At 39.0% G+C, this 127,273-nt stretch overlaps 3 protein-coding genes and 2 long non-coding RNA genes across 12 annotated transcripts; all 5 read right to left on the minus strand.

The window, feature by feature from the left end:
• Positions 1–3,549: 3,549 nt before the first annotated feature.
• LOC147164388 (uncharacterized) lies at positions 3,550–9,246 on the minus strand. The gene is made up of 4 exons (XR_015096613.1): positions 9,016–9,246; positions 8,667–8,903; positions 4,836–4,916; positions 3,550–3,600 (listed from the first exon to the last, which is right to left on the minus strand). It is a non-coding gene; the product is annotated as an uncharacterized LOC147164388 (long non-coding RNA).
• Positions 9,247–15,393: 6,147 nt separating this feature from the next.
• On the minus strand, positions 15,394–84,500 carry LOC147164389 (uncharacterized). 5 transcript variants are annotated; one of them, XR_015096696.1, is made up of 6 exons: positions 80,809–80,989; positions 65,922–65,965; positions 37,603–37,643; positions 37,468–37,531; positions 36,461–36,516; positions 15,394–15,988 (listed from the first exon to the last, which is right to left on the minus strand). It is a non-coding gene; the product is annotated as an uncharacterized LOC147164389 (long non-coding RNA). The 5 variants fall into 5 exon arrangements; XR_015096697.1 differs by lacking the exon at positions 15,394–15,988 and adding an exon at positions 29,372–30,264; XR_015096698.1 differs by lacking the exons at positions 15,394–15,988; positions 80,809–80,989 and adding exons at positions 35,537–36,239; positions 84,461–84,500 and having other exon boundaries at positions 36,310–36,516.
• Positions 84,501–85,860: 1,360 nt separating this feature from the next.
• On the minus strand, positions 85,861–94,115 carry asmtl (acetylserotonin O-methyltransferase-like). 3 transcript variants are annotated; one of them, XM_086091206.1, is made up of 16 exons: positions 93,992–94,115; positions 93,247–93,367; positions 93,040–93,171; positions 92,799–92,846; positions 92,612–92,676; positions 92,469–92,533; positions 91,164–91,269; positions 90,599–90,791; positions 90,383–90,520; positions 89,478–89,634; positions 88,164–88,363; positions 87,959–88,091; positions 87,608–87,748; positions 87,414–87,536; positions 86,360–86,587; positions 85,861–86,085 (listed from the first exon to the last, which is right to left on the minus strand). In XM_086091206.1, the coding sequence occupies exons 2-15, from the start codon at positions 93,337–93,339 to the stop codon at positions 86,382–86,384; spliced, it is 1,800 nt and encodes a 599-aa protein (XP_085947332.1). In that variant the 5' UTR covers positions 93,340–93,367; positions 93,992–94,115; the 3' UTR covers positions 85,861–86,085; positions 86,360–86,381. The 3 variants fall into 3 exon arrangements, with proteins under 3 accessions (XP_085947332.1, XP_085947331.1, XP_085947333.1); XM_086091205.1 differs by having other exon boundaries at positions 90,581–90,791; XM_086091207.1 differs by lacking the exon at positions 86,360–86,587 and having other exon boundaries at positions 90,581–90,791.
• Positions 94,116–95,385: 1,270 nt separating this feature from the next.
• On the minus strand, positions 95,386–105,913 carry upf3a (UPF3A regulator of nonsense mediated mRNA decay). 2 transcript variants are annotated; one of them, XM_086092065.1, is made up of 10 exons: positions 105,735–105,913; positions 103,876–103,982; positions 103,690–103,796; positions 103,336–103,434; positions 102,990–103,100; positions 102,001–102,056; positions 101,769–101,927; positions 101,570–101,703; positions 98,809–99,091; positions 95,386–96,171 (listed from the first exon to the last, which is right to left on the minus strand). In XM_086092065.1, exons 1-10 carry the CDS (start codon positions 105,864–105,866, stop codon positions 95,974–95,976), a joined length of 1,386 nt encoding a protein of 461 aa, XP_085948191.1. In that variant the 5' UTR covers positions 105,867–105,913; the 3' UTR covers positions 95,386–95,973. The 2 variants fall into 2 exon arrangements, with proteins under 2 accessions (XP_085948191.1, XP_085948190.1); XM_086092064.1 differs by having other exon boundaries at positions 98,797–99,091.
• An 841-nt stretch (positions 105,914–106,754) lies between these two features.
• cdc16 (cell division cycle 16 homolog (S. cerevisiae)) lies at positions 106,755–116,905 on the minus strand. Its single transcript, XM_086092109.1, has 18 exons — positions 116,682–116,905; positions 116,473–116,527; positions 116,194–116,291; positions 115,973–116,011; positions 115,508–115,645; positions 114,231–114,390; positions 113,685–113,779; positions 113,352–113,485; positions 113,194–113,273; positions 111,923–111,972; positions 111,784–111,857; positions 111,584–111,709; positions 110,080–110,232; positions 109,891–109,954; positions 109,477–109,538; positions 109,268–109,403; positions 109,072–109,162; positions 106,755–107,381 (listed from the first exon to the last, which is right to left on the minus strand). The coding sequence occupies exons 1-18, from the start codon at positions 116,727–116,729 to the stop codon at positions 107,128–107,130; spliced, it is 1,857 nt and encodes a 618-aa protein (XP_085948235.1). The 5' UTR covers positions 116,730–116,905; the 3' UTR covers positions 106,755–107,127.
• Between the last annotated feature and the right edge of the window lie 10,368 nt (positions 116,906–127,273).

Here is a 127,273-nt window from a genome sequence, read left to right on the forward strand (position 1 = left end):
AAGAATGATTGATCGAGGTAACGTAACAGTTTGAGGTCAATATTGTCACAGCTGGGTATTATACGGCAATATGAATGTCATTTTTCTGCTGATGTAAGTCTATTCTATTCTGATGTCAGTTTCTGAGTCCTGAGTTCAACCAAGAATTTTTCGGAAAAACTTGAAGGCTGAAACGGTATCCTTGTTCCGTCGGCGGCGCAAAGTTGAGTTTACTTGGCCGCTAATGCAACAAAGCTCCACAGTCAGTCATTCTGTCGGTGCATCGCTGTCCTGGCCACGCAATGCAGTAAGTCTAAGTCGACAATAATAATAATAATAATAATAATAAATAATAAATAAATAAAAATTAGAATTGTGCACACAAAATAATGAAAACAAAAGTGAACAATGTTACCAAAATACATACAGAAATCTTCGTTGAATTGTTTCACTTTAACTATACTTTCATGATACCAATTGCTACTTTCCTATTAGCCACGGCTTTGGCGGCATCTTGTGGCATTTTACAGTGTTGCGGAAAGAGCGAGCGCAAAGTGAGCTGGTGGTAGGTTCTACCGGACAAAATGTGACTGGGTTTTTGTGTATAGCAAACTGCAAATAGATTGCAGGTCATAATTTTTCATTTTTTAAAAGGGATACGTGACTCATTGAGCCATTTTCAACAGTAAGAAGATCATATTTTGTATAAATGTGATAACTTTATTATTTTTCATGAACAACTAATACCTTTAAAAACACATTTTTCCACTTGTTGTCGACTGAAGATAACATCACCTGTGCTGAGGAAATAGGTGCCGACCAATCATGGGTCACTTTGCTGACCAAACCTAGAACACAGGTGAGCCGTGATTGGTCCTTACTTATATCCTTAGCACAGGTGATGCCATCTTCAGTCGACAGCAGGTGGAAAAAATGCTTCTTTTTAAATTAAAAGTTATAATTGTACATTAAAAATAATGACATTTTCAAATTCTGGACAAAATATTCACTTTTCTACTGCTGAAAATGCCTCAAGGAGTCAAGTATCCCTTTAAGTACTGTAGTATTTTGCCTCCATCATTTGGCATCTTGGTTCCAAGGAATTACATTGAATTGAGTTGAGGAGTTTCATTTAGACAAAAGCAATGCTTTGGCAGCATCTTGGTGCCAAGAACTATGTTGAATTGAGTTGAGGAGCTTTGCTGCCATCTTGTGGTATCTCCAGGCAATTATAAGCTTTTTAAGAGGGGATATCGCCTTTTTGCGTTCGGTCCTTGTATCTTTATTCTGTCAAAATTGATGATGCTACTGTAAAAAAGCATGAAAGTACCGTTTTTCAGCCATCCGTCCATCGTATGCTGTTGTCAGATTTTATTGATTGGCACATCCATGGCTTTGATCAACTGATTACGTGCAGAATGAAGTCTGTAGATGATCAGTGAATCCCATTCAAATTAGGAACTGCTGCAGCAACTTGCTCCACACCAGCAGGTGGCAGTGCACATCGTCTTACAAAACAGGAAAACCAAATGTTATTGTTATTGTACAAATACATTCAAGTTCATAATTAAATGATTCATCATGTGTGCATCAAACATTTTAACAATTGAAATAAGTGATTCACACTAATTACAACTTGTAAAGCCATGACCTACTAAAACTAACCGATATGACCCCATGACCAGTGCTGAGCTATTGGACTGGTGCTGGTCCTTCGGGTCATGCTTTAATTAAACCCAGAGAGTCAGCCCACGTGCGCTAATACCGTTATTCTGGTAGTACAATTTGGTTCTCGCTCTTCTTTGCTTTGAGCACGTATCGCCTACCTTAATCAAAATTGTCAGTTAAAATGAATCCAGTAGCTTGAGTAATTAAATGTAATTGGATCTTGTCACTTTGCATGCTGCCGGTGGTTTGATCCTCGCAGAGTGTTTGCTGCCTCGGCGCCATACCGACTTTTATGACGCTTTTATTATTAGCGCTTCCACCTTGCTAAGGTCCGCCGAGGCCCAGCCTGACAACGCTTTGAACCCCCAAAAGTTCTCATTTGGAGTTGGATCGTCAGCATGTTCTTGATGATATCGCCCTCATTTGCAGCGAGGTGAAAGTCCATCAAGATAAGTCCAGAGACGTATAGCTAAGACGGGGATGTCTAATTTCAAGGACCAGTTTATGGATTTGACTTGACACAATGTGAATGTCCATATACTCCATGTACAGCCAACTCTGTGTTGTTAAACGACCAATTATAACATCAGAACATGTTTTATTACAGTGTTTTTAAGAAGCACTTTAACTTATTTTATACTCCCCATAATAAAAAGCCTCCACTTTTTTTTTTTTTGCTGTTCTGTATAAATGATACCAACACGGAATGAGAAACTAAAGCACAAGGAAACCATTTTAACATCTTACTCCGCCAGCACAAAAGATGTTAGCGGATGTTGCACAGCAATTTTGAGAACCGCTCTCATCTTCGCCTCTGTCTGTTTACCCTCCTCCCCTCTGGGAGGCGCTACAGCACCCAGTGTTCCTGAACAGGCAGGTTCCTGTAGCTGTCACCCAACTGAATTCTATATTATAATGATAGCCAGCTCTGCACTACTGTTCGTACTGTACGTACCACCTTTACTTTTACTGTAGCCCACACATTACTCATATTTATATGTATTAATATACCTAGTGGATTTATCGTAGTCTTGTTATTCTGCCATATTTGCACTACCTGCTGTTAAAATAGCAATGTTGATGCTAATGTTTAGTTTTATCTCTGTTTACTAACATGATCTTATTTCATTCTGAATACACTGTATACCTTACATTGCCTTACCGTTCAAACACACACTTACACACACACACACACACACACACACACACACACACACACACACACACACACACACACACACACACACACACACACACACACACACACACACACACACACACACACACTTCACTTTCTGCCTTTGTCGCACTTTTGGTTACGGTAGATGCTAAACTGCATTTCGTTGTCTCGGTACTTGTACTCTTTACATTGACAAGTTGAATCTAATTTAATATAATGTATTCTAATGTGATTTAGTTTAATCGAATGCCCGAGCAGGGGTGTGAAATTTGACACACATAACTCAACTTCTCCCAGTATGGTGTGTTGAACACACTTGCCACCAGATAAGTATTTGCATATATGTGATTGTGTCACTGTGCGAAAGTGTACACTGTCACAGCGCTATCCCCACATGCTGGGTTTTGTGTAAAAGGCAAAGGCAGATAAATTAAACGGGGGAAATACATCAATTTTGCAGGATCTTCTGTTTAGGAAAGAGCGACGACTGAAAATATGCCCACGACTTCATTTACTTTGTTTTAATAAACCCAGAGCGCTAACAACCTTGGATATCGAACAGAATGTTTTCAACTGCTCTTGATCAATAAGGGTCTAATTTCATTGAACTGAGTCTAATAAATGTGCAGATGTCAAAATCAGACAAATGAATTAGCCATTAGCCTTTGAATTATTTAGATTCAAACGAAAATATCAATGAAACCGTTTACCATTCTACCTACCACATAATAAGCACAATAATGAACAGATGCTCTCAGCTCCACTTTATAGCCCTGCGACACACAAAAAAAACTTGCTCAAGAATATAACACCGATTTTTTTACAACCAGTATATCCATTATCTATTCGTCATCAGAAGACGGATCAGAATGTTGTTTGGACACATACATTTTTGTAAATCCACTCTAACCTTTCAAATCATTAAACCCTCTCCAGATAACTGTGAAGAGTTACATTTAAAATTGTAAATACAATTGTATAACAGTAATTTGTGGTGTGTATTTATGAAATATTCCCCCAAAATTGTTTTTACTTGTTGAACGGGTGGGGGAGGGGCTTAATCGACGTCAAGATAGAACAGAGAGCAAATACGTAAGCAAAAGTGGCGACAATACTTACCATGCTCAAGTTTGAGATTGTTTTCATGTTTATTTGGTTCTCGGAGATCAATTTGAATGATTATAAAGCAGCGCCTTTGAGAAATTCTATCCCAATTGACTCCAAAAACGCTCAATGAAGGCGACAGTGACTGCAAACATTGCACCTGACGCAGAGATCCGGGAGGCCAAAAGGTGGAATAGCTTTTCCAGAGTGCGAGTATTTGTGTTGCCAGAGGAATGAAACATCTAAACGGAGCGGTCGGGATAAGTGTGACCCCCCCAACCCGCCCGGCTCCTGACTTGGGAAGAATATGGAGGAATTGAGCATGTGCGCTAGTGATGGCGGCGGGCGAATCTTTATTCACTGGCAGCCACTTGCTGCTAAAGCACATTCCCTTTCAATCCATTAGGCCTGGCCGTCCCCTTCCCCTTCGTCGCACCATGCACCCCTTAATTTGACAATGACAAAGAGCCACTTGCAGATTTTAAATTTCATAATTTTAATCTGTCAAGTCTGACATTTAATTAGTGGCTTCCTAACCTGTGTCTGCCTCGCTCTGCGAAGGGCGCCGTTTGTTTCGAAGGCGCGGCGCAATCTCCGGTTACCAAAGGAGAGGAGGCGAGTGGATTAATATATATGTACATTAGCAGCTGCTGCAAAGACAATACATGGCCAGTGAGGCCATGAGAGCCTAATGCAGACAGATGAGGTTAATAATATTTGGGAAGTGTTGCTCTATTAAGCGGAGCGCTGATTAAGACCTGAGTAGGATCCCCCCCTCCATCCCCTGCCCTGATTGTGTGCGGGGACACCTTTTGTTCTGACGGTAGCAGCGGACGAAACAATGTTGTCCGACTCGACGTTCCGACCCACAATGAGGTCGGGCTTAATGAGAATCTTTACAAACCTGGACGGGTGTTGATGGAAGTCCGACATCCAGCCGTAACTTCATTACGCAAACAGATGGAGATGGAGATTCGGGAATCTTCTGAAAAGAAAGAGCTTGCTGATTGCTTTTGCCGTGCTCTTGATCACGTTGGACCTCATTAATCAATTTCCATTGGATTCAGCCACTTTGAAAGGCTTTCCTCCAAAAAAGCTGCAGTTGCAACTCTGCCCACAAGGCAGCTGTTTTAAAATCAATAGTTTGTGGTAGGGAGAAATGCCCAAATGATGGCTTTGAATTGGGATAATGTTGATTTAATATTCTCCTCATACGCTGAAATAATGGCGTAACATGACTCCCCCCACCCCACTCTTTAAAATAGTTGAGAGTCCCATAAGTGACAAGCTTTTGTCCCTAAGTAGCACACATCATTTAAAGTCAATTGACATGAAAAAACATAATTAATCAGCAACCAATTCTTAATAGTGCTGTCAAACGCTGATTTTTTTAAAACTAATTGATCGCACAATTTTCCGAGATTAATCGCCATAAATCACATTTTTCTACTTTTTTCTTCAAAGCTTGTAAAAGATATTTACTTGAGTAAAATCTTAGAACTAATGTAAAATAAAAAATAAAAAAGCCTATATTTAGAATCAAAGACTGTTCTAATAGCTTTCTTTTGTCCTTGTATAGAATACTTCTCTTGTAAAAATACAACTGTGAAACAAAACGATCAAAATGGCGGCTCGCTCTCTGCCGAGAAATGTGGAACGGCCTCCGCAGCCTCCTAAAGGGACGATCAAAACGCTTCGAATGCGTCTGGCGAATGACGAGAGCACGGCGGGGGGGAGGGTGACTCAGCCAATCGCATGCTGTTTCTTTAGGAACGCTACGAGGCTTAACTTGCTTTCTTTATAGGCTTTTTTTCACATTGCTCCGCAGAGAGCAGCCACCATTCTACGTCACTACCCACAGAATGTGTTGCGACGTAAATAACAATGGCGACGTACGTCCAAATAAAGTTTTTACAAAATGTATTAAACTGGATATAATTTTTGAAAAATGAATCTCATAGTTATGTTAGTAAACAGCAAATAAATAATATAGAGCAAATTTGTCATTACAGTCGGGGTTCCTTTTAACAGCGACATCATTGCACTTGAATTTTCAAGCATCCATTGCATTGTTTAGTTGACCAACAATACATGTCTATGACGATTTTTTTTTCATTGGTAGTACCAATGAGATCATCTAAATGTGACCTTTGGTTCTTTTTGATGCGCCGTACCTCCCACCAAAGCATTTGACAACCTGCTTGGCCGAGTAGTTCCACCATTTCTGGAAATAATTCACTTATGGTCTCCAACGTTTGTGTTGAAACTTCCAGGAGACTTGATAGAAATCCGGACAAAATGAATGCAGAATACAGGTGGAAGGTTCTATTATCCATAAGATTATCTTGTGTAAATATTTATCAGGCTATAAGGACAGATGTTTCTATTTAGAAATTCTAACAACCTTCATGGGGTCCTTGTATTACTATCTGGGACAGAAAGACTTTGCAGGGCTCACAAGAGGCGACTTGTCACCTCTTCAGCGACTTTAAAGTGACAGGGAGAGCAAGAGAAATCACTGAGTCGGCAGTGAACATCCACTTCACTGGCCTCTTCGGACATGGGCCAAAAACTCTAAAGAGAAGTTGGGAACCTACAGCCCAGAAAAGCTCGCAATATAGAGCCATAAAATTTCGTTTGATCGTTGTATCGTAGCTTTAAATTTAGTATAGCCCTCGAAGGATTTTATAAATGACCCCTGATAGAAAAAAGGTTCCCCAACTCTGGACTAAAATAAAACACTTCATGTGTTCATTTGTGCATATGGTTGCATGCACATATGCACAGGTGGTTGCGTAAATCACGTCAAAGGACTAAGTGGTGCCTGATCATGCTCTCATTTCCTGTGGAGGAGAGATCCATAAATCAGCGAGCTGTGCTTTAAAGCAAATACTGCGAAACATCTGAAAAGAAGTAGATTTCTCTTTGGGCTTGAGGAAAAGTTGTTCCACAGATGATCACAAAACAAATGCTTTTATGTTATTTTCCAATGATGATGTTTATGTCAAGAAGAAACTATAACTGCATTGCCATGGGCAACCTCGATATATTCAACCAGACATTTCCATCCTTGTAGTTCACAAGCTAATGCTACATAATGCTAATGCTACATATTTCCATATTTAGGGAGAAAGAAATTTGATTTACATAAGAGTTTACAAAGGAAAGGAACTTGAGACAACGGCAACATTGCTTGAGATGAGCCATTTCCATGTCCACCTTATTTATGATACAGTTTGTTGTTGGTCTCAACCGACAGCATTCCATGGTTACGCACACACATACACAACCATGAATTTTTAAATACTTGTTTTGACTTATGACATTGGATGTAAATACAAGGAACTCAAAAGAAAACATCATCACACAGCACTTGACCCTTCCAATATTGAAGTCAAACACAGGAGTAAAGGAGAGGAATTATTTTTTGTTCCCATTTTTCATTTGATTGTCAAGAAGTGTTTTCACACAAACTGTAATTTACCACTGCGTTAGCGTAGCTGAGTGATACCGACTACGTTGTGTTCCAACTTACAACGTTATATTACATTAGTGTTGTAGATGGAGGAGTCCCTGTATAAAGCGTAAATATTAATGTTATCTCCCCCTTTTATGTTGTCTCAAAGCGTTTGGCCAAAGAGGTTGCTGCTGCTTTTCAGGCTCCCTCCGATATAGCTGACGAATGTGTTTTCACATGCTAGCATCTTGCTAACTATGTAACATTTTGAGCAAATTTATATCCACACATCTTAAACCAGCCCATGTAGACATCATTAATCCTGTCTGGATAGGGTACCAGCTCGAAAGCAACTTTTTGTGAAATGTGTGCACTTGTGTTTTGTGAGGTCCCTTGTTGACTGCTCAAGGCGAGAATTAGCGAGAGGGCGAGACGATCACATGAATAAAATACAGCCGCTAGCTCATTACTAATGCTATTATTCACTAATTAACATTATTAAAGCATCTAATAGACTCGTCCCGAGTCCCTCTGCCTCTTTTCAACTGGGTCCCTGCTCCTCGGTTCCTCCCATTCCCGCACATGAAAAGAATAGCACATCAAACGAGGCCTGCTTTCGACGTGTTGGGGGATTCACAGGTGCACAATTGCACTCTGCATAGGGGGGGAAACCGCCTCGTCGGCCCTCGTCGCACTCTGTACGCTTCCACTCCGGCCTCGTGGTGACACGCACCGCTCATCGGAAGCATAACAACCCCCTCATTAGGGGCGGGTTGAGAAACAGGCCCGCGTGCAGCCTAATTAGATCCGCGTCTGAAACTTTTCCCCCCACCAGCGCCATGTCCCTTCATCACAGGGAAATGCTGACATGTATGCAGTGAGGTTTAATCAAGTGTGCATGTTAGGGAAAGTTTTGCTAACGATTTGTGTCACTGAGACATGCATAGAAAGAGACTTGCACGCTCGACTTTTGGTGACGAAAATGATCCTAGTCAAGTTGTTCCCTCACATTTGTGTCTCTTGTGTCACCTCTTGAACGGAAGGTTCTAAAATTTGGAGACCACAATTATGGTTAAAAAGTTAAAAGTTTTTCTGTTCAAGATGAGGCTGGGAACTTTTGGGATACCCCTTGCAAGTGAAAATACTTTTCCTCACTCATTACTGTTAAAAGAACAATTAAAAAACATTTTATGGTTCCTAACGTATCGATCTTACTAGACCGGTTAGCTTCTGCTTATGTAGCAATGGAGTTAGCTGTTAAGCTAGCAGCTAGCCTACCTTTTTCTTCGGCTGCCTCTCACAAGACTTCTATTTTTGGAGATGAGATTCTTGATTGTAGGTGAAGAGATAAACAGATTAGTGAAATTAGGGTGACCAAAAAAATCGTTTTTTGCTCTTACGTGTCCATTTTTTTTTATAAATTCAGGAAAATTTCCAGCATTTCACTGCAAGTGGGAGATGGAGTGCACCGTGTTACTGCGACTGTAGACTCTTCCCAAGTCAATCACGAGGGGGCTAGGGAAAACAGAAAGGCGGGTTATCTGTGTGTGTGTGTGTGTTCTTATTATATATTAAAAAAGTATTTTAGTGTTTTACAAGAAAAAGAGTAGGTCAGCGTTTTACGGACCTCGCCTTATAAGCATTCAAAGTAGGTCCTCAGCTAGTATGTATTAGCTCACTGGTAAACCTCTGCGCTGTAACAAAAATAAATAAAAAATAGAAGAGATCGATCCCTGGAGCAAAAACGTTGGGCTTGTGTTATTATTTATTCATTTGTCAAGTAAGACTTCGGCCAAGCCGAGTGTCCTCTGTTTTGGAAAAGGAAAATATGCTCACCCTCGGTAAATGTGTGGGTCATCTCGAAAAACATTGAAAACTATAAGCAGAATTCAACCTCACACCCACTTTTTCCAGGTAATTGCTCAAAATGATCATTTGACAGCATGCTGTGCCCAAATTAGATAGCATAGAAAAACATTTCTGATTGCGACTCATTTGCTTTAGTATGAACCCTGGAATGTCCCCAAAATGGCCAACTCACTGTTCCGTTGGTCTGATAACCAAATGTCTACTGGACAAATTTTGCGTGATTGCCATTTTTTTTCTTAGCCTTTCAAGGTGTGCAACCTTTACTTTTTTGCCAGGATACACTCGCAATAATTGGTGACTTCTGGGGCATCCCAGAAGGAAGACTAATAGTATAAATAAATAGTAGTATAGTATAATAAATAAACAAACAAATAAATAAATAAATACCACAATTCCATTCTATTTACAATGCCTCCTGCTCGGACCATAAGAACATACAGTATTGTACATGACAATTTTCTTTTCTACTTTTTTTATTTCTTTATGGATGTACCCACTTTAAATTGCCTTTTCACATTTTAGTCCATGTGCGAAATTACACAAATTCCTGCAAGAGCCTAACTTAATTGCGTTTGTTTAGTTTCAAGTGAGGGAATAATATCCATCAGTGGTTTGTAACTGTGTTTCCTGGGAAGCAGACATATTAAAACTTGCATAATGCATGCCTAGAAAGAGCTTGAAATTCTACATTCTCGCAATACAATAATTATTGTTCATATTTAAAAATACCCAAACAATGTGCTTTAGTTAAACATTAATGTCATCATTCACACACCATTGGCTGTCCGAGGAGGGGAAAGGCGTTTTTTCTCGTTTTGGGCTCATTATTTTCAAATAAACAGGACACCAAGGCAAGTGATGAATATGTAGAAACTTGCAGAGATATTAGCAGTTTTAAAGCACTTGATTGGTTTTCAAGTTTTAAATACTTCACGTTGTACTATGACCTTAAACAAGATTTCACTGAAGTACAATATAAATACCATTAGGGAAGTCTTTCATCATTGTGAGGAGGGAGACCTCATGCTTTAAATTGCATTAATATTTCTATTTGTGCCAACACAATATACACTGCATGCATATTGCATGGCATGATTAAACAAATAAAAACGTTTTGGTGGGATATTCGACATTGGGATACCAATCGTACCAGACTTAAACAAGAAAAACTAAATTAATGAAAGGGAAAGAACATATCAAGTTTACATTTGTTTGTATTATTGTCCATCAGTGGACAAAATACAAATAATTCTTGTACTTAAGTAGATTTTGCACATACTTATCGCTACTTCACAGCAGTATTTCTCTTTCTAATGACTTCTTCTTCTTTTTTTTACCTTTAACTCTCTACATTCGAAAACAAATATTTGTACATTCCACTCTTTACGTTGTGGGAACAGACTGTAACAGATCTAGATTAACTGATTGATATCTGGCACAGGTGGTGACCTGTAACACAATGAAGCTAGATGCTAATGTGAACGCTAGTGATAATAATAATAATTATAATAATAATAATAATGCCAGTTTTTTCTTGCAAATCAGCAAATGTATTTCTCGTAAATGTATTAGTTTTTTTCTCACAAATTTGCGAGTTTATTTGTCATAAATGTGTTAGTTTTTTTCTCGTAAGTTTGCCACTTCATAATGTCGCAATTATACAAGTTATTTTCTCGGAAATTTGTGCATTTTTTTTCAGAATATTACCCCCCTCTACTAAAAAAATAAATTTATATGTGGCCCATCGTGTAGCTCACAATGTGTACATTGCTTGTAATAATTCAAATTTATTCTGTTTTGAATGACAGGTCCACAGAATGACTTTAAAAACAAATGTTAATTTTTTTCTCACAAATTTGCCACTTTATAATGTTGTAAATAAATGAGTTTTTTTCTCGTAAATTTGTGATTTGTTTTTCTCGGAATATCACCCCCCAACTCTAAAAATATATATATATGTGGCCCTAATACGCCATTGTACTGATCACAATGTGTACATTGCTTGTAAAAATTAAGATGTACTCTGTTTTGAATTACAGGTCTATCATAGAATGACTTTAAAAACAAATTTTCATTTTTTTTTCACAAATTTGCCATTTTATAATGTCACAACTTTGCGAGTTTATTTCTCATAAATTTGTGAGTTTTTTCTCGCAAATTTGCCACTTTATAATTTCGCAAATATACAAGGTTTTTTTACGTAAATTCGTGAATTTTTTTCTCTGAATATTACGCACACATTTCCGCCCCCAAAAAATAAATTAGATGTGGCCCTAATACGCTGTTGTAATGCTCACAATATGTACATTGCTTGTAAAAATTAAGATTTACTCTGTTTTGATTGACAGGTCCATAGAATGACCTTAAAAACAAATTTCATTATCGATATTTAAGGATAATAGGCTATGGTTCATATTTCTGTGTAATAAATAATGGGACCAGTATTTGTGTGTGTGAGTACCTAAATAAAGGTAAAAAGTTAAAACAATCAGCAAATGCCAACGATTTAGACCGAGTTTTCAAGGGCTATGAACAGCCCCTTAATTAGTCGGGCCCTACTTTCTATTGTTTAAACAACAACAACAACATTGAAATAACAAATGTAAGTTCATGCCATTTAGCATAAAGACAGCTCTCCCCATCTCAATCTTTCTTGCTTTCTACTCTTGTCGTTCCATTTCACGCTGACTGAACGATGTGTTCTGACAGGTAAATAAAAAAAAGAAAAGAAAAAAGTAGCAGCATTCCCCTTTCCTGTGCATCTGAAAAAGCAGCATCCTTTATTTCCTCCTCTCTTCCGCCATCCTCCTGCCTTGATTAAATCTGCCGCTCCCTGCAGGATTATTAGGATTCTAATGCAATCTGAATTTCAGGAACTTGTTTGCTTGGTTACCTGTCACGCCACATCAGCTTGTCATATTAGTGCTGATCGTTGGGCTCCACCTAATCTGCTTTAAACAATTTCATTGGGCGCTGCTCTATAAATCATCCGCCTAATGGGACTGACGCGAAGCGGCTACGCTAGGTAAACAAATCAGCTTTGTTTTGCGTTAGGCAGCAATGAACTTGGCTTTATCAACTTGCCATCGATTCACGCGCGCCGCAAGGTCAACATCTCTGCGGCCGCTCATCAACGGGAGTGAGGGAGTGATTGCACTCAGCAATTAGAATATGCATACAGCAGAACGCGCACGTCTCTGACACATTCACTCATTTCTCATCAAAGCCGAGGCATTTCAAAGTAATGCTTTTTTGAAAGGCCAAATAAAATCCATTTGTACGTTTATTGACAGCAAGGGGCTGCTTAAAAACTCATTAACTTTCATGTCTCGTTCAAATGTGTTGATTAAGGCTTTCCCCATGAACTGTGATTTAAAAAATATATATATATTTTCAATCAGAAACTAGAAATTTGATAATTGCCATTAATTTCCTGCAATTTTAAGGAAAAATGCTAAATTGGGCTTTATATAGGTCTTCATTTAAAATTATCTGGCTTTTTTTGGTGTGTATCAAAAGTACTAGTGGTGTCAGTACTTGGTATCAGTATCGATGACTACTCAAGAGTTGAGTACTCGTACTGGTTTTAGTCTGGAAAAAAAGTGGAATCAAACATCCCAAGTATTAACAGTGGCCAACTTCTACACTTTTAAGACAGTGTTTTATTGTTTGAATATTAAAGCAGTGTAGTTTTTTTCCTTCCACTTTTGTATGAAAGGTAAGAATGTGAATGTTACTGAAATTGACCCGCAAACTGAATATTTCCATCATAAAATCTTTAAATTATGTGACAGCACAGATTAAGTCATCTTTGTATTTGACGAATATGTCACTGGGATTTTGTTTGCCCCCAAAACAATCAAAGAGAAGTGAATAAAATCAAGATGCATTGGCCGGAATCTTACAAAGACATTGCAAAACTTTCCAAATGTCTCAAATGAGTACAGGCATGATTTGTATCTATAGGTGAACGAGACAATCCTGTTCAAGTGTGTCAGAGAGCGAGAAACAGCGCAAGGAGGAACAAATAGCGTCAAGCTGGCCTGTTCAGCGACGTGTCATCGGATCTTTTCACACCAATACATCTCCCTAATGCAGGCAATTTCCTGCAGCTTTCCGCCCTGGGAGGGGATGTGACCTTTGTGGTCTACTCCTGAAGACAATTCTAATGTTTGCCAACAAGGTGGGATTAACTCACCTATTCTCAACCTGTGCACTTGGCCGCTTTGCTGCATGTTTGGATAAGATTATTTGGACATTTAGTTTGTTATGTGCAGTTTTTGGGCTGGATTTAAGATTTATGCAAAATGTTTTTGTTGTTTTGTTTTTTTAAATGAATTGATTTTGCACGTGTGTTTATGTTAAAACCTCAAAGACAATCAAATATTTATCAAATGGACTAATATGATTGAAATTATTAACCAAGCTTAAGACCCCAAGGGGAGTTTAGCAAAGGAATTTTGAAAAGATTCCATAAGCAAGTTGGACATTCTCCATCATAATTGATTCTTATTCTAATTATAAACGTTGGTGTGTTGCTTTTCCCAGACTTATTATATTCAGGCATGATTCAGGTTTTGTTTTGACATAATGCATTTTTTTCATGCAATCCAACAATTACATTTAATTACGATACATATTGCGCAGTAACAAAGATAATTACACAAAAGATATCAACAGCATTTAAACAGAGAATGGCAGTTTGTTTTTGTTTTAAAGAAACCTATGAGCCATATATGGCACGACCAACAAGGTGCCAATCATTTGCCGTGCACTCGCGGCATACCCCCACACTTAATAACTCTTTCTATACATAAGACGTATAAATACGTCATAAAAGTCAGTCAGCGCGTACATATGACGTATATTTATACGTCATAAGCGGGTTTTTTCATGCAAGAGTGTACAAGAGGGTCTGACGCAGCTTCTGACTTGACTTGACTGCAATGTTATTTATAAAAAAATTAAATTAAATAAAAACGCCAGTATCAGGCAAGGATCTTGTTGCAGAAAAAGAGAAATAGGAAGTGTAGGTTGGGACCACCGACCTTTATATATGACTGGATAGCCGATAGCCCATACACTCCAGTGCAAGCCGTTGAAGTCACAGGGCGGCCATCTTATGACTCCCACCACAAGCAGACTACTGTATAAACTATACGGCATGCGTACAGATGAGACATATACAGCTCGTAGGCAGTTAGTATAAGGACGGAGGCGAGGTGGGGGGGGTTTGTGCCGGGGTGGTCATTATTTTTGAACAAGTTCAAAATAAAAACTATCAAAAATTAACAAGTGGACGGTATGTGCTACTTTGAAGACCCCCTTTTTCTTTTCTCATAACTAACGAACAGAAAAAGATAGGAATGCATTTTTTTTCTGCTCTAAGTCTAATCGTTCTTTTGGTAGGTTCCATGTTTATATAGCAATAGAACACAATATTCTGTGGGCCTTGCACGATTAGTCAAAATCCAATACAGTACAGCGGCTGGTATTGAAGGGGTTGCTCCAATAAAAATGGCTGGGATTAAATGAGTTAATTAGTTGTATATTCAAAAAAAATAAAGCTTCAAACCAATAATATTTTTAGTTATAGCTACACTAAACAAATAAGTGCTTACAATGTGGCAGTCGTGACTAACATCAGCTTTTTTATTTTTTTTTAAGAGAGAGCTCAGTATTGTTCATTTGGTAATCTTACCGATTCGACATGTCATTATCATTGCTCTTTTTCTTTTTTTTGTATGTGCGTGAGTACATGCGTGAGTATGTGTGTGTGTGCATGTGTGCGTAAGTGTGAGTGTGTACTCATTAATTCACCTAAAACCTATTAAAAATCCCAAACCGTTCACCTAAACCGAATACTTCAGAATCCAGCTAGAGTCGTGAGGTCGTCAGGAGACCCGAGGAAGGATCAAAGAAACGGCTAACGTCAGCTAATGCTATCTTTGTATTGGTAGTGCTGCTAGAGTATTTTGTTAAGATTAACAGCGTTTTTTGTGACTATTTATCACAACTACTAGTACAAACTACAGAAGCCTATCCACGATGGGCAATAGAAAAATAAAAAATCTGGTAAAAAAATAAACAAAAGAGACAAAAGAAACAACTTGAAAGAAGAGACAATCAATACAAGGAAAACATTACCATATATTAGAGGTGTCACAGAACAAATACAGCAAGCAATGAGAAAACACAATATAGGTACAATAATTAAGCCACACAAAAAAACTAAGGCAGGAAATAGTGCATCCAAAGGACAGTATACATCAAGACAATAAATTCAATATAATATATGAAATACCATGCAAAACCTGCAATAAAACCTATGTTGGGGAAACAGGAAGCTCTTTCAACATAAGAAAAAAAGAACACCAAAAGGAATGTGACAAACAAACAGCAACACATTACACCAGAGCAGAAAATGAAAGGGCCACACAAGAAACCCTAAAATCCGCCATATCAGATCTCTGCAAACGAGAAAACCACATCATGGACTGGGACAAAGCAAGCGCCATTGGAACGGAAGAACAAAAATACAAAAGATGGATAAAAGAAGCAATAGAGATCAGGAAACGGGGACTGGAAACACTAAAAAGGGACGAAGGAACTTTTCAACTTTCCCACACATGGGATCCGCTTCTCCGGATATCATCAGACGACGGAGGGCATAGTCGGCGTGGAGCGTCACATGGCAGCTCCGCCACGCCGGGTACGTCCAGGAACATCAGCTAATAAGACACATCACAACTGTCAGTTTGACAGCTTCTGAGGAAGGCGGCAGTCGTCGCAGAAACTAGTCAAAGTAAAGCACAACCTTTTTTTTGTCTGAAAAAAGAAAAACCACAGGAGGATAACAAAACCTCACTTGAGCTCAATTCAAAAAATTATGAAAAAGATGGCAAAGTGCAGTGATGACTGCCAACATTAGCTAGTAGCCGCTGACTAGCTAGCAAGCTAACACATCTCGTGCTTCCGTTACTCGTCTTAAAAGCTAACATAGCGTTCTGTTTAAATGTGTCATTATTTACAGTGAGTCACTTTATACCTGTTTTATGAGTGCCACTGTTTGATGATTCGCTCTATTTCCATTACTTCCTATAGATAAAAGCGTTTTGAGGTTGAAAAAGTGTCCCTTAACTGATTGTGTTCAACCGTAGAGGTTCCATAATATGTAGGACATGCTCTAAATGTTCTTAAAATGACGAGAGTGTCACATTGGCGGCGCCTTCATAAGGAAAGTTGAGGCGCTTGGATGTGAATCTGCCAAAGTGGTTGACAAGGCATGTGGAGTAAACACATGTCAACATCTGCATGTCTTTTTAGGGGTTGGGGGTGTGAAAGCCTTTTGTGTCTTATACCCGTCGCGCGACAGTCGGGAGGCAAACTTTCACCACTTGAAAAACCCTTCACATCATCAAATCCTAGCAGGCATGTCGAGCGTAATCTTCTCAATTATCCGCCTCTCTGTTTCTGAGCGCCATCGGCTCGCAGCCTTCTGATTCCCTCCCGCATGCGGCACGTTGTCGGGATTGGTGACAATGAGAGGTAAACAACAAAGAGGGAGGGGAGGTGCGTGGAGTAGGGTGTGGAGGTTTTGGCTATGGTGGCGTTCGCCGAATCCTCCAGAGGCCTGTTGGGGAAGCCACCTCACAGCCCAAACTGCTTTTTGCTCCTTGGGTGGGATATTTGCTTGGGAGATATTGACAGCAATTATGGAGTGATTCGCTTGATGGGAAGCCACAAGGAATGAAAACTTGTCTCCTCTTTCGCACTTCCTGAAAGAGCCAGACAGGTGTCTTACCTTCAGCATGTTTCTTTTGAGTGACATGCCATTATGACAGTTTAACAAAGTGATGCATGTGGCAAATCCCAAAATAATGGCTGGGGGCATTTATACTGTATATTCAACTGCAGATGAGAATAGCATTTAGTAAAGGGAAGCCCTTTATTTGTACATTGTACGGTGGGTGCCCAAAGAGCTTTACAAAGTCACTTATTTGCCAACTTAATCTATTGAACTGTATAGTATAGCAGCTGTTTTAACTCCTAAAACGTCAACACGTTTTACTTTACTATAAGCAGAATCCCACTCCGCCTTGTGGCCAAGGGTAGAATCCAAGTCAGTTATCTCACCTATTAGTGTCATACAAAATAATTCCTCCACACCACATCAGTGACATCCTAAAGCTAAGCTAACTAGGGCGTCTGTTTTTTTTTACCATACGTAACATGACAGAAGTTTGATACAGAGGTTGTCTACTTTATTTAAAGTTCTTTAGCTTGCTAACTACAGTAACTACTAACACATCCAGTTATGGGGAACCCACTTCCGGGTTATAAGGTTGACAAACCCGCTTGCCAACACACAATGTTTACGCACTCCCCACAGAGCTCTAGCGTACACTTTGAGATCTCTTCAAAAGACAGTAGGCTACATACAACAGTATGTATTAAAATATTTCATTCTGATACGTCTGCAAAACTTTGGATTAGATACTTTCTATAACACGGCCACTTGAAAAAAATTTTTTTTATATCATACATGCTTTTGTTAAAGGGCTCTTTATTCGTGCCCAGCGAGTCTGCACACCACTTGTGCGGCCATTTTAAAGGGAATGAGAAGAGCCGCTTCGGTTGGCTGAGAAACATGTTGGCTATGTTAACGCACACAATGGCACAAAATGCCCATTTATAACTGCCTCAAACTGGGGATGTGTTGTGAAAATACCAACACCTGGTTTAACTGCCCCTGCGCAGTTAGACCATACTTCACGCCAGACTTGCACTAAGCACAAATAGCCCTATAACAAAAACAGGTATGAAATGAGAAACCTTTTTTTTTTGTCTCAATCTACCCAAACACCCACTAACCTATCTAATTTACATTTTACAATGTTCTGCTTGAAATGAATAAAATTAATACAAATAGTGGTGCTTTTGGGGGGGGGGGTGCTGGAAACGGCAGTTCAGTTCATTTCGATGGGGAAAAAGTATTTGATATACGATTAAATTGAATAATGTGCTTGGACATGGAATGAATTAAACTAATAAATCAAAGACCGAACAAATGAATTCGTTTCGGTTTCAGGGAGTGTAGCAAAGCAAAGAGTCATGCCAAAATGTCTGACAACCTGCTGTACGTTTTAGATTTGTTAAGTGCGCATCAGAGCCGAGTCGCAGATGATCGCTATGTCATCTGTAATGTTGGCCGCCACACGGTGCAATAAAATGAAGAAGAAAAAAAGGTCTTTCATCCACTTGATATTTTGTGTCACATGCCAGGTGATTTCCTACACTACGATCCATTGTTACAAGTTCACAAATGAATCCAGTTTTATGTGCGAGAGGACGCAGAGCCCAAGAAAGGCAGAAGAAAATAGGAATGACTCAGGGATGGTTTATTTCGAAAAATGACTGCGGAGATGTTAAGGCCTCTCGTTGAACCCGCACATCTTCCCTCTATGGTGGTCAGCGCAAGGTTCACAACGCCACGGCAAATCCGAATGGATCACATATTACTCGCTGTCGTTGTGCATTCTCCTCTCCTGGTGGCTGACGCCGCCTGTCCCACCGAACTTGGATGGAACATGACTCTAATTGTCGTCTCAGTAGATGAGCCTTGGCGGCCAGCCCGGAGGAACAGGAAAGAAAAAAAATTGACTCAACTATGAGAAGAACCTCGTTGGCTCTTGTAGGTCATCTGCAATACTGCTAAGCATGTTTAAATGAATAAATTCATGCTCCTTTTATCAATAGCTATAAAAGTTAATTAATAATTGTGTTTTGTTTGTTGATAAATACCTGAATAAATCTACTTCGTTACAGTAACAAAGTATTTGTGTATTGTTCCATTCCGCCACTGGCGATGGCATTTGATTTTGCTGCAATAAACCTGACTGCTTTAGTAAGGCTATGATCAGCTTTCGTTCAGTACCTTCATGCTTTACACCGTTCTGTCTTTTCCATTACGACACATTTCATGTGCTGCTCCCTCCGAGGTGAAACGACGTGTTCTTTTGTCTGAGGCCTTTGAATGCAGCCCGCCAGCGCCTGTGGGCCCTCAATTGTGCTCCGAGCGGCAGGAAGAGAGAAACTTAAGCTGTCCTATTGAGTTGATTGAGCATTCATGAAACCAAAGTGAGCGCCCCCCCCCCCCCTCCCCTCTTCACGTGTGGTAATGACTTGCAGACATTTGTGAGGTCCCACGTACGCAGCGCAGCCTTGAGGATCCCCACCTTACAGTCAGGTGCTGCGCTGTAGTGCCCTGCAGGCACAATTCACTTGTTCAATCCCTCATCAGGCGAACATGAGGGCTCATTTCGCCCCACGCACACATGATTGAAATAAGTGTGTGCTTATGTTCAGTGTTGCCAGTTACCTTGAAAAAGTAACTTGGTTAATTTACTGATTACTTCAGTTAAAAGTAATTTGGCTACTTTACCGATTACTTGACTTGAAAGTAATTGAGTTACATTACTAATTACTTGATTTTGAAATTATTTAATGTTTTGTTACTTTACTGATTACTTGATTTAAAAGTAACATAGTTACCTCACTGATTATTTGATCTAAAAGTAATGTAGTTACTTTACTAATTACTTGATTTAAAAGTAACTTGGTTACTTTATTGATTACTTGATTTGAAAGTAACTTAGCTACTTTAATCATTACTTGATTTTAAAGCATTTTAGTTACTGTAGTACTTAGTTACCTTACTGATTACTTCATTTAAAAGTAACTTCGTTATTTTACTCATTACAAAATTACAGAAAAGTGACTACATTTGATTACAAGTTACTTTTTAAGTTTCATTCAGCAGCTCGTAACAACACCGCATCAACAGAAAAATGAGAACCGGTTTTGTCAATATTTTATTGGAAGTGAATTTCTAACAGTAGTGTTTGATAATGAAGGCTTTATAGAAAATAATGTATTTCATTACTTAAATACAGTACAGTATTTGTTTATCATTTTACAAAAATAATGGTAGTCTTTACTTAACGTACATAGGCTACCTCTTTTTATGAAAAATAAAAACAGTCTTTCTAGACTTCACTTACCAAACTCAACAGAAAAATTATAACTGGCTTTGTCAAGATTTTATTGGAAGTGTATTTTTAACAGTAATGTTTGATAATGAATGCTTTGTGGAAAATAAAGTCTTTCTTTACTTAAATACAGTAATTGATTTTCATTCACAAAAATAATGGTAAGCTGGTTGGCAAGGATTTCTGACCGGCGCTGATGAGCAACATTTTTGGCCTGGAATAGACCGGCTGTTCAGAATTGTCTCAAAATTCCCGATGGCCACTTCGCCCCTGGTTGAGAATGTTTTGTAGCAAGGAAAAAGGGGATCAAAGCATATAAAGTTCTTTGAAACACTCATCACCATGCAATTGTTTTTTTGAAATGTTTCAGGCCAAATTGATTTATTCGACTTTTTTGGAGCACGCTCACATATTTAATCCAAAAGACTTATTACTTTTGCCTGACAATGCACATGAAAAGAATGAATTTCAATGAGTGCTCATTTAAGTCTGCGTCTGTAGATCCTATGCATCCACAGCAGACAATTTAAAAGCAATTTTCGATGCAATAAATGGGCGAGTCAAACAATTACGGGAAGGAGAGCTAATCAAAAGGCACAAAGAGCAAATCAATGACAGAGAAAGTGTGGTTGGTGTTAAAGGAGGTAGAAGTGGTACGAGTGGAACGTTCAAAAAGTCAAACAAAACTTTGGTGTTCAAATTATCATCATATGTGACATGATATGTCATGACAGAAAATCTCTTGACAGCATTTACGATGGATATTGCTTTTTCTTGCACATTGTTTTGGTGAAACCACCACATAAGGGTACCAGTGATGGCATAGATTAAAAGTAGGATACAAAATTAGCCTGCTGAATACAATATGGCCGACACAATAAATTAATTACAGAAAACCCTGCTATTTGCGTGTAGTAGAAATCAAGCCCTGCTGTGAATAGCAAAAACCTGTAATTGATGCCCCTGCCCATAAAAAGGTTTAGAATTGCCTATACAGCCTGTAGATACAACAAGATGGAAAACATACTATTTCTTGTTAAAACAAAACTTCCCAACTTATTTCAACATCGTTCTTTAGTCCCAAGATGCCACAAGATGGGAGCAAAGTGATGCTTTCATTGCTTTGGTTTGAACACAGGGTTGGCGAATAATGGAGGGGGTGGGGAAAGAAAAATCCACAAATGTGTAAATGTGCAATAACAAATATGAAATCAAGCCGATGCTAACATACATAGCATGTAGTGATGGAAATATGAAGCTTCATAAAGCACTTGTAATATTTTTTTACTCCTCTAGATGCCACTCTTGGTTGAAAGATACAGTGGAAATGTAATCAATTTCCTTTGCACTAGCCTTTATATTTAAACCAAGAGCACCATCTAGGGGAGTCAAAAAATATCACAAGTGCTTCACGAAGCTTCGTTTTCCCATCACTAATATCATGTATTAGCTAACAAGTGCCATTTTTATTGCACTGAAATTATGTGTTGTTGTTTTTTACATGACCAAAAATAGTATATTAGTACAATGACAATGAACAACCACAAAGCTACAGATGTCTGCTTTAGTTTCTTTTTGCATTTCTACCAATCAATCAAACATTCATTTATAGTACTGTACAGTATATAGGACCCTTAATAAAAGCAACAAAAAGAGCTTCGCAAAACCGGTGATGAGGTATTGCTGAGAAAATTGCTGAGTAAATGAAGAAGTTGTTCAGAAACCGTTAAAAGAATCTTGACCGCACAGTTCATCCATTTTCTCATGTGCTTGTGTCATAACTCTAAAGACAACAATTCACACTCATATTTATACCTACGGGGCAGTTTACAGAACTCAATTAACCTAACATGAATGTTTTTGAGAAAATCCGCACAAGAAAGGGCAGAACATGCAAACTCCACAAAGAATGGCCTGCCTTGCCTGTACAGTTAATGAAGGTTTCATGATGCTGACAAGTTACATTAGTTCTAATCCAAAGTTATCATTTTGAAATGAGAATGCCAACGTTTTGTCGGTTAACCAGCGTTGGCTAGAACAATTTTTACAAGGTCTACAAATGTACGTGGAATCATGAGCAGCTAAAGTATATCAACCTTATAGTGGCGTTCACCCGCATGATGTCGCTCCATTTAACCCCGCAACGCACTCCAGCCAAGGTGACGGTTCCAATCACAACACAATAACTCCTTCGACAGGATTGACAGCCAATCATTGTTTGGCTGGAGCAGAAACGCCGCACCCCCTCAAAACCTTCCTCGTCACATTTTAATCATCCGCAATTAGTTTTGTTTTAATAACGCCGGCAATTAAAAGGTCCTGCCATCTGCATAATTCATGACGGAACCGCACCGATGTCAGAAATCAAATGCAACAAATTGGAAGTAACAAGTTTCAGACAGTGTGATTCAATTAAGATGCGGGGGAAACACTGGGCCATGCATAATTAAGGGGGCCGGCGAGGCAAGACTCATGTCAGGCCTGTCAGCCCCGCCGCTGCTATTGGATTTGGCCTGTCACACATGCTCACATCAGCCCTGTACGAATTACAGCTTACACTCATTTCTTACTTTTATTTGGGAGTGCTCCTGACTCCGTGTGTGTTCATGTCGCAGCCATGTACAAAAGCGACCCGTATAATTGTATCGCTATCTGTTGTCATACACTACAGCCAGATGCTATTTGTACAATATTGAAACATTTCCCATTCGATTGTATTGTAGTTTGGTGCAATGTGTCAATTATCATACTGCATCTCCATAGTACAACATATCATATCACTATTTGTTGTGATACATTATCGACACATGAAAGGCGTGTCGATTTTTGGGGCAGATCTTTTCAATGGACAGTTATAAGTATTGTGTTCTTGCAGAGTGAGGTTATTGTGAGATTCATTTACAGAGAAAGACATGCTTTGCTTTCATGCAGTGTTATCAATTATAATACTATCGTGATGATAATGTATCTGTGGAAAGGTTATTAATATAGTTAACTAAGAAAAATAACAAACTGAAAAAAAGTGTTCATAAAATAATATAAAAAAATAGAGAGCTTTAAAAAATAACCAAAAAAAAAAAAAAATAACTGACAACATTAAATGAAATGAGTTTTTGAGGTTTATTATGTTTTTTGTTTGTTTGGCCGCACAGAAGTAAAAAGGTCAAACTACACTTGGCAATTATAGTTGACTATTTTATTTTTAAAAATAAAAAAATAAATCATGCTTTACAAACAATCTAACTGGATATAGTCAAAAGGAAATTAGAAACCATAATGGAAAATCTCAATGTCATCATGCGTTTTGATGATTTGGTTTTAGTTGTCATATTTTGCTTCTGTCCTTTTGTCAATGTATGTCTCGTTCAATGTTGTGTCCACCTGTGCTCGTCAACCCTTGTGTCATCCAATCATTCATTTACTCCCTTTTGAATATGTAAGCTGTGCTAATGACTAAATATGCTTGCATAAGTTTTTTTTCCCTCTTCTTTTAAATCTTGATTTTTTTTCCTGCTACTTGATTATATGTTTTATCTTTATATGTTCAATAAACAAATCAATCAAACAACAATCAGCTCCCACAGCCACTTGTCCAGGTGTCTCTTGTTGTCTCGTCAGTTTATTATTTTTTTGGTTCCCTGCTTTCTTTCAGTAGATCATTGTTCTTGTCACGTCTTGTTACTGTTTGTTTGTCCGAGTCTCGTCGAGATTTTTCATGTCATAAATCCATTGTCGCTCATTCGCTGCTCCATGATACTATTTATGGCCTATGTTTGGAACCAAAACATGGCTATGGCAAAGTATTGAAAGTGTTGCTATTTGAGGTGATAATAGCCATGCTGCGTGATTTTGTATTTTGTTTGTTCAAATACAGCGGACTTTCTCTTTCAGTCACACAGAAAATCAACATATATGTGTAATCACTTTCATATGGAAAGTTACTGCATGCTGACTGTATAACCGACTTGGGTTTGCGGCACTGTAAGAGCAGCATACGAATCATGGAAGTTGGGGTGAGAGCTCCAATTTGGGCCAATTAAATGTGGAGCAGTGGCAAATTATGGTGAACACGACATGTAACCACATGATCAAGCCTTCATGACTGTTTTTACGTTCATGTTAATATCATCAGGGCACAGCACTTACTATAAACTCTGACACTTTGTTCAACTCACCATTAAGCCATAGCGACACGTGTGTGACGACGGCCACAATTACGACAAGGGTTTGGGCCAAAGATAACTCGTCATTCCCATTCCCCGGGTTTGGGGAATGTTGTGGTTGTCGGTTGTTATGGAAACAAATACAACAGAGGGCAGAAAGCATCTCACTGACTCACATTTTGTCCAAAAGCGAAATGATCAGAAACGGCGCCTAATCTGTGATCTCACTTGTGGTACAAACGTTATGCTGTTAGCATCTCTACTTTACGTGTAGTGCTAATCACTCTGCTTTATCACGGTTATGGGCCCGATTCAGGAGAATGATGTTTTGGCATTTGCAAATTCACCTATTCACAGATTTGTTTTTAACCAAAGTATTACTTTGACAAAAAAATGTTGGCATCTTAGTGCCATGTCGAAGTGAAGTGAAAAGCTTCATTTAGACATATATATAAGTTTTTTTTGTTTTTTTTTTAATCTATAGGCAATCCTTGTAGATGCATTGCATTATTATTTATTTGCTTAATTTGATAAAGACATCACAAAAACATTGGACAAACCAGATGAAAAGTCATCACTAGTACACTTTTCCATGTGAGGCTTTTAAGAAGTACAGAACATCTAAAGACATTTTACCTTAAAAATAAGATATAACAAATGTTGAATTCAATTGGCCTCTTAATGAATCAAGCACATTTAGTCAAATACTCAGCCCTAATTGTGATACATTATAAATAACTTACAGAAAGCACTGCTAATGATTAGAAACTAACATGTGGAGGTCATAAGTCTATGAGAAACACGTGGTAATAAATTAAATGAGGAAAAAGTTGAACAGCCGCCCCTCACTGATCCCTGGTGAGACAGCGTAAGATAAAGGCACCTTTTCCTCTGAAAGTGTTCGAAATGTGTGCCATTTTATGAAACACTTTCAGGACTCTTAATTACCGAACACTTTTCGGGGGATAGTTAAAAGCGTAGGAAATGAAAATAACTCTCTTTATGAGTTTGCAAACACCCCCCTAACTCTTATTTCATTAAAGAATCGTAACCACATCTCATAAAAGCACTTTGCTTAATGAGATTGCCTAAACGAGGCCATATTAACGCGGCCTGCTGCCATGCGCACACAAGATGGTGTTTAGCCAGTAATGGTGCCATAAATTATACACAGTTGCCAATTTTTTTTTTTTTTTTAGTTTAGTTACATTTTACAGTTTAGTTACATTTGACTTGTTATATGAGTTAATAAGCCCCAATAAAGGAGTAAATCAAAAGCAGATGTGCACCTATATTTATTGGTATTCAGATTTTATGGAGGTTAGGGTTGCAGATTGGAATAGAGCAACGGTGTCAAACTCTAGGCCAGATCCAGTCTGTCATAGCATTTGTGGCCCACTAAAGCGAATAAAGTGTCTGTACTTTGTTTTTTTTTCTCATATTGGCAAAAAATCTGTAACAAAATTGCATTTTATTCTCTACTTGTAACAGATATTACAAGCCTTTTATTCCACCATATCCCATTTTAACATTACTGAACAATAGTTGTGTACTTAATAGGTTATCCAAAAACCTCAACAAAATAAAATGCAGTAAAATTGATGGATGGATGGAATTTGTCCTCCAACTCTGTGTTGGTGCCATTCATATAGAACAGCCAAACAGGAAAAAAAGGCGGGAAAATGTTTTTCCAAGCAGGGTAAAGCAACTTACAGCAGACAGACTAATTGTAACCAGACACAACCACCTTCCCTTTGGCCTGCAAGTGACCCTTCCTCTTTTTCAAACATACTCGATTCTTTCCCCGCCGCTTTATCAGTCTCTCCTGAAATCGGCCCTTGTTAGCAACTGCGCCGTAACGACACATGGGAAAATGTTTGAGTTGATTGCACCAATCCGATTCAGGGCGAAGTTATGTAGCTGCCGTTTTGCACACCTAAGTGTTCGGACCCTTGGTTCATGTTCTACCACCCTAGCTGCCAAGGCCCGCGCGGGCCATGAATCTAAACCTCAGGCGGATGCACAGATCTCTTTGTAATTGCGCTGTTCTAAACAATAGCATGCCCACTTAGAGCTGGAGTAGCCTTAGTCACTCCAGAGGGATTGTGCGGGGGAAACTTTCCCGCGAGAGGCAGCTTTCTACTTTAACGCAGCTGGTTTGGGTTCAACAAAAGGGGGACGTGGCCCGAGGAGCCGAGCGTGAGGGGAATCGGAGCGTTTAGCCGTCTCCAGTCGCAGGGGGCCAAATGAGCCTTGTGGCCCTCGTGCTATCTAATCTCATTTGCATTTCCTTTCAGCAACATGAAAGAAAAACCTAATGGGGGCCTTGATTGCGTATGTTCGGTATAAATTCTGTGCAAATACTGTAATTCCTGGCGAGTTGCTTTGAGACGATGAAAGACCGTAACCTTAAAAAAAAATAAGACGTGAGAGTTTACGTGCAGAAAAAGTGAAGGTGAATCTATGAGACTTCTGCGTCTGGCGGTGAGTGATTGACTAGCGGAAGGAAAACGCCGGCCCGATGACAAAAGAGACGGGAAATGGACGGCGAGTGGATCTGACGTGACGGGTGCCAATGCCCCGATTGATCAGTGGCATCAGCGCCCCCGCCGGAACCCGGGAAGGCGGCGTTGGAGTCGGCAGGCAGCTGAAGGTCACAGCTCACTGTCACAGCACTGTCCGATCGCATTACGCGTCACGCCGTCTGGCAAGCGGCTCGCCTCGCTCACATGATGGACAGATGACAATCATCTGCGCTCCATTGTTCCGCGCTGTCTCTGCGTCTGTCGGATGCGAGCGTTTAGGCTATTTTGTTCTCAGTTCTGTCTTTGGCAAGTGCCAAACTATATTGCTTGCAAAAGTGTTGCGTTCAACATCTTTCATCTCGGTTTCAGTGGCAAAAGCAAAAAGTTGGGCATTTTAAACGCAAGAACTCTAGTTATTATATTTCTTGAAATCAAATAAATATGACTTATCTTAAACAAAGAGCTTCGTTTAAAAGAATGGTGATTACTGGACTCTTATACCAAATCCTTGTTTGCATATCTGTTTATCTTTGAACCACTGAATCCCGAATTTGAAAGGGTTACTAATTGAACTTTTGCTATTAAACATGTCATAGCAAAAACAAACAAACAATTTTGATAATGGTAAATGGTGCACACATATAGCGTTTCTATTGACACCACATGTTACGATATTATCATAATATTAAATGACAATATTAAAAAAAACACTCATGATACTGTATTAAAAACTCACAATATTGCAAAACAAAAGCTCATATTGTGGCGGAAAAAGCACAACAGTGTGTTTCTGTACATACCAGGTATCAGCCGTGACAGAGAAATAGGCTTGGCTAGTCATTTTATTTTAATTGTCTCGTCTATACAATGCTAATTAGCTGAGATCAGAATTGTACAGGTAGCATTCATCTCAATGAACATAAACGACCTATAATCACTAATATCACTTAATATTGAGGCACTTACTTGTTAATGAATGCACACATTGTGAATTGAGTCAATTTGTGGATGAACTCAAACATGTTACGTTCCCCTTCATCGAACGATTAGCGTGTCTCTTAAACGCAAAAGGCCAAAACATGCCAAATTAAAATTAAACTGCACTAATAAACTAACCACCAGAGGATGCTGGAAGTGCTTTTTAACAGATGTGCTGCTTTTAATATCGTGACATGACGACGGCCAAATGGTTTTAAAATCACGATATCACAATATTGTTGTTATTGTTACATTTCTCGTCCAAAGCGCTTTACCAAGACTCATATTTACTTCTTTTTTCTTTCTTTTTTTACATCAGAGTGAGCGAATACTGTACGCCCTAAGGTAATTGCGTCCACCTACGTAAAAATGTTCTTTTTTTTTGTGTTTAAAATAACTTACTTTAACCTCCAGGTTGCCTCACTGTACACTGGCGATCAATGTCTTATCTGTCGTACTAGCTAGCTAGCGCTGAGCTAACTGTGGAGGATTTGTCTCTCTGGTCCAGCATTCTTTCTCATTCTTGTTCAAAACAGTAAAAATGTATGTACATTGAACAACAATGACTGAAATGGAAAAAGTTTGCATTAAAGAATAATAATGCTTGAAATACAACGGATGACAGAAATGACAACATCCTGATATAAGAAATTAAACATCTACAATACATTGCATATTCATTTATTTTTAAATGTCATCACAATAGAACAGTTAAAATAGTGACTGTGAATGATTTTCTGTCTCCGAAGTGGCCTCCCTGATTTTTTTCTCTTCTTTTTATCTATTTTGGAGTGATGTCCACTTCTTGTCAATGCCACTGCTGTGCCATATTTTCTCCACTTGATGACTTCTTCACTGTGTTCCATTGTATATTTAATACCTTGAAAATTCTTTTGTACTCTGCTCCTGACTGATACCTTTGAACAATGAGATGCTTCTGATGCTTTGGAAGCTCTCTGCGGATCGTGACTTCCTCTCTAAGATGTGACTACCAAAATGTCTGGAAAAAGTCAAGTCAAGTTTATTTGTAAAGCCTTTAATCACAAAGAGTCTCAAAGGGCTCCGCAGGCCCACAGTTCACAAAGATCTACAGTATGACATCCCCTTGTCACGCTGCAAGAACCAAGACAAAGGCAGGCAAAATTCTCTTAGACCCTCCACATCCTGGTCACCACATCATCCAGCTCCTTTCCTCAGGGTAGGCACTATCAAACTATATACATTAAAACCATCAGCCATTCCAACAGCTTCTTCACTCTTCCCATCAATTCCTTAAACGTTTGACTGAAAATCCATTATTGTAGCATCAGCTCGCTACATGACTGGTCATTTTATCTTTGCTTGATGATTCTTCGCATTGTTTGCACAACTGCCATTGGTTGGTACTACAGCACAAATTGTTCCCTTACATTACGTACAGGCTCTCTATACTTATGTCACATCTTTGTTCGTCATAATTGCTTGTTACTGCAAAAGTAGTGTAGCTCATATACAGGAGAGAGAAAAAGCCAACTACAACATCTTAAATTTAATCAGAGGCACTTAAAATTTAACAATGAGTGTGATCGGAAAACTCCGACCAGCCACGCCCACTGCCCCAGTTTTAACAGGGTGTGTACACTTGTGCAACCACATTATTTCAGTTGTTTATTTTCAATGGAGTTGTACACGTTTTACGTAGGGGTATAACAAAAACAGATTGAAATCGGTAAATCCGTTTTGCCCTGAAAAAAAACATATTGGTCTATCTCTAGTCCATGGTGTCGTCTGCCTTTCGCCTAAAGTTGACAGGATAAGTGAGACAGAAAATGGATGCTCACGATGTGTCCATTGCTCATGTCTTGGGTGCGACAGGTTGTCTGTGCGAAGTGTTAAACTATATTGCAAGAAAACGTCTCGAATTCCAAAAGTTGCAAAGTTGAACAAGGTGTAGTCGTCGTGGCTCGGCCAAACTTGCTGATTTATAGTCCGGGGGTTCGGTCTGGGAAGGTGTTTGTGCTGGTAGCCAATGAGCTCTTTGTGTTAATGATGAGAGGAAAGGATGGAAAGGTGATTTGGGCAGACAGCAGGTCTGCTTCTCCTCAACGCAAACTTCCACCAGGCAGGCCATTAGCGGAGGTGACGGAGAAAAAGCGCGGGGCAAACCGGCTTTGATTCTGATTTACGCTCGCGCGCCAACGAAGCCAAACAAATTAGGAGGAACAAAATAATGCGCAGCGAGGAATAAATCCTATTAACGATGAGGCTTTGAACGACAGTCAGACATGAAAGTGAGTGGCGACGGGGGCATCTGGAGGAGAAAGTGGCAGATTAGCAAATGATATTAGGATGCGTCTTCACACAGAGGCTGAGAACAATCAAGCGGTGAGGGTAACGAGGAAGACGAGACTTTGTTCTGTGCTGCCTCTGCGACGCACGTGTTGTTATTCAAATCAACAGCCACGAGAAGCTCGTTAGCGGCAACGACAGTTTATGCTCGTTAGCTGACAAAAAGGTGAAGTGCACCGACTGGAAATGTGATAAATGTAACTCGTTCAGCTTTTTTTTTGGTCCCGCTTACAAAGTGATTGAAATACAAGATGCACTTTTCATTTCAAGGGAAAGCTTTTGATAATAGCCTATGATTGACTAATTTAATAAGGAGAAATCTAAATAATGCTTTCTAATTATGCATTCATTCATTTAGTGATAGAATTGGCAAATATCGTTTCAGGTAATGTTGTGAACCGGACATTTGACCAAATTCCCGTGATAACAATTGATTATTTATTATCGTTTTTAACTCATTCACTGCCATTGATGGCTATAAACTTTAAAAAATCCTGTGAACAATTTATATTAGTTTAACATTGTTTCCCCACTTTTGTTAACAAAAGTATGAAAACCTAGAAAACTATTTTATTGTACATTTAGAACAGATGTGAAATTTGTGATTAATCGTGAGTTAACTATTGAAGTCATGCGATTAATTACGCAATTTTTTTTTAAATTAAATAAAAAAATGTATTGTAATTGATTGCATGACTTAAATAGTTAACTCACGATTTATCACAAATTTTACATCTGTTCTAAATTTACAATAAAACAAATCTAGGTTTTCATACTCTTCTGTTAAACTAATAGAAATAGTTCAAATGATTTTTTGACGTTTATAACCGTCAATGGCAGTAAATGAGTTAATGGGATATACTTTCCATCACCCAAAGTCTTAATTAGACAGCGCCTCTACTGGTAGCGGCTAAGTATGAGTAGGTCTCAACATAAGACATTTCAGGGTTATGAACTAGTTAGCGCAGCCGTGTTAAGAATATGCCGTCATGCTCAGTAGCCCCCGTAGTTACCGTTGTTCATTTGGGCAAAAGTGCTCATCATACAAAGATTTACTGGAATTATGACTTTACTAGTGCATTAGAGTAGGATTTTTCTGGTTTATTCATGGTTTTAGGTTATTTTTCATACATATTATTTCAGTGACTATGGGCATATACACTACGAACAAATTTGGCATTATATTGCTGCTGTAGGAGCAGACCTCTGTTTTACACCAAATACCACAAGATGCACTTTATTGACATAAATCAATTCTACACAATTGACTAAATCATCAGCAATTAAACTGTTGTGCCCATTCTTGTGAAAATTGATTAAGTTTGGACTCCCTAAGACTTTTGCCTGTCTTTATGAACGGTAGCGATTTGTTTTAACTTGGCTTTACACTGATCTTATCAGCTGGATCGGACAATATTTTGCAATTTTATGAAAAATCATGTAATCAGCTTTAATGTCTTTATTTGCCCGATCCATCAATCACATCATTGATCGGCTCTGCCAAATAATGCAGCATGTTTTGAAGATATTTTTTTCCCCCTATGCATTTCAGTTATACATGGCTATTCGTGGGCCGGGCCAGGCCCTATAAACTGCAAATGGCGGCAGTAGACTGTCGAGTAATTATAAAAGTTTTTTTAAATAGATATATTGATCCATCTTCTAATGAAATCTGCGATTAGTTATAGTTTTTGTTGAAACATCGTAAAATAATAAATATAATGTTTCCCCAAACTTGTCGCCAAATGGGTTGTGAGTGAGTTTTATTGAGTTAAAAGCCTGTAAACTGTATTAATAATAGTTATTCTAACCTTTTTAACGTCATGAAAAAAAAAAAATTATGCATGGCATGACATTTGGACTTTTCCGTTTTCATTGAAAATTTGAAGGGATGATGTGGTGGAAGCCAATTTGCTCAGCGTTCCCGCGGTGGATCGCCAACGAAAGCGCTAATAGATGATCCTGTCATGTAATCAACAGATGGGCTGCATTCCCCGTTCAGGCCTCGGAGATCGAGAGCTCCTTGACACAGACATGCAAAACTCATTACATTTCCTATGTGCGGAGTCTTGCAGGAGATCCCCAATGATTCCATAATTCCATTTGATTTGAGGGGGAATCCCCTTTTAAATGCATCCCGACAATCACATCCGACAACCGTTGCCTCAGACAACACTGGTCTCCTTTTGACCAAATTATGTTTTTGGCGTCGCTGCACTAAAAGCTCGTTGGCTCGCTTGTTATTTTCCCTCACACAAATTTCCACAAATAAGAACAAACCAGCAAACAGTCAAGTGCTTTAAAAACAGTATTAAAAATATTCTTATTTTAAACCGTAACACCTTTACAGTAATTTATCACAGTTCATCTTTTGACCGTACACCATGTTGTCCCTTCTACTCATATTGTCTCCTTAAACCTAACAATTAAAAACACAAAATGTGTCTTAATTTAGACGTCCATTCAAAGGGAGTTGGAAGATGTACAAGAACGTATCTAGTCCTACCCCATATTACTCATGGCAATAATTTTCAATATTATATCAAAAACAAATACGTTAATGCTCAATATTTATACCTGATTTATATATTTTTCTAACACTACAGTTTTAAACCTCTTTTTGAACACACCGAGTTATTTACAAGTTTTTTCAATTTCATTTCATAATTGTTCCATAAATTAATACCCTTTACAGAAACACACATTCGCTTTGTTTATTCTCATCTTGGATTTTTTTTTTTTTAAAGTGACTTGTGCCTCTTAACTTATAACAGCAACCCTCTCTGATCTCAAGCAGCCTCTCGATACTGTGGCAAAGTTGGTTATTATATGCTTTACATTATTTGTGCGGTTTTGAATTTGACTAAGTCGCACAGTTTGAGAGTGTTTCTTGAGATAAATAATGGCTTGGTTGGTTCTATGTAATTGAAATGGTTAATAACGCTTATAGTTATTTTTCTTGCTTAAAGATGGACTGTGTATTAGTTTTGTATGTATTACCGCATTTCTCCACGCAAGTCAGGTATGTCAGTAATAATGAACAGTATAATGTGTAGGATTTCTTATTCAGAAGATCTTGGGTTTTATAAAATATACCTACAGTTTTGGATATTTTTCTTAGAAATTTCCAGCTACAATGCCAAGAAATTTTATTTAATTTACTCTTTCGATTTTAATTGAGTTAACAATTAATTTGACTTGATGTTAAATTTGTCTAGTGCAGGGGTGTCCCAACCTTTTTGTTTGAGGGCCACATACAGAAAAACGGAAGAATGCAAGGGCCAATTAAAAATTATCTGATTTTAATTCATTAAACACACTAAGATAAAACAAGCAAACAATTATATTATTTATGTTTTCTAGATAATTTGATAAACTGCTACAGTACATCACACCCTTCTGCTAAAGGTGACAGGGAAGTAAGTTAAGGATTTTTCAAGATTTTAGGGCGGTCAAAGGCCTCTGTATCCCACTGGACCTAATTCAGCCCTGCACTGAGCAGCAGTCGAAGCTCATCTCCACATTCAGAACCAAAACAACAACTGTAGTAAGATGACCATTTTCAAAACAGTTTCTTGAGGCTCATTAATGTGATATCTTCTTAAATTGAACCTTGACACAGAGCAGAAAGTATTTTATTGTCATTCTCCACAGTGTTTTGAGGAGAAATTGTCTTATTATTTTAGTCATAAATGCTTCATTTGTATCTTTTAACTAGCCTTGCGGGCTGTGTCAAATGCCATTTTTAATATATGCCGCGGGTCGCTGAAAAACGGATAGTGGGCCGCAAATGGCCCCCGGGCTGTAGTTTGGACACCTTGGTCTAGTGCCAAAGATTCTAAACTTTGTGTCAACCCAGTCATTTAATAGGTTTAATTATTTTTACACAGTGCTCCTGAGCAATATAAAGTTGTGTCATCGGTTTCAAACTTTACAGACACAGCAGATATCATTAATATACAGTATGAATAATTTAGGACCAGCACGGATCCTTGGGGGACCCTGTGAGTTATCTTCAACTGATTCTATCATCTAGGTAACTTTTTATCCATTTACATACCATACCTCTATCTTGGTTGGGTTTTGACTCAAATGGCCCCAATAGGAAACGGGTTCTGGATGAAGCCTAACAGGGATGCTGTTGACATGATCGCTTTTTGAATGCACCCTTCACAAACAATCAGCCATGAGAGACATCCGCCCTGTTTGGGAGGACTCAAAAATAAACCCTTCTCTCCATCAAGACCTGACAGCAGAATTTGCCCGTTTTCTTCTCCCCACCTTCAGGATACACAAATAACACAAAAGGTGCATTTATAGTATTTGTATAATCCGTGAAGTGAAAATTACACACAATTGAGATGAAAGGCAATTAGACAATTACAGCTAATGAGGGCAATCCTTCCCCCCCACCCCCTTCCCTCCCTAAAAGAGTGCACTGACTAATTGTCAAATTAAAGAATGCTTCTTTCTCCCACTGACCCAGCGTGGACTGAAGGGGAGGGCGCGCTGGGAAAAGCAAACATTGCTTGACCGTCTCGGGCCTGAAGGCTGCAACAGAGCAGGCAGGCAGCGTTTAGAAAGTGATGGGTGTATTAATCACCGCTCCGGTTAAGACAGCTTTACGGCCTGCCTGCCAGCGACACACGCACACAAACGTAGGACTGTAGTGGGCAATCGGCCAAACGGGAAGCACGGTCGCACCCACAGGAAGTGGAGCGGCGCAGACGTCGAGCTGGTGAACTTTGTCTGATGAGGTCAACGTTTCAATGCATTGCACCTGATGCACATTTGTTGTATTTGACATTTCATTTAGGCCATATTGGCTTACGAGTGCCCCAATTTGCGAGCCAAAAGTTGAGCTCGTATCAGATACGCTGACATTAAATAAAAAAAGAGCGACAGGCACCAATGCACTTACGCGCCACAAAAACAACACAGTCAACCGCACATATACAAAATGAAAACACTCGTAAGAAACAGGTAGACTAAATTAACCACATAGGTCGGCTTCTGATGTCACTCATGAGGCCACGCCCCTTAAAGGCCCACATCAACACAAATTTACTACAGTGTGTGTCACTTTCAGATTAACCTAATTTAATAAAACCATCAAAGCATTCTCTTTTATATTCACATTTTACAGAACAGTTTATTAACTCATTCATTGCCATTGACGACTATAAACGTAAAAAAATCATGTCAACTATTTGTTAGTTTAACTTTTTTTTTTTTTTACTTCATTTCATTTTTTTAATGAAAACTTAGGAAAAAAAATTATTGTACATTTATAACAGATATAAAATGTGTCATTAATCGTGAGTCAACTATTGAAGTCATGCGATTAATTACGATAAAAAAAATTTTAATTGTCTGACGCCCCTTATTCTGAATTTTTTTTAAATTAGGGGCATCAGGTGATAAATTTTTTTCATTGTAATTAATCACTTGACTTCACTAGTTAACTAACGATTAATCCAAAATGTTATATCTGTTCTAAATTTACAATAAAAAAATTCTAGGTTTTCATATTCTCATTAGCAAAAGTGGAAAAATGTTTAACTAATAGAAATCGTAAAAATGAATTTTTGACGTCTATAGCCGTCAATGGCAGTGAATGAGTTGACAACGCAACAAAAAAACTGTGTCATTTTTGTCCTTATCAAACTGCACTTAGCGATAACACACTATGGTCAAACACACACTATGGTCAAACCCATCATTGTGTATGTGGTGAGGGGCGGTGACCACAGAATGGAGCATTACTGGGCAGCACAGAAAGAAAACGTGACGGCAAGGTACCTCAAATTGAAACATAAATAACAGCGGCTTCACTATGACATCAGGCAAGCTCCTCCAATAGGAGAGAGGCTGGCAGAGCGGTGCTCTTTTGGCGCAATTATTTCCAGGTAACGCCATGAGGACAATGCGGTGTCTCTGCGTCATAACATAAAGTGATGTGTTTAAGAAGAAACTGAGCCCTCAAAGCGCTTTACATTCCACTCACCTTGACGCAGCATCAAGAGCAACTGGGGGTTCAGCATCTTAATCAAGGATACTTAGATGTGGGATCGAACCCACAATGTCTGGGTTGCAAGACGACCAATCTATCACTGATCCACGCCCCGTAGTTTAAGGTGTTTGTGAATTTGGTATACCGTGCTATGCCTCGCTTGCCACTCCGGTGGACTGAGCTGCCACGCACCTGCCGCATCTGGCAATTTGGTGACAAAAAGTAGATTTTAGACTAGCAAAAAGTCGGTCCAAGTGGTGGTGATTTTGCTGTATTTGATCGTGAGTGGTGGATGCCATCAAATTTCATTCAGAAATATAACAGTTATGAAGTTAATACAATTATAGACTCCATTCGCAAACGGAAAAATTAGCAAAATGAAGAAATGCATCGCATTGAAATAAATAGAATGGTATGTAGTCATAATCACAGTAAGTACATAAACAAGTAAAAACTCTTTATGAAGAAATAACATTGTTTTTGCTTTGACCTTTTTTCAATGAAGAAGCTACACATACACAGTAGCTAACATTTAATGCTAATGCTACCACCAGCAATCTTTTCATTTATGTACACCAACAATAGTTAAAAGCAAAGTAAAGCAATAAAAAGTAACTAAAATTATTATAAAGAACTTTAGCCACATCAGTTGTCTTTATTGCCTCTTTTGCTTTTAACAAAAGCACAGATGGTAAGTAAAGACGGTCACAGCTCCCCTCTTTTCAGGGTTTGGTCATGTGACGTTGTCACGCTAAACCCATAGGCACACTGTGATGTCATTTTCAGTCAACAGCAAGTGGCAGTAATGGCAAATTAGCAGCACCCTGAGATTGATAAAAACGGGTGGATTTTGCTGATCAACTCATATTCCACAAACGCAATATTAATCAGAATACAATGTTTAGACTATTGAGGGTAGAAAGAAAAAAATACGACTATTTTCGCTTTAAACCTAGAACACTTGCAATAAAAATGATCATTCAATTAACATTGAAAATCATGCAAATATGTTTGCCCAGGTGAAAATCACCTGGCGATAGTGCTCTTAGGTTAAGTAGAAGTGCACTATTACTGCCTATCTTATCAGATACATTAATATCTTACATACTTATTACATTTCCATTCTTTGTGACCAAAAAAGCCTCAACATACCCTCTCTCCATGCGCGGTCTTTGTCACACATAAAGCCATGTCTTCCTCTTCCAGCTATTTTGCCCTTTGAAAACAAGCAAGGGTTGACAGGTTAAAAGGTCAAAGAGAAGTTCTCTTCACGCTCCCACGCCTGACCTTGCTTCAGAGAGTGCCACTACAGGTGCAGACTTAACAGCCTAAGAAAAAAAAGAAAGAAAGAAAAAACAGCCTTTAATTGTTCCCTGTTCGCTGTCAGTGACCAGGCCAAAAACACTCCTTGTTATTGCTGCTTACTATTTTTCCAGTCTGACAAGCTGCCATGACAGTAAGTCCTCCCTGTCACCTGCTTTCATATGGCAGGGGAGGCGGCAGCTGACGTATTGGAAACTATGCCTCTTAATGAGGATTGATACGATCTCGTCAGTGTTGTGACGCATCATCTATTAAGTTTCATGCAAAAATCAATCTGCAGCAACTACAGTGACGTGAAAATGCATTCACCGACTTCACAAATTATATTTGCGGGTGATTCAAGTACAACATCCCGCAAAATATTTTGCTGTAAAAGCTGAGGAGGTTACGCAAAACGGCTACGACACGGCTATCCGCCATTGTTGACGCGAGAATTGGAGCATACGTCATCAAACTACGAAAATGCGTCGTCATCGAGCTGCGACCACTACGCCATCATTGGAGGAATATCCTCCAATGATGGCGCTGGGGCGCGTTTTAAAATCTTTCCACTCTGGAGCCCGTTTCCAAACGTGATCGGTTCAAAACGGCGCTGTTGTGTGGACGAACTGCCCAAGCGGTAAGAAACTTGTGCGAATACATTGAAACGGGCTTTCTTGTGGACAGGGCCTAAATACACACTAACTAATTACACAATAAGGGACACCTGGACAAGACACACATGGCTGGGGGCACAGATTGGCTGACACTAGAGGACTAGCACAGGTGGACAAGATCACACTTAACGAGATAAAGGGAGTCTAGGAAAACACAACAAAACAGACCACAATGGAACCAAAAGCAAACAAGAACACAAAAAACCCAAACTAAAAAACAACCCTAGACCCAAAAACATATGTACATTTATTAGCATCCTTCTTTTGAGTCTGGCATCAAGTAGGGTTCTGGCCAACACACTGGCATGAAGACAGCCCCACTTACCTGAACTAGCAACAGAGGAGAAGACTTCCACTAAACGGCCAACTCGTGGGTCACTTAGAGACCCTTTACCCCATTACTATGTGTGTAACTCTACACTTTCACTTTCATTTTGGTGGCTGTTCGCATATTGACATTTCACCAGCTGTTATAGGCTTGATTGCACAAAAATGCTGTACTCCAAAAAGTGGTGAGTGAAAATTTGTACTAGCACACACTCATAGTATGAAGTTTCTAAGTGATTTTAAAAAGTCTTTAGTCTCGTTTGAGGGACTGGAAGTGACGAGGTGATAAATGACAAAATTAGGCTTTCATTAGGTTCTGTTTTTGAGAAGTATCGCCGGCGTTGGTAGACATGTAATTGAGCCATTGTTAACTCATAATTAAAAACAGTACCATAAAGACAGGAGCAGGTTGTCAACACATTGTTTTAATAAGCCCACTAGTGACGGACATCATTTTCAAATTGATCAATTGTTATTCTCTTTTTGTTTTGCTCCTCAAGTTTTTACTTTTCCATTTCAGAAATTCCGCTCCAGTCTACATTATTCTTAGTAATTTTATCCAAAGATAGCCACTTGCAGTATCTTTCGATGAAATGCTACTCTTGCTAAATAAAACTAGGTTGTCGTCTGAATGCTACAATATTCTCCCTCTTCATACACACAAAAATGCAACAAATTCCCTCCAGGAAGTTCAACTTTGGGATATGGTTTTTAAGTAAGTAGAACTAAAAGCCAAAGCTGCTTTGCGCGACCCTCTTGTGAATACAGAAAAAAAACAACAACATCTTTGTTTTTTAAGGTAAAGAAAGCAAATGCGTCTGTGGGACTAAAGCTGTGGGAGTTAAAATGAGATGAAAAATAGGTGAAGAACCAACAGAGAGAAAAATATAAATAAATGAAAAGTAAAAAGAAACTATTCTGCTCCTGCTCCACTTAATGCCACAATAGTCTGACAAAACTACTAATTGAATGCACTTGCAAACAAAATCTGTGAGTCCAATTTATTTGTCAAGAAATTACGAGCATTGCAGAGTTATCGCGATGTTACAAAGACAGATGTTCACTTAAAAAAAAAAGAAAAAGCAGACTTCTTAAGTTTCCTGGTATTCCCCTAATGCCATAATTCCTAAGAATCACTCCATTTAAACTGGAAATGAGAGGGGCTCTGCACGTTAGCTCGCCGACGTCGTCATACATCCCTGTCAAGGCTAACATGAAGTTATTTGCTCGTTTGTCTGAATTGTTGGAATCATTTGTGTGAATGCGCTTTTAAACCTCCCGAGTGGTCCATTCATCACTCGCAGTTCTTTGCAGCCAAGCAACATTATTTGTTTCTCTTTGTTTCTCCCATTTTTGTCAAAACTTGATTCACGGCGAGACGCAGCTTGTTAGCAGGATTTGTCAAGTAGTCACTTTAAGTATATTTTGTGCCGTGACGCTTGTTTCAAGTTGTTCACTTATACCTAAAACATGGGCAAAACTATTCATCAAAATAGAAATGGTCATACTTTTGTGATGAATCTGTTCCTTTACTGATTTGATAAAATCTTTCCAAAACACTAACAAATATTTGAGGTTATTCCCTCGATAATGAATGATCTGAGGGCTCATGAGGTACGCTAAGGTGACATCATGCATGACTAAGGCTCGATTTTTTTGCTTGAGATGCACATTTCAGTTAAGTGTGATGTCCGCATAAAGAGGAAAAAAAATGGCTAAATGTGCCACATTAATGGTGTATGAATCACTAAATGAGCAACATAATTTGTCATAAGTTGTTTTAAAATTTTGAATTACATGCTCATTTCCGCTAGCCATATTGTTTTACTTTATATGTTAGCATTAAGATAATGAACTTTTGCTAATTGCTAATATATGGTTTGGTTGAAAATGTTGGTGCTTATTCATACAATGTTTAATTTTCTTTTGGCCGGTTTTACAGTAAATATACTTTAAATGTTTTTTCTGATAAGTTAATTAAAGAGAAAACAATAAAACTATACTCTATAATAATAAGAGTAAGGTCTTGCTTTATTGTGTGGGTCTGGAACACATCCCACAGAATAAATGGAGGTTCAATGTAAATCCTGATCAGCAGGTTTTGTGCAAATTTATAGGGGTACTTTTTGAAAATAAACAAAACAAAACTGTCATCTTCATTAACATTATGACAAGATATCATGTAAAAATGTTGCTAATCGCGTATGCTAAGAGAAAGACATGACATCAACAAACTACTGTATAAGGCAGGGGTGGTCAAACTCGGTCCTCGAGGGCCGTAGTCCTGCAGGTTTGAGATGTTTCCCTTCTCCAACACAGCTGATATATGAACAGTTCATCAGCAAGCTCTGCATAAACCTGATAACGATCCTGTTGACTGGAATAATCTTGTGTTGGAAGAGGGAGACCTCCAAAACCTGCAGGACTCCGGCCTTTGACGACCGAGTTTGTCTACCCCTGGTATAAGGCATACACTCATGAAGAGTATTTGTAAGCTTTGACAATGTTGAAGTGAAGAAATTCACTAGCATACAGTTGGGCAAAAAAGTACGGATTGTGCAAGTTCGCCAATTAAAATGATAACAGAGGTCTGAAATTTTCATCACAGGTTTACTTTAATTGTTACACACACAATATGAAACAAAAAACAGGAAATCACATTGTAAGATTTTTAAATTATGGTAGAAAACAAGTATTGGGTCACCTACAAACAAGCAAGGACTGGTTTGGGGCTTTGTACAAGATCTCAGCATGTGGGATCAAAATAATCATGCAAGTGTCCCGGGGACCTTGCGGATGACCTACAGAGAGCTAGGACCAAAGTAACAAAGGTTACCATCAGTTAACACACTACGCCGCCAAATCTTGCAGTGCCGCACGTATCCCCCCCTGCTTAGGACAATTCACGTCCCGGGCCCATCTGAAATTTGCCAGACATCATATAGATAATCCAGAAGAGGATTGGGAAAATCTAAGGCATGGAGGTAGTTTTTCTGCAAAAGGGGATCGAACAACTGATCCATGTTAAGAATGAATGGGGCCATGTATCGTGACATTTTGAGCAATAACCTCCTTCCATTAGTGGCTGGGTCTTCCAGCATGGCAATGATCCCAAACACACCGCCCAAAGTCCTGAACTAAATAACTTTGCCCCGCTGTATTTAGATTTTTCAAGTCTGGAGTTTGGATTTAGCAACATAACAAAGATCTTCGGCTCTTCTCCGAAACTGACACTCAGGAATCCGTCAGCATGTGTGAGACATGGGGAGAGAAAAGTATTCCGGCAGGAGTGGGAAAACAATTGTTCCTGACTGATTTGCTTCTAACCCCCTAATGAAGCCCATGTGTACGACGGGCCTTTCAACAAGCTGCAAATCTACGCGCTGCCCTCTCACCACTTGATTAAAGCAACAGCCACTCACCTGCTCTTCATTAGCGCCCAAGCAAAGAACAGACATGGACAAATAAGTTAGCACCTGTATGTTCTAATTCTGCGTGCCTTCTGCGCCTATGTAATTTCTTAAGCGATGGCGTGGATTTGGTGGTGGACGGGTTGCGAGAAGTAGAGAAAGAACAGGGGCATATTCTGCCTTTTAAGATCGATGAGGGACTGAGCTCGGAAAACACTCATTAGCCGTAGCATGGGGGTGGGGGTCCCTGAAGGAGGGCGAAGAAGAAGCCAACAAAAGTGAATCTCACGCAAAAAAAAAAAATATATATATTGTGTGAAACGTGTTCAGATGCAACGACTGTTACAGAACAACCCTAAAGGGCAACGTGTGGGATGGGATCATCAGAGCCGACGCTGACCTCTGCCTGCGCTGAATGGAAGCATATTAACACTCCAGGCTCTCAGCTACATTTAAGCAATTTAGTAAATTACCTGTCAGGCTACTTTTATAAGGTTTTCTTATTATTCAAGGGGGGAGGTGCAGATAGAAACTTGATCAAGGTTTGCCCCATTTGCATACATTATTAAGGCTTAGTCTTTCCCAGAGACTCACAGAGGAGGAAGCACCTGTAGCCTCTCAGAAAGCGCCCCCACTGCCCTGCCCTCGGTGCCTTGTCACAGTCCTCTATCTGGCGCAACCCTCAGAAACAGGTGTTCAGCCAATTTCCCCCAAAAAGGATAAGAGAGGGAATGAGAGCACAAGGCCACACTGGGCCGTGCTCTGGAAAGGGAAAGCGAGGCCCTGGGGCGCTTCCACTTGGTTAACACCGAACTGTGCTCAAGCCAGGTGCTTGATGCCATCGCTTCTTATTTACCATGTGCGGACGTACAGTTGTTCTCAAAACGAATTGCCGGCGTGGGGGCCGTTTGTAAAAGAGATGTCTGTTCTGTCGGCGGAGGGGGTTAAAGTTAATTTAATCGGGCATGTGCACTTTGGTCCTGGGACATCTGCATTCAGTGGCATTGGCCCCATTTGTTGCAATTTCAGCTCTCATTTCCATTCGCAAGAGAGATAACTGCCTGCATATGGAAGCAATAGATAGAAGGGGTCAATGCAATTTCTTGCACTGGCAGAAAGAAAAACCTGTGTGCAGTAATATGGGCTGGCATACGAAGAGACACAAATCTGGGAGGTCGGGAGAGAGGAATCAATGATTCCTTGATTCCCTTTCAGGACAATAAAAATCCTTCCCGTCTTCTCGAGCGACTCCCGTCTCTCCTTTTATCTGGTGACATGATGTCATAGGTCCCCTCACGTCATGGTTATAATTTCCCTGAGTGGACTGTCCCAAGGGGGTTCTGATGGTAAGTAGGAGGAACAACATGGTAAACACCGGCAGGTCTGGCTGATCCTCCTTATCATCAGAGAATACAGAATACAATCCAGGAGCAAATGTTACACTGCCTGAAAAAGTCAATGTGTCTGTTGTTCTGTATGAATGCCAGTGACACGGAATGGGAGGATGAAGTAATACCAGAGCAATAACAGTGGCTGTCAGGACAAGAGTGAAAAGTTTGACACTTGGTCTCACATCTTTTTGTTTACTATTGCGTTGCGTTACAGCTCTAGTGCGCTAATTTCAAGGGATGCACTAATTTCATGAGACCTGTTTCAGATTTTTTAATGCATATTGTTTACTGTGATTAGAAAGAATACTAAAAAAGTGAAATAGAATTCAATGAGAGGAAGAAAATATGTTTTAGGAGGAGCTATGGCTCATGCAGCGCTGCTCACTAATAGGGACTTAACATGCAAATTGTCGATTATATCAAATGCAGAAACATCATAAGCGTTCGGAAACTTTGCCGCCTTCAAATTTGGCAAACTCCGGGCACAAACTCCAGACATCATTATTTCACAACATGTTCCCGGCTAATCAAAACACAGCCAATCTAATCTCCATATAGCGACTATGGACGATTTCAATCTTCCCTCGTTGAGTCGTCAGTCTAAATTCAATACGCTCAATCAGCGGCGCTTTGAAAATCGCCTAATAAGGCCCGTTAAAAAAACCCGAGCTCGCAACTGATATGAAGCCACCAGAGAGCAATTACGCTTTAGCTTAATAGTTAGCAATGGGCCAGAGGAATGTCTTCCCCCTTATAAAGCCCCGACTTGGGAGACTAATCTAATTGAGTGTCTTTTTTTGTGTGTGATTATTTATGATTAGAAAGTGTTAGTGGAGAATGTGAGTGGGTGGGGGTCTGGAAATCGTTTGATGGGGATCAGTATTGTGCCGCTCCGTTGGATTAATTGCGGCCCAGCTATCTAATAACCGCCTCTGCTTGGGAGGGTTATCTTAAAGACTACTTGAAATGTCCTCATTGGGTTCACTAGGTTTTCCATGTGAGATAGACAAATTGAAGACATTTAGGATCTTTTTTTTTTTTTTTTATGATCTCTTCAATCAAGTTGAAGACATTAAATTAACAAAATGCAACCACATTCAGGGTATCTGACCTGCTTTATGACCATTCGGAGCATACAAAATGATTTTTGGACATTTAAGATTTCAAACATTTTGTGTTGGGTTCAAAGAAATTTATTGCAAAAAAAAAAAGGAAAAAAAAGAAGGTGATAGCGACGAAGACAATTCAGCTCTTGGCAAGTGTCTTGTTTTTTTGTGATCCATTGATTATTATCATTGGAGCCTTTCCCCCTCACATCTGCTTTAGGTGTGCAATGTGTCTGCGACCCACCATGTGAACACACCGCCCGACTCCTTACCCCTAAAGCTCTCATTTCCTGTTCTGAGTCAGTGGAATTGGCTCTGGGATCCAGAGCACTGAGAGCCATTCCGAACACATTTTCATCAATCAAAAGTACAACTCTTGACCCGACAACAGAAAGGGAATAATGTCACGGCTTCTACAACAGATCCTTTTAGAAATGTGTCCTTAAAGTTCCAGCTTTAGGGACAGCGCCTTGGCAGGCAGAGAACCAAGCATGTTGCTTTTCGAGATGGAGCTCATTAAGAGGGCCCGTGTTTGTTTAACAGATACCGAGGGCTCCCTTTCGTTCAATAACAAGTCATTAATGAGGGTTTGTGTGTGTTAGGGAATTAGAGCGGCTGTAGCCATGAATCATGAGACGCATCTGTCTTGTTTTGCAGCTCGGATCCCAAACAGCAGCCGGACAAAGATAAACATGATGGCGAGGTGAGAAGTGGGAAGAAACACAGTGTCATCATTTAGCCGCGTGATTCCATGACAGATGACTTAAGGATGTACATTACTGTAAATGCCTCCTCCTAAAACGTGTCATTTTTCATGTGCTTTTGGGTAGGACACATTTTGTATTCATTGACAGAGAACGTGTGTGTTCCACTCTAAGTTATGATTAGAAAGAAGAAGGTACTGTAAATTATTTTGAAGAATTATCAATAGGAATGTAACAACTTCAAAGGATGTGAACGAGGTCTTTCCAGTATAATGGAACTGCCGCTATCGTCTAACTCTGGACAAACAAAAATGTTGCTCCTGAACTAAACTTCTTCTTTTTAAGTTATTTACCAGGAAAGTATTATATATACGTTCCCTTTCAAGTTTAGCTCGATCAATAATGTGGAATAAATTATATGAATGTGTTTAAATTAGGGTTGTGCCCAAAAAATCGATTCTCATAAGAATCGCGATTCTCATTTAGTACGATTCAGAATCGATTTTAAATGTCCCAAAATCAATTTTATTTAAATTATTTTATACCGTCTTCCCTTTGTATGTGTGTGCCTTTATTGGGAGCGCTGTTCATTTTGTACCTGACTTGGTCATTTAGGGGCAGTGTGTGGTTCCACGCGGTCTGATACACTGTTAAGTTGTAGCCACATTTGAGAGTAGAAGGAAAAAGTCACGATCAAGTTATTCCAATAAAGGTTGTTTTTTTTTGCAGCGTGGAGCCGTTCTTTTGAGTGATAAAAGTGCCGCGAGTAGAGCACTAATTAGCATTAGTGAGTCAGACTGGAGTAGATCATTACGATTACTCATTGTCAATCAAATAATTTTAAATCAAAAATCATTCTTTTTTTTTTTTCAAAAATCATTCTTAATCGGAAATTGATTCTGAATCGAATTGCACACTCAAAAATCGGAATCGAATCGAATCGTGAGACATTCATAGATTCCCACCCCTAGTTTAAAGGACTTTACAAACTGTTAAGAATTATTCAGCTTCTATAGAGAGAAAAAATAATTTGATGAACTTTCAACTGATAATATCTAATTATCTGATTGAGAGTTGCAATGTCACTAAGAACAGGAGTCACCAATGACAACACAATAAAAAAAAAAGTAATTATTGGAGTGCGTTTATGGATGATGGTGAGATGATTTAGATTTACCTCCAAATATTTTGAGCATACTTATTACAGTGTATATCTCCAAACCATTTTCATTAATCAGTGCCCAATTAGTAGTACCAGTTGTACAAAGATTGGTGACCCCTTGTGTAGAAGCATACACAGTACCAGCAATAGTACCAGCAATATCCCTTTCTTTGTGTTATGAATAGTACATATCTATTATGGCAGGAGCTCTTCTGCAGGTCCGCCCCTTAATACATCTAATAATCTTATCACACTGTAAAATAATGACATCAGCACCACAAAAGAAGAAGTATAGTGGTTCATAATGGCTGGGCGCACTTACCACGTGGATACAAGCGGAGGAGTATTGGGTAATCCCTGCTGTGATTTATGGCCTGTTTGCCCAATAAACATGTTGTGTGTACAATGACACCAGCTCAGTTTATTGCAAAAAAAAAAAAAGAAAAAGGAAAAAAGCGGCCCCCTCAAGAAAAAAAAAAGTGTTCCATTTTCCCTGCTTCAAAGGAGGCAGTGTGCTGTAGGGGAGGAAAGACAATTACAGAACAATCGCAACATTGAAATGTAAAAAGGTGGAGAAATGTGGGTTATTATGGAAGGGGTGGGGAGGTGGGTCGAGTGATTAATGAGCGATCATCTTGCTATTTTTGCTTCATGAGATGTACAGTACATTTGGTCTACAACGCAGGCATTATGAAGGTCCACGGTGTTCATCGAGCATCACTTAGTGCCTTGCTACACTACAACATTCCATTGCATCCACCTGAATTAAGGCTCCACAAGCTCTACTGTGATCTTGTTTTCCTGCAATCAAATCTTTCCAGTTGAATGCCATGGTTGTACAATCGGGAATTCAACTCGAATTTTCAGAAAAACAAAAACAAAACATTGACTCTAAAGTTGTACAAAGCTGAAATTAGCTCATTTTGGGGAGCAACTCTATGCCCCACACCGTTGTATTTTTAGTGTGGAGAGAATTTACTATGCCATGAAAAAAAAATATTAAAGATTTTTCACTTCAAAACTCAAAATTAATTTCGCAAGGAGAGATTTTGGCTACATTTGACAAATATATATATTTTTATTAATAAATAAAAAAAAGTTACACAAGGGGAGACTCCACTCTACCACCTGAGCTATGCAACTCCTAATGTTTGCTTAAATACAAAAGGAGACCAAATCTTGGATTTACGAAGATTCCGGCTGACATTTGCGACATACTCACTAACATACAGTAGGAAGTAAAATGTACTCAACTGAATTTACTCTGGGGCTATTGATACCATGTTGACCAGAGGTGGAGCCGTGGCATGAGTCTGTAAAAACAAATTTTTTACCTTTTGGCGTAGTTATAAGTCACTAAAAACTGGCTGCCAAAAATTGTTTGAAAGTCCATTTCCGGGTTTGACATCTCGGAAACAACTCAGGATGTTGTGAAGATGGCAGTAAAAATGCGATTGACATACACTTGACTAGATAACGGCATCAATCGGGGTGAGACTCATGCCGCTAGTTTGAGCTAGCACGAGTCTCGCTAGCCTTAAAATATTCATATCAGTAGCAGCAGGACCACGGAATAGAACAACAAGGACAGGTACCCCCCCCCCCTCAATATTTTGACAATAATATGTTCTATGCAGCCTCACTGGTCTAAATATGGTATTCTGGTTAATATTGCATTAGTGGAATATAAGTTAAGCAGCAAAATCCAGCCATTTTTATCCCTGAGCAACATTGATGTCATCTTCAGTCGACAGCAAGTGGCAAAATGGCCGCCCCCTGAGATAGGTAAAAAAAAAAGAAGATGATTTTCCTTCAAAACTCTTGTTCCACATGTGATATTAATCAGAATGTCGTGTTTAGACTAGTGAGGTCCCATATAACATATTATTGACAAGAAAAGTTTAAGGTTGACTTCTACTTTAAAAAATAACAGTGCCTATAATATACAATTAATTCTTTCAAAAGAGCCAGTTCCGGTTTGTCCCAGGACATCGACTAGCACCTGGGAAAAGATGGTGTTCAAACATAAAAGCAGAAATATAACTATAATAATACTACAAAAATCATATCATGATTGCGTATACTGTATAGAGCAAGTACAAGTAAGTGTTCACGCCATTTGAAGCTGACAACGTCCAGACCTCTGCTTGGATTTGTTTTTGAAAATCTCTAATCCTGTAATGGTGTCGCCTCACAACTGACACCGACTTTCCTCACCTCGGCTGAGAACTCCCAGGGCCACTAAGTGATCCATGACTACTTAAAATGGTGGGAATAAGGTTTAGAGGGCTAACACGGATGCAGGGCGAGTGAAGGGATGCAGGATAGTGCCTTGCGATGTTACAAGCTGTGGGTAGAGGAGCTGGAAGAACTAAATGGACAAAGCCTTCACCCCAGAAAGCGCATTGGCTGGACTAATGGGGAAATTATTTATGAACTATTTGCAGTGCACCTGAAAATACCTCGAGTGAAATTATGTTTGGCAAGCCACGTCGCTTTGAAGCCGACGGAGTGGCAATAAAAATTAGGCCTTCATTAGCGAGCCGGGGCCTTTCAAAGTGAATTGGCCCCGTCTCGGTGGGTCAGCTGCGTTTAGGCAGCGCTCCGCTTCCTTTAGCGCTGCCAGCTGCAAACACATGGAAGCAATTTTGCCTGATTCTCTGCTGTTTTTACGACTTTCCTCTTGAATGTTTTTTTTCTCTCACACACATGCACACCACTGGGCTTCTTTTATGTTGCATTTAGTAAATTAACACTAACCGACAAATTACTTTGTAAATAAAATTGGAGAGCGCTAAAATATTGAAATGAGGAGATGCCCAAAAACGCTAGTGTTCTTTGAGAAACAAAGAAATCCTTGAGAAGGAAGGAGCTAAGCTTATCTTTATTCTTTATTCTTTATATAACGTTGTACACTTGCAACGTAAAATTCCTTGAGGGCATGCGGCGGTCATACAACAACAGCAAAAAAAGAAAATAAATGCAGATGACCAAAGTGTAGCAGCACAATCTTAAAGACAATCAAATGCATTGATTGTAATCGTTACAGATGTAAGGCTAATGACTTAATCGCTTACATTCGCAAATCGCATTATTGTGAAAGAAATTGCTGGCATGATTGAATTACTGATATTTATCTTCTAATGGCGCTGATTATAACTGGATGCTAATCTGTCATCCTGAAAGGCCGATATTAACAGCATCGATCTAACAAAAATAATAAACACGTAATATGAAAGAGGCGTTCTGTGTACTCGGCAACCAGATGGCCTGTTTTCAGTCTGGAATGTGCAATATTCCGGCCTGCGTGGCAATGCTGCTAATGATGGGAACCACAAACTGTTGACTTATTTAATTGAGTTGTTTTGCCCCATTAACCTGTTGTCTGACAAGGCAGAGTTGTGTTTTTGCCTTATACGAAAACACACTTGTGGCAGCGGAGAAAGAAAATCTTTGTGGTACACCATAGGAAGTAAGAAACCTCAATCTTAAAACAGCTAAAAACTTGCAAAATTTGGACATCAACCAAAACTTGGGGCAGAACATGTTGAATGTCATGTGACTGGCAGGTGACGAGTCCAATGTGTAACGCTGGGATCTACTCCGACTCAACAAAGACCTCAATGAGGAGCGCGACATAAAAAGGATGTATGGAAGGATGTCACAGATTTTGTTCTGTTAGTCACGTTGAGTGCTTCCAGACAGACAAAAATATATCTCCTTCACAGACTCCTCTGGTGTCTTGCATTTGCGACAAACAAGAAGAAGCAATGAGTGAAGATGTGGATCGCTACAGTTAGCTTCTCATGCTAACCGCTAGCTTCCTACTGGCTAGCTGCTAGGCCTACCGTATGTTCGTCACTTACAATTAAAGAGTGAGTGTGTCATTTTCACATTTTACGTTATATTAGAATGTTCAAAGAGCGTTGTAATGTTTAGACTAACAATGGAACCTCAAATGTCAAAGCTTGTGTCTTTTTCCACCAGCATCCAACAATTCACTTCTGAGCTGAGATTGTTGGAAGACATGAGGAAAACTGTCTGAAGTTAGGATGAATTAATCAGACGTAGATTTAAAGCAGAAAAAAACCTTGTAATGTCCATATGCATTTGAACTATTTTACAGAGTGTTTCTCTGTTATGATAGAGAAAAATAATTTAACGATGTTAAGTGGAGTTACCGGTTTTATTCTGATAAATTGGGGCACGGTCACAAAATAGCAACTTGGGGAGATGCTACTCTGCTTTGTGACTACTGTTGAGTTTCCCTTGAGCAAGGCACCCTCCCTACGCTTCTAGTTCTTTTTGAGGCAGACCCATCCCCAGACCTCAGCCTTAAGAAGGGCACGTGAAATGTATGGGAGGGATCATATCGCTCAGATCAGGCCACCTGGCTCAAGGCAGTGCCTGAGCAGAAATAAAAGGAAAAGAAAGTCGATCTTCATTGTAGATGTCCAAAGTATTTGTGGCTCCTGTGGTTTGTATGTATGTCCCTCCTCACTTGCCCTACTTTGATTGTGCCAGGAGTCTAATGTGTAATGTAAGAAACTTAACATCGCCTAATATCTAAGAACTGCAATCGATCGGCACCAAAATTCATGTTGACAGCTCTACTAATGCTCACTTCACCCACTGAAAATATTATGATCGCACTATTTCCAAATTTATGATATAATATTTTATGATATAATTTAATTGTATAATAAGCATTTTTTTCTCCATAGGAGGCACTCACTACAGAAGCTTCATCCATGAAATGCAAAATAGTGTGGCGATCGTTCTGTTACTGTATATTCAGAGGTTGATGTGGGCACGAGGCGAGATGTCCACATCCATTTTGGTGGCGATTGATTGCAGTTTTGTGGTATTAAGACGTAAGCTTTTTTTTTTTTTTTTTTTGCTTGTGTTAAGCGTATGTCCTGTGTGCTAGTCTAGTCTACTGCAGTAACCCTCGTTATTAATATAAATACATATATAACCTATTTTACAGATTCATACCACATTATACAATGTAACTAAATAAATAAATACATAAATAAATACAATAATCATAATAAAAAAATAAAAAATAAATGATTGCTGATCAGGCTGTTGTAGGTTAGACTGGCCATCAATCACACATTATTATTATTATTTTTATGTTTTACTGATTAGCAACCTAAAGTGAGTATTTCACAATACAAAAATATGATAAATAAAATGTATCCACCCGTCCATTTTCTTAACTGCTTGTCCTCTTAAGGGTCGCGCTGGAGACTATCCCAGCTGGCTACGGGCAGTAGGCGGGGTAAACCCTGAACTGGTTGCCAGCCAATCGCAGGGCACACAGAGACGAACAACCATCCACACTCACAATCACACCTATGGACAATTTGGGGTGTTCAATTAACCTGCCATGCATGTCTTTGGAATGTGGGAGTTAAACCGGAGTACCCGGAGAAAACCCACGCAGGCACGGGGAGAACATGCAAACTCTACCCAGGAAGGCCGAAGCCTGGACCCGATCTCACGTCCTCTGCACTGGGAGGCGGACGTGCTAACCAGTCAGCCATTGTGCCCCGCCGCCCCCCAAAAAATACTATTTACATAATTTCATTGCTATTTAAATTACTGCCTGTACTGTGAGGGTAACAGTTTTGACAAATTACAACCATAATTTAATTTTAAATCACAAAACCATCACAAAATTACAAATGTTCTTTACTTTAAGTTGTATTGCGTTGACCTGAACAGTTAACGCTCTCTCAAACACACACCAGGTTTTATTTTGTGATACTTTATGCACCTTTCGGAAGGGCTTTGAAAAATCCCAAACCGAACTGCTGTCTGAAGTTTTATTCTCCTGCTACAGAAGGCGCCATAAATTATGCATCAGGAATATGTATGTGTATTGACTTTAATAAGAGCTATTTCCTATATTGGCGTCTTTTGTAGCTGCTGAACAACCACTTGGGTGCTTGGTAGTGCTTGCTTGTTCTGTCTCTCGCACAGTTTTTGACATCCAGCTGTGTGTGTATGTGTGTGTGAAATAAACAACCAAAAAAAAAGAGGGCATAATTAAAATAATAGCGTCTGCTCTTGTTTTGGGGGTTTGGATGTTTTCTCACAGCAGGATTTTGGCAAGGTTGAAGGGTTTTGCGGGAACTGTCGAGGAGTGTTAGCGAACGCTCAACAAAGTCGGCTTTGTTTGATTGCGATAACTAATCAAGTTGTTGCAGACGGGAGTTTTCTCGTCTATGATATTTTTCCCCCTTCGGGTGACATTCAATCATGTGGTAGCAATACTTGGTGACACAGAAAGAGACAGTTTGACTCATTACATGTTAAAACAACACCACATACCAAGACACTTCACTAAGAACCCTATTGGTTGTGAATGAACTCTGAAATTAGCTGAACCCGGTCACATCTTTTTTTGGTATAAAAATATTTTATTTTATTTGAGCCTCAGCATGTTTGCAGTTTGGCATTTGCAAAATTTGATAATTAGCTATTTTTTTGGGTGGAACCTACCCTCCGTTATTCGCGGAATGAATGTCAAAGACCTTTTTTTAAGACAATTAGGAAATGTTTTAGACTATTGTTATTTTTTATTGTATGTCTCATTCAAACAAGGGTTGTAGTTTATTCATTGATCGTAACTATGTGAAATTGTTTATGAACCAGATTTGGAAGCAGATGCATTGCTCAGCTACAACCAGCAGAGGCGCTGTTGGATAACTGTATAGTTTGCAATTTTTAAAAACATGACCTCAGCGATGGGAAGTTGAGCAACATCCAATTTTCAACCCATGTTTCATGACTGCTAATCAGAAATAGCAGGTTTTTCTTATTTACTGCGCTACGCTTGTCATTTGTCTAAAAGCAGTTTTCATCTTGTCGACCTCTGGTGCTTTGCAACTACACACATGCTAGCGCTTTTTGCTTTAGCCCCAGGCAAGGAACCTGTTTGCCAGTGGTAGTCTGCACTAGACACTCTCATTAACACAGAGGTATTAATAATAATAATAGTAATAATGATGTGTCCAAATTTGTAAGTTGAGTTAAGTGAGTTAAGAGATGAAAGGTAGATGAAAAAGCTTAAAAAAAACAAAAAAACTAAAACTAAACATGACTAAAAAGTGACTCCAAAATGTTCAAAAAGGAAGAGAGGCAGAAAATGACCATAATATGTTCATAAAATTGCCAAAAATGTCACAAATTTGACAGAAAGGCAGAAGAGTCTATAAATGTATGAAAAACTAAGTCTGAAAAATTATAAAATGTATTGTTATTATTATTATTTTTAAATGGAAGACGAAAGGTAAAAGAAAATGTATCTCTCTCTAATCTCTGGTCGCTGCATATTTCCTCTTATGGTGCAGCTCTAATTAGCTCTTGGGCCCTCAGTGCATTCGACTAACACACCGTTTCGTTCATCATAATGTTCAAAAGTTTTGTGGCTCCAGACACATTTTATGTTATTTATTTGGCCAAAAATGTCTCTTTTGACAGTAAAGGTTGCTGACCTCTGTGTTAGGTTGAGTTAATTCCACAATCAGTGCCACCATTAGACTCAGAAACCACACCTCTTTGGTGGCTACACACCAATTTCCAGTTTTCACGTGGTGGGTGATATGCCACTAAATGAATAAATATGTATTTTAAAGCAGGACAAATCTGGCCAAATTATGTCAAATTCCGGTGTGTGCCATGGCACTCTGGATGGGAATCACTGGTCGAAAGAAGAACACGGCATCAGCTATGGGAAGTTGAGCTACTACATTTCACATTAACTACCTACTCGGGTTGCCAAATTTGGTAATTTTTGGACAGTTCTTATGACTAAAAAAGCTTGCTTTAATATAATACCTGTCAAAACGTCCACATCTTAACTTCCCATGGATATTTACAGGAAATGTTCAAACCTTTTCGCAACCCATCTCACTCAAATCAGCCCACTTTTTTAGTGTGCTTCACATGTTACTTGCTAACAATTTCCATCTTCTCAACCTCTGGATCTCAGAGACTACACATGCTTGCACCTCTTGCTTTCGCCCCGGGCAAGGAACCTGTTTGGCTGTGGTAGCCTCCACCGTATACTCTCATTAACACACAACATACACTTTTAACTGGTCTCGCTGCACCGACTGTCAAAACCGAAAAACCTCTCGGCCTTTTCCAGCCATCACAGCTCTTGACAGAACGAGGCAGCAAACGGATGGCGTTCACATGAAAAGAGAGAGGTCAATCGTCGGTTTGAGCGGGTAAAAAAAGTGTGAACATGTCATCGAACAAAAATGCTTAAGGAGCACGTGCTGAGAGAAGGATGCTAAACAGAGGGGGACGGGCGCTATTAAGATGACATCAGGTACAAGTGCTCAACAGCTGCACGGGAGTGCCGCCTGTCATGGAGGGCGGAAAATGGAGGGCAAAACAAGGGAACACTGATTGACTCGCGGCAACAAGGGAGCGGAGTCATCACCCGTCTAAGCATGTGCTGATTGAGTCTGGCCCTTTTTAACCAGCAGGGCCTTTGGAGACCCGCTAGTTGGCAGTCGGGTCGCTGGGGTGCTGGCGGAGGCGCGGCGCTTCAAAAAGCTCCTCGCGCCTCACTGAGCGAGCCGCGTGTTGCGCGGAATGCGTCGCTCTGAGGCCCACTCGGACGCCGAGGCAACAGCTGGGATATGACATCAGCCTGAGCGTTGGCCATGTTTTCACTCACTGGAGCAATTCGCCTCTTTAAAAGGTTCCATCGGTACCACTCGGGCGAGCTGCAGAGAGGTGCTTTTCATCTCGTTGGCCGTGCGAGCCGCCAGCTGTTGCTAAAAAGGGTGAGAGAGGCCACAGCGTTGCACTCATAGTGGCTCATTGTCTTTGATTGGAACGCCAACATTCCTAAATGAAAACAATCTTATCGTTAGACAATTTTAATACTATTAACTCTTATGTGTTCACTCTTTGTTGCATCAGAACACAATATCAGGCAGCAGCGAGGTCTCCACTAAGTGATGCAGAATAATTTACAGCAAGACGAAGAGGCAGAGAAGGCCCCCAATAGTCATCGTGTAGTAATTCTTCCTAGGAGAAATAATTATGCCTTAGAGAATAGTATAGTAGTTAAATTCTCTGTTTGTTGTTGTGTGTTAAAGTATGAGTTGTTTGAAGGTTTAACAATATAGTAACATCTATGCTTATTTCTTTAACATTTTGCATTATGTTATTAGGATAGTACCGTTTTGTTAGAAGAAATTTTATGGTTTGGTTGAACATTTTACAGTGTTATGCTAACTGGAAAAAAAACAAAAAAAATATTGGAGAAAAAAACTCCGCAACTATGTGAAACTGTGGGTGCCGGACTGTGAAAATGCAGGGGCCAAATGTAGTTTTTAAGTTGTAATATTAGCAATCACCACTAGATAGCAGGCATTACTTAGTTGCGCTTATACGGAGTCTTATGTTGCCATATATTACGCGATTAGGCCTAATATTTTTTGGGAATGATATACAGGACAAAGAGTACCTCAATATTAAAATTCAGAGTGAGTTGGATTTTGGGATTGGGGGGGTGGGTTGGTGGGGGCAACGCGCAAAATGAGTTCTTGTGCATTTTTGTGCCGTCTTTGAATTGTATAATTTTGTATGCAAGAGAGCCCGTTCACTGATAAAAAAAAAAATACAGTATGTGGTGATTTTGTTGTTTGTTTTAAACCCTTTGTTGTTGGATTAGGATTGTGGATCTTTTATTAATTAAGAAATATATTATCAAAAATTAAGTATATTAACTCATTCACTCCCAGCCATTTCCACTGAAGCAACCCCCTTTGCTCGCGGCTGTTTTACTGGATTTTGACTCATTTTGCAAGGCCCACAGAATATTGTGTTCTATTGCTATAAAACATGAAACATTAGAGTCTCTTCTTTCATCAGGAAAAAAACAATATAGCCCATGTGTAGCTTAGAATATAGCAAAATTTCATCATTATTCACAAAGAAAAAGAGCTTGTTGCAACATGTCCCTAGTTGATCTTTTATACCCTGCTGCCACCTGCTGGCTATTTTTTTGTAATAACTACCATTGCTTTATGCCATCAAACCTTCTGTATGCACATGTCTCTAGTGTCGTACATGTTTTGGCAACATTTCCCAATGTTAGGTTTGACCTCTGCACAGGTACTTGAGAATTAATTTTCATGAGTACTGCAGCCATACGGCGCTTTGAATCACAGCTTCCTGCAGCGGCCTCTTAGAAACACTAAACTCAACCTCCTCAGAGTACATGCTGCGATTTATCACTTTCAGAACGTTAGAAAAAAAGAAGCGAAAAAAATAATCCCTTTTTGCTTTCGTCTGGTGTCCAAGTATCCTTTCCAGCATGACACCGAGGGACCAATTGAGAAAGAACTCTTATTTGCACTGCTCTGCGCTGTGTTACGTCTGAACGGAACAGAAAGCACACATTGCCTGCAGTCAGTAATCGCTAGGGTGGAAGAAAAGAATAGCTACAAAGCAGCTTAGCACATTTAGCGAGTGCTTATTAAGCCTCGTGCCTCCGCGTCGGCTGCCGAGAGATAAAGTCGAGCTATTTGCTTCAGACGGACGGCGAGTCTTGGGTATTTCTGATGAAATGCTGTGACATCGAGACGACTCGCTCGCTGGATGCTCTCCTCTGCGTAAAGCGCCAAGCTACACACCTCCGAGAGTTGCGCAGTTTGATACATATTTGTGTTGTCGAGCGTTTAGGCACTTAGAAGCTTTCTTAGCCACCGACCGCCTGGATTTGTGCTGTCGCTTTGTACAAGTTTTAATGCGACTGTTAAAGCTGCAGACCCTGCTCACAATGGAAAGATGCCGATCAAGACCCATTTTAAGACAATGGAGAACTGTGTAGAATCTTATCATGCGGTTATTTGGGGGGTCAGAAGATGTACCCAAACTATAAATGTAGAGGTCATAGGTTATGTAGCATTAGCATATGAAATTAATATAATTTTAACCACCAGGATGTATAACATAAAATAACATAAAATAACATAAAATAACATAAATTAACATACATTAACATAAAAACAAGAAAGAAAGAAAGAAAGACTTCAAAATATAAAGCAGTTTAGGAGTCACTGACAATGTACATTGGCCTGGCTTTGGTGCACGTAGCATCTGCTCAGTTCCCACACAGTGACTGTGTGAATATGAGTATAAAAAGGTTGTCAGTCTCAAAATGTGTCTTGTGGCTGATGGGCCACCAGTGCAAGGTGTATTCCGCCTTTTGCCAAAAGTCAGCTGGGATAGGAACCCTGCAAACATGATAAGCAGCTGACTGTATTTGGGACAGATGTGTAAACCCTTAAACCGGGTACACACATAATATGTACCAGTGATCAGGATATTTTGAACCCGATTCTCCCCTTTTGAGCAAATCAAAGGAGATTATTTACAATTAACATGCTATGTGTGGTGTGTTAAAGAACAACTAAACTCAAGATGATATTTTCAACAGGAATATCTGATGCTGTATACTTAAGTATATTTTATTTTACAATGTTCATTAATTAACCTCCCCCCCTACACACACACACACTATTAATTTCAATAATATGCCCCAAAAATATGTTCTATGACATCAAAGTAAAAAAATGTATATAATCATAGGCCTTTTAATTGCTATATTATATAGGTTGTGCCACATTTTACATTTTGCTGACATTTTTTACCGCCATCTTTCTATTACGGATACCCGAACGAGCAGAACTTTGCGAACGTGTCCGCCTCGCTGCTCGCTGGCGTTTCACCATGTGCCACACACCGGAGAAGAGAGGGACGTCGCTTGGTAAAGTATTGTTCAGCATTTCAGCGGGTCAAAAAAAGAAAACGCTGCCAAGTACTACACTACAGGTGAGCCACTCTTTCTCCTGCAGTGCCTTCCTTTTTTCCTTTGATTCGAGCACTTCCACTTTTTCACTGGCCTCCCGGTGGCCGTGCTAAATACCTTAGCTAATCCTAGCACTATTGCTATCAACAGTTACACACTATCTCTGGCTGACTACAGACCTGCAGGACACTGTGTGTGACTTTGCAGTCCGTTCCCGAAGCTGATTGGCTGGTGCGAAGAAATGTATTTATTTATTTTTAAACGTTGGTGAATATGTGAATGTGCGGATTTTAAGTGAGCCGCACCGTGTCCCGCTCCAAATACAAACAACATCCGCACCACACCACACGCATACGTGCCCGCCGGTGCAAACTACTGTACATTGACTATAAAGTGCAATCGCACCGCCTGGAAATGCTCACCCCACCCGCTCTTTGGCGTTTAATGTAGCCTACCATTAGCCAACGTGTCTGTGGTGTGGACACATTTCAATTTATATTGTGCTTTGTTAAAATGCCAATGCTAAATACATATTTTCTAATATTATATTTTTAATTAATTATAATAAATGAAATGATAGTAAAAAATTGCCATCATTTTTTTCCCGGCGTTTCGGTTTTCAGCCAAGCATTTCTTATTTTCGGTTTTGGCCAAATATTTTCATTTCGGTGCATCCCTAATTCTATTAGTTCTCTACTAGATGGCACTAAATTCTAAAACTCTACACACTGTCTCTTTAAACGGGAAGTCAACCTTAAAAGTTTTTTGACAATAATATGTTATATGTGACCTCACTAGCCTAAACATGACATTCTGATAAATATTAGTTTTGTGGATTATGAGTTATGCAGCAAAATCCAGCCATTTTTATCCATTTCAGGGCGCGGCCATTTTGCCACTTGCTGATGACATTACATTTGCTTAGCCCTAAGGCAACAACCAATCAGAGCTCACCTGTTGTCTGAAGCTGAGCTGTACCGTATTTAGACTAGTGGGGCTGCATAGAACAAATTATTGTAGCATGCAGACAGCCATTTTTAGATCTTTTTCATCTCACCAGTGTGCAAATTAGCAAAACTTTATTCACTATAAGAACCAACTGAAATGGTAAATATTCAACAATGACAATCTAAATATTGGACAGAACCACTAATATAGCCAGCTGGTGGCGGAATATCACCTGGTTGACTCACATTGGCTGTTATTGCATTGTTCAAGTTGGTATCCTACCTTATATTATTGCCACCATATAACTGTTGCTACCAACATTAACACGACACCAACCGTCAAATTATATTTAATCACTAATTTAATATTAAATAATTCTAATTAATTACAGTAATTTGTTAAATTTGTATACGTATCAGTCACCAATGCTAGCGGCTAGTAGCTACTAGCGAGTACTCGGTAGACTCGTGACACTTAGCAGACTACTTTTCAAAGGCAGTTTAATAGGCAAAAATGAATCTCCACACTAACCTTTGATACTGACAGCCTGGCACAATTGCAGTTCCTACCAATCAATTTTTAACAAACCATACTTTCTCAAATGTGCTGCAATAGCAGGCAAGAGTGCTACTGGTGTTTTGACATCACTACCAGTCAGCAACACCCCACCCGAGATTTATAAAGTAATACTTGAATAAAATACCCACTCCCAAGTAGCTCGGTAACGGCCAACAATAATTTACAGTAGCATAGTAGGTTCAAGCATTTGTCCCTCACCAAAGTTACGCCACTGGAATATTGAAAGTGTGCTTTCGTCCTACTGTACACAGTGTTTCTTTTGTTGCGCAGTTGTTGTTGTGTTTGAATCCGAAGGCTGTCGGTGGCTAGTTGCGCACGAACATCCTTAAAAGGCACTGGCAGGTTCTCACAACTCACCACTCGGCCTTGTGAAGCCCAAAGGGAACCAACAGCATTGTGACCGTCTCGGCTTACTTAAGCTTCCCTTTGTGTCGCTGCCAAATGCACGGGCCCGTCGCATGCTCGTTCTCACGTTATTGCCCTGTCGTGCGCAATCAAGCGCTTCGCTCACAGCTGACTGATTAAGTTATAAGAACGAAGGAGAGAGACAGAGTGACACGGAGCACTTTAAGTTACTTACTTGAAGTCAAAATCACGACACAATTGCCGCTTTGTGTCTGATGAAAGTAGCTGTTAACCTTTTAGTCGATCTCCACTGGAGTTCAGACATCAGACACCAATTGATGTTAATCAGACTAATGGCTGCTTTGACTGAATGTACAGTCTTAAATCCTTTCTATTTCTTTTAATATACAGTACAGAACAGGGATTTTACATTGTTCCTGCCCCCACACACACACACACACACAATCCGAACGCGACAGATCTACAATCTGACATTTCCTTTAAAACTTTGATCTGCATTTTTTTTTTACTCCAAATTCTACCCGTTCATTAGTCCACCATTAGTAACCGCATCAGTTTGCCAGCCCGTCCGTGACCGTGATTCGTTAACAAGGACAGACAGCGCGATACAGCTCTAATTGAACACTAGCTCAAATGATCCTCGGAACAGGCACGGGAAATATTTCATGAGTTTGATGCAATTTGTTGAGAAAGTAGGAATACAAAATAATGAGTGTGATATCCCTGTAATTTTAATGGATGGCATTACAAATATCACAAACTGTTTTAAATTACAGTTTTGGATCCTAATTTCCTATCAGTGCGGCAAAAGTATTTTGTGGGTGGTTTTGAAAATAATTGATAGCTGATGTGAACCGCTTTAAACGCAGTGCTAAAACATGGTGACATCTTACGATCATTTCTGCAACTTTTAATTACAAAGATTTACGTTTATCAAGCAATATCACTTTTTACACGCTTCAAGTTACATAAAAATATGACAACTCAATGCTGCATCCATAAAGACAATAATGTTCATCGATCTGAACATTAAAAATCTTGTCTTTGGATAGAGTATAATGAATGGTATGGGCCTCAATACCAATCCCTAGGTGACACCATAAGTAATATTTAAGAATGATGAGCATTGATTGTCAATCAGTACAAATTGCTTCCAAATAACTTTTAATCATTGCCATAGAATGCCCCAATATGAATTTGATCTAACTTAGCAATATGTTAGAATATGTCTTAGCAAAAATAAATTAGTTTTTGCCCATGTTGAATTTTTAATTAATCTTGCCAAAGAACTGAATAAAAATTCACATGTGCTGTCGATCTATTACTTCTGAATCCATATTGACTTTCTGAGAGTACTTTCATCTAACCTTATATTGAACAGTTTTTCTAATATTTTTGAGAATTGTACAAGTAATTAAGCTGGTGTATAGTTTGTAAAATGGTGCGGAGTGGCAAAATATTTCCTGGGCATTTTTGAAAAATATCGATAGCTGATGCCATTTTACACATGGTGCTGAGATCTGGTGGCATCTTTTGATCATCTCTAAAGCTCTTAAACTCAACAACAAGAAATTTATTATCAAAAATGAACTATATTAACTCATTCACTCCCAGCCATTTTTACTGAAGCAACTCCCTTCTCTCCCGGCTGTTTTACTGTTTTATGACAGATTTTGCAAGGTCCACTAAATATTCTGTTCCATTGCTATAAGAAACATGGAACCTACCAAAAGAAAGATTAGAGTCTCTTCTTTCATCAGGAAAAAAAGAGTATATTTATATCTGTTTCCATTTTGCAGCAATTAGCATTACAATATATCTAAGTGTCATCATTATTCACATTCCTGTTGAAAACACTGGGAAAAAGCGCTTGTTGCAACTTGAGCTTGTTGCATGGCCCTGGCTGATCTCTTATACTCTGCTACCACCTGCTGGCCATTTTATGTAATAACTACCATTGCTTTAAGCAACCTCTTCATGTCAGAAGCTGTATCAAAGCTTTCTGTGTGCTCTAGCATTAAAAAAAACATAAAACACGTATAAATAAGTTTCTGTGAGTGCAGAACAAAGTATTAAAAAACGTATTATATATATATATTATGGGTTTGAATGAGTTAATTGCAATTAATTGCAATTAGGTTTATCACGCAAATATCACTTTTTACACTACATTTGTCATTTGTTACTCATACTGCAACCATAAATACAACAATGTTCATCAGTTTAAACATGTAATATATTGTCTTCTTTGTAGTAGCAAATCCATTTTAATGGGAGACACTTATCTGTTCTTAACAACCATTTCCATGCCAGTGTTTCAAAGAGCAAATGCATACTGCTGCAAGCAGTTGCCATTGTGTTCAACATCCCATCATGATGTCCCCCTTTAAACAGCAAACTAGTTGAAATAGAGAATCAACAGCATGTCTCCATGCAGCCAAGTAATGCACTTTATTTTGTTGATATTTGATTAATTTCTTATTGACTTCCTAACAATCAAATGAATCAAATATTATGCCCTTCCCCAGCTATCATAGTGTGGTTTCCGCCCAAAGACCCCTGCTGTGTTTACAGCATTAATTAAAGGATACAAACAAACACTTGGATACATTTTGTTATTTCCTTTTCAGAGCACAGCAAATGAGTAAAAATATGCAAAAGTTAAGTGACAAAAGTTTTGGGCCAAAATTGGGTCAAGAAAAGGAAAAAGGGGCCATCAAAGGGGAGCAAGAGTCCGATAATCATAACATCCACATTAACGCAGCTTCAAATGAAAGGCTGCAATGACGAATTGGAGCAAACGAAGCACTATTGAAGAAAACAATCAAATATTAAAAGAGGGCATAGCAATGTGCCCCTGTGACATCAAGGCGATGAATCAAATGGTCATCATTGCCTCCATTTAGTGTAAGAGAAATAAAAGAGGTGTCATGGAGACCCGGCTGGCCCAGGCTCATTAGCCACATGGGAAAACCGACACCCACAACCATAGCAAGGATGTGATTCAGGCAAATCAGGTCGTTATGATAATGCGGATTCTCAGAATAAGACACTTTTGCTCTTGTGTTCTATTTTGTTTGCCCAACAAAGTTAAAACATAAAACTAAAACATAAAATTGGTTCTTTCCTTTGATGTTAAATCTTTGAGCTTTGGGATGAATCCAATTGGATCAGTATTTTAAGTAAGGTCCCCCTTTTTATGGTATTTTATGTTATGTTATTACTTAAGTAAAGTGGAACAATATGCTCTGGAATGCTAATTAACCTCTGATTTGTTCGACTTTAGAAAGAGTTTTCTCCATTGGAAATAATGGATGGCTGCAGTAGTAAGTGTAAGTGTAGTAAGTGGTTAGCACATCTGTATTAAGGGAAGTTTGCCCCTGTCAAATGTGAAGCCTTTAATCAGTGTTCACTGCTCGGGTCCTAAAAATTATGTCGAATCTGAAAAAATTGGAGTGTTAAAATTGCAGAGTTAAATTTGTGGGAGTTCATTTTAACTCCCATAGTGTAATTGTAATGTTTTCAGGATTAAATTGTGTGTAGAGAAGGTTTTATTTCACAGAGTTGATCGCCTAGAGTTCAATCTAAATCTAACCTCCGCAGAGTGTTAGATTGGCTCCGCCTTAAATCTGCTCGTCTCCAGTTTGAGAGAGACGAGTATCACTGGGAAATACTGACAGTCTTGAAAGACAAAAGGAGTTAATGAATTAATTTTCAGTCTTACTGTGGTCAACGTTAACATAGCCTACTTTATTCTCCTCAAAAGAGGTGTTAAAGTTAAAGTTGAAAACCGCCGTTACATCGGCCATCATTGACACATAACCACATTTCGGCGAATGCGCTTTCTTATTTTCGCCGAGTACTTTATGAGGCGAACGAAGCCTCGAAGAAAAAAAATCCGTCCGTGTACTTTTATTCGCTTTAAAAAAAGTCTGAGTTTCGCTAAACGCGGAAGCTTTCGTCCGTGACGGGCCGATGTTGACGTAACCACATTTTCGGCGAGTACTTTATGCCTCGAAAAAAATATATATTTTCGGGGGTTCACTATATATAAAAAAAAAATTTAATAAAAAAAAAAATTTAATAAAAAAAAAACTTACAGGTTACATTTTGTTATTACACCCAAACCACTATGTACCTTGGTGTGCCTGGATAGTCTAATGGTTAAGGTTACTACCTACGTTGTGGGAGATCGCTGGTTCGATTCCCCTTTGTGGTAAATCTTTTAGGAGTCATCTTTTATGAGTGTCTGAGGAGAGTTAAATGTCTACTCCTGTGAGTTAAAAATGTACTCTTTCCCAGTGTTAACTATTTTACAAGTGTTAATTTGACTATGGAAATTGTGGAGCCATATAAACTCTGAACAAGTGTTGAAATCAACTCTGTGAGAGTCAATTCATCACTGGGCTTTTTGCTGTGTACTGTAAGTACATGGCAGGAATATCCGTTAAGATTATCTTTTGGATGTTGGAGCGTCCTTACGCTTGTCGGGAGGGGAGATTTGGGGCTGCAATCTGACAAATTCTCCTGCCGTGTGAACTAGGCTTTAGGTATAGTTCTAAGTTATAAATGACACGACACTACTCACAATTTTTTTTAGATATTTGGCTTTAAGGGGAAATGTATGGAAATTGTAAAGTTCATGCTACAGTGATATTATATCATGAAAGAAGGACATTTAAGTAGAAGGATGCACTGGTGATTTCCTCATGTCAAACATTTGATTGAAACAAAAGTTAACAACAAAAAAGTTCAACATCTCCATAACTCGTTATGTGCCCTTGAGCAACAATTACAGCTTGACAATGACGTCTCATGCTGTTCATAAATCGACTCATTGCCCGCTGAGGCATGACATCTCTTCTTGAAGGGCAGCCCTCTGTTTCATTGAGGTTCTGGGGTGCAGTTTCGAAACACTACATGGAGACTCAGCTGATCCCATAGGTTTTCAAAAGGATTCAGGTCTGGAGAAAGGGCAGGCCATTCCATTTGAGGTACACCATTCTCCAACAGCTGCACCCTGATCATGGCACCTCCATGAGCTGTAGCGTTGTCGTATGTGGATTAAAACAGCAACTTGTGCAAAAAAAAGTATTGGAACATTTAACAGTTGGACATGTGCATTCAAAAGCTTAGAGAATGTCACATTAAGTTCACCTGTAAAGGTTTGAATGCATTTTAGATTCGTCCTGAAATTTCCCCAGAAAGCTAAATATCCCTAACTTTTTGTGAGTAATGTATGTTGTGTTATTGTTATTTGCACCACTGTCTGCTAAAAATAAATGAAAAGTAACCAATATTTTTTTTTAAATTTTTGTTGCGTTTTCCTGTTATACCGAATTCGTACCGAACCGTGACTCCAAAACCGAAGTGTGTACCGAACTGTGACTTCTGTGAACCGTTATAACCCTAGTTGATATTAAGCTGACGTTTGTAAACTTATGGGAACATGTTTTGATGGCATACAAGACGAGTCAACTCTTAAACATGAAACATGATTCTTTTCTTTTTTTTTCAGTACAATAACAATACAAGTCAATATACAAGGGGAAACTATTTTGTGTGCAGATAGTAGAGACCCTTTTTTTCATTTTGCCAAATTAGCAAAATCCATATACAGGTAGTATAATGTTAAATTACTTTTGAACTTTTTTACAACTTTTTTAGACTTACAGGAGTTGAATGAGTACTTTTTTTACACAGTAAATAGAGTGTGAGTACTCCACCTGTGCAAATAACAACAACACACACTCGTCAACCAAGAAATCAAAACCAAAATTTACCTGGAGACGAAATGGGCTCTACATCCTTATGAATCCAAGTAGACCTAGAAAATGAAGAATACATCACCGTTTTATTCTCAAAATCTAACAGAACAGGACAATAAAAAACACCAGACTGTAGGAAAAAGGCCACACAAATGATTATTAGAACAGGTCTAATTTTAAAACCCTGCATACTGTCTCAACAACCCAAAATGTTGCATTACCATTTATCTGTATAGTAAAAGAAGTAGCTTTTGACATTTAAAGTTTATTTTAGCATGGCCCAGCCAAAAAGAGAGAATTCAAGTGACAGCCCTTCCTTCCGTGCTCCATCCTCTTAATTGCACGGTGGACAATTGTGAGGCACTTTGGGGAATTTGGCCAGCGACGCGGCACAGATTAACAGTCCCAGCACGCTTTGTTGCTGCTGTATTTGCATGATAATTAGTCGATGGCAGCGCGTGCGTGCGTGCTCATTTATTTATTACTTCACTAATATAGGTACACAGGGAGCGAGTGAGCAAGCCCGTGAGCAAGAAGAGAACACACAACAATGTGCATTAATTAAAGTGATTAAAGCATCCAACTGAACTTTGCCTTCGTGTGTTTTTTCAACTAATGAGCAAAGTGGCAAATGACTGGTTGACTTTTATAGCAATTAATTGTACCGTTTCCATTCATTTATCCCTATTCATCTTGTATTTGCACTCTTAAGCCATCCTATTAATCTGGGATCTTTTTCTATTGATAACTAAGTGGTAAGTGGAACATTCGCTTACAAGCAGGGTTGTAATAGTTTTGGATGTTTCATTATATTTGTTTTTTTATTTCATTTTGACTTTAGTTTTTTAAATTCGGTCAGGTTAAATTAATTCTTAGAGCGGGTTTTTTCATTTTTATTTATTCCAAAGTGCTTTGTTTTAGTTTTTGTATTATATGGTATAGTTTTTATTTTTTAATCTATAGTATTTGTTGAGTGCAAGATAATATATATATATATATATATATATATATATATATAATTTTATTTATTTATTTATTTATTTTTTAAAGGTCACACTAAGCGTTGGTTGTGGGAAAAGTAAATTAAATTACAATTTTAAAAAAACAGTTCGACCTTCCTTCTTCTATACAGACAAACAGTAATACTGAAATAAATTGTAACTCAACCCCAAAAGCTCATGTATTTCAGTTACGTTTAAGTTATCTTTTTTTTTTTAAACACTCGTTTTTTTATTATTTCATGAACAAAAATGTGTGTTTTCTCTTTTAATGTTTGTTATTTCATTAACTTTAATAAACTTGCTTACAAAAGGCTTAACTTATGAGTTTTTTTTGCATTATAAGCCGTTGTTTGGTTGATTTTTTATTTTATTTTTGCTCAATGTTACTAGACAAAACCTGAATTATGAGCATGCTTCAGATATACCTTGGCAATTGCCGATTATTTCAACTTTTCATGATTCAACATGTAATGAATGTTTAAGGCATAGAGAGGGGATTCACTCTAAATTAGTGGTGTCAGAGTCCTGCATGTTTTAGAGGTTTCCCACGTTCAACACAGCTGATTCATATTTAAGCTCATCAGCAAGCTCTGCAGGAGCCTGATAATTAATCTGATCATTGAATCAGGGGTGTTGGAGTAGAGAAACCTCGAAAACATGCAGGCCCTCGAGGCGACCGGATCTTGACACATGTGCTCTAAACCTATTCAGATTTTAAAGGGCTGTTTTTAGCTTTTGTAAAAAAAATATATATACATTAATAATTTTCTGTGCAACGGTCTTATAAATTATGTTTTCCCCCGCCTTTTACAAAGACCTCTCCCTATGAGTAAGGGAGCAGTTGCTTGAAAAAAAAAATCAAAGCACCTCTTCATTGTTCCATCCACCTTCTTCCCATTGCATTGTCCCGCGAAACAAAGAGAACCATCTCCCTTTCTCCGATTGGAGCCAATAGTGGCAAAGAGGTTTGATTTGAGAGATGAGGATGCTATTTGCCTAGAGAAAGCCCGGGGATGAGAGGCATCATGGCGCTGGCAACTGAATCAGGCTGTCAGCTGGCATCTAGCGATAATTGCTTCCCATGGCAGGACCCCGCTGGCCCCCGTGAATGACGAGTGGCGCGGCTTCGAGGCAAGAATCTATATTTCAGGCCGGTCGTAATTGTTGTACGAATGTGAGGCTACTTTTGTTTGGGCCGGATTTTGATTGACACCTGCTGACCATAGGGATCGTAGGGCATGGAGGGAGGGGGTTAGTCTCAATTTAGCAGTTACTCAAAAGACGAGACGCAAAATTGAAAGGAAAGCAAGAAAAGATTGATGATACGAAATAATCACTCAAACTTAACATATATAATATCATCAATATATGAAGCCAGTACTGGTTCTGACAACGCTACCACAACTTGGCTCGGGGTGGCTGAAAAAGACCACCCGTCAAAAATGTAAATATCAGACCCTGATTGTAATTAAAAAGTCCAAAACATTTAACACACAAATTCTCAAAAATATGATTTATAATTTAAGTGACCATTCATTGGTGCTGTGTGTAACGATTGGCGCATAGAATTAACCATGAAGCCTGATTAAATGAGTTAATAAACATGATGAGTATTATAATAATTTCATCGACACTAAAATCTACTGGGAGCAATGCATGTATAATGTATTTTAAGCTTCAGGACATGTATTGATCAGTAATTGCCTCTATAAGCTCTTTAACCAGACACATCTGAAGACTTTATCTAGAAGGGTTGCTCAATCAAAATCAATAGTCACGCAGTACATATGAATACAGGTAGTTTTGAATTTTTGGACAGTTGATGACCCAAGACTCATTTTGGGTACCAACCGCAAGTTTGGGAATTCCCTCTTTAAACCATCCTTAAGTCTAATTGATCAGGATCTTTAACTCTGATCTGACTCGTGTCCGTTTGCCACCCAGGGAAGCTATCACTCACATGTCCGAAACTAATTCCACACAGTGTCAGGCATGGAATTGGATTCTAGGTTGGAGGAGTTGCCCAAGTCCGCCCTTGATGTCTGCCCGTCACGGCGCCCCTCTGGCATGTCACTTCAATGCCGAGTGAACATGCTAAAATTCCTTACGGGCTAAAGTGCCATCGCTGGCTATCTTGGGCAACGGGGCAAATCCCAAATGACATCCTCTTTTTTACCCCCCTGCTGCAAAGAAAGACGAAGAGTGTCATTCAGGGAATAGAATGTCAGAGGAGGTTGTGCCTGTTTGACACTGGTGTCCTATTATGTGTCAAGAGAAGTAGCTTGGAAGTGGACAACCTTCCACCAAAAAATGAGGTTGGTGTGTTTTTGTGGTCAAATATGTGGCTGCTATTGCTTGTTTGTGGAGGGTCAAGGATGCAAGATTAAGCCCTGAAATATTTCCCCCCACCAACATATGGACTTACTGACTTGTGGTCCATAAGCCTGCTTGATGCTTAGCGGTGAGGTATTCTAATTGACAGCTGTCATTCGGAGTGACCTCTCGATATCCTTCCACGGCCTGTCACTCCCCACCTGCCGAGGGAGGACCAGCAGGGTTCTAGGCTAATAATTAAGCATCGTTGCGTGTCTATTCGCATACTAGCCTGTATCTTGGTATCTCATCCTCGCTTTTGACACTATCCAGGGAGATGCAACTGACCGATGACAGGCGTTGTGCGAACTGATTGACAGGAAGACTGACCAATGAAGCATGAGTGATGTTACCAACCAATCCCGTCTGTAATGATTCTCTTGTAGACTAACCAATGACTGCTGAGGGATGTAACAGACCAAATACAGATGTTGTCCGCAATGACTGACATATAGACCGACCAATGACAAAAGGCATATGTAATTGACCAATTAATACTGAGGGATGTAAAACGACTAATCACTGGTGATGTCTTTAATGACTGACTTGTAAACAGACCAATGAAGAGTGAGTAATTTAACTGACCAACCACTTGGCTAAGAAAATAATAATAATCATCTAGTCTAAAAATCTATATCGTCCTGTGATTTTTCTTTTTTAACTGATGACTGACTAATGAATAAAAGCTATATACTGAATAATCACTGGTTAGTCTGTAATTATTGATATGTAGACTGAACAATAAAAAGTAGGGGTGTCAAAATGTGTGTGTTAATTCACAGTACTTTTAATAGCACAATTTTTTTTTACGCGCGATTAATGACCGCCCCTTACTTGGAAAGCCTGTACTGGGGAATTCCAGTCGCAACGCAGCAGACATGTCCACGTCAAAAATTAGCAGTAAGAAATTTAATAATAATGCATATGTTTGTGGAGAATGGGGTTAAGTTGTATTTTACAATTTAAAAAATGTGCAGAATTTCACAAGTTACTTCATGTTAAAGATTAGATAGCTCTTAATATGAAAAAACACTCTTTTCAATTTGAACTAAATTTTATAAATCATTATAAAATTACTGTATCAATGACTAAAATATGCAGCCATATTTTAATTAGTTTCACCTTTTTTTCCCACTTTTAGGTTAAGAGCATGAAATCTTTAATTATTTAATTTATAACAGATATGAAATTTGTGATGAATCGTGAGTTACCTATTGAAGTCGTGCGATTAATTACGATTAAAAATTTTAACCACCTGACACCTACATAAAAAGTGATGGGTGTAATCGAACAGTCACTGGCGCTGTTTGTAATGATAGACAAATGGACTAACCAATGAAGAGTGAGATGACCCCGGTGCTGTTTGTAATGATATACAATATATACAGATTGACCAATGAAAAGCGAGGGATGGACTCGACCAATATCTGACATGTAGACCAATCAGTGACCAATCACTGGTGTCATCTGTGACTGTCCAATGAAGAGTGAAAGACGCAATGGACTAATTAATGACAAGTAACTTATAGACTGACCAATGACGTGAGAGTCACCCTTAAGCCTGCTTACTGTTTATCCTTGAGGCCCTCGTTACAAAATTGCCCTTCCGCGGCCTGTCAGTCTCCAACCGCCGCTTGAGCGCCACGTGGGGGTGCGCTTGGGAGGGAGGGGTGTGAAGGTGTGCTTGTTCATAGAGGGCCCAGTTTTGTGCACGCAGCCCGACAGGGGTCCTCTTGTAAACAAACTGCAACAACTAGCGTGATTGTACGCTGAACTGCAAATGAGATGAGGGAGCCGCACCTCGCATGCATACGAGCGGTTTCATATAAACATAGCAGGTGCATATACGCTCTCGCGCGCACACACCAAGGTTCCTGTGCAGAATCTTAAGTACCTTATGCAAACTGTATGTTTGCTGGGGAGGCTCAGGGAGGCAGAGCGCGCTGATGATGAGTGGCTCATTATGGCAACAGCAGCGGCAGTACACACTGGGTATCGCATAATCAAAGCCTGGGGGTACGTATTAATTATCCTTTTGAATAATGATGAAATTTTAAAAAGCTTTCTCCTTAAGGCTCACATCACAGCGAGATGAAACAAAGCGCAGCACAGCTTGCGCGCCCGGGCCCACATGTGTTTTTACATCTGTTCAGGATATTTCAATTTGATGCTCCACGAGCTGAGCGCCGAGATTAAAGGATAATAATGTGTCATCCAAGCGCGCCCGCCATCGCTTTTCCACGGCGAGTAGTGGCAGCTTTCAGGAGGAGCTAACAGCCGTCACGGTCGACGTCGACGCATGTGTCTCCTGCATGTCTGCAGTCAAGGGGGCACGGGCGCACCCGCAACCCCACCCTTCACTCGGAGGGAGTGGTTGACTTGTCTCGTGATTTGCTTGGAAGAAATATTTATGTGCTGATTTTTCTTCTTTTCTTCCCTCCACTTTTCATTGTCTTTAATGAACATGATTCCAGATTGTTCCGGAATCTATAATTTAGAGGGGAGGCCAATCTATTGTTTGCGGTGAACTGATGCTGAGGGTTGAGGCTCCCATTGGTGACACTTAATAGACACTCACTGGCCGCTGTATCAACAAATAATGCATGTCCCAAAAATAACAACAGAGTTTTGAGTGACAATGTCAAAGAGGTACTCATTAAAAAATTAATTAAAAAATCATCACCAGATGCCTTAACGCTCTTGACACTGCACTTGAAGATACAATAGACCAATCACAGGTCCTGCCAGTAATGACTGACAAATAAAACAACCAATGAAGCATGAGTTACGATGACCACTTACTGATTGGCCTGTGGAGTTAGCCATGAAGCATGACTGACCTACAACCAGTACCTTGTACTGTGTGTTGTATGTATTGACGCGGAATTTGCACTCAAAGATTTCAAGTACTTCGATCATAAAATGAATTTTCTCTGCCTCAGGAAACTGTGTATTTAAAATTCAAGGGACGATCAAGCCACTATTAAGCCCTTTTCACACTGTACTCACTCATTGTGAAGGAGTCACATGGCAACGCGAAACTACCAGTTTCCAGTGAGCCCATATTTGGAAGTAGAAACAGAAATGTTGCCGCTTGGTAGACTCTACATCAAGATGTATAGTTCATTGTTGCAAAAGAAAGCCGTGACTCAATTTAAAGAAGAGGACGACGACACGAGCAGCAGAAAAAAATTAATGGCTTTGTGCATTTGGATTTTTTTTAATTTTTATTATTATTTATTTATTTATGTATTTTCAATTAACGTGATCATCGTAGCTCTCTTTTATGTGTGTGTGTGCGTGCGTGCGAGCTTGTGCTCATAATTCACCTGTTAAAAATACCATACCCTGTCAGGAGACCAGAGGAAGGATCAAAGAAAAGAAAGATGAAACAAAGTGAAATACAGCACCAACCAGACATCACCTACTACCCGGAGAGTTACAAAATCAGAATCTTTCACCAACCCCATAAATATCAAAATTCCAACAAATTAGCGAGACCTCAAGAGACCAGAGGAATGATTAAAGAAAGGAAGGAAAGACAGATGAAGCAGGGTGAGCCGCCCAGCAACGCTCCATTCCGTGGTCCCTGCCCCTTACCACATACACAATGAATGAGCTTTAAATTAATGTTTTTTTAGATGATTTTGTCACATACACGAGGAAGAAGTTGGATCCATTTGAATGAAGGAAGAAAAAAAGTGCCAGAAAAACAACAACAATGTGGAATCACTGGCGCTAAATACTGACATGTAGATGAACCAATGAAACTTGATTGATGCAACTGTCAGTAGTAGGGGTGTTAAAAAAATATATATTCTGCAATATATCGCGGTATTACAGCGCACAATTCACGTATCGATTCAATATGCAGCCGAATTTTTTGATGATGTTTTTGATGGAAATATTTAACAAAATGTCTTACTTATGGTTAGGGTTCACACTTGATTTGAAGAATGTTATATTAATGGAACATTAAACCTTCCAATTTGATTTAAATGCTGTTCAAACATGAAACAGATTGCAACCTGTTTGTTAAATACAGTGGTTCACAGTTATAAGCCCGAATTATATTTTCATACAAGTCTTACAGTGTACATGTACAAGTTTACTGATAAGTAGTTTCTAAATTTGAGTTTTTAAAAAATGGCAATAATTGATTTATAGATTCGTATCGGGATTAATCGGTATCAAATCGAATTGTGACCCATGAATCGTGATACGGATCGAATCGCAATTCACACCCCTAGTCAGTAATAATGATTGTCATGTTGACTGACCATTGAAACATAAGTGACATATCTGGCCAATTGTGGATCATTGTAATGCAAGGATGACTATGTCAAAGATTTTTGACTATCGTCATTGAAATACTGTACAAGTACTTTTTTAATTTTGAATGATGTTGACATGTTTGAGGTAATGAATTCAAAGGTTATTTACGCTAAATGCTGTTATTTTATAGCATTCTGAGATTCACAATTGTCACCTCCCTCTTTAGGTGAAGGAAGGGGGCGCGAGGGAGGAAGTACTCACCTATTTAATTTAATTAGAGATGAGACAGAGGGAAGGAGTCGCGTCTCCTCGCTTCCACCTCTCTGCACGGCGCACCCTTGACACCTGATGGTATAAAGAGACGTCACCGCCACGCGCCACCGTAATGCCTGTAATTAGTCTGAACTCAGAGGAATAAATAAATTTGCTGTTTTCTTTGTGAGTGTCTGACAGGTTTCCCAGCATAGGAAATTGTGGCGTGCGTGCACGTGGGCGTACAGGTTTTTGTTGCGGTGTGTCTATTGTGCATGCGTTTGTGTTTACATGCTGCGAGGCGCTTGTAAAAGAGACGATCAGACGGGGAGGAAATGTTGACAGCTACAGTGGGGTTTGTTTTTGCCTTCTCTTCTTGACAGTGATCATGTAAAGGCAAACATCAGGCTCGTTGGAAATAATAAGTTGAGAGTTTTCACACATAGTTGCCGGTGCAACAAAATTGACCAATGAAGATTGAGGGATCGAGCCACCAATCACTGGTGCTGTATGTAATTACTGTCATGTCGAATGACCTACAAATTTTGGCCGATGCAACCAACTAATACCAGGTGCTGCATGTAATGACTGATAGACTGACCAAAACCGATCTGTTAGTGAGTGTCATGTAAAGACTGACATGAAGAATGAACAGAGCAATGAAGTGTGATGGATGCAAGGAATTAATTAATCTGTCTGTGTGTAACGTTTGCCATGTAGACCGACCAATTAAGATGAACAAGACCAATCACTATGTCATGTAATGAGTGAAATGTAGACTAGTTAATTAAGGCACAAAGTGTGTACCGGTACATGGAATTTGATCAATGCAGTAGCGATTGGTCAGGTACATCAATCACTCTTTATTTTTCAATCTACGTCAATCATTCCACAAAGCGCAGTAACATAACACTTCATCGATATTTCCACATGCCACTTGATACACGCAATACAAGTCTGGCCTGTTACATCAGTAACTCTACATTGTTCCATCTACATGTCAATTATTATACACGCTTGTTCTTACGAAGAGGAAATAATAAAAACACCCGACACAGCTTTGCTAAGCTAAATTTTAACATGACAGTCAGGATTGAACATGTACTGAATGAGCACAACATTAAAAATGGCTAAATTTGCTAATAGTAATAAAAGTGTGATTTTTCTTTTTTAGGCTGTCACAAGACAATGCATTCGCAAATCCTTCTTGTAGCCAACGTCAAGAAATTCTCTAAAATCCATGGATAGAGAATATACTGCATATTTGAATGTTCCTACATGTTTCTGCTATCTGTTTTTTTCCCCACCAAGATCTCAATAAAACAAGATCTTAACTGTGTCCTGGGTGCCTTTCCTCACAACGTTTCTCTGTGCCCCACCAGTTTTTTTTCTTCTTTTTTTTGGGGGGGGGGGTATTTTTATTGCATTAAGGATGTTTAAATTGTTTAGAACCTCGAGTTGCATTTTTATGTATGAAAGGTGCTATATAAAATAAAGTTTGATTGATTAACTCATTCACTGCCATAAATGTATTTAAAAAAAAAAAAAGATTATTAAAAAATTAGGGGCAAGAGGCGATTAAAATTTTTAATTCTAATTAATCGCATGACTAGTTAACACACGATTAATCACACATTTTATATCTGTTCTAAATGTACAATACAAAAATTCTAGGTTTCCATACTCTTGTTAACAAAAGTGTGTGGGGGGGAATGTTAAACTAAAATAAATAGTTCAAATGAATTTTTTATGTTTATAGCCGTCAATGTCAGTGAATGATTTATTTATTTTTAAAGAAAAGATAAAAAATCCGGGGCGTCAGGCAATTACATTTTTTTTAAGCGTAATTAATCGCATGACTTCACTAGTTAACTCGCGATTAATCACAAATTTCATATCCGTTTTAAATGTGCAATAAAAAAAATTATAGGTTTTCATACTCTTGTTAAAAGTGGAAAAAAAAAATTAAACTAATAGTTACAATGAATTGTTGACGTGTATAGCCGTCAATGGCAGTGAATGAGTTAACTGTGGTTGACTCATATTTATATCATGTAGTTCTACCAAGAGTGAAAAAACTAACAGCGATTCCAGTATTGGGAAAAACTAAGAAAAAAGTAGAGGAATGAGTAGAATTCCCAACCAGAAACTACATGGAACCGTTTCCATGGGCTTGGGGGTGCAGACAGACTTTCCCCAATTGGACACTCATCAATACTCAGTCAACGGAGAGGATGACGGTGTGGCAGGCACAGAGTTTCTCAAAACGCGTCGCTCATCTCTAAAAATATTGATGGTTTGTTCATGCCAACACAACAAATAATAATCGTGGAATAAAACTAAAAAGTGGACCACTGCGATCCCTCTTACAAGCCCATTTTGTCAAAAAAAGGAGAAGAAAGTAGAGGTACGGTCTTCAAATTTAGGGAGTAAAAGTGAATAAAGTCGCTAGAAATAAATTCTCAAGTAGAGATAACTGCAAAATCTACATCAATACAGTAACAAAGTATTTATACTTGTTACTTTCCACCATTGAACCAATTACACGACATCAGTGAATCGCCGGTGTCACTCATGCTACATGGGTAACTCTACATGTCAATCATAATATGTAACACTAGTAACCGGCAGGTTACACGGCATCACACAAAGCACCAACTTCGCACTCTGGCTCAAAGTCAGCTGGCATAGACTCAAGCCCACCCGTCACCCTAATGAGGATGGCGTGTATAGCAAATGTATGGATTTACTGTTCATTGGTCAGTCCATATGTCAGTCATTACATTTCATAGCAGATGTTGGTCCGTTGCATCGATCACACCTCATACTACACGTCAGTTTGCATCCATCGATCGCATTTTCTATTAGCTGGAACATATGTCAGCTGACTTTGGGCGTAAGGCAGGTTACACCATGGCTAAGTCGCCAGCCATTCACACTCACTTTCGCACCTACGGAAAATTTTGTCTTAAATGAACCTAACGTGCATGTTTAAGGAATGAGGGAGGAAGCTGGAGTAATCAGTAGAGATATCGCACTCTTCGCCTACTTTCCCAAAATGAACTGTGCGGCTCAAAGCAAACATGAGTGTTCCATTGAAGGTATTTGTTTCCATTTGGCGGCTATTTGGCAAAGATGAAGCTGGATAAATATGTGATTCACTCAAAACCGCCGCTCTCTCCTCCTCATCTTCTTTTGAGTCTAAATAATTGAACAGAGCAAGGAAAGGCCTCTGCAGGGTTCATTTTGAGTTTTCACCCGTTCGTGAGCTCGCGACAGCACATCGCCCGTGTCGGGAACTCACTCGCAAGCTTTGGAGAGGATGTGAGAGCAGGTGCACTGAGCATGGGTTCCGCCTCTTCCTCCTGCAGCACGCTGGCAAAGATTTGACATATTTAAAATAAACCCAGAGCGGAGGAAGGAAAACAACTTACATCTTACGTTTAACGGCAGTAGCTTGGGGGAAAGTGACGTCGGATTCCTAGCGCGGAATGCTATTTCTCGACTTGTGTGCGCGAGATGGCGGTTTTGCACGCATGACCGGAGGCCTTTATGATAATGAACGATACAGCGGGTCTTCCCCTACTAACACGCATCAATAAATAAATCATAGCAACTCCGCCAACGTTGCTATTTTGTGAGTAGTCGCTCCGCTTTTGAGTTCGTAAACACTTAAGACGAACAATCCACCTGAGACCGCCACCGCAGCCTTTCCTCATGATCCATAATTAAAAAGGGAAAGTGTAAAGATGTAATTGCTACGCTGTTGATTATCTTGATTACCATTATTAAATACTTTTTAAAGATACATGACTTGCAGCCATATTTAGACGACCTAACTTATTCATCAGGCAGCTGTTTGCTCAGCTCACAAATGCATAGTAGTGGTTGTGTTGTTCCGTGAGAGGGAAAGGCCAAATATGTTATTTTACTGGAAACAAAGTAAGGAAACACTGTGTGTGTCTGAATTGCCTTCAACAAGATTCACTGGGAAATTACATAAAAATGACCAAAATGTAATACTTTTTTTTTTAATAGGAAAAAAAAAAGGGCACCACTTTCATCTGGATCTGCACTCAAATATATAAGAAATATATTTTATAAGAAAATATATAATATGCAAGAAAAAAATATAATAATGTGTCATAATGCTCACTAAATGTCATACAAACTGTCCTTAATTTGCATTTGCATTGTTTTTGTGAAAAACATTCAACTTGAAAAATATGTGATGAAACAAATATGTCCAATGAAAAGCATATAACTTCAAATATTGTGATTTTTTTTAATTATTTTCTTTTTGATTAAAAGCTTGTAAAAAAACAACAACAACGTAAAGTTATGATATACTATATGCACTTTTCAATTGACACTGACAGCATCTTAGTCTTTTTTTGTTTTTTAATCTGAAATACATAGGGGGAAAACACTGTCTTTGTGTTTGAAGAATAAATCAGAATATTTGGAATTAAATGCATTTCATTGACCTTTTTCATTCTTGTCTCTGTTTTGGATTATTTATTTATTTTTATTGAAGCTTTTGAAATTATTTTTTTTGTGTTTTAGATGAAATGCACTGCCCAAAGAATGTCTTTGCACTTTTAATTGCATGCTCTAATCTGACACTGACTATAAAGTATGAACAGCATTCAGCATATCAGAAGAATTTCAGTGTAAAAATATGCACAGTAGAAATTCACAAAAAAATTTTGATTAATATTTCCATACATTATTGCACAGTAGAAATTCACAAAAATGTTTTGATTAATATTTCCATACATTATTTCTATTAATTGAAAGGGTATCAGAACGTTTTATATATTTGAGAAACGTGGGGGGGGAAAAATCCTGTGTATAAATGTATTGAAAGGGGCTTTTTGCCAGCAGTCATACTGCCCTCCGTTGGTCAAATATCACACTACAGCAAATAAATTGTTCCACTGAAGGAGGAGTTCTGGGTATCAGCCTAATAGGTCAATGCAATCATAAAGACACGGTTGAATTCATAATCTGACAGTGTCAATCAGAAGTGAATATTTGGGGTATGGTATTTGTATTGGAAGTCATTAGATTGTGAAAGTGATTTTTTTGTGGATGCGCAAGACTGTCTTTGATCAAGGACGGGGGGAAAAAAAACAATCAGATAGATGCAAATTGTGGAGATAAATTAAAATATTCCATCATCAAAGCTGAATGACAGGTGAAGTCATTTGATTTGTTGCATCAAGTGAGCAAACAACACAAACTGGATTGGTCTTAGAATCCGTTTTTGATTATACATCAACAATTCATTGTTCGCCATGATCATGTTTTTTAACAACCAAAAACAGCACGTATCTTTCATCAGAATGAGATGTCAATCTCTGCCTATCATGCAAGTCGTGTACATGCTAGGTGGCTACATGGTAGCATCACTCACCGTGAATTTTCACAGAAGTCCCTAAAGAGTGCGTCTTCAATTTTGAGTTTGGTTACGTTAATGTTAGGTAACATGTGCATTAAGGAACCTATTCTCCTGTTTGTGCTTAAGTCTGGAATTGCAGGGCCCTTCTTCTCTAACGTTAGCTTATCATGTTGCTGCTCCACAGTCTCCGCTTTGCTGAATCACTCCATTTTTTTGGTGTCCTCTGATCAAATTTGTCTCCCTGTGCCAAGATTTAAATTCCAATTTTGATGTGGAAAGCCAAGAAGGTAGGCCTAAGATAATGAAAAGTGGCAATTGCTTCTGCAGCCAACTATTAAAGTATTGCTGGTAGGCGAGCACGCAGTTAAAATAAGTGTCAAACAATAAAAGTCAAGGCCTGTTCTAATCACCAGCTTTCAAACACGTAGCCATGTCTTTAATTTTGACATTTATGGGGAAATGTGGTCTTGTTTCTGTCATGATTGACTTTAACGTTCATTTCCTGCACACTTGCTTGCCCTCACTACGACCAGAACTACCACTTTATATACAATATTTTCACCTAACCGAGGCCTAGACTTCACTAAAGGCTAGTCACCGCAATGTGACAACATAAAAAGATTGATGTTGCCACAATGCGCACACGCCCACTGACCCACTGGGCAAGAAACCACAATACTAAGATGACGGAGCGCTACCACACACAAATGGAAGGTGTCAACACTTTGTAAAATACAGAAAAATGTAATGGACAAATATAGAATTGCCTCAATAAATATGCCAGAATATAGTAAATATACTTTGCAATTTCACTGCCTCATCATAGGTTGGGTGAGTCACCCAATTTGGCAAATGTAGTAAAGAAGCTATAAAGTCTTTAACCCATATTACACCAGACTTTAAATAAGCTCATTTAAATATTTTGGGGGCTACTAATTATTTGTGGTGCAGCTTTGTAATTTTGCTAGTTAAAAGCAGGCTACAGTAATTTGAGCCTCAGAGTCCCTTCATCCATTTACTACAGTGCTCGTCCTCAGAGTTGCGGGTGACCTAGACCCTATTCCAGTTGACGTTTAGAGACAGATGGGGGTCCTTCGTGGATTAGTTGTAGCAATGTAACATGCGTATTTTTGGAATTTGGAGAAAACCGTAGTCCTCAGAACAAACACACAAGTACAGCGAGAACAGGTCATCCCCTCGCAGGAAGGCCTGAGTCAAGATTTGAGCGCAGAACCTCTTAGCTGTGAGGCAAATATGCTAACCACTAGCTCAACATGCTGCCCCAGAGGCCAGCCAGTCACTGGTATTAACAACAACAAGTATAAGCCATTCACAGCTAAAAAAGGACTATAATTGCCTTTAATATGCCACAAGGTGATGACAAAGCAGTATTTTTATATGTATAAAGCTCCTCAAATTACTTCAACATAGTTCAGACACTTTTATTGCTTTGACACTAAAATAGCAAATTGGTGAGTCATTCAGCGAACAATTGGGGCTTGATAAATAAGTGAATGCGTCATAATGCATCATAATGCAAATTAAGTCCTACAGTGTAACTTGTGCCTTAGTCAAACTAAACCACATGTAAACGTACCAAGGGGGTCGGGGATTAGGTCAGCAAGGGAAGGCAAGGCCCGGGGAGAGAAGAGAAGTCAAGACAAGTCTTTGAATCCGGCGGAATTCCTCTCCTCCTCCGCCACTCCTCTGGGGAGGCGTCGGGAGCGAGCAGAAAGGAAGACGGGGGCCTGTCAGGAACAAAGCTCCAAATTCACATGATATGTTTAGCTAAAAGGCTGAAAGGAGAAATGAATCAAAGCGTAGCGGGATCAAAGCCAGCCAACAATAAAGTCAAGGCGGTTGCCATGGGAGCAGCGGGAGATGCATATCATTTATACGTCAGATGCTAGCTAGCAGCGCTAGTTTGATTGTTGTCGTGAGCCGCAGCCAGGCGCGGGTTAAGAGGAAAGGTCAGCGTCGCGCTGTGAGAGGAGCGTCGCCGCCATGTTTGCAACAGCCGCCGCGTCTGATGTGACGTTTCGGAGTCGAGACGAACACACGACGAGACGCTACACGCGTGTCAACCCCTTAAATATCTTAGCGACGCAAACTGTCGCCGGGCTAAACATTTGTTTTGCATCTTGCAAAAGGTAAAAGGTCATTATTACTTTTGGAGTGCGATATCAAACAGCTAACGTTTCTTTCCATTTCGTATAGCGACGCCATCAACATGGAGGATTTTGACGCATACACAAAAAATAGCAATTTGCACATTCAGGAATCTGATACGTGTTCATCTCACTTTTAAAGATGTACATTTATAAAACAATATATGGCTTTTGTTTTACACTTTTCTTTATGCATACTCATGCATTTTTAAAGAGGTGTATTTGTATTGTTCACATTTACAGTTGTTTTAACATGCACACATCATTCATAAATCTGGTACTGTACTGTTTCCCAACCTTTATTGATCCAAGTAAAATATTTTATATTCGAAAAATTCTCAGGGCACACCACGAAACACAGCATTTCACACGTGTTATTCCGTTTTTTCATCTCCTCAATTTTTTTCCCCTTATTCAACTCCAACATAATATACATCCGATTTACACTGTTCCAACTTCAACATGCTCCAAAAATTCACGCCAACTGGGCTAATATTTATATTATTAATATTTTCCTTGTTCCACATACTACTACTACTAATAATAATGGTATTTCACTTCTTTTTTCTTTTTTTTTATAGCATATTTTCAATGACAAAATTATCTCATTCAACATGACATTCAGCAAAACCAATGACAGCTTTTAGTATTATACTGCGTTATTTAATACAATAACATACCATGCCACAGGTTTTTTTTACAAGCCAATGAACCAAGCCCTGTGATTAAAGCAAATGACTAGTACATGGGAGACCAGAGTTCATATCCCGGTTGGAGCAGATTTTAGTCCAACTTCAATTTCATATAATAATCATTGTCCATTTATTTAGCATCCATTATATTCAATGTCATTTTTCATTATTGTTATATTTTTTACAATATCATGGCATATTTTCATTGAGAGCATTCCATAACATTCCACATGCATTCAAATATCAGCTTTCAGCATTCCCACGCAATTTCTCCACAAATTGCGCACGTCTAGTTTGTGACTAAAATTCCAATATATGGACAAAGGAAATCCAGACACATTGCATCATTCTGATTTGTGTCCTAATCCATGACAATAAAAGGCTTCATCAAGCCATAAATCCAGTTGATTGACATAAGAGCAAGCATGTTATTGTACATGTAAAGGTGCACGTTAGCATGTGCATGTGGAAGCGTGGAAGTTTGCTGAAATGCCTTGTCGGCTGCTCTTTTACGCGGCACCCAGGAGAAATCCCAAAAATAACAACAAAGAGTCGTTGGTGGGTCGGATCAAAGTCCCGTCTGCAACCACTTGACGCCTCCTACGTCACACAAATGGAGCGTCTTTGTCCCATGTATGACCACCGCAATCTATACTGCAGGGCCTACTACTAATGTATTGCTTATCTCTTAGCTTTGCATACACACTTGAAACAAAGGACCATCCTATCCTCACTCATCCTAAAACAATAGAGAGAGAAAAAAGAAATAAATCATTCTCCTCATTCTCATTAGAGCCCCACGATGTTTTCTAGCTGATGTCAAGCCAAACAAACAGCACAGAGCAGAGAAGGGCTGCATTGTTATTTCTAAGCGCTACATGCCTTGAGGTTATTTTTTCCTCTTTGTCTTGAAACAAATCAATGTTGCACAACTCACTTTGAACAATTTACACATTTGCTGATATGAGACATGGGCCAAACACTTTGATGAACAACCATTTTGAAACAGGTGTCCAAAAGTACCCACAACTGAAAATAAAATAAAATATAATTAAAAAAAAAAAAAGTTGAAGGTTATATTGTGCACATCATTTTTTGAGTGTGTGATGCAGTCACATTTGGTCTTATTTGTTAACATTACTAAAATATGTGCAGAATTTTCCCTGAATGTGTTTGTCATTGACCTCTTACCACTTGAACAACCTCAAAGCGTGATTTTTGTTAGCCAATGTTGCCTCCTGGTGGGCACACTTTTTAGTTGCATTTCAAAATACAGTAGTCAATAATGCTCCAATCCTGCAAAACTTGGGTGTTGAATTTGTTGGCCTTCAAGCAGGAACTTAATCCACCTTCAAATACCACCATTATCACATCGCAAATACTATGGAAGCCATCATTACTATACAAAAACTAGCACAATTTAACAGCACATAAATCAGCAGTTGTGCCGATGCCATGACGTGCGTAGTGAAAATACCATTCAAACGGATTTTGAACTCTGAAGGACAACTTTTGGGCCAGTGCTTCTCTGAAATTGCATCTCACAAGCCTGCATTCAATATTTGTAGTGTAACCAAAACATTTTAATCATTCAACCATTTGCTGTTAGGCTACCAATTATACGTTCGGGGTCACTTGGGAGCTCGAGCCTATCCTAGATCAATCAGCGGAAACAAATAACAGATACTATAAGCTAATCATTCACACTCAAATTCGCACCCAAGACAACTTATTCACTTAACATGATTAACAGGATGTGGGAGGAAGACTGAATACCAGGAGAAAGCCCATAAAAGAACGCAAGTCAGCTACCACACAGGCCAGAGCCAAGATTTCAATCCTCCAACATTAGAACTGTGAGGCGACAAAGTGTGCTAACCACGAGCACCTGTCAATGCCACTTACTCATTGTTGTTAGAAGTGAAGCCAAATAAGGCCATCTTACGTTGCCACTCACCATGAAGGCCATCTAACTTGAAAGACTTGTACATATTTCTCCACCGCGTTTTCACGTTATTTTCTGCCTTTACGGCGAAAATGCCACCATTTATATATATAAATAAATATATATAAAAAATATCTCTGGAATAAGCGCTACATGTACTGTACATACATTCCATTGCTAAGAAAATTACTTTTTTTAAATTAGGTATATCTCCAGGTGCTACTCAAACATTTGTCTGCATCTTGTCGTCAGATCCATCAACAATTAAGTGAAAGTAAAGCCCATCAGGAAATAAAAATGCTGTGAATTACAAATGTAAATGTACCACAATATTGTGATATAAGTTTGCTCTTTGCGAGGCTCTCATTCCTCCATATAGGGATCCTAGCGTAAACACACACACTAGTGATAACAGTGTTTTCAGCGGAAAAAACAACAACTTACCAGCAAAGGTGGCGAGTCACTGTACTGCTCTATCTTGGATAGTACTGTTAGGCAATGATGCCCCCTGTTGGTCACTCGCGTGAATCATTCCACATGGAGTAACTAAAATGCCACTGTTGGCCAATGTTTCCCCCTACGGTTCACACTTGGAGTCACATTTACTGAAGCGTTCCAAACAATTGTCTCACTTCGCCCAAACTTGTGCAACAGCTTTTGTTAAGTGTCACTTAACTACACTGTGGATGTTTTTACTGGCTGTCACACGAGCGGCAAACACAAACACTCCAAAATGTCAAGTCTGGGAACATCTGGGAGCGTTTTTTGGCACAATTGCAACGAAGCAACGGCAAAAGGCCTCAAATGAGTGGCTGTGATATCAAAGCACGAAACCGAGGAATGGTGATGACTTGCAGGTGCCGCTTGTCAGGACTCCATTTGGACAAAACAACAGACAGACCGACAAGTACAGTACAGCCCGCGTTGAATGTCGCCAGATCGCTTTACACAAGATTACTGTGGGAAGTTTTAGCTATTTATTTGAATACCACCAAGCCTTTGGTCAGTGCTAACTCGAATTGACTTCAATGTTTTTCGTTAGAGAGCTTGGATGTACTGTACATGACATGTTGGTAGTTGTACACAAATATGGAGACCTTCGAGGTTGAGCTCGAGCGACAACAGGCCTGTTTTCCTGTCGTGGAAGCCCAATATCAGCATTTTCATTCACACACAACTAACCTTCGTGCAGCTGGCATGGGATCGATTACTTCACAATGCGCTGTTTAGTGATTGTTTGCGACTAACTGTTAACAGTCCAGGGTGTAGTCAATGACTGTCAAGAAAAGAGCCAAAAGTAAGATGAGCATAAATTAGGAATGCAGGGTCAAAGCTTGGCCATCACAAAGCATGTACAGTATCGGCCATGCCTTGGTAGGGTTTGTGGTTGTGCCATAATGTTTCACTCTTTACCTACCCCACCAAAAAATATATATAATCTTATTGCCTTGGGTGAGTAATAGGCACCATCTTTTTCTTCTTCTTTTTTTTCCAACAGGCCTTTTAGTTTTTAAAATGGCCTCTACCAAATAAGCAACATTTTGTATAATGTATGTAATGTATAATTTTGTATAATAGCAGATGATCATGTAAATGCTAGTTTAGAAAGAAATGAAAAATATCTAGGGCATTGGACAGTCTACAAAATATTGAATACTTTTATTTCAACCGAGGAAATACTACATCAGTAAATGTTCCATCTTGACCAAATCTTGGTTGAGGGTGTGTCAACTCCGTGGAGATTTTCAAGATGGCTTAAAACGTTTTTGTTTTTTTTAAACTGATGTAACTGTGATTTCATCATATTTGAATGCATGAGAAAATCCCATCCATATTGATGGGTTGCATTGTTATCTCTCACCAAGTATGAAACACGCATTTTTGTCTCATTTTAATGGTGATTAAAGCATCAAGAAAGTTTCCAGTGTGAACCGCATGTGTGTTTCCGAAGCCATGTTTACTCAGCAAGTCAGCACACTGCCGCTGCGTCCTCTCCGGGCATGTTCAGATTCTGCAGGGTTGAGTGGGCAGACCGCCCCGTCCAGCTTGACCTCGGCAATGACAACAGCCTGCATAAGTGTTAGAATTGAAACATCTATTCAAAATATTTACGTGATGCATAGTCCCAAAGAGGCACAATACAGTAACAGTTTTGTTTTTTTAAAGCTAGATTTACACTACAATGATTCAAAAATGTGATTGCACAACACATCCAATGTAATATTCTCAGACCAGAATTAGGCCTCTTCTAAGTGTTAGTAAAATAAATCAATCAATCACAAAAGATACATTACAAAACCATAATTAACGGATCAGATGTGGCCATAGTTAAGTTTGGCGGACCTGCAGGGTTGTTGAAGCGGGGTCAGACTTTGATGCAGAGCATTGCATCCAGCAGGTTTTCCGTCAGTTTGATACCGGTGGCGACAAAGTTGTGGCTCTTCAAAAGCAGAGCGTATTCGTCAGCGCTCCTCTGTTTGCCTTCGCTCATGCTGAGGGCCTGGAGCAGCCCGCGACTTGGCCCTGTTCTACCTTCGTCCAGGAAGATATCACACAGCAGCAGGCCGCAACCTGACAGCACGAGCGGATGTGCATTTTTAGACAGTCCTTACATCCACCATAGCTGATTTTTAGGATTCTAAGTAATCTGTTAACTAGGGATGCACAGAAATTCTTGGCTGAACGGAAAATAAGGAAACCAAGGCCGAATCAGAAAAATGGCTGGGGCATGTTCTGCACTTTAATTTACTGTATGTACACGTAGTATATTTATCCGATACCACTACAGTCTGGATGCTCGGGGCAAGCACATCCGACATACAGTATATGTCATCAAAATTCACAATTGTTCAACATCAATGGCGGTAGAAGAGTAGAAACCAAAAAGAAAAATGCTTTCAAAGTGATAAATATGTGCAACCAGCCAGTCTAAGCAAAAAGTCCTACAAATACAGCAGTAACTTCACCAGGTGGTCGACTTATGCTTGCCTATCACAACATCTTGTTTTTGCCGTGCTGTTTCGGTCACAAAAGTCTTTTGAGCGAATTTCAGCCAAAATATTTTTGTCACCAAACTTTCGGTGCATCACTAATGATAACTATGTGTTTCAGTGGGAATAAAGATGCCTTTAGAGGTGTCAAAATTAATTAATGAATTGATCATCATATCAATCGACAACTATTTTGATAATTGATTCATCGTTTTGAGCCACGGTTTAGCTTAAAATTCTCCGCCTCTCAAAAGTCAATATTCTGATTTCTGTCATCCTTTAACCTTTAAACAATATCAAATAAGCAACAACAATCGGAATAGATAGCAATCGAAAAACAATGAATTTGAAATTAATTTGAATGCTTAAATGAATAATAAATGTACAATATAATGAGTGAACTGTACCTGCCGTGCATGCTTCTGCGATTCTGCCGAGCAACAAATCCACCTTCTCTTCGGACCAGTCATGGAGAATTCTTGAGAGGATGTACAAGTCTGCTTTGGGTAAGGCATCTTTGAAGAAGTCTCCTGTTCATTTCACAAGCGCAGATTCTTATTTTAGATAGTGGTTTGTTTCATCAACGTTATAATAACAATACCTGCGACAAACATGACTTTGTCTTGAGTGCCGGGAGGCAGGAAAAGCGGACTCATTTCCACAACGGTCGCTAAGTCGAACACTGTCACAGACATCCCCGGGTAAGCTCGGGCAAATTCCAGTGCCATTGTACCTGTAGAACCTTCACAAAAAGACAAAATATTCAGCACATTCAGGAACTCTTAGGGTTCTTGTTGATAAAACACTGTGTAAATAATTCATTTGTAAATGTGTACAATGGTGGGCTTTTCCCTGCAAAATTAAGTATTTATACTTTGATTCTATACAATTATATATTTAACACATCAGCCTCCTTCTCTATTTGAGTACAAGAAGCTGTACACATTCTCACCTCCGAGGTCACATGCACTCTTGAAGGCAGACAAGTCAAAGGCTGTTGCCACCGTTTTACCGGTCACTTTTTCGATATTGTGCATGGCCTTCATGAACTTCACCTTCACTTCCTGATTGCTGTACAGTGTGTCCTTTGTGAGCAATTTGGTATTAGGATTTCAAGTGTACAACTAATGGAATTTGACTTCATTTGGAATATTCACCTGGAACAAGTCACCAGACTTGTTGCAAAAGACCCTGTGGTGCTGGTGGACGCCCTCCTGCACGGCGCTCTCCAGCTGGCTGAAAAGCGGCCACACGGCGTCGTCGCAGTACGCCAAGTAGTCCAGCAGCGAACATGGTGCATCAGACAGCAGGAAGCGTTTGGACAGCTCTGTGTTCTCGTATGCCGGTGTCTTACAGTCTGGAAGTTTAAAAAAAAAAAAAAAAGGAGAGGGATTAGGGTTTTGTGGCAATATTGTATGGAGTACTTTAATAACCAATTGTTGCCCTTCTAATTATTCCTTGGAAAAAAAGATGCAAAGTTGCGAAAAGCTGATGTAGATTGCAGTATAAGTTATCAACACTTTCAGAAAATATGAGATACCAAAAAAAAAGTTGTTCACAGTTGTTATATTTCCATGAAAGAGGTTATAAGTAGTGATGCACCGAATATTCGGCCACCGAAAATGGCTATTTTTGCAATTTTTGGCATTCGGCCGAAATAAAATTAAAGCCGAAAGAATATGGCCGAAATAGGATGTTGTGGTGACGCAAGCAAAAAAAAAAACCGCTGCAAGCAAGCGTCTGTTTGAATTAAACAGCGAACGCAGGTGTGAGTTTATATATAAGAGCCCCCCGAACGCTTCTACTTTTACACCGGCATCCCGGTGGCTAAATACATTAGCTAATGCTAGCACTATTGCTATTGTAAGCGTTAAAAGAAACTGCAAAACTGTTCTCCTTCCCCCCGTCGCCCCGCTCTCACGTCATCATTCCACGACCTTCCTTTTAACGCTTACATGATCAACAGTTTTAAACACGGAAACACTTAACGCTATCTCCGGGTGGCGACAGACCTGTACAGGACGCTGTGTGTGACATTGCAGTCCGTTCCCGAAAGCGATTAGCTGGTGCGAACAAATGTATTTATTTATTTTTAAACTTTGGTGAAAATGTGAATGTGCGCCGCACCTTATCTCGCCGCATGCATCCGTGCCCGCCTGTACGAACTACATTGCCAGAAAATGCTCAACCCTCGTTTGGTGTTTAATGGACCATTAGCCAACATGTCTGCGGTGTGGGCACATTTCAATTTATATTGTGCTTTGTTAAAATGCCAGTGCTAAATACACATTTTATAATAATATCATAATTTTAATTAATTATAATAAATGCAATAATAGTAAAAATTTACACATTTTATTCTGCGTTTCGGTTTTTGGCCAAGCATTTTTCATTTAAAATGTTCGGCTTCTGCCCCAAAAAAATCATTTCGGTGCATCCCTAGTGATAAGAAGAGAAAAATGTTGACTAACTTGTGCGCTTTAAAAGTTTTAGTGAGAGGCATGCCTCCAGCAGACATTCCGTTCCCTTGAGGGAGGTTTTCAGCTCGAGGGCCACCTGTGCTGCACCCAACGCCGGTCTGCGCTGGAGCAAGTCAAAAACGCCCAACTTGGAAGCAGTAAACAATGCCTGGAAAAGTTGTTTTCGGACAAAAACAAATACCACAATTTAAGACTTAATATATTTATTTTATTATTCTATTTCTTATTCAGCGCTGTAAAGCATATAAGATAATGTTTTATATTTTGCTTCAATTCAATGGGCATTGGGCTACTCCTAGTGTGTGCGCCCTGGCCACAGTTTAATACAGGCATAGAAAAATTGTTTAACAAATGAATCAGGAAGCTGCAGTATAGAAAGTGTACAAGTCGTAATCTAACTTCCCTCTTTTAGAACTCTTAGCTGTTCATCAATCTGCCTGATGTAAAATGCCACACCGAAGGACCCCTTAGCATGCCTGATGTAAAATAAATGAACTGAGCTTGAACTTAAGTAACGCTTGTATAAACGTAGCAATAACAAGGAATTTACAACATTATCATCATGGTCTGTAGTCCCCCAAGCTGTACAACATGGCCAGCTATCAGTATTGGGACAGAGCCAGAAGAGAGAAGGCTTGGAAAATGGTGTGCGAGGAAGTTAGCATAACCGGGCATGATGATTACACTGACGGACGAAAAAACATTTCCGGCAATGCTTAGTCAGTCAATTTTTCAAAGTCATTCGTTAATTGGCAACAAAAGGGGTGTTTGTCATTGATGGATTGACAGACCTTATCGCCGCTGTACAATTATATTACAGTCGTTTGACTTAGTTACTGCTTTTGGCAAAAGTTAACTGTGCACAAAACACTTTAAAAGTATTGATCCCCTCTCACCTTGGAGGCTTTGAATCCGTCCATCAGCTGAATGATTTTCTGTAGGTCCTCTCTGGCTTCTTCACTGTCCTCACATTTGTCCCTGCTGGCAGTCACTGGTTGTATTTCCTCGGAGTGTCCAGGTGAGCTGTTGACCACCTTTAAGAGGATCACTTTTTTAATAAACATATTGTGGTGAATTGCGTTGTAAAAGCTAACCTGCTGTACAGGAAGTACCGTGTGCGTGGATGAAGGGGTAGGTAGATTTGGGGCAGCGTCGCCGTGGCAACTGGCTTGTCGGTTGTAAATCTGGTCCAACTGCTTACAGAAGTGGTTGAGGGGGAAACCCACCACGTTGAGAAAGTCTCCGTGAACGTACTCCACCAGCATCCCACCGAGCGCCTGGATGCCATAGCCGCCTGCCTTGTCCCTAGCACGGTGACACACACACGCACAAACATTTTGCTGTCAATATACTAAAAGAAATCAATTTATGATACTATGCTTAGCATGATTTGCTTGTAAAATATGTCCGTAGTATGAAGGCCACACAATTAACAAATAATTGTTTCTTTGGAAATGTATGTTTTTTTTTAAAGATAATAAAAGTTTCTAAACTATAAAATCTTGTCTTCTTCACTTGTCAAAAATATAAACCAGTTCTCCATGAGGTCGCAACGGGCTCTTCTTGGCAGGCATGGTTTGTATGTAAAATAAGTCAGCAGGATGAAAGTTAAAGCAGCTAAAAAGAGCAACATCAAAGTCCAAAGTCCATTTGACATGTTTACATGATCACACTCACATGGGTTCACCGCTGTCAATGTACTCCCACAGAAGGTCCTCGGAGAGGTCGGCGAACTTCACCTTGGTTTCTTCATAGAAGTCAACTATCTGGTAATCCTCATCATCTCGCATCAGAAAAGATGATAAGAGGATTAGTATGCATTGCAAAGGAAATGGGTATTAAAGAATACACTTTTAAACTACATATAAAATACTCATATTATGAAAAGCCCATATAGTAGATCGCTGGCGTCGGGCCAAAACCTTGGTCCTCCAAAATCATCACTTTTCAGGAGACTCCATAAAGGGCATGTTTGTATCATCAAAGAGAGTGAGCCACTTTCCGCACTTTAGATTGCTCAATAATTCGTAAAAAATTACACCCACACGCGTGGACTAACCAAAAGTATTTATTTATTTTGGGGGGGGGATATGAAATTTGGCAAATTGTAAGGTTTTGGCCCAACGGCAGCGATATCAGCATTCTAGCCAGTCTTGTTTTAAACAACTTGGGATATGAGGTGAGGGATACTTTTTTTTTTTTGGACTAAGTCACACTTTTAATAGTTTGGCTGGTTCTACGATTTATATTCATTCAGGCGGGACTTCCTTTGGCCACAATGTAATGCGGAATTCTCGTTAAAGTAGGCCATTTTTAAACTAAAAATGAAATGTTCCATAGTTAGAAGCGGAAGTTTCGTCCTCATTTGCTGCCGTCAACATTGGGTGTATTCGGAAATACACACGGACGTCCTAACACCACTTTAAGAGTGTGTTCAGAGAGGCAAAGCGCACTCTCCTTCGAAGTCTATATTATAAAGCAATCGGCATCCCATGCACTGGACACTGGCACTCCTTTTTTAGGGCACCCTGAATAACCCAACGGCACATTTGAGCAACGTTCTGAGTTTCCAAACGCTCGGAGCAAAGCAGTGCGTGCTCAGAATGATGCACCCATGACTGGAGAACGAAAAATACATGTGATTTAAAATCTGGAGCAACTTATGCTTTTTCTTCTTCATGATGCATTTGTTGGCTGGTGCGACATTCTCTGGAGAATTATGGATCCATTCATGTTTTTAGCTTGCTGGCTGTAAACATTGTTTGAGTTTCCATTTTGCTGTGGTCAAAATAGCCAATTAAAAAAAGGAAATAACTTTTGTTAAATTAGTTTTACAGAGAAAGCCCCCTTCCCTACAGGTTACAGCCAGGTTAACAATAGCAGCAGGCCCAGGTGAATTTGTGTCATTATTATTATCATTACAGTTTAACTGGATTACATGCACAAATCATGTGCCCTGTTGCCTCATTGAACACCACTTACCTGGTTTCTCATGCAAAAGCACGACAGCAACGCCCGTGAAGACACTGTGCTCTTTACCACTCAAACTAAAGCAATAAAACAGGAGAGAATTATAAACAATATGTTAATCTATCAATCTATTGAAGATAGAAAATCAATTTGACCTTGAGAGCATTCTGTATGCATCTTGCTTGTCACGTGGCTTCTCCAGAATCATGCCATCTACAGACTGCGGAAGTATATTTTAAATACCAACATTCTTTGAGAAGCAGACAATTATTGTTCTGCTCACACCTGTTTTTACAAATAATATGCAGTAAAGTAGGACTGACTATGAAATAATGTGCTTACCACGATAGTGTCAGCTCCAATCACTATGTCAGGAGTTTTAAGGTGATTCTTAAAGACACAAAATGGAAGTAAAAAAAAAAAATCCCATTAGTGTTGCTTTCTAACGGGTTCCACAGTATTACACATGTACACGTGTACAAATAAAGGCTTGCCAGTTGCCACAGAATAAATGTATCCCTAATCGATTTAAGGTACTCTTTGTAGTTGTTATAAGGAAATGCATTATAACGCGTGAACTCACACAGGGCATCCTCCTCGCCACCTCTAGTGCCTTCTGCTTGGCAGTCTCCACAGCATACTGTTGAGGTGTTTTGAAAAGTCGCTTGTCAAGAGTTTCTTTAAACCAGGATGGGACCACCTCAAAGCGCAGCCCCTAACGTGAGGCAGTAGATAGGACATGAGAAGACACAACGCAGGTTTTTGTCACAATGTTCATCTAGACTCTTACAGCATTGCGAAGAATCTCCAGTCGCCTCGGGGACGCGCTCGCCAACACAACCAGTTTACCAACTAGTTTGGAGATGACGGGGTTCAGCACCATGGTGGTCAATGGTCACTCACCTAGCTGCCTTAGTACAAGGAGGCGACGAACAAGACATGTCAATGCATGAAGCATCATGAAATAATGCAGTTCTACAGTAATCAATTTAGACATTTTTACTCATTCATATTCTGACTTCAAAAAGATGTAAAACATCAGGTTTAAAATGTAATTTGGTGTATACAATATAGGCAAGTGTATACGAAGTATACACATTTATTTTTCATTGTTTCCAGGTTTAAAAACATGGTAAAGTCTCATTTGAGACTCGTGCTGGTTTTCAACCAGAATTTGACGTGTTAAACAAGCTGCGACGGACAAACACATGTCCAAATCCCCTTATTCTAAAATCTAAAGTATAAAACGTAGCAATTAAGCGCTTTATGCATATATTAAGACGCTGAATTCGAATAACCTGTTTTGCTTAAACCGAAAACTTGAAATGTGCAGCAAGTTAGACGTAAAAATTCTGTAACTTTGATTTATTTTGTTGACCATGCGGTCACCAAAAATATCATGCACACGTAAAGACAAAATGTAGAGTTTAATGGCCAGTGGCACCAATACAGCGCATTTCACTATTTTAATTAACTTTTACACGTTTGAAAAATATACACGATTTATGTGGTTTTTTTGTTATTATCCCTCTTACCTCTCTCTGCAAACCCGGAACTACAGCAAGCAAACGTAAACTAAGTGATGACGTCAGACGTGTTGGTCAAATGAGACGCCTGATACGACAGTACGGTTCCAGCCATACATTTTCAGAACCGTAGACTGTAAAATACTGACTAAATGGTGACCCGGGGCAACAAAACATAATTTGTAAACAATCAAGTTGAAAATACATCTAGCTGGCTTGCCAACTTCAGATAGATAAATAGATAGATAGATAGATAGATAGATAGATAGATAGATAGATAGATAGATAGATAGATAGATAGATAGATAGATAGATAGATAGATAGATAGATAGATAGATAGATAGATAGATAGATAGATAGACAGACAGAATTTGTAAACACTCAAATTGAAAATACGTCTAGCTAGCTTGCCAACTTCAGATATAGATAGATAGATAGATAGATAGATAGATAGATAGATAGATAGATAGATAGATAGATAGATAGATAGATAGATAGATAGATAGATAGATAGATAGATAGATAGATAGATAGATAGATAGATAGATAGATAGATAGACAGACAGAATTTGTAAACACTCAAATTGAAAATACGTCTAGCTAGCTTGCCAACTTCAGATATAGATAGATAGATAGATAGATAGATAGATAGATAGATAGATAGATAGATAGATAGATAGATAGATAGATAGATAGATAGATAGATAGATAGATAGATAGATAGATAGATAGATAGATAGATAGATAGATAGATAGATAGATAGATAGATAGATAGATAGATAGACAGACAGAATTTGTAAACAATCAAGTTGAAAATACATCTAGCTAGCTTGCCAACTTCAGATAGATAGTGTTAGATTATTAACATTGTTTTTCTGTTTCAATTTATATTTTAATTGTTTTTGATATTAGTTAGAGATGTGTAATAATAAGCCAACAGTTCATTCAGATGTTAGTCAATCTATAGTCTTTGTTGTCTTCCCTGGGGAAGTAAGGTTTTTGATTCAATCTAAATGAGGGGATGTCTGTAAATGCAATCAGAGGTCGGTCCATAAAAATCCCTTGTGAGAGGAGGCGCCGGGGGCCAATTGTTTACCCACATCTTGAGTGGATTAAGATAGGAACTGAAGTAAGATTATCAAGTAGTGTATTTCACTTTGCTGACAGAACAAGATGACAGGGGGGAGTAAACTGTTTTTGTATAAATAAAGGAGAAAGGAAAGAGGGGGCACACTTCTAGACCAGATGCTGTTTGAGCAAGGTTCTTAAGTGTCTTCAGAAATTCTGAAAATAAAGCTGGCAAAAAAACTTCTCCACGAGACTTCAACTTTGAGTTTTATTTTGGACACGCAGAAATCAAAGAAACGATTTCCAACAATAGATAGACAGACAGACAGAAACTTAGCCTCTCACAAGACATTTATTTTCTCATGTGCAAAGTACATATGGGTAAGGCATGGAGAAAAACAGCATGTTCTTACATGGACATGATTGCCTAAAAGCACATTATTCTTAGTAAAGTCATCAGTTATCTGCATCACAGTAAAAAATATTTCACTCTCTAGGTATAAGAGGTTTCTTAGTAGTAATGCTTTACTCCGAATGACTTAACAGGATAAAAAGCCAAAATGCCCCCACAAAGACAGTAAAGACTAAAACAAGAATACCCACAGCCTTCGGTGGCACACCTGTTTTTCAGCCTTCATCAGTATCATGATTATAGTGCAACCACCCCGCATGTCCCATTTAAATCACAGCCTTGTGGAAATGATTTAACAAGTGCATTAAATTCCACACATCATGGAATAACATAAAATCCCATCATTTTTATTCTGTAATGAAACTGCCTTGTGCCATTTATTTACACAATTCAATCATAGTGGAATGTATTACAAATAATCTAATGTAATGTACAAGTTCAAAAAATAAACGTGATGGTGATTTGTTTTCAATTCAAACCGTCCTTAATGAATCATAATGGACACTGTCTTACAAGTGCCCATGCTCATCATTGATGTTGTCGTAGGCTTTGTCCTGCACCGCCGCCATGGTGACTACCTCGAAGCAACCCCCCGCCTCACCCTCAGGTGAGTGGCCCGCTGGCATGCAGTCGTAGACTTTGCCAGCTGAGTTGACGCCCTTGCGATTTCGCACGCCGGGTTGGTAAAGCTGCATGGCTGGGCGGTCCTGCAGAGAGTGGTGGGGGACAAACAGCAGGGTCATATGACATCAAAATGTGCATGAGAGCTTCTACCTAATAAGCATTAGCAATGACTTCTGTAGACATCCGTGAAGGTCAAACACTCCTAACAATGTGTCTCACCCCTTTCATTTGAAAATTCATTCCAGATCCACTCTAGTCCTGTAAATTGTGGCTAAGTAAGTTCAACTCGGTTAAGTTAAAGCAGAATGTTGTGGTGAAAAGTTCAAATACCCTGATCCATACCATTATCCAGATCTGCACTACTACTACTACCTACCACATTGCTGACAGCACTGGAAGCATGTATTTAAAAAAAAAAAAAGACATGTCAAGATCACGGACTATACAGGTGCTCGTCAAAAAATTAGAATATCTTCAAAAAGTTGAATAATTTCCGTAATTCCATTCAAAAAGTCAAACTTTCATAGATGATAGATTCAGGGCCCATAACTTAAGTGAACTAAAGTGATTTCAAGTATTTATTTGTTTATTTTTACATTATTTGGGCGTCCAACTAGAAAAAACAAACAAACATGAAAACAGTGTACACACACTATATTGTGGCCCTCGTTCTCCTCTTGTAATACAATACTATCAAGAGGAAAATGAGGACCACCAGACCCAAACACAAAGAGCTGACAGAAAGCATCAATAAAGCCTGGGCTTCCAGGACCCCCAGGCAATGCCACGGCGCATCGAGGGCAGTGGTTAAGGCAAATGGAATCCAACCAACTATTGAAGATTGACATATTGTTTTGAAAATACTAACCATCCATGCAAAAGTCTGGGAAGTATGCATGGTGATTTCTTCACATTATTCTAGTTTTTTGACATCCTGTTTTAGTGGGTTTTATGAGCTGGAAGCCCAAATAATGTAAAAATAAACAAATAAATACTTGAAATCACTTAAGTTGTGGGCCCTGAATCTATAATCTATTCAAGTTTGACTTTTTGAATGGAATTACAGAAATGATTCAACTTTTTGAGGATATGCAATTTTTTGACGAGTACCTGTATATGAATGGACTCAAAATGACACTTCCCCGCCGTTACGGGAAGTAAAGCCATGGGCGGCCCATCTTATGCTGGCACACACTAAGGCTGCCTAACTTGAATACAATGATTTTTTTGCAATGTTTTCACGGTATTTCCTTTTCTATAGCGAAAATGCCACTGATAACACTGGGAGAAGTGCTACATGCACATTTCATCGGTAAGATGCAATTACATGATAAGAGGCGTGCATGCATAGAAGATCAGCTATAGTTCGCCAAGTACTTTAACTACAATAGGCCAAAATTTGTAAGAAGTGGCCAAGAGACGCAACTTCCGTCCTTCGCTGATTGGTTCTTTCCACTGTCTGTTTGGTCAGGTTTGCCCCACCTCAGAATTTAGAAATGTGCTTGATGGCAACAGCAGACTAGTTCAGTACAATAATGTATGCATTTTAACAAATTAACTAGCCAACTAACAAACAAACTAGATCCCCATTTCCACTACATGGTCTTTACATATTTTAAATAAAAATCTAACTAACTAGAGTTCAATTTCCACTTAATGTTTTAGTTCATCCTACTTTACTAATATTTTAGGTGGTTTGGCAACTAACTAATTAACCAACAAACTAACTAACTAACTAACTAGCTAGCTAAATAACTAATGTTCAGTTGCCATTGAATGCTTGAGTTCATCCTACTTTAGTAACTAATCTATCAGGTGGTTTGGCAACCAACTGACTTAAATAAATAAATAAATAAAGTTTCCACTGAATGCTTTGGTTCCTCTTACTTTATTAACCAATCTTTCAAGTGGTTTGATAACTAACTAACTAACTAACTAAAGTTAAATTTCCACTTAATGTTTTAGTTCATCCTACTCTACTAATCTTTCAGATGGTTTGGCAACTAACTAACTAACTAACTAACTAATGTTCAGTTGCCACTGAATGCTTGAGTTCATCCTACTTTAGTAACTAATCTTTCAGGTGGTTTGGCAACCAACTGACTTAAATAAATAAATAAAGTTTCCACTGTTCATCTTACTCTCCAATCTTTCAAGTGGTTTGCTAACTAACTAACTAACTAACCAACTAACTAACTAACTAAATGGGACACCGTTCCTAACTAGCGCTTCTGTTTTCTACACATTATAACTAACAAACGAACAATAGCCACATTTGTGGCTTGGGTCAGATTGGTGGACATTTTTAGTAATGACAATCCTTGATCCAAATAAATGAATAAATAACTTTAATTTCCTTTATTTAACCAAGTTATATAACAAAAGCACCATATACATTAAGCGGTTTGGTATTTAAATTTTAACAAACTAAATATGAAATAACTCACTGCGGAGGAACGCAGCTAATTATGTTGTGATTCTCACAGGATTCCACTTCAACACCAAATTTCGACGCTCGGTAACTTTCTGAAGACAAATCCCTCACAGATCCCGCTCATGACAAAGCATTCTTACACTGTGTTTACAGCACAGCAGGTTTTGAAGATAGACCACTGTCTAAGGCCTTGATTGTTAAAGTAAAGAAATATGTTTTTGTGGTAAGTTTATAGCAAAAAGAAAAAAATCAGACGAACCCCTCGCATGCTCACCTTCTCGCTCACCTTGTTTCGGAGGCGCTCTTTCCTGTTTGCCATCTCGTCCCTCTCCTCCTTCATGTGCTTGTCGCCGCTGTCGGGGCAGAAGGCGTAGGTGTGGTGATGACCCTCCTTCTTGGCGCGGTCCTGGCAGTAGCCCTTGCCCCACTTGGTCTCGTCTTTGCGCCGCGCAAACTTGTCAAAGTCGTAGTGGTGCCTCTGACGCTTCCTGTCGTCGTCTTTCCCGCGGTGCTCCTTGTCTCGCTGTCTGCGGCACTGCTGCTGCTCCTTGTCACTCTCGGGCTGACCTCTAGTGAAAGGATTGCAGATAATGTACATATTGTATCATGCACGATCGAATCCATTTTTACTCATTGGGGCCGTGGGTGAGCTGGGGTCCATCTCAGTTAACTTTGGACGATAGTGTGGGTACTCTTAAGGATTGGTCGCTAGCCATACTCGTGGATGCTGCCGAAACGGGCGGGGCCACTGATAAACATCTGACATCTAGTAAGTCCTCTTTGGCAGTAGCTGGCACGATCCTCTTAACTGAGTGGCTATGAAAACTGGTTCTGTTCTAGGATGCCAACTGGCCCCCATCAAGGAGGTGGCGCACAGAAGGAAGTTGGCCAAGCTGACCAACGCCTTCAACCTCCTGCATTTCTCTACAAAGTTCCTAAGCACATGCTTTAGTGCCACAACGTTATTCTCCCAGTGGAGAAATGTGTGCTACTGCAGGTTAATCCCGCCCACATGAATCAGACTCTGTATTTCCACTCAATAGCCAAACAACACACAAGCAAAGACAAAAACAAGCGCACTTACAATGTCACTTCTGTGCAATAAAACACAAGGTGCAATATGTTGTGTAATGCAATGTTGCTGTTTTAACTTATTTATGCTCTAGAGACTTTTTCTAAGTAACTTTTATTTTCTCTCGTCTGATTCATTTGATAATGCTTCTTTTTCATTACATTGTAGGCCTTTTAAATGTCTTCCACTGTTGTCTTTTACTGCTGTAACCAATGAATTCCCCCGTTGTGGGATCAATAAAGTCGCTCATATAGTATTTTTCCTCATTACTGGTGCTCAGTGGTGGCATCACATAAAAAGCAATACAAAAAGTGAGGGGGAATCTACCCTCTGTTAACTCATTCCCTGCCATTGACGCCTAAATTGTAATAATCTTTGGTTGTTGTTTTTTATCGTGAGTTAACGAGTGAAGACACGCGATTAATTACAATAAATTTTAATCACCTGCCCCCCCCTAATTTTTTAATAATCTTTTCTTCTTCTTCTTCTTTTTTAAAAAGTTTATAAAAAATTAGGGGCGTCAGGCGATTAGAATTTGTAATCGTAATTAATCGCATGACTTTAATAGTTAACTCACAATTAATCCAAACTTTTATATCTGTTCTAAATGTACAATAAAAAAAATTCTAGGTTTTCATACTCTTGTTAACAAAAGTGCAAAAAAATGTAAACTAATTGAAATTGTTCAAATGAATTTTTGACGTCTATAGCCGTCAATGGCAGTGAATGAGTTAATACTGAAAAATTCACTTATTTTCTGTTTTTGTGCTCATCCCAAAAACTCGAGATCTCGTAATTCTCATAAAATCTCATGAAATGTTCTCGAGAGAGGTTATCTTGTCCTCCCTAATGAGGTTTAGGAATATGTCTGTCTCATTCTTTGCCCGTGTGTAGCGTGTCATGTTGTGCAGCCGCCATGAATCTGAAGATATAAGGAATACTAGTCATGTAACGAATTACATTTACTTGAGTAACATTTGGAAAAAATGTGCTTCTAAGAGCAGTTTTACCACACAATACTTTTAACTTGAGTAGATGTGTGAAGAAGTAACGCTCCTCTTACTCCGCTTAGATTTACCCGTATTTTCAGGTAAGCGCTCTGCTTGACTGACTGTGTGAAAGCATTTCCGCGGACACTAGCGATGTGACGTTCACGAACGAATCCAGTCTTTTGAACGGCTCTTCAATGTGATGATGGGAACCGAGTCCCGAGAGACCTGCTCACACCGCTCATTGTGCATGCCTGCTTTAGCACCATGGGCAGAAGTTAGAACACAACAAGCTCAAAAAGTTATTTTAAATTTCATGATTTGAAGATGCCAGCATTTGCACATAATTTGATCTTTTTTGTCTATTTGATGACATTGTTTAAATTTTTTTTTAAAAGGCTTTATGTTCAAGCAGTTACTCAGTACTTGAGTATTCTTTTCAGCGAATACTTTTTTACTTGTACTTGAGTGATTTCTTTGATGACTACTTTTTACTTTAACTTGAGTAATATTATTTTGAAGTAACGTTACTCTTACTTGAGTACAATTTTTGCCTACTCTACCCACCTCTGCTTCCCACTCACATGGCCACTAGTGGAGACGTGAAAAATGTGTTTCCATGACACTTTTGTCATGTACTTCCATATCGACAGCGCAAAATTTTTTTTTGCCATATTTGAGAGTTTTTGTTGTTGTATTTTTACAATTTTTGTGTTTCCATTACCAGTTTGCTCTTGTGCAATTTGCATTATGTGTATTTCTGTGGGCAATGGAAACCCATTGACTGACTCGCGTGAGGCAACTTTAGGATGTTTGAATGCTACTCCGACTTCCTCCCACTTTGCAAAAACATGCATGCCAGGTTTACGAGGTTTCTCACACCCGAAGACAGATGGGAAAGGCTCCAGTTCACCGGCAACCCAAATGAGGATAAAAGATACAGAAAAAGGATGGATGGTATATATATCTGATTTGATGGTCCTTACTTTTCCTTAGAATCCTTTAACTTCATCTGTCCGCCTGATTTTTCCCATTTCCCCCTCTCCATTTCGCCGACTTCACTTTTGTCCTTCACACGGTCTGAGTCCACGTCATCATCCCTGTCGCTCTTCTTCAGCAGCTGATGAAGAGGAGGAAGGTCACTTCAGGTCAGGAGATGCAGGTTCACGTCGGGTGAATTGTTACCTTAATTTTGATGTCTTTGTCTGAGAGTTTCTTCTGCTTCTCCGCTTCTTTCCGTTTGCGCCTCTCCTCCTCGCGTCGCTTCCGTTTCTCCTCCTCGCGCTGTCGCTTCTTCTCGAACTCTCGTCGCCGCCTCTCCTCTCGCTTTTCCTCTCTTATTCTCTGCAAGGAAGTGAATACTTTGTCATGTTTCCCCCCCCCTTAGGAGAAATAATGCTTTTATTTTTCGTCATACCTGTTTCTCCATTTTCTTGTTTCTGATGTACTCCAACAGGGGTGTTGTCCTTTTAGCTAAAAATGGACAAAGAGATCATGTATAGTCTTACCCCTCAAAGACAACGATGCCCAGTTTTCATTAACACTGATATAGCGATATTAATTTAACAATATGTTGTGATTCTCAGGGGAAGGCAAATCAATTATGGGATCCCACTTCTGCTACCAAATTGCAATGTTAACCTTTAAAGACAAACCCCTTGCATGACTTACATTTACAACACCAAACTGCAATTGCAAGTTTTTGAAAACAAATTACATGCAAGATCCCATTTCTGACACTAAATTGCGACAAATAACTCCAATGACTCCTACTTCTAACACCAAATTATAATATAATTTTTTTTCCAAAAACAACATCACATGCAGGATCCTTTTTCTGACTCTAAACCGTGATAAACAAAATTTGAAGACAAATCACTTGTGGGGTCCTTATTCTGACACCAAAATGTACCTTTGTGAAGAAAAGTCATCGACAGGATCTGACTTCTGACATCAAATTGTGATGGCAATCTCATAGACAAATAACTCACATAATCACACTTCTGACACCAAATTGTGACGGTGACTTGTTAAAGAAAGATTCCTCTCTTGACCCCACTTCTGACAACAAATTGTGATGGCAACTTTTTGAAGAATTCAAGACAAATCACTCAGCAATTGCTCCTGTGACACCGAATTATGACAGTAACACAGGATCTTGATGGTAACTTTTTGAGGAAAACTCACACACAGGATCCCACTTCTCGAAAAAAAAATTGTGAATTAGCATTCAAGACAAATCATTCGGGGGAACCCACTACTGACACTTAATTGTGATGATAACATTAGAGACAAGTCACTTTTGGGATCCTATTTCTATGAGAAGTGGTGGTAACTTTTTGAAGACATATCACTTGCCTGATCCCACTTCTGACACCAAATGGTGATGGTAACTCAAAAGCTTACCTATAAGCTCTCTAGTTTTGGCCTCAATTTCCCCGAGCAGGGTCTCGGGGTTGGCCATCGACTTCTCTTCATCACAGGAGTAGTTCTCCAAGAAGCGTTTATATTCTGGATCTGAGAGAGGAAGTGACATTAAACGAACGGAATCGACACAGTATGCGAATATGATGTCGAAGCAAGCAATGTTTTTGCTTTTTGAAGTAGTATCAGAACCGTAGTTGAGGTCTATAATCTGATTGCGGGATCCCGTGTTGTTGCGTAAGAGCACACAGAGTTGTCTTTGCTGGGCTCTGTATAAAATAACGGTTCTTGTATTACAGCTCCGCCCTGCAATTCACCCTTACGTTACCTTCTTCAATACTTCCAGCTTTGGCATCTTTCTTTTTGAGCTTCTTTTTGGAGACTTTCTGGAAGGGGGCAAACTCTACCACGGCAGGGAACTCCTGACCTGTTTGGATGTCAAAGATCCAGTCAGGGCTATCGTCAGTGTATTGAATATCATCTAACAGATGACATGCCTCAATCTTCTATCTACTTGAATAAATAAACACCACAACACATGTGCACCCGCCAGTGTGTGAGCAAATATAGCATTTGCATGCAAGGGCTGCACTGAAATACTTCAACTCTTTCCACCATTTTTCCTTGTGCTTTAATAGGAAAACACAAAGTGATACAGTATTGTAAAGAAAATGATGGTCACCTTTGTTGTCAATGAAGACGTAGCCATCAAATCTATCTCTGAACAAAAGGATATCTTCTTGATGTTTAAAGTTGATGTAGGCTCTGGAGAACAAATGTGGGTACAGACTATGGACACAAATGAGGAGATAATGAACGGAAAGATTAACAATTTATTTATATGTATGCTACATGTATGGATAGATACCTTGGATCAGCAGGGAAGAACTCAAAGTAGTCAAAGGAAGGAAGCGGGCTGAGTTGTTCTTCTAACTGCTCCTTGGTCAGGTGAGGTGGGAGCCTTCGTATGACCACCTTTTTAAAAGGGAAATTAATTAATTTAATTGTATAAACACACAAAACATTATGTGACAAGACAATTTGATACATATCTCGAGACATGGGGTGCAATGTGATTCAAGGACTGCTCAATTCAAGTGGACCGACTCGATTTGGTTTTGATTCAAAGTCATTGCGATTCAATTCAGTGGGATTACGATTCGATATGGTATGGCTCAGTTCCAAAAGCTATGATGCAATGGTTTAATGTTTTCATTTTACATACACATGAATGAAATTGTCAGTACTGTTCATTTCTGTTCATTTGATGCGCGAATCGGTGGAGACTTGAATTGCGAAATGGCCATTGAAAACGAAGCCTGAATCAGAATTTTCAGATTTGAGTGAGAACAAGTCATAGCATATTTTTTCAGAGTTGAATGTTTGGACGGCACTCAAATCTCCATATGTGTGACAGGAAATATTTCCACGTGTATGGGATTATTTGGCCGGTTAATGAGCATTAAATTCTACATTTAAATAGTCAATCAATAAAGCCTAGCTAGGCAGTGTATCAACCCCTTTGGCGTTACTTTGCTGTTAGAAATTAACAAAAGGTACTTTGCAAACTTGGGACACCCAACCTGAGACGAACTATCTTTGTGCTAATTAGGATTAGTCTAGTACAACACAATAGAGCTAAAATTAAAATGGATCCAAAGAAAAATAAAACATCCCAATCCTGCATTCTGCCGTGGCCCGTTGGCCATTGTATGCCACGGGATCTTGGAGGTGAATTATTTTAAACTAAAAAGGAAACCCTTTCTGTGGGTTGATATGCTGTAGGCTACAGTATAATACATTTGAATAAGATAAGTAAATATGGCTTTCTAAACGTACAATGATGATAACGCATTATATAAATGCGCTACATTTACAATTTACCATTATAATCAAATACGATTTTTCTTTTTTTGGACTATGATGTGTTTTTCGGAAAAATTACAATTAGTAACCCATTCCAGTTCTCATTCGGGACTCATTGATTAATGTCAAAATGAATAGAGAATGCAGGTTTTGGGTGAGGGTCCAAGCTCTATTAAATAGGAATGATTTGGTTTGATTTGATGTACTCACATCTTCAAATACGTGTATACAGTACTTCATTTGTACATTTTTCATCCATTTTAGATTAGTTTTCTTAAAATGATGTAACAAAATGTGTCTAATTCTTTCTACCGCCATTTGTTTAAAATTCCTTTACATATATTGTAGCACAGGTTTTATGGATGGATGCCCTTCCTGACTCCAAATCGTTTCCCACACAGCAATAATCATTTTAGCTTAATACAGTACTGAAATGTGATTTTCAGATTTTTTGATTATTTTAAAACATCAAATGTATTTATTTAAACAAATGTTGCAACCAGCAATTGAGTGGAGGGTGTGCCACTGTTTCTGGTACTACATGAACATTTATTGATTTATATTTGCAGTAATATGTAAAAATGTGCATCCAAAAAATAAATGCCTCCAAAAATGTATTTCCAGTAGCATATTACTCGGGTCTAAAACCAAATGTACATAAGCACTTTACGTATCTAGTGCCATAAAGGGGTTGAGCCTATTAATTGAAAATGTAAAACAATGCGTTAACGTAGGATCATTTGGAAGAAACTAACATTTTGGTGAGTCTCTGTCCGCGGTGCTGAAAGGCCGTCCGCCATGTTTTCCCACACAACGTAAACAATAACATCAGCGAAGGCTGCTCACCAGACCTCATCGTACCTTCGTAAAAACCTCCTTTTTCTCTTCTTTCTGCTTAGGAATGCTATCCTGGTCTCCCGAATTGTCCCTCAACTTGATCTCCACGACGCCCTTGTCCTTGGTCGCCGTCATTGGCTCCTTTTCAGACCTCATCTCGCTCCATCTTCCTGTTGCCTGCACTGGCCTGGCAGGGCGCTCGCGAGAAGGCATGCAAATATCGCGAGAGGATGGGGCGGGAGACAATTCTACGTAATAAGCAATTCGTCAGAAGAAATACATAATTTATTTGGTATACTGTTGTATAAAACAATAAGTTGACTAATTATTTTTTAATTTAGCCTATTTTAATAACAATATATGCATGGCTAAAACTGCAAATAAAATTACAATAATGGCATGTTACTATCGTCCCTGCAGTCCCAGTTGGTTTCATTAATCATTACTATTCTAATATCGTAAGCCATCCACCCATTTTTTATGGCACGTCCTAATTATAAAGGCCAGAGCTGAGAATCGAACCAACAAATGTGAGGTAGATGCTGACCATATTGGCCTTCTGTTTCCCTCCATTTTAATAATTTCCATACAGCATCACAGTGGCTGAGAGTTTGAGGCGAAGGCCAATCACCTCCACTTGTTGAGAGGAGACAGAGGACCTTCAAGGAACAAATAATTTGCAGAATTATAATTAACCCTACGTGACTCCCCAGCCTTCCCCGTTTAGTTCTGGGATTTTTGATCCAACGAGATGAGATCTTGCGTGAAGCCCCAAACCAGCCCTTGCTTGTATGTTGGTGACCAAATACTTAATTTCCACCATAATTTACAAATAAACTCTTCATAATAAAATCAACAATGTGATTTCTATGATTCTTTTGCACATTCTGTCACTCACAGGAGAACTTGTACAATCTGTGGCGAACAACCGGTAAATACTTTCTTGCCTCACTGTAATTACTAAAAGTCAACACAGAAATAAACACGAACAGTAAAATGAAAATTAAAGGACATATTACATGTCAAAATGAAGTGTAATGCAAATGACATGACGACATAAACAGTGGTTTATTTCCTGCTCAACCTTTATACCGATCAGCCAGTTATTGTCACACAGACAAACACACGTGCAAAAATCTTGAAGGAAAAATGCAAGATTTATTGAATGGACTTGCTTGCACTTTTGTCTACGTTTGCGGCTCTGACGTCAAGGTGAAAAATCCACAGGTAATGCAGAGGAGAAGCATAAAAAATAAAAAAAAGTGACGAGTCTTAAATTCTGAGGTTAACTTTGTTAGAAGCTCCAAACAAACATCTTCAGACTCAGAGTCTTGATGTTTAAGTCCAAGTCGCCCCCACCCAAAAACAAGCATTTCACTCTGGGTTGTGTCTCCATTACAACCCCGTTACTTGGAAATCACGTGCTGGTGTCCGACAGGGTGTCCAACATGACATCGCTTTCGTACATGTCACACTCCAACGTCAAGGACAACCGCAGGGGCACATCAAGCACCATCTTGTCCGGGCGGGACAAGGGCGTCTCCACCGTCATGGCGCTGGCGTCCTCCTGCCGCGGCGAGGCCAAAGGTTGAGTGAGCTCCGTCGAGTTGAGTGTCTTCATCAGCGTCTGTGTGTTTGCAGTTCCTCGCACCTTGTCGCCAATGTCGGTACCTTCACGGGCACACATTTGGAAAAATATGTCAATGATTGCAAAGAGGACCAGTGTGATGGTACTCGTAGAACAGGAAACGGATGTCATGGAGATAAAGAGGTAGTTTAGCAACTAAAATGGTAGTGTTTCCCCACTTTTAGCGGTGTCCTGCCTTAAATGGCGAATATTCGCCCCAAAAGGTTAATAATAGGGCCCAATCAGTATAAATCTCATAAATAAATACGATGAAATTAACACATACCTGCTTGTTTCATATTTAATATTCCATATTTTGAGTTGTATCCACTTTATTTGATCAATCATCATTGATCTTTTTTTTGGGAGGGGGGGGGGGGGTGGGGTAAAATCATACTATAAGGAATGGGATGAACAAGATAAAAAACAAAACAAGAAAATTACAAATTTTACATATTCAAGTTAGAATTTATACTGGTAAAAAGAAAAAAGTAAACAGAAGTAATACTTCTTAAATATGAAATAATCATTGAAACTTAGAGTTATATCGATTCGGCAATAAATCGCGATATTACAGCTCACAATTCTCATCAATTCAATATGCAGCCTAATAGAATTTTAAGCATACATTTTTGATAGAAATATTCAACAATATGTCTTAATTAGGGTTAACACTTTAACCATGGAAGAATGTTATATTAATGGAACATTAAGCCTTGAAATTTGATTTCAGTGCTGTTCAAACATGAAACAGACTGCAACCTGTTTGTTAAATACAGTGGCTCACAGTTATAAGCCTGCAGTACATTTTGATAAAAATGTTACAGTGTACAAGTTTACTGATTAGTAGTTTCTAAATTTGAGGGAAAAAAAAGAGGCAATAATTGACTTATAGATTCGTGTCGGGATTAATCTGTATCAAATCGAATTGTGACCTATGAATCGTGATACAGATCGAATCGTAAGGTATTAGGCAATTCACACCCCTAGCGAATTATATCATGAATATACGGGGCCAATGCCAGTGCTGATAGCACAATCGCAACAAGGTTCGAGTCACCATCTAAATAGGCTTAACGTAGAAGAACCCTGTGATTGTTAGCCAGGCCAATTATCGGGGTCAATATTCGACATTTTGGCACATATCCGCATCGGCCTTTTTTATTAATTCGACGGCCGATAAGCAATCAATTTGAAACTGGGTTATTTTGACATGATCATTATTGCAGTTGTTTATTTCTACTTCCTTCTCTCAAAAATACTTGTTTTTTCCCCATTTAAATTGTACACGTTATGGGTCATATTAATGAAATTATTTAATTTCGTTCATTTTTTTATCTATCAAAATCATGTGTAGCCAAAACACAAATAAGGCTGAGAACATTAATAAAATAATGGCATGTTCGACTTTCATAAATAAATCCACCAAAAGTTAGAGTGTGGGTTATGAAGTTTTTATAAACTCTGACTGAGCAATTCTTTTTTACTATAATATGTCAGTAGAGAATGCTATGAGAGCACAATGGGTCGCCACTTCCTCAAAATATTCACCTATGTCATGTCGTGAAATTTATTTCATGAACTTTGTTGTTAATAATACTAGATTTAAATTATTTTTAAAATGTTACTTTAAAAGATCATTTTGACTCGGAGACGGTTTACATATTTTTGTTATTATCTTAAGAGAAAAAAATGCCCTTCTAAATAATAAGAATAAAAACAAGTATAACACACCTTCGTAAGCGTCCGTTTCGCCAATGTACATATCGATGCAGTGGCCAAGCATCGTCACGGAAAACGTGTCATCTCGTTTCAGTCCAAGTGCCTGGTAGGGGGGGGGGGATAAGCTTTACTGTGATTTGAACTTGATTAATCTCCCACAAACTAAGATGTATCCAACATAGTGGCTGGCGAGTTGAAAAGGCATTACCGTATGGAAGTAGTCAATAGCGCTCTCAAAGTCGCCCATGAGGCTGTGCACGTATCCTATGGCGGCGTAGGTGGAGGCGTGCTGGGGGATCAACACCAGCGCCTGACGGTGGTACTCCAGAGCCTGGTCATACTTTCTGCACAAATGTATATCAGATCTTTATTAGACCCATTATCAAAGGCAAATTTAACATGAACAACGTTACCTACTTGAGTTTGCGACACACGTGACCCAGGTTGTTTAATAAAGGCTCCCACTTGTCTACAGTCACCTTGAATGGAATGAGTCACAATGTGTAAAATATGAATACAATAATTAGGAATTAAATTAAAATACTTAAAAAAATAATCAAATAAAATTTAAATGAATGAAAGAATACATATTTTACCGAAAATAGCGTAATGTAATACATACAATTTGAATTAAAAAAAAAGACTTAATTAACAAATAATTGTTACAATTAAAATCTGTATATGTGATTTAAAAGCAATTTTAAAGTAATTACAACTAAATATAAATACTAAAACAGTTTAAAAAAAAAAATACATGACTTTAAAAATAAAAACAATTCCATAAGACCTGAATAACAAATCATGTTAATGTTCCATTGTTAAGGCAGCTACCTCATTCCCGATGGCTTTAATCTTCTCCATGGCGTCCAGGAAATACCTCTCAGCCATCTTCCAGCTGAAAAGCAGGTGCGGAAAGGGTTTTTACACAACTTGTCCACTAGATGGAGCACTCACAGTGAATGCCTTTCTAGACGATTGCCATTAAATTGATGTCTACTCTTAAACTTGTGTGTGACTCACTCTCCATTCTGAAAAGCAACCACGGCCACCTCGTGAATGACAAAGGGGTCCTCCGGAGCGATGCTCAGCGCTTGGCTGAAGAAACGCTCAGCCAGCTTTGAGTTGTTGGTCAGACCATACTCCAGACCGATGTACAGCATTGGCAAATGACACCTGGAAAAGGAAGATGTTTATGAAAAAAAATGCAAAGTAACAGGATATATATCAAAGTTATTGCCAAATATAATAATGCCAAGTTTTGACTGGTGCACATTTATAGACTGTTGAGTGCACAGCAAAGGAAACATGTGACACTATAATACTCACCGTGAGACATTTTTGGAAACAAAATAGAAGATACAGAGACTAATCGTTAACTCATTCGCTGCCAATGACGGCTATAGACGTCAAAAATTTATTTGAACTATTTCTATTAGTTTAATTTTTTTCCCCACTTTTGCTAACAAAAGTATGAAAACCTAGAATGTTTTTATTGTACATTCAGAACAGATATAAAGTTAACTAGTGAAGTCATGTGATTAATTACAATTAAAAAATGTAATCGCCTGATGCCCCTAATTAAAAAAATAAAAATAAGGGGTGTCAGACGATTACAATTTGTAATCGTAATTAATTGCATGACTTCAATAGTTGACTCACGATTAATCACAAATTTTAAATCCGTTATAAATGTACAATAAATTAGTTTTCTAGGTTTTCATAAAAAATTAAATGAAAATAAAAGTTCAACTAATAGAAAAAGTTCACATGAATTTTTGACGTCTATAGCCGTCAATGGCAGTGAATGAGTTAATAGTGAGATTACAAAACAATTAACCATTGATAGAATAATAATTTAAAAAAACGACATCACTTTTTATTTGATTGAATCTGGATGAAGTATAGTTTATTTACTCAACTTAAGAAAGTACCAGGAGACTAGGGATGGGCGAGTTCCGATATCGTTATCAGGCTGATACACGGCCTTATTTGAAGGTATTGGTATCAGCCGCCCCCGTGTGGACGTTTAACATAATTACAAATTAGAAGAATGGAAAATTAATGGATTTCATGCAATATTAAGAAAAAAAGCTATATTGTGATATATACCGGTAGGTCTTTCTTTAAAATTATCTGTCATTTTTTTAGGGGAAATTTTATGTATCAAATGTACTAGTGGTATCAGTATTGGTATCTGTGACTCTTCAAAAGTCGAGTATTCGTATGGGCATCAGTCTGAAGTAAAAACAACACCCCATAATGACGACATGACTTTTTGGGAGGTACATTTTTGTAAGTGACCGTTTTTGGTCAGCGCTGAAATGTTGAGCATATGTTTTGCTGTTTTAGACACCAGAGTAAACTTCAGATTTACACATGACATGTCTGGTCTGCAGGAAGCGTAAAGACGTCTACAGCGACACACAGAGATGTCAGTCAGATGCCACCACATATTATTTGGGCCACTGTTTAGTCAAGAGCAGTAATGCAAAGACGATCCGATCTGTTTGAGTTACAGGCGTACCCTTTCATCAGCTGTGCGGCGGTGAAGTATGCAGCCATGGCTTGGTCATGCTCACTCTCCATGGCGAAGGAATGACCATAGGCGATCCACGCCGGACCATACGTTCTCTCCAGAGTGGTGGCTTTGCTAAGGGACAATTAAAACATTAGCTTGGCAAACATCTTACTCCAATCGTCATTGCACACTGGTAACATATATACCTGAGGTAGCGACGGGCATTTTCATTTTTATGGCCGACCATGAGATAGTAGCAGCCGACGGCGAACCAGGAAACCTGGAAATACGTTTTTATGAGTTCATTGTCGCAAATCAAAATGGTACGGAAGATGCGAAACTTACTGGGTTGTTGGGGTACAGGTCCACAAGTTTGTGCGAAAGATAAAATAACTCTGTAGGGCAAATGCATACAGACATAAATAAAGATGGAAACACTCATCAACATGTCAATGCAGCGGAACCTCCAAAGTGGAACGCAATGTCCTCCGTGACACTGGTTGAGAGATAATGCCAATTTCATTAGTACATGCAAATATCACAACTTTTATACAAGCACAAATAATTTTCCTACATCACATAAAGTGTCATTTCCTGTGTAGTGACCCTCTTGCCAATCAAAACGGGTCACCATGGTTACCTGTGGAATGTTGTTTTGACGCGTGGTTTAATGACGGAGACTCACTCCAGTTTCGACTTCACAATGATGATTTATTTTACTTACAGCTCGCTTCAATTTTCATGTCCATAATGACCAGACATGACACGATCGACCTGAGACTCATCGGCCCACTGATTAACTCATTCACTGCCATTAACTGTGAGACATTTTTGGAAACAAAATAGAAGATACAGAGACTCATCGTTAACTCTTTCACTGCCATTGACGGCTATAGACGTCAAAAATTCATTTGAACAATTTTTATTAGTTTAACATTTTTTCTACTTTTTTTAACGAGTATGAAAACCTTTTTTTTTTTAATTGTACATTTAGAACAGATATAAAATGTGTGATTAATTGTGAGTTAACTAGTGAAGTAATGCGATTAAAAAAATGTAATCGCATGAACGCCCCAAATTTTTCATAATCTTTGAAGTCGCGTCAGGCGATTACATTTTTTAATTAATCACACATTTTATATCTGTATTTCTAAAAAAAAAATTCTAGGTTTTCATACTCTTGTTAACAAAATTGGAAAAAAAGGTTAAACTAATAGAAATTGTTTGAATGAATTGTTGACGTCTATAGCCGTCAATGGCAGTGAATGAGTTAAGTAGTCTCAGGCCAGGGCAAATGGGCACCACTGCTCCCCCAAGTGGTGGGAGGTTTAACAAATAAACAAGTTAACAGAAATGGCTCTTAGATCCTGTTTTATGGTTATCGTCACTGGAGTCGCTGTTACCCATTTTTTAGTGGCATCAGAAAAAAAAAAGCCTCATTTGTGGACGTCGGCTTTAAATTAGCTCTCAAGATGAAATCTTACATTTATTCAAGACCTCATACATAATTACACAATGTCGAGGTTTAAACTCATTTGATTTGACCTTGGAGGTTACGCAGTACAAATGAATGTTGGTCAAGCGCGTCTAAAAAAGAAAAAGAAAAAGGCGCATACCATTTGCTTTTCCCAGCTCTACTAGAGTTCCTATGTGCACTGGTAAGCAGTTGGCATGGAAGGGGTCTTTGACCATCACCCTAAAAGCCACAAAAGAAAAGACAGTGACCTTGAGGCACGTTCACCATCGCGCACAATCCAAGTGCAAGGCGACTTACGTGGAGGTGAGCTTGTAGCACATCTTGAAGTCACAGTTGTAATAATGCCTCTCGGCCAGGGATACCACCACGTCCAAGTTGTCCTGCAGATTGTTGACTGTGGCAGGAACCAACAGGTCACTGGGCTTGTTGTACTACGGACGAATGGAGAAACACGCTTTAGGCATACCAGCACAATCTTATAGAATTCTTTCATAGCTATATAAAGTTGTATTGAGTTATTTAGCCTAAGTGTTGGCCTAATAAATGTGTGTAAATATGTATATAATATATATGTAATTTATAATAAATATAACAGATTTTCACCATTCATCCAAAGGCCCAGTACTGTACCTTCTTTAACTTATTCTCAAATAGGAAATGAAGCAGCTCCTCCTCTTCTTCTGTGCACTGCTGACTCAGCGGTAGCGAGTGTAGGAAGTCTTTCTCTGTTGAACAAGGAACAGCAGACAGGATCATCTACTCACACCGCAAATGATGGCAAGTAAAACGGAAGAAAAATGACTATTAAGGAGAAATGAAAAGAAACGGTAAGCATTGTGGTAGACTTTGGCAGAACATACAAGTCATAAAGCTCCCCAGTATATAAACATAGATAAACACAATATTGAGCAACAACTTGTCAAGTCTACTTAATGGAATGCAAATTGCCTTTACACCTTCTTTAATACCACACAAGGAACTCCTGAGAAACTGATGATAGGTTTTGGTAGGTGCTGCTGTTTTGGTTAGTAACGGAGCTGAAATGGACAGTGTTTTAATGTGAGTGTTTTAAACTGAGGTAATTACACTTAACTTTTTTTCTTGGTGGGAAAAAGCAGGAGTCTATTTGAGGGAGGCATTTGGAATAAAGTGGAAAGTGCCAGAGGCCCCTCCTACCTTCCTGGGCCGTCAGCATGTGGTGCGACGTGAGAAGCTCAAACGCTTCGAAGCAGTACACGTCTAGTTTCAAGGCCTCTTTGTAGCTGGAGGTGGCCAATGGTCGGTTGTCCATGGCGTCATAGATCTTGCCACGCAGGAGGCAAATGGAGCTGCTGATCTGAAATATCAACACTAACCTTAGTCCAATGTCAATACGACACTCGCTCCCTCCAACTGCCTCTTGGCTGTAGTATGTGCACATGTGGATGTTTGACACCACTGTTCACCACATTTTTGACAATTTACCAAAATACTGTTTCTGCAAGAATTTACAGAAAACACTCATATTAGAGTATCAAGTGTGTTGTTTTTTCTTTTAAGAGTTGTAACAGATAGACTCAATGGAGACATAATTGGTTTAACAATTTGGCAGGAACCAGCAGAGGGAGCAAGCAATTTAGGCCAACTAGTTTGCTGAAACTGAAACAGTAGAAAGTAGGGGTTTTCCCATCAGAGTTTTATGCTGCTGATTCTGGCATCGATCGTCTATGATGTTGTGATGAAATGGAATGGACGGGTGTGAAAATCTCACATCATGGTGTAGCAATGTTAGCCCATCAATGTCTGCAGTATGTTTGGAGTGGCCTTCATGTTCATGTACAAATTTAGGAACAGGAACACAGTATACATATTTTGTTACAGTTAGTTTGTGTATTTAACCATAGGGCTGGGCGATATGGCCCCAAAAATGAAAATCTCGATTTTTGCAATCATTTAGGACGATTACGATTAATAGATTTTAATCTAATAAACCCAAAAACAAAAAGGTTTCATTTATTCAAAAATAATTCCGGTGCAAAAATATTCAGACAACAAGAATGTATACTAATTCTAAATTAGTTTTAACATAAATTTAACATTCATAGTATGTTCCTAAATGCCACAATTAAGTAGTTGGTAGCTATTGTAAACATGTCTTGTAAACCCATCCAGCATTTTGCCACATGTGCCAAATTACACCTCACAAAAACATAAGAACAACAGCGTTTAATAATCCAGAAGACAAAAATCGATTTTACGATTTAGCAAATTTCAACGATTCGATTTTTAAAATGACAATGTATCAAATTAATTCGATTTCTTGTCCAGCCCTATTTAACCGTGTGATTAGCTCTGTGCCACAGACTTTACTTCTGCCTTTTTTGTCATTAATGAAGCAAGGAATTTAATGTAAAGAGAAAAGTGTGACTATTTTATTTGTGATGGAGCGACATATACTGTAGTTTACGACTTACAGAGGCAGGCGACATGTCCCAATCCTTGTTTGTCTCTGGCGTCCCCACCTCCTCCTTTACACTCCTGTCCAGCAGCTTCTTACAACCTGCCTCTTCTGATAAAATATCCAACGCCTGCTGGAACTCCTTGGCAGCATACTAGAACAGGCATACAATACAATCCGTTATTGCACTTATCCTTTTCATCAGTCTCATAATTGTTTCAATACTGTGAAATCCCAACACATTCATGTACAATTCAGAATTGACTGGATATTTGTGGCAAAAATGCTCATCAAAAGTTACAAAAACTTTGGGGTTTAAATTAGCATCACACGTGATGATGATTTGAATGACAGTTATGAATTTTACTAAAACCATCACCTGTCTGTAAAATTAATTGCTTTATTATGTCATTGGCGACATTTTGATCTATCACAAATTATTTTCCATGGGGGATTTAGAAAATAAATAAAATCATCTTACATGACACCGTGCAGCAAGATACTGACAAGCTCCATACATCTGTGCAAGAAAGGGCAAATGTCACAACGCAAGTAAATCATTATGCACATCATTTGAAAAAGAAACATAAGCTATCAATGCATGAATCAAAAACAGACGTCATTCTATGCATAAACTTTGTAGAAGTAAATTAGTTTATATACATTAGGCGAAACATTTGGCACAGAGGCTTCTGGAAATACCTTGTCAAGTTTCCTCGAGCGGAGTGCATGCGAGGCTCTGTGATATTGAGATGTCAAGTAAAGGCATTGAGCAAGCCAGTAAATGTCCTGTGGATCTTCTGTACGCCACAAAACGAAAAAGTAAAGTCAGTCAGCCATTGCTTTCCATTATGTCACTCGCCAAACTCAAACCAAAATGAAAACTAACTACAATGAAAAATCCAATATTTATGTGTGTTTTTTTTACTCACTGGATTGTAGTGATAGAAAAGACACCGGCTAGTCAAGTTGACAACTTACCATGAGAAAGAGACGCTATCTTATCGGCCCAAAACAGCGCGCTTTGGTACTGTTGCTGAAATTACACACACCCGCAAGAGTCACTCAAAAACATAATGTCATGCTGCTTGAATAACCATCTTATCTAAAGTGTCTTTGCTATGTTCACTAGGTTTTGAAAGCAGGCTAACACTAGCTCGGATGGACACTATTACGCCACATAGCCTTACCTGGTCGATGTACTGCCGCACTCGCTTTCGAAGTCTGTCAAGATTCATTTCGAATTTTTTTTTTACGCAGGCGCCCTAAACATCAAACGCATGTCATCGTTAAAAAAAGAAGCTGTAACAGTTGCATGCAGCTAAATTGTGACGTAGGTGCTAGTCTGCTCGCTGTGTGAACTCAAATCCACGAACTGCCGCTCCCGGTGCGTCGCTAAACCCGGCCAAAAGGAAACAAATATATATAAAATTGATTCCGTACAAAGGTTTCATCCTGAATTGATCAAGTTTCACGATTTCTATTTTCAATTGTATTATGTCATGTCTCTCTGCCCGTTTGTCTTTATTATTTATTTATTCATTTATTTTTTTAGTTTGAGTTTGATCCTTAATTTCTCTCTCTCTCTCTCTCTCCCTCCCTCCCTCCCTCCCTCCCTCCCTCTCCCTCTCCCTCTCCCTCTCCCTAATATTTTCACAAATTTAACATGGCTCTTGGGAGAAAATGGCAGCTGATTAAAATAATTACATAAAAAAATAAAAAACTCCAGGATAATAGTATGGATTAAAAAAAAAATTAAAATAAAAAGGGTGGGTAAGCCAAAGGACTTTGCTGCCTTCGTGTGGTATCAATATTATGGTAAATACCACATGTGCACTGTCGAGTAGAAAATTGCACGTGAATGCCCCCTCATGTTGTATTTTCTAGTGGACAACTGGGAATTTATTTTGATATCCGAGTTCTGAGAGAACTATTCAAGTTTCAACATAGCGGAGAGCGCCGATTCGCTGAAGGATTTGTGAATGGCAAGAAATATTAACACTTATAGGGCATTAACGTCTGCTAGCACAGCAGGCTGTTTTAGAATCTACACAATTACGTAGCATACACAATTTTGCTATAACAACAAAATCACATGAACAGAACTCGGTCGTAATTAGGAGTTTTCCGAGTGGTAAGGTCCATCTTTCCCATAGCACGTGAAGGCAGGGTTAAATCACATTTTGTATTATTATTTTTTTATCACATGAATATTTAAAATAATAAACTTACTTCATCATTCTAATTTGATTGCGGTCTGTTGAAGAAGCAGGACTATCAGGCGTTATTGTTGAGGTAGATTCCTCCGTTCTGTCATCCTTCTTCTCCTGTGTATGATTTCATCGTGCTGTTTCTCCTGCTTTCAGTTTTCTCATTTTTTGCTGTGCATGTGGCCACATTGTTGACAGAGTTGTGGGCTGCGGATTCATCACTCACTCCTGATTGTTTATTTTCTTTGTCACGACTTATTTTGCCTGGCTTCTCATCTCCCTGTTGTTGACACACAATCATAAAAAGTTGAATGATACTATATTTCCCCATTCAGCATGAGACAATGAGCGCTTTGTATAGTCGGTTACCGGAAAACGATGCAAACGAACAGTTACACAAATCACTATCATACACACCACAGACGTATTATATATAATTATATCCACTATATCTGGTAGTATTATCATGTAAATTCAATTTGTTGAATGAATCCCATTGATATCACTTATGAATGAACGTGAACACTGTATATCACAACACTGCCTTCTAGTGGTCATATCCAGCTCTATCATTACAGAATACATGCAGTGTACTCATTACATACACACTGTCTCTACATACATACACTCGACATCATTTATATTGTGAGTGACTTTAAAGCATTAACTAGAAATACACCGCTGTAGATGACCACTCAAATTCACACCATACCAGCAGGTATTTACCGTATATGTGGGACCATTCATTCTTGTTACCATTATCATCACTTTAGATTGACCCTAATGGGAAGATCCTTTAGAAATGTACGCTTTGAAAGTTTTTACCTCTTGTAAAAATGAAATAGCATGTTTAGTATAGCTTTCTACTGTGTTTTTGTGTGCTCCTTAAGAATGTTCACCAAGCAATTCATTGGCCACTACTATTCTAATAGGGTTAAAGTTAATGAAGCCTGTTTTCCTGTCCTATTCAGAAAGGAAGGAGGATGCAGCTGGTCTCTAAAATGGATCCTTATTTTACCCTCTCCTGGGACTAAGCTCTTCCATGAAAGCCTCCTAGGGATTGAAGACCGGATTCACTCCAACACAGTAAAGACTCTGCATTTACAGTTGACCTACATTATTTTTTATTTAGGTTGTTAACTCATCACCATTCATATTTTTACTGTTTGCACTGCTGTCAAATGTCAGCTATCCGCTCAGATTGAGTCAAATAGCAGTGTTAGTGTTAATATTTTCCTCAATGGTCCCCTGGGGGCAAAATGCAAGTGAGATCAGCAACAGCAGGAGGAGTGCATTTCCCCAAGGTCACCATAAAGGATTTATTTATTTATTTTTTTGGTCCATGTGATGGAAAGTGACTAAGGTAACAAACCCCATGAGGGCATCCTGTTTAGAGGGAGTTGCATGACACTGCTTACTAGGCTGCTTCTTGCAATCCACACCTCATATTTGTTTTTGTGATTTTTGTTTTTTACATCCTGCTGGTTCTCACATTCCTTATTTATCTTTCTTTCAAAACAAGCAGTATTAAAACAGTGACCTTTTTGAGGGTGATAAAGTACAAAGAGCTTTTAGGTCAGTGATTTGCAACCACTGTGCCTTGCTTGTAAAGAATAAAGATTAGTCGACTTGTCAACTTTTTTGACTCAACGACATTTAGATCATGACATCGACTAGTCTCTAATAATGGGTTTTGGCTTGAGGATGAGGTATGAAACTATTTCATCACATCAATAATTTAACTAAATACTGAGGAACTTTTCAACATTTTCATTTTCATAACTCATATGATGAAACATTAACTGAAATGGCACCTTTGTCATGGAATGAGGGGATCTGTATGGCTTTTACTGGCACAAAGCAACTGAGTAGGGTGGCAGGAACCCTGACAGCTTTACGGCATACGTCACTTTCCTCTTTGCCCATTCGTTACAAAGACGGAAGTCAATGCGTGCAATTATTGCTGTCATGGCAGAATCTGCAAAACTAGCAAAGAAGCGAATAATTTTGCCTGAGGAGACAAAAAAAAATAAAATAAAAAGGGAGGCTACATGGATAAAAGGACAGTCAAAGGTCAACATTGGTCCGGCTTTCACTCGCTGGCGTGAGCGACGCTATGCACTGATCTTCATGGTCTTCTTTCAGGCAAAATATTACAGTTTTTGTCCATATGGCGCCGTCATAATCAACAGAAACGGAAAGTTCCCTAGTGTTGCTCAAAATTGTCTTAAATTTCTGAATAGGTAGCTTTTGTGAGGAAGAATAATGGGTGGATGGATGGAACCAGTAAATGTGAAATTAATTTATTATTATTATTATTTATATATTAAGGAATTTTAAGGAAAATTATTCAATGGGATAAATACTTTAAATTATCTGTCATATTGTTTTATGTATCAAAAGTACTAGTGGTATTGGTACTTGGCATCGGTGAATCCTCAAGTGTTGAGTACTCGTACTGGTGTCAGTCTGAAAAAAAGTGGTGTCGAAAATCCCTTGAAAAAAAATGCGAGTGACATCATCAGTGAGAGACCGTTAAAGTTTCACTTAACTGGTGCAAAAATTATCAGTTATCTAGAGCAAATAATGTATTTTAGTAGCCATCGACATATGACAAGCAAAACAATTAAATGCTTTTCCGACAAAAGGTTTCCTTTCCTGTTGCCATTCGTGCAACAGTAAATTTGTGTCAAATCAAAATTGAGATTATTTTCGATATACTTGTTTGGACAATGTTGTTTGGTGGTGTGCTGCAAAAATTTTCTAATGTAAAATACAGTGCTACCTTGACTTACGAGTTTAATGTATTCCGTTACCAAGCTCGTAACTCAATTTAACTCTTGTATATATTAATTCTGTTCCAGACTCCCCCTCCGCAAAAAAACATGGCTTGGCTCATTAAAGATGAGGAAACACATCCATCCATCCATCCATCCATCCATCCATCCATCCATCCATCCGTGATCTTAACCGGGTTTAGATAAAACAGAAAAGACCAAAGGACTTCCTGCTCCTCCGTTTCTTATTTGTATCTGTCAAATGAGTGCAAAGGAATCTTTAAAGGTAACCTTGACCTTTCCGGAATGGAATCAGACATCAGAGCCATTGTCACAGGCACCCTTGTCTTCCATAATGGACAAATCATCTGTAATCAAACCATTTCATGTTTTTCATATTTTGTCAGAAGTATACTTGTACCCAAAGAAACACATCTCTATTTAACTAACTGCAAAGGCAAGGCTGACTAACACAATCTGAAAAGCCTTCCTACCTGATTCATCAAAAGTGGTTTTTAAAGCCATCTAATGGATGGCGGAATAGAAAACGACTCTAAGGCACTGCACTCTCCATTAATACCGCCGAGCTCCACCGCGATGGATTCTTTGACTCGGAAGTAGGCTTTATGTGCCCACCCCCGCAACCCCCAAAAGTGACTGTTTCGATGACAGTTTGGCACATACACGATGCACTTCCCACTAAATGCAGGAAGTTTGGCCTATTTTTTTCCTTCATACTCAGATAGGTTGCTGCTATAAAAGGCTATAAATAATGAAACAAAACAGACTGGCGCGGCAGTTATTTAATGGCGGAATGACTTACGACGGTAACAAATTAGCAGAGTACCAAGCTACAGCGGTGCCTTGAAGTTCCAACCTTGGGGCCGACCATAAATTTGGGTGAAGCATATGTCAGCTTTGGAGTTGAAACCAGTATCATATGTGAGTCGTCAGCGCTAGACTTCATTTTAACTAGCATCAAAGGGAAACTAGTTACAGATAGCTGCCATATTCTTGTCATTTGTGATGTAATGATACCCTCCCTGTTCATCATTAACGTTAAAAGTATTGAATTATTTTAATTTTTAATGGTGTTCATGTCTGATTATACTTGTTATGCAATCAATAACGTTAAAATGTTACCAAAAAAAGAAAGCCCCTGTGGCCTGTACCGTTAATTAAGGTTTTGCCATTTTGTCCTCATACATTTGATAAACAAAAATGTCCTGCTGTTTCTCTTCTAGACGCACCTCTTAGCATCTCACTATGTTTCTATTCTAATGCAAATAGTCAACATTTAAGTGGTAGATGACTGACACGAGTACATTTAAGTGAACCCATGCTTTTGTGGCAATATGTACAAATCCATGCCACAAAAAATGAAAATACACGATATAAAACTGACAGCAGTCCAAAATGTTTATAGTCTAATTGCAAAGCACCACTTGTGTCTAAATTCAGCTCCGTAATTCACTTCAACGACGTGTCTTGGCACCAAGTTAGCACCAGATTGTGCCAATTAAAGTAGGCCTAATGCTTTTATTGCTTTGGCTTGAGAAAATACGTTTTTCAAGTAATAATCAAGGATAGGTTAAAACTGAAAACAATAAATAAATCTGTGAATTTGCAAAGGCCAAACTGTGCGTACCCTGGGGTTCACTATATTCCTAAATGTAATTTGGTTTATTTATTCTTGTAAAATGACTCGAGTTACTCCAACTACCAGAAAAAAATAAAATAATAATAATAACAATAATAATAATAATAATAATTAAAAATACATAAATAAATACATTCATTGTGTGTTGTAACATACTTGGCCAATTAAGATTATACTTATTAATTATGAAATTGTCCATATGAACAGGTATGAATGTGTGTGTGAATGCATGAAATGATGTTTCAATAGGAATAACCCACACGAGTCCTCTGACTTGTGGAATTCAATTATAATGTAAAACACTGTGTCACAGGTTTAAAATAAAGACAGTGTGAGGATCACAACACGGAGGTTTGCTATACTCTGCCAGATCATGGGTGAAAAAGGGAGTCAGAAATAGCTTAACTATTGATCATCTTGTTGGCACTGCAGGGACCAATCAATTGCATGGCTGCCCATGGTTGTACATCCGGGATGCAAACCTTGTGAACATGGCCAAGTAACAAAACGAGATCTCCCATACGTAAAGAGTAGAGAGCATGTCACAATCAAAATAAGGCGGAACAAACCAATAAAGGCTATAAAACCAACTAGTGAAGACAAAAACGACTTGTTAAATCTATGAATTGAATTGTTGTGTTGTACACAATTTTAAGTCCCTCAAGTCACTGATTGGTTAGAGGTACATTCACCTCATTCAGTGTCTGTCCTGCAACTACCTGGAAACAAGTCATGGGTGTAGTCTGCTTTTTATCTGAAGTCAACTGGGATAGGCTCCTAGTTTCGATCCAGATGAAAACAGATCTGATCTTACCCGACAGTGCTTGCCATAGCATTGATAGCAAGTGCGTGATAAGCAAACAAGGCTTTAGTTAAATAATAATAATAATGAAAAAAATGTACAGTAAAACTCGAACCTGTCCATTTATCTTGGGTTCTCCTGTCTGAAGGAAAGAGGCCGTTATGGCACACAAGGGGCCACTTCCTGCTGGCTGCGGCCTGGGGCAATCAAAAACAAGTATTGTAATCATCCCTGACAAGATCGTCAGACAATATCCTCCAGGGTGCGATGATACTTTGAATTGCCGTTGACGGGTCGATGAGAAGGATGCATAGAGGCCGAGGTCGAAAGATCGTTCGTTTGTGCTGATTCCACAGTGATTGCACTTGGCCTCATGAGAATAATACACATGCAAGAAAAACAGGCTGTGGTTGTTGAATTATTTTATGCACTGGTGTTTTTACATGGACTATCATGGGGCTTTCATCACTTTGGAAAAACTACTGTTTTCTAAAATTGAACACTATGTTACTAACATGAGGCATTGTTACTATCTGTGGTTGAGCAAGCTAAGCTAACGAGGCTTGAAGTGACTGGTTGTAATGTTTGTTTAGTCCCATTTCTTCATATGTTTTAATGGTTATAATAGTAAATGTAGAGTTACACATCTTTACAAGGATAGTATTGTACAGTAGCTCACTTTGGCTCTGGGATCAGTATGGCCGACCTTCCACCTGGATTTGATTCGCATTTTATTTCCCTTTGATAATGGCGGATGTAACCGTCAAAAGGCACAACGCATAGCCTTTTGCTTGCTTTTCTAAGAAATTAAAAGAAAATGTGAAAGGAAAGATTTATAGAACAATATTCAAAACAACAATGTTGTACGGTAAGGAGAAAGTAGCCATGACCAGAAGACAGGAGACAGAGCTGAAGTTGGCAGTTGAAGATACCATGATTCTCTTTTGGAGTGACGGGGATGGGCAAGATCAGGAATGAGCTGAATGAGGAATTTGGACCCAAAGGCAGACAAGACACAGAGTGCAAAAATATAAAGTAATAACAGAGAGCAGGGCAGGATTCACATCCAAAGAAAACCCTAAATAGAGAAATCTTGACTAAGAACCTTCAGCAGTCTGGATGCAGAGAAATCCCGACGTACTGTGAAAAGTGTCACTCAGTAACTCCAGCTAGGACCATGCTCAATTCTATATGACAGAATAAAGGCATATATGACAAAATAAGGTGTGACAAATACAGGACTTAAGAGTGACAAACACAGGACCATAGCAACTGACAACATCATCATCACAAGGGACAAATACAGGACGTGCCAACAGGCATCAGCAGCCTTAAACACTCAAAGAGCCATTTGGACCATCTAACACAGAATAAACATCACTGGGAGCTAACAAAACCTTTTTGGTATTAAAGGTGACAATAACACACATTTTTTTTGCTTGTACTATTGTAAGAGGATTTATTTTCACATTGATATATGTATTGTTGGGGAATCGGGGATCTATTTTGTTTCTGATTTGGGGGGGACTATTGTAGGTGAGTGCAATTGGCGGAAGGATACATGAAAAGGAGGGGGAAGCGTTTGTGACGTTTGTTGTGTTGTTGTGACTTGAGTGAGACGACAACAAAGTTGTGCTGGAGCTCATCCCTCTCTGAATGCTGTTTTCTCTCCCACGACCTTCGTTTGGAGTGATCCACGATGCACTCTCGTTTTCCAGAAGATCTTGTGTTATACTATGTATAAAAAAAAAAAAAAGTTTTACATAATTAAATCAATGAGCTGCTACAAAGCACATACAGTTTTTTATTTCTGTTTGTAACCTGAACATTCTGAACCCATAAAAAAAACTTTTGCGGAAGACGATGTCCCAAAAGATATAAGCTTAATGGGATCTTCAAAGTGGTTTTGGGCTGCAGGCCAAAATCAGCATTTTTGACCGATTTCATCAGTTGAGATGTCAAACTTTCTCAAATTCTAAAGGGTTAAAATCTTGGATGGTGCCCTTACCTGCTATTGGAATTAACTTTCCAGGGTTTTTTCAACACTTTTTGAAAATTGGGGTTTAATATATTTTTCTTAACGTACCGGTTGCTATGGACCTTTACAAGATGTACATGCCAAAAACTTTAAATGCGTTTCACTCAAAACGAGGGTTTTCAACCTGCCAACTTTGAAACTGCTCTAACTGTCATTTTTTGAGGTACCACTACATATTATACATCACTTGGAAGGGAATTAAGTGTAGAAATATAATATATGAATATCTAAATTTTCATTTTCGGAGACATAAGCCTGATTTTGTGAATATGCATCATATCTCATGTGGTCCTTAGGGGCTACCTGATACCAGTAGGCATCATATTGGTGACCTCTGGCTTAAACTGTTAAAAAAAAAAAAAAAAAGTGATCTCTAGTGATCTCTGTAAGCAGATTTTCACCTATTGTGGGTGGGTCTTGGAACATAACTCAAAGCATTGACCAGCGGATCACTGTATTTCTTCAATCAATGCTTTGTTGCAGAGTATTTTTCTTGAGAGTGATGTTGATGTAACATGGGAAGTCAGATTAAATATAAATAAATAAAATAACAGCAAGGGATCTAAGCCAAAACATGTCCCAGAGGCTTCAATACTGGTTGGTTGCACATCTTTCCCTGGTACCCTAATGAGAATGACTTATTGGCAAGTCGTAAACCACTGAGCTTTGCGTTGAACAATCAATGGGTCCTCTTTCACTCCCTGGCAGTCAAACTGTCTTCTGCCATACGTGCGGGGAGGGAGCACCGCACTGACACGTGTAGGATGATTCTACCTGATAGTGAGGAATGTCAAATGAAAAAAAAAAAAAACAGGTTGCATCGTATGATTTGCTGGTAATTGTCAGCATTTAACACAATCTTCAACCAAGTGCCTTTACAAATTAATGATCCCAATCCCACACAAGTTAACACAACAAAGGAAATTCACATTCGTCTTCAGCTGTGATGGAAAATCTTGAATTCCTCAGAGGAATGTCGCCATGCAGCGCAAACAGCAGCCACGAGCGACATACAATAGCCCTTTAGTCCTCGCAGATGGATGAACACAACAATCGGACAACAGCGTCTATCCATCTATCTGTGTGTATAATGCATACATCACATTACCCTACAGAAATGACACATTACCATGTAAAGATGACTAATGTAAATGTGCTCTACTTAGCATGTGGCGCACACCTTGCCTCGCCTCACTACCATGAGACTCTCACTGCCCGCGTCGGATCATAAATATATTCCCAACACTATTGCTGACATGACAGCACACAAACAACATGTTGGGTGCTATCATTAAAATACAGCTTTTGTGCCATTGACACTTGGGAAAATACACTTGCAAGCTATTAATTAATCTGTTACATGTTAAATTCTACTCCTCAGTTAGTCTTGCTGAGGTTGTACACCAGATTAACTTGGCAAGAGCTATGTTTATTATTTTGCTTTTTTGTAATATTTATTCACCAAAAAACTTCTGCATCAAGGGGATAACATTCAGGGCCCTATTGGCACCATTGTGGCAGTGAACACAGCCATGCGTAAGCAGCAAACGGGTGATTCATCAATATCTTCGTACTTGAATTTGTGCGTATTTTGCGAACAAATTTAGAACATCCTCGGACCATGTGTGCACACAAATAATGACAGACCAGCTTCTAAAAGAAAAAAACCCATCAAAAACACATATTTTACCCAAATAGATGCAGCTGCCCTCTGTTCCTGTTCCAGTGGCGCACAAGTTGCCGCCGCCTTCTGCTCCTTCTTTGGCGGTGCAAGCCCTGCTGCAGCCACCTCTTTTTCCTCCTTTGGAGGCGCTAGCTCTGCTGCGGCCGCCTATTGTTCCTGCTTTGGCGGCTAGGCTTGGGGGTACTGTCATGTTCTCTCTTGATTATGTTTTGTTCTTTAGTTTTCCCAATTTGTTAGTGGAGCAGCTGTGTGCACACCTGTGGCCAATTGGTAATCAGGTCCTTGATTTCAGCGTGTTGCTGGATCATTCCTTTGTCCTCGTTTGCTGTGTGCATTTTGGTTTCTTCTGTCTGGGCCTCCTGTTGCTGGTATTAAGTTTTGGTTATTTGAGCAATAGTTAGTTATTTACTTCTTTCTGATTATCTTTGTACTTTGCAATATATACACTCCTACCCAATTAGTAGCACCCTTTGTTCCGTACAGTCTTGTTCTTTTGTACTCTGCGGCTTTTTTGTTACATTAGTTTTTGGAACAAAGACTATTTAAGTTTTCCAACGCTCCATTGCTTTGGGGTTCAACCAGTCATAAACCTTGACAGTTTATAAGAAACT

Source organism: Leptonotus elevatus, chromosome 12 (assembly GCF_054856555.1).
Source record: "Leptonotus elevatus isolate MCC_2025b chromosome 12, RoL_Lele_1.0, whole genome shotgun sequence".
NCBI lineage: Eukaryota > Metazoa > Chordata > Actinopteri > Syngnathiformes > Syngnathidae > Leptonotus > Leptonotus elevatus.

What these genes read in the sequence shown, in the direction of transcription:
- asmtl (XM_086091205.1), bottom strand. Translation starts at nt 93,339, where the DNA reads ATGGTGCTGAACCCCGTCATCTCCAAACTAGTTGGTAAACTGGTTGTG. An exon ending in TTGGAGCTGACACTATCGTG is followed by an intron (nt 92,677 to 92,798) that starts GTAAGCACATTA and finishes ATACTTCCGCAG; the next exon opens with TCTGTAGATGGCATGATTCT. An exon ending in CGGTACTTCCTGTACAGCAG is followed by an intron (nt 90,521 to 90,580) that starts GTTAGCTTTTAC and finishes ATCCTCTTAAAG; the next exon opens with GTGGTCAACAGCTCACCTGG.
- upf3a (XM_086092064.1), bottom strand. Translation starts at nt 105,866, where the DNA reads ATGAGGTCTGAAAAGGAGCCAATGACGGCGACCAAGGACAAGGGCGTC. An exon ending in TTCTTCCCTGCTGATCCAAG is followed by an intron (nt 103,797 to 103,875) that starts GTATCTATCCAT and finishes TTGTGTCCATAG; the next exon opens with TCTGTACCCACATTTGTTCT. An exon ending in CGTCTTCATTGACAACAAAG is followed by an intron (nt 103,435 to 103,689) that starts GTGACCATCATT and finishes ACATCCAAACAG; the next exon opens with GTCAGGAGTTCCCTGCCGTG.
- cdc16 (XM_086092109.1), bottom strand. Translation starts at nt 116,729, where the DNA reads ATGAATCTTGACAGACTTCGAAAGCGAGTGCGGCAGTACATCGACCAG. An exon ending in CATGCTGACGGCCCAGGAAG is followed by an intron (nt 113,780 to 114,230) that starts GTAGGAGGGGCC and finishes CTTGTTCAACAG; the next exon opens with AGAAAGACTTCCTACACTCG. An exon ending in AATGCCCGTCGCTACCTCAG is followed by an intron (nt 111,710 to 111,783) that starts GTATATATGTTA and finishes ATTGTCCCTTAG; the next exon opens with CAAAGCCACCACTCTGGAGA.